At 40.6% G+C, this 144,179-nt stretch overlaps 5 protein-coding genes across 9 annotated transcripts; 1 reads left to right on the forward strand and 4 right to left on the reverse strand.

Moving 5' to 3' along the window:
* The first annotated feature begins 17,157 nt into the window (after nt 1-17,157).
* nrsn1 (neurensin 1) lies at nt 17,158-23,486 on the forward strand. 2 transcript variants are annotated; one of them, XM_037454516.2, is made up of 6 exons: nt 17,158-17,261; nt 19,925-20,043; nt 20,274-20,366; nt 20,468-20,586; nt 20,822-21,009; nt 21,157-23,486. In XM_037454516.2, exons 2-6 carry the CDS (start codon nt 19,945-19,947, stop codon nt 21,258-21,260), a joined length of 603 nt encoding a protein of 200 aa, XP_037310413.1. In that variant the 5' UTR covers nt 17,158-17,261; nt 19,925-19,944; the 3' UTR covers nt 21,261-23,486. The 2 variants fall into 2 exon arrangements, with proteins under 2 accessions (XP_037310413.1, XP_037310414.1); XM_037454517.2 differs by having other exon boundaries at nt 17,164-17,261; nt 19,928-20,043.
* Nucleotides 23,487-27,541: 4,055 nt separating this feature from the next.
* LOC119198192 (doublecortin domain-containing protein 2-like) lies at nt 27,542-43,053 on the reverse strand. Of its 4 annotated transcripts, none has more exons than XM_037455120.2 (9): nt 42,619-43,053; nt 41,847-41,901; nt 39,350-39,426; nt 39,084-39,218; nt 38,519-38,668; nt 38,026-38,080; nt 37,632-37,800; nt 29,058-29,143; nt 27,542-28,839 (listed from the first exon to the last, which is right to left on the reverse strand). In XM_037455120.2, the coding sequence occupies exons 1-9, from the start codon at nt 42,903-42,905 to the stop codon at nt 28,114-28,116; spliced, it is 1,740 nt and encodes a 579-aa protein (XP_037311017.2). In that variant the 5' UTR covers nt 42,906-43,053; the 3' UTR covers nt 27,542-28,113. The 4 variants fall into 4 exon arrangements, with proteins under 4 accessions (XP_037311017.2, XP_037311016.2, XP_037311015.2 ...); XM_037455119.2 differs by having other exon boundaries at nt 29,058-29,146; XM_037455118.2 differs by having other exon boundaries at nt 37,620-37,800.
* A 1,805-nt stretch (nt 43,054-44,858) lies between these two features.
* Nucleotides 44,859-56,941, reverse strand: slc6a3 (solute carrier family 6 member 3). Its single transcript, XM_037455050.2, has 16 exons — nt 56,614-56,941; nt 55,785-55,931; nt 55,397-55,610; nt 54,786-54,917; nt 52,462-52,678; nt 51,520-51,658; nt 51,175-51,309; nt 50,305-50,408; nt 49,544-49,668; nt 49,348-49,460; nt 48,661-48,789; nt 48,382-48,481; nt 47,197-47,297; nt 46,816-46,983; nt 46,640-46,711; nt 44,859-46,475 (listed from the first exon to the last, which is right to left on the reverse strand). The coding sequence occupies exons 2-16, from the start codon at nt 55,839-55,841 to the stop codon at nt 46,452-46,454; spliced, it is 1,830 nt and encodes a 609-aa protein (XP_037310947.2). The 5' UTR covers nt 55,842-55,931; nt 56,614-56,941; the 3' UTR covers nt 44,859-46,451.
* Nucleotides 56,942-59,417: 2,476 nt separating this feature from the next.
* LOC119197902 (lysophosphatidylcholine acyltransferase 1) lies at nt 59,418-77,740 on the reverse strand. The gene is made up of 14 exons (XM_037454596.2): nt 77,300-77,740; nt 72,462-72,601; nt 71,276-71,490; nt 68,405-68,517; nt 67,933-67,993; nt 67,414-67,472; nt 66,498-66,532; nt 65,947-66,001; nt 65,555-65,637; nt 65,174-65,299; nt 64,479-64,632; nt 63,904-64,002; nt 63,405-63,546; nt 59,418-63,154 (listed from the first exon to the last, which is right to left on the reverse strand). Exons 1-14 carry the CDS (start codon nt 77,420-77,422, stop codon nt 62,925-62,927), a joined length of 1,635 nt encoding a protein of 544 aa, XP_037310493.2. The 5' UTR covers nt 77,423-77,740; the 3' UTR covers nt 59,418-62,924.
* A 37,548-nt stretch (nt 77,741-115,288) lies between these two features.
* irx4a (iroquois homeobox 4a) lies at nt 115,289-121,397 on the reverse strand. The gene is made up of 5 exons (XM_037454412.2): nt 121,059-121,397; nt 119,966-120,217; nt 119,296-119,402; nt 117,407-117,717; nt 115,289-116,476 (listed from the first exon to the last, which is right to left on the reverse strand). The coding sequence occupies exons 1-5, from the start codon at nt 121,101-121,103 to the stop codon at nt 115,752-115,754; spliced, it is 1,440 nt and encodes a 479-aa protein (XP_037310309.1). The 5' UTR covers nt 121,104-121,397; the 3' UTR covers nt 115,289-115,751.
* Nucleotides 121,398-144,179: the final 22,782 nt, after the last annotated feature.

Below are 144,179 nucleotides of genomic sequence, written 5' to 3' on the forward strand. Positions count from 1 at the left end.
TCCGCTATAAAGTAGGATTTCTGAGTCACTTGGGGCCCAGGGAGAGGGAAAAGAGACTTAAGCCGATGCAGAGGGTAAATGCAACCCTTTGTTATTCCTGACAAGCCCACAGAATGGAAACGTCATTAACTGACTGTAAATATTCAAACGCCCTCCTTCTCGCTTTACTCTCTGATGGAGGTTTTTTTTACAATGTTGTTTTGTCTTTAGGCATATGCATAGATAATCCACGTTGTGCACGGAGAAGATTCTTTCTGGGACTATTATCAATTATTCAGGCTCATAGGTAAAAAAAAGAAAGTCGCACGTCTCCGCACAAAGAATTATTCATTTCCATGCATTTTCTAAGTGTGAGCTTTGTTGGAGATAAAAAAAAAACTTTGGGAAAAAATGTCTTCCATGCTATAAATTGTGCAGTCTATGAAAATGTTGTTCTATGCAGGGGATGATATTATGCTCCACGCTGTGACAGTTGAACTTTGATCGTATCAAATTCTGTTCAATAGCTACAGCGCCATTGGCTACAATGCTTTTTTCCCCCATTTGGGGACTTATTAACTATACATATCAAAATGTGTTTTTGCCGTGCTTTTCACATTAACATACTGTATACAGGGAAATGTGGTAGACTAAAATACCTTAATAAGATGGGGAAAAGGGAAGCACAGGGATGAGTATCACAAAATGCAAACAATCTGATGAAGAGTTAAAGAAGTGAGAGTCCAGGAGAAGAGAGATGTAGAGCAGGTACACAAACTCGCCACAAAAGACAATCCAAGCAGATGACAACGTTTTCAGCCAACATCTTCAAGGACAAATGGAATAGCGCTGGCAGTCACAGAGCCCCTTAGGGCAGCCAGCAGAATCACTCGCTACCACCAACAACATATATTTGTCATTTAGCCCGTGGCAATTCAGTCCCCCCCCCCCGAGACATTTGGAATGCCTCATCAAATGATGCCGATGTTCCCTTTCACTGGTTTTGTGTTGTGTGCCTAAAAGCTGCGAGGCACATTCATCTTTGGAATAACCCAATCCCTTTTCTTCTTTTCCCCCCTCGGGTATGTTGAGAGGTCTGCTGATGTGGGTTATTTGTCCCCTCATGCTGAACACGTTGTGTAAGTGTATTTGGGCTTATGTTCTTGCAGTATACTCTACACTATTGCGGCAGATTGGAAAGCTTGAAACCATAAGGGAAACCATGGCTTTTTTCGTGGTTGCGTGCCATGAGTTTAGACGTGCTAGGGGCATGGCTTTAGAGATGGAAATGTCAGATCATCAGTCACTCCACTGCTTTCGTCCAGACTAAATTATTTGAAATATATATAATGGATTTGTAAAACATGTTTTACAGATTCCTAAAACCGACAGAAGTTGAATCCTACTTGATATGGGGATACCCTGACGGTCAGTTTAGCACCCAACAGTCGACTTCTCTTTTGTACAATTTACTCAACAACCAGTACATTGCTTACCATATATTTTGCTTTTGATAACTATGGTGCCCAGACCTTGATCTCCTGGCTTTTCCTGTAGCCCCACCAGCAGATCAATGCTCTCTCCTATCCAATAGCATAGCTTCATCTACATTGGATTGTGCTCAGATATTCACATGTGTAAACAATGCATTCTCATGACTTTAGTTTTCAACCACTGTCAGTTTCATGTGTCCATATTTGAGGGAAATGTCTCAAATTGTTTTAAAATTGGTATTTATCTTGGCATTTGTGTTACATGTATTTCACATATGGTTTGAGTCCAGCATCATTGCTACACCAACTTGACCAAAAGTGTGGCTTTGGTGTATCTGCAAATAAATATCAAAATAATATGCAATAGCCCCTACCAATACACCTCCATGTTCCACTGTCAGTGTTTTAATGTACTGTCCACAGTACAATTCCAATTCTTCATATTTTCTGTCCTTGGTTCATAAGTATTTTGCAAAGATGCAAACACGCTCATTGTCCAAACAAGAAGACTAAAATAATGGATCCCATAGGGACAGCTGTTTGTGTTTATCAGTGCCAGCTGGCCAAACAGTTGTTGCTCCTGGCTCCTGGCTAACCTGAAAACAAATCGAGCCGTGCCTTCTTTCTGAATGCTGAGGCGTAACTTCTGGCTTTCTCAATCAAAGCTGCAAGGGGAGGTGGGGCCTGTCTGCTCAGGCCGCCTGGGGTTCCATCAACATGTGAGAGTGAAATACTTCAACGGGGCCGAGCTACTTGTTGGAGTGCCCAGGAGACGTGCATGGCAGGGCATGGACAGGGTTTTATTGACCGTCCTACAGGCTGTACCCCCCTGGCAGCCTCTAGGAGACCTTAGGGCTTAGCATGGTCTAATCCACGAGCAGGGCCGGTGCCCTCCAAAACATCCCCTCAGTTCTAGTAGTTCTGTGACAGCACCTGTCCTGACCATCGGGTGGATTCCCCTGGGGGTTTCCAGCATGTCCGATAAGTTTTTTCAGTGCCTGCACCCACTGAAGGGGTCGGCCCCCTTTTCTCTTGTGGCTCTGCAGAGATCAGGTCTCCTCTTGCAAAGAAAACCACCAAGGAGGATAAACACTAGCAGCAGGCTGGACTTTATTTTATGTTACTTCCTCTTTCCCAATAAAGGATTCTGGATTTTTGACCGCTCCAACTTGACTGGTAGGCCTAAAGGATGCACATTTTCAGATCCCAACATGGGGGGGGACAGCAGAGGTCTCCCTCTACTTTCATACTTTCAACGGTGGCAGTCAAAAAAGATTTGGTCCGGAAACTGCCGAGCCTTGACCCCACGTTCAACTTTAAGGTCTGGTCTTAATCCCTCATCAGTCCGTCTTCTTAGCCAAATCAGAGCATTGAGGGTGGAAAGGGTTCTAGGGAAACCCGTCTCAAAGAAAAGGCTCTTTGTTATTACTTTCTCAACTAGTGTCAGGTTGATGACCGTAGCGTTAGCTTTTTGCAATATATTGCTAAACCAAGTGAGTAGCAAACAACTGTTAAAATAATTCTCTATGTACAGCAGGCAGCCACAATTGTAATGGAATAGGCATGCTCGTTATCTGTCCATTTACAGTCAGGGATATCCATTGTATACACTGCAGTGCTGTGCAGCCAGCTCGTTATGAAGAATGGAAAGGTACTGAACATCAATAGCCTGCATGGCTTCTTTTATGAGCCTTGCACACAGTTAAATTGGTGACATTTGGCCTTTAATAGGCTGACTGAAAACCCATATTGCTTCTAAGTACTGAATAAGGACTTCTAATGAACACCCGACCGGCTCAGAGAGTTAGTGACCAGTACTCACTGAACTGAGAAACCAGGAAAGGCAATTATCATGGCTTCCAAACAGCACTGATCGAGGATTGCTGCCCAGAGGAATGTTTTTAACCTTGGATTTAGGACCGTGGTTTTACTGCAGCAGCCTCGCAGCAGTTTTTAATATTAAACAATTGCCATTGTCCATGGAGCCACTAAATGTCATCCTCCAACGCTGTAAATTGTGACTAAAATTAAAAGCATTTTCTAGCCCATGAAAAGTTTTTTTTTAAATGAAAAGGAGTTTCGAGTCCTCAATCAGCGGCTATGCAACCGAACCTCAAGACCAGTTCATTCATAATAATCTGAAAGGCCACATGGCACCAACTCACTGGTCCCAGCTAGCTGCAAACTTGCTGAGTGGCAATATGTGCCACATGTTTTTTACTTCAGCATCACTTTTCATTCCTTCATTTTCTCCACCGCGACGATGCTATTGATCTACGAGTGAGGTGATTGGACGTTGCGATTAATGACCTCAGAGGAGAGAAGTATTTCTCTGGAGGTCCGTTCCCTGAAATTCCACTAGATTACCTTCCGCCAGAGCTTGTGATCAGTGTGAGTGATATGGGGGCTGGACAAATGGGGGGGGGGGGGGGCTGAGGCATAGGAGACCTGTGTAATTGTAAATGTAAGGTAATTTTTGTAAAGAGTTGAGTATCTTTCTTTTTCTGTCATTCATTCATTCATTCATTCTACCTTCCACTTCTCCCTGTCCCGCATCTCCTCTCTCTCTCTCCCTCCCTCTCCCTCTCTCCTTACTCACCCCTCTCTTTGCACTGGCTCAAGTCCTCAATTATTTTCAGACTTCCAGGCAAGGCACTGCGGGGGCACAGGGGACCATTTGGACTTAGTACATTAAAGAATTCATGATTTGAAACCACCACAGCCGCCCATGACGACTCTATGATATGACTTTTTAGTGCCTGAAGCTCCTTCCTCCTTTTTCCTACCAGACTGGCTCTCATTCCCCCTGACGACTGACATTGATCTATCCTTGAGTCCTTTAGCTCCAGGACTCCTATACCTTAAACTTCTGGCTACTGACCATTAAAAGAAACAGAGCAGCCGATATATTTATGAATGTGTCTGTAATGATTTCCTTGTCTGTTTCTTGTGTCGCCATCTGTAAATTGGCCTGTTGGTATCAGGCACATATAGCGACAGACATGACAGCAGACTGCTGAAAAAGAGATGAAATGTCTCAGTCTAACACACAAAAAAAATCAATCTATAAAGAAGGCGTGTGTGTGGGAGATTGTGGAGGGTGGGGATCGGGGTGTTAACTAGAAACAGGAACAAGAACACAGCATCAAGTAGTGTAAGTAATGTAAGACTTTACAATCTTGTGTATTTGCATAAACATTAAATTATCACAACGTGTTCTGCTATAGGATGTTTGCCAACATAATCTTCAATTTTTTTCCTATGTTTTTCCCAAATCATATGTTGCCTCAAAGGGTTTTACAAGCCAAAACAGCAGCAGATCAAAGTGGGAACACTTTATAAAGAAGAAAAACTGTCAAAATCAATATAGATATATTGATCCAATGCTTTACAATAAATTGATGCGTTTCTTTGGTTATTATGTAATAAAATACTGAACAAGCAACGTGTGTTGTTCATCCACCCTACTGATATACACTTATAACAATGGGCATGCCAATTATACAAGTCAATTCTTTGGATGACTTATTTTACCTTACAGAAGTGTTCTCAATAAACACCAAATGCAATATACTATGCAGAGAAGTCACATCCTGACACCTTTTTGCTTCACCATTATACAGTATTTTCTTACCACAAAAACGTGACATCCACTGTTACTATTCTACTACCAGTGTCCTCATTCATTTATTTGCCTCAGCATTATGTGCAAGAGAAAAGAATAGCAGTAGCCAAAACTAAAAATGATACTAATGGCTGTAATGCAATTGCTTTGTACACAATATAACAGATACAGTTGTATTTCCAGCATCTTAAATAATATGTGAAATTATTGATACAAAGCACAGAGTAGATTAGTTATACAAAGAAAAAAAACTACTCTGTAGAATTTACTAATGAATCTAAAGTTAGGGATTAGGTTTCCTGTAATGAGTTAGCTGTTGATTTCTCTTTTTGTTTGCAACATTACATTACATGTCATTTAGCTTTTATCCAAAGCGACTTACATTGCATTTTAACCCATGCATTGCCAACACTACAAGGCCAAAACTGTAGAACTACTTGACTTTTAAGCAGTTAATCATTTAAGTCCTCCTTTTCATTCAAGCACTAATGTGCATCCAATTATTTATGTTATTTATGTTTTTTGTGAAGCATCATGCTTTATAAGACAGTGGCGTGTTTTTTTTTCTAATACGATGGGAACATAGTGCCATCTCCTGGGCAGAGTGGGCACTGTCACGATGTTTGAAAGAAATTGTCTCAAGACATCTGGTTGTATACATATAATGTGGCTCAATCCCCGGAGACTTCATCTTTGCTCTTCTTCTCTCCGACCTTCTGTTTCCATTTCCTTGTGATTTTGTTTGTCCCAAAGAGGAACAAAACAAAGCAAAGCAACAGAAGAACTAGTAGAGCCAGAGTCCTACAGTCAAGATACCGGATGCCCCAACATGTGTTTGCAGAGCTCAGGGTCATTCTGAGCCACACCGCCCGACTCAAAACAAGCCCTGATCACTGTGGGCGGTATGCTCCTCTCCGTGTGAGTTCCCTAATGGGCTTAATGGAGGACAAGATCATTTGTTACCACTGTGGGGGGGGGTATATGTATACGGCTACAATTAAGGAGAAAAACATCCTGGTGCTTGTAAAGGGCAGTAATGTGACTCGGGGAGTGATGGATACTGGGGAAATGAGTCTTGCGGGCCAGTGGGAGTATCTTATTATCTCATGCAGGTGGGGGATCAGTCAATGAGGTGAATTAGAGAAGGGAGAGAGAGATCGGGAAGGATGAAATGGAGTAGATAAGAGAGGTATCTTGCAGTCTGTTACATTGAAATAGTTGTACAGGTGAATGCAAATATTTGCAACTGAACTTGACCTCCACCATAATGTGCCCTAAATGCCTCACTTTGCATTTAGTATACTGTGCTGGGAATGACATTATTCATCAAATGATTGTAGATCATTGCACATTGCCAGCGATGGCTCCCCCTGGTTTCCATGTTTATGCCAAGTGTGCAGAGTGAACAGGTTTATTTTTATGAAGTCAAAATATATGTTTGTATCACTGTTCAGCTATCCAATGGCATTTTACAATTTTTTTTCATCATTTTTTATCTGCATGTATACATTTGCGTTAATGTAATCACGTTTGAATGTAATCACGTTTGTATGCATGCACCTCTCTTTGCAGTGATCCAGTGAAATGATTGTGTCATTGTAGGATCCACAGGCATTCATTTGTGCCTGGAAACACATTATTGTATAGGCACACAGAACATGCCTGGATACGCTATTTTCTAATATGCAGCTATCTATTTGAATTACTGCATCTAGCTGAATCCACAATCACTATTTTTCCCGAGGGATAGACAGCATGGGTGGTCAGTAGCAAGCAATCTCAATTACACGGACCTGTGACAGTGAACTGAATACATTATCATTATGCCTCCAGAGTGCAGTCAAATGTATCGCAGCCTGTACAGTGTGTGCGGGGGTGTACCTATGTATGGTATTCTAGATGCCTGTAAACACGTGTCCCCTTTTAAGAGCAGGAGCCCTATGCATGCATTCATTCTGTGGGGTAGAAAATGTCAATGAGCTGCCTAATAGCACCATTAGGCTTTGACAAATGAAAGCACTAAGTCCAAAAGTGTAGATTCATATATTTCACTGCAGATGTTTGTTTTAACCATCAGTCCTGAGTCAATCTTTGGATTATGTATGGCTTTGACATTTTTAACTGCCATTGATTCAAATGGGACATTCATGTCAATAGATCACTGTTATTCAGATTCTACAAGAGGTGAACTTGTAATCGATTATGCCGACTGATTTAATTATCGTAGATGATTGTAATGTCTAGCTCAAATACACATGAAAGTCCGCTCAAATCTAGGAATGTTAATTTCTAACTGTATACACACACACTTCATGTAATGTTTTTGTAGAGCAGCGGAACACACCGAGTAACCTGATTACCATTCATTTTTTTGATTCCAAGTTTTGTTTATAAGCTTTTTATTCATTATTCGGATATACAAGTTATAGACATAGAAAAATATGACCTTAGAGAAGCCATTGTTCTTTTACAAATTCCTTGAAACTAGAGAACTGAGGAATATCCCATTTAAACCATTCGGATTTGCTGTGTAGACAACATTTTTTAAATCTTATCCTTCTGGATAATCCAAAGTTTCAAATATGGGGAATAAAATGTCACAGTCCTCTATCCCACCTGAATACCTGTGACATTTATTGAGCATAGAATACAAGCTTTATTTATCCCAGTGTCTGTATGTGTTTTGCATGTTTCTATGCATTTGCGTCTTCTAGTGTGTAAAATGTGTGCCAAATATGTTAATAAGTTAATTCCCAGTCTCACTCTGGATGCAATATGGTTAGGAATGTATTGTACTAATGTGCTTTCATTGATAGTGTCATATGCTAAAAGCAGATAAATAGAGCAGCACAGGGAAACACACAGAAGGGCAGACACTATCTAATGTCAAATTTGACAAAATGAGCACAGGTGAGAATTAAAAAACGACATTCTACAGACAGAAGTGACGGCAAAGACAGTCAGACAGCAAAAGACGGCATGAGCCAGAGATGGAGAGAGGCAGATGGGGACATTAAGTCAAAGTTAAGTAACCATCGTCTGCTTTCTTTATCTCATCCAGATATGTTAATCCAGTGAGCCTCTGCTCTGGTTTGAGAGTGTGTGTGTGTGTGTGTGTGTGTGCGTGAGAGAGAGTGAGAGTGAAAAAAAGAGCTGGTTGTCCACGCTCTTAGTTACACTAACACTGATTAGCCAGCCCATGGCAATGGAAAAATGAGTATAAATCATTGCATATAAAGTCCAAATGTGTGTGATGAGGCAATATGCAGCCATGGAGTTTCATGTCATTGAGCAATATAATATGTCATTAAGGAAAAAACTGAAGCTTGAGCAACCTGATATTGTTGTTTGACACAATAGTGTAGACAATGCAAACAGCATTACAAATCATTCCATAAATTTGAATGCTAGAAAAGGTGATCTGCCGTAATTGTTCAGTAACCTACATGTTTTAGTCACTATTATTCTTTTACCTGGTTAGATATCATTTTTTGTTATGCTGAGCCATTCAGATTGATCGTTCCGTATCACCATTTCAAACATCCAACAACACACACAAATGAGCCAACTGTATTGTGAGTGTGACTCATACTCATCAAAAGTGCTCTAAAGGTTAAATAAACCATGTATTACCTCGGTAGATTTGTCTACAAGGGTTCCACACATGTCAGAACGTTAGTATCAGACAACCCACAGGAAATGTAATTTCGTAGCACATGGAGACAAATTTATCTTCTATTCTTGTGACCAATCCATTGAACATGCCTCTTGCGATCTCTGAGACTTGACCTACTAACACATTTAGATTATAATCCAAACAGCCCTTTTCATGTAAGGACATGTCGAGGCAAAGACGAACGCTCCGTGCTGCATCTACGCGTCTGTGGTGTGACCGATGGCCTGCCGCAGCGTGGGCCCAGCCCATTAAAATGAACCTGGTTTCACTCTCAGTGACAGCGGTTCGTGGGATTTGGGCGTGCCTCCATTAAGCATGTCCACTCATCGCTCTGCCACAACAACTGGAGGAACATAAACCCCTGCATATGACCACAATCTGTCAAATCCATGACACGTCTGTAGGCACAGACAGGCGCAAAGACTCACGCATGTTCCTCAAAGAGCAAAAGAGCTTCAGCACCCTTTAATGGTAAAAATGACTGTTTAAGTCTCTGATGGCATATTAATTAACCTCTATACATCTTATTTTCTCTATAATACCCACAATTTCCATTCTCTGTTTATTTCCTTTCTGGTCTTTATCTTGCTTTCTCTTTCCTTGCTCGTTCCCACCTTCTATCCATCTAACTCTCCTTCTCAGCCTTCTCTCTAATATCACCCCTGCAGCCATTTCCTGGGACTCTACAGGGAGGAAGGCAATCTTAGATTTATTTTACCTCCAATTTCCAATTTGAGAGACCCCTGCTGCTGGAGGCGAATCTTCAGCGGGTCTGATGTGAGTCGTTCTGTAAAATTAAAGTCCATAAGAAATGGCAAAATATTTCAATGGCCACCCATGTTTGTAGAGCAACACGACCAGACCCGGTTCTGTACACAGAGCCGTATGCCCCACTTACCGTCTCGGCTTCTAGGGCTTAACAAGTTATCATATGACATGAGAGGTAACATGACTCAAAGAGGCTAAACCCAGGTTGAGACAAAACTAGGATCACAGCTAATTAAATTGCAAAAAACTTTGCCTTGAAGTAGGTGAAGTGAAGGCCCCGGATGTGACAAGTAGATTTGTGATGTTCTTGTGTTTCTGTATGCATCTTGACATGCTTGCTGAATGCCTTGTGTTTAATATGCATACTTTTACTCTGCCCGAAAAAGCAACGTTCAACAGCAGCGGTGGGTCATCATTGACAGTAGAACTGTTCTGTGTGTCACTGCTAATCTGACCCCCTGCAAACTAAAACCCCACCTATTCTAGAAATGCCCTTTGATATTCCATTAGCACTGAAAAGACTACAGTGCGCCTTGTAGCCTCCATATGTCCATTCTCAAATCCTCACATAAAAGAGCCACACGTTTCCTTTTTTTCTGCTGATCTAACGGGAACACAAACCGTGTCCCTCTCCCAAAAACACACACTGCCTTCCACACACTGTACTCTTGCATTCACCCTCAGAGAGCACACGGTCTTCTATTCCCAGTATAAAGCCTGGGGACAGGTGTTGGATTAGCTTTCTGGAAGAAAAAAAGCTCAGCTCTTTTGATAGGAGTTGAGTTGGCCTAGAGAGCAGAGAGGCAGGTGCGCCACGAGAAGAGAAGAGGGGAGAGAGGGATGTGCCTGTGTTTACATGTGTGTGTGTGTGTGTGTGTGTGTCAGAGGATGCAGCCCAGTCATCCAATCTATTGAGAGAGAAAGACGGGGCTTCTGGCAAAGCTGGCCCCTGTAATTGGAGAGCCTGGCATGGCCAGAAGTAAAGAGTGGTTGGCTGTTGCCACGTGGTGACAGTTGCTTGCCAGCCAGCACACGCACACATTTATGCAAATAGACACACATTTATGTAGACATTTAAACTTTTGAGCGCCTTCCATTGAATAGAATCCTTTCCTGATTTGAACAGCAACTGCTTATAACCAAGAATGTAATGGTCAACCTTATTTCTGCAATTAAGGAGGACATCATCAAGACATTAAATTAGTTTTTTCATCTGCATAAGATAACAAATACTGATCGTACGGCCTCATATACACTATACAAAAAAAACCCAGCTTTCAGCCTGTAACCACGGTAACCGAGAGCAAAGGATGCCTCTTTCAGATCCTTTGGTTCTTAGGGACATCCCTTGGACATGACGCCATGGGACTGTCTCTTTCCAACCCACTCATAGAATGGGTCAGAGCAACAAAGAAACATGGAACTCTAATCTTCCAATTTGAAACTATGTTGCAATGGATCTATAGAATTCAAAAGAGCAGTAAATGAGAGGTACCTCACCCTATCAGGAAGGTGCAAGATCGCATTGTAGGTTCAGATCAAGTTTAATGTACCAAGGAACTACCTTTTTTACAACAACAAAAAAATATGTATATATATATATATTTAGTGTGTGGAATCTAGTTGTATATGACACTAAGATACGAGTGAACAATGTGCCTCGAAATGCCTCATTTTTTGCGATTCATTTCTCTATGAAAGCAAAGAAGCTCGGATGCCGGAGCATGCCTGGGAATTAACCTGAATTGTGGGAAACTGTGCTGATCTATATAATATAGTTACTAAACATATTTTGCAGTTCTCACATAAATGGCTACAAAACCATTGCAAGAAAGTGTGTGTGTGTGTGCGAGCGGGCCTGTGGGGTGTGATCTAGAATGATTAATTGCTATTAAGTGTGTCTCTTATAAGTGATGTTGTGCCTGAAGAGCAAAGCAGAGACTATTAGAATTCAGACTCATCCATCAGCCCTCATAAGCCGATGAGTGATGACCACTCAGTGTAAATGTGTGAAATGGTACAATTAAAATGTGGGGGTTGCCGAGGATCACTGTAGGAACACAAGGCTACAACCCAAGAAACTGTGTGTGCACTTGGGTAAATATGGGAGAGCACGGCGCACGGAGGAGGGCGAGTGTGCGCCGGGATCCATGCGGTTGGCAGTCCAACGCCCAGCTGCTTCATGTCCCTGAGCAGGACACCTAACTGCTTCCCAGGTGCCTCTACGGCAACACACAGCTCCCACTATGAGGGACGGGTCAATGCACAGAATAAATGAAGGATACTTTGTTTTTCTTCTTCTTCTAAAGAGTTATTAAAAGGCTTTAAAAAGTACCTGCTGTTATGTACGAGTATAAAATGATTATGAAGTAAGGTATGTACTTTTGTATTTCAATTTGAAACTTTTCTTTCTTCTGTTAGACGTGTAAATGAGGAAACAAAAAAATGAGGTTGACAAACATAACATAGTTCGCATGAACACCTTTTTTAAATCTCGGCTGAACATTTTTTACATTTAATGATGAGGATGTATGATTTGATTTCTTCTAATTACTTCATTTTCAACATTATCATGACATTTGACCAAGAACTTTTTAAAAATAAATATATGTACGCTTAAAACTCGTCTGAAGCCCATGTCTGTCATACCATTACATTTTTATTATAATGAAAAATACTGTAAAACAATGTTTTACCGATGTAGCTTTAAGACTACCTTTTCAAGGTTTGATTCATTTAGAACTAAAGCTTTCTAACCTGATTCTCAGTATTTCCCCTGAAGCTTCTCAGTTTGGTTGTAAATGATTACAGAAAATATGAGCAAAGCATTCTTATAACTACATTTGTTAAAGGCCAATAAAACATGTAGCCTTTGGCCAGTTTTAATATATTGATTTCTGTGATGAGGACGATGTGTTAGAATTACAATGAATTTTTCAAGATTGTAATTTGTACCTTTTGTTATTTAAAGGAAGAGGCCTTCTAAAAGCTGCATGAGATTTTTGGTGAGTCCCCATTATTCTGAAATGACCTCATCAGGCTGAATAAGAATTTAAACACATTCCTTTCCCAACAGGGAACCTATTATGTCAGTTTTGAATTTAATTATGGTTTTATTAAAGTTTTTCCTCAAATGCACAACCATTTTTGAGGTTGCATAACTATTGCAACACTTTAATGTTCGTATAGCTTCACATTTGACAGCTTTGTTCCACAGAGAAAGATCCCTTCCATCAAAGAAAACCTTTTTTTCGGCCCCTCCAGTCAATAGTTCATGAAATACAACAAGGCTGAACTGGAATGTCCGAGCTTGCAGCGCTGGCATCGCAGCATGACAGAGCAATCAATATGATGAAGAATGACAACAGCACCAAGGCTAAGGTTCTGGAGATGGATGGACCAAGTGTCCCTCCCTCCCACCTAGCATCAGATTTAGAGAGGTGGGGGGGCTAATCTAACACAGCCCAATTTGTGTATGCCTAAATCAGAGTACAAGTTTTAATAGAAAGCATTTATCATAATTGGAGAAAAAAAATCAATAAAACATTCATTTGTTAAATTCCATTGTCTCACATTCTCATTTTAATGTGAACAAATATAAATACACAATTAATTGTTTAAATTGAAAGAACTATTGCGCAACTTAGGACTAAAGTTCCAGTTGTTGATCATCAAACATACCTTGAACAAGCGTGTACCACATTGAGTCATTAAAAAGGTACGCCAACGTAGTTTGGAAGGTATGAAATGACACAGCACTTAAAAACAGCACACATCCCAGAATAAGCCAACATGTCTCAATCAAAGTAATCAGGGAAAACATGAATAATGAATTCTGAAACCTCTTTGGCCCCACAGACCCAAATCTGGCTCTGAGAGATGTTGTAAGTTAACAGCTTCTACAATAAACACAAACAAATATTGTGATGTTGCACATCACATTGAACAGCAGAACCGTGGCCACAAGCACACGCCATGTTCCAAAAACAACCAACAACTGGAGGACGGAATATTATAACTCATCAAAACATTTGTAGCTCGGAGCTGACGCTACTTTAAGCTAAACGCACAAACTACATCTTCACAGAAAGATGATAGTCAGCAGATTCAGCAGATACGACAGAACTTTAAGGACAGAAAGACAGTGGTAAAACATCCCTTACCTTAGCGGTGTGCGTGAAGCTGCTCTGCTGATGCTGGTTGCAAAACAGTGATTTCAATCACCTGGAAATGGTTAAATTCTATAACGATACCAATGTGGTGTCAATCAGGCTAATCAGACAACTACCTTCCGAGGAATCCCCTGCGTACTGACAGGCCATTTAATACTAGACTATATTGGATCATTTAGTCATTTGTTTTTTAATGGTGAAATGCAAAGAAGTCTGGGTTCGTTTAAGAAGATGGAAACCTACACTGGCATGAGAGGTATTGAAACATATTAGTGATATACAAGTAAAATAAATGCAAAAGGCACAGTTTGACGCAAAATTCAGGAGATCTCGCCGGAACTGTCTGCACTAAAACAATCTCTAAAATGTGTCCTTCACTTTATCGAAATCAACCTTTGCAGAGAGAATGTTAACATATTTAAACAGCATTGATGTACAGTATATACTGATGCACTGGCGCTTATGGCCAGTAGATGTCAGCCTTGCTATGACACCATTGCTGTTGTTTAACCTAGAAGTTAAATAGAAATGATGTTCTGTGTGCTTAAATGATTTATTTCATTCATAGCAAGATCTCCATCATCACGATGCTGTACCTATATTAGATTATCAGAGACAGATCTTAACAACAGACTATTCAATCAAACAGGGACACAATTTGACCACCAATGACAAAAAGAACCCACACTATTTGTTCTCTTCAATTATATACTATTGTCTACAAAATTAGACTTGACTGTGTGGAGGCTAGAGGTTTTTTTTTTTTTCTTGCCAATTTCAACATCCGGAAGGTGTAAAGCCCAAAAAGACTCAAACAATCGCCATATTAATTCATGCTGTCACGGTTTGGTTCTGCTTCTTGTCTTATTTTGTAGTTTTCATGTCTCTTGTGTCCCTGGGTGACTTCACTTCCTGCCTTGTCCTGTCTCTCCCTGTGATTGACTCCGTGCCTGATCGTTTCCACCTGTGTTCAATCACCTGCAGCTCCCCTGTGTATTTAAGCCCTGTGAGTCTCTTGTCTTGTGTGGCGTCATTACATGTCAACGTTCATGTCAAGTGAGTCTATCTGTGTTTTCAAGTCCAGGTCCCTGTTTTTGACTGTTTTGTTTTTGCCTCCTTCCGGTCCTTTTTTTTGGTTGGAGTGATTTTGATTTCCAGTTTTTGACTATTAAAGTCCTTTTATTTTTCAATACTACTCCGCGTCTGAGTCCTCCCTCCTTGCCCTCGCACCCTCGGCCTGACACATGCAATGTTAATTTTTGAATCAATGTAATTGTTACAAATGCATTTCCAAAGACATACATGAATCCGCCCCACGCAGATGTTCTTTTCAGATTTGTTTTTGTATTTTAAGGAAGATTTGTGCATTTGTGTATTTTGTTCTATTCTTCCAGAAAAGGGGGAGAAGTCATGGGTGAAGGTAGAGTCACATAATCAAAAATACTTCAACCCAGGTTGAAAAATGAATGACTACAAATTGGCTTAGACCCTTTCCGGAGTGGTGCTGAAAATCATATTTATTCTGTGTTTTTGGTGGAAAGCAAGGCTACAGTTATTCTTATTGATTTGATATTGAAGACATTTTTATAAAAACAGGTGAGCAAAATAGCTTGACCTGTGCAATTTATCATAATCCTAACTTTTACTGTTCTAAACAGGTTATTGTTGCCTTTTATTGTTTTTTCCTTTGTAATCAGCTCTTATACCACTGTCTAGGCAAAATGTATCATCTGGTAATAGAGATACAGAATTGCTGCTAATAAAGATCAAAATGACCTACAAGGCAGCCAGGTAGCACTACATGGAGGTTAGATATTATAGCAAATGAGTGTGTCTTTTGTTTCTTTCATGTTAGCTGCTACGGGTTAGCTACGTGCCCACAGACTGTCGAGTGAGACAGTAGATAACTGTCTGCTTGACTGCTACTATTTCTGCTTTTTAGCATCACTTCATACTGTGTAGGAACTAAGCGTGCACATGGCACTGAATCTTTTATTAAAATGGTGGAATACCTTTGGTGAAAATGTTCTGTTGTTCATCTGCTTAATGACTAATAATCCCCCCAGAACCCCCCCCCCATCCCAAACCACCCAATCTCTCCCTGTGTCTCTAATGAGGTGTGGTCTGTTATCAGTCATTACAGGAAGCCTAATTATCCAACTGGCATTCTGCACACGCTCAGAGGGTACTTGCTGAAGGTGACCTTTTCACGTTGCCATGGAAACCTCCTCTCACCGCTCTGAGATGCTCAGCTTGTACACAGAGTGAGGGAGGAAGCAAGAGAGATGACAACGTTTTCTTCCCAAAAACAAAATGGCATTAGGTTCAATGTGATAGCACACACACGTGTCGATGTACAATGTGGCAGAGATTATTTTGTTTACCAGCACATCATTTATTTTGAAAATGCGACAGTCGTTCCATTACTTAATGTGAACTGAAAGCAGCTCTCACAAACACAGTTACTACTGTTGTGTCAAACAGCCGTACCCTGATTTACCACCAGTTAATGTTTTAATTGAGATTGGGGTTGTATAGAAGGGGTAATACATACAACCAGATAATCAGACAAATGGTAAACATACACCCCTTGAAGGATCCACAGTCCTTTGCATATTATAATTTGTATGTGGCTCCTACTCAACACATCAAATGTGTACAGGCCACTGAAATGGTGGGAATTATTGTTACATCTATAAAATACAAATATTGAAGAACCATATCTAAATATCTAAAGAACTTTACCAGAGCTTTAATGCCTCTTGAATCTAGAATGTGACGAATAGATCTATTGTCCGGTGTTGCTGATATACTTTTTATTTTAATCCCTTGTAGACCAATAAAGGTTGACTGATGTTTCAGAGGTGCATGTAGGATTTACTTACTTTATCTGACACTTAGTAGAAACCTCATTGATCTTTCAGGCTAGTCCTGCTTCTGTTCGTTTGTGTTTCTTTGTGTACATCAGAAAGGATTTTGCCATTTTCCATCCAAATACACAACCTATACAGTGTGCAGAATAAAGAATGCATTTTAAATGGTAATTATGATATTGTTTTAGTGACAAATGCACTCAACGGCCTGCACATCCATCCATACGATACATATTCATTCATGCATCTAGTCGTGGATATTTAATCTTGAATGAATGCCTATTTCCTTTTCAGCTAGTTCTCCCTCCTCCCTGGTTATTTATAATCGCCGGTGAATCATGCGTTACGTTGTCATGGATGACGCATGCGCGCGAGACACCTCGAAAATCTGAATCGTCGACGAAGAGAGAGAGAGAGAGAGAGAGAGAGAGAGAGAGAGAGAGAGAGAGAGAGAGAGAGAGAGAGAGAGAGAGAGAGAGAGAGAGAGAGAGAGAGAGAGAGAGAGAGAGAGAGAGAGAGAGAGAGAGAGAGAGAGAGAGAGAGAGAGAGAGAGAGAGAGAGAGAGAGAGAGAGAGAGAGAGAGAGAGAGAGAGAGAGAGAGAGAGGACTGTAGAGTGATGGGACCCGGCTGAGAGAACGGCAGCGAGTATTCACTCCCCGAGCTGTTAATGACAGGTAAATGACGATTTCAGATTATTTTTTTATTTTTAGAAATACTTCTAGAATTACAGAGGCTCAGATGGATCGATGATCTTGTAAATATCGGAAAATAAAACTTCCTGAATAGACTCGGCTTCATCCTCCTGCGCGACGTCGTCGAGCTCGTGTGGAAGTAGCTTTGTTGCGGGAATGATGTCGAAGAACATGTTCTGTTAAACTTTGTGTCGCCACCTTTTAGCAGGAAACAGTCTTGTGGGACGCGGGGCGTTGCTGTCCTCGTCACATGAAACACAACTCCACTGAGCGCGCACACCTGCGGGAGACATGTTTAGACATTTATGTAATAATCCCCTTTCCAGGTGGGCAACATGGCGGAGAAAAGCGATTTAGTCTTCGATGCAAAGTCCGCCCGTCCAAGAGTCAATTTGAAACGCGTGCTGTGTTTCTATTTGTGTCTAATGGGGGGGGGGGGGCGTCTGTTTTCAGACTGGCGTCACATATGACGTCGTGTGTGTGTGTGTGTGTGTGTGTGTTTTCCTGCCGAGGGGGCTGGATGGTACTAACATGGTGTTCATCACCACGGCCAGCTCCCGCTTTAACGCTTCATAAGACCGGCTCTATGTATTTGGCCTTGTAGATCCGTCTGTAGGTCAAGGTAGGTGGTGAAATGTTTCGTTTGCATGCTTAAAAAAACACAAGAGGATCGACACGCTGTACACGACCTTTACGCTCATCTAGTGTTGTGTTTATTTAGCATTACACTCAGATCGAATAACCTCATCTGTAACTAAGCCAGTTTAGCCATTTAGCTTGTTGGCATGTGTGTTTCTGTATATGCTTGAAGGTTGTCCTGGACAACAGAAGATCAAGGGCACTGAGGAAATCTACGAGGCCTGAAGACATGTTGTGATGTTAGAGCAAAATATTTTATGACAAAAAATGCCTGATTTATGAAACTCCTACACTCTCTACTCTTGTTTAGTGTGTAAATTAGCCTCAGTGTGGAGTCACTAAATGTTTAGAATATTTGTGTTCACATTATTTGTATTTTAACCGCCTTGGAAATGAAACCATGGGTAAGAGGATGGTTCATAGCATCAGCATCTGCTGACGTTCCTCAGTAGATACGAATTAAACAATGATAAAATAAACACAAGGTACCAGGGAACACTTTGTCTTATCTTGATGCAGCATTCCGCTCATCAAATTTATGTTATTTTTTCTGACCAAAATAGTGACACCTCCCATATTGTGTGGGAACTCATGTCTGGCGATTTCTGGAAGTGAGACAAACCGTTAACATCTCATGTCCAGCCAACCCTAAATGGCATGGTTCAATCCTACATCATGAGTAATATCATAGAGTATGATATACTTTACAGGTTTTCAACATTTCTTGAGTTTTTAGGCTATATGAATGAAACAAAATATAAATACTTCACTTTATTCTCAAGCGATGCATGTGCATGTCTAATATCAGCTGTCAAGGGCAATCAATAACAAGGAAGACACTAAGAATAACTTTTCTGCAGTTTAAACACAGGCTCTGTAATCACATGACCTCCCTTATTATTACTGCATAGCTTGCATCAGTAAATATCGTGATACTGTTCTGCATAGAAAGGGAATGCAGATGCAAGACCAAACGTATTCCCAAGTCCACAACATTTCCCACAGCTAGATAAACATGTCACAATGAGCCTGCAGGGTGCGTGTATGATCAGAGCATTCTTCTTAAGTAGCATTACATATTGTAAATAAATGCATTTTTGGGATGTATCTTCATTCTTTTTTACTTAGTTTGCATTCATAAGAAATGTTCCCAACACTTAATGATTATTAAAGGAAATGCATTTGTAGGAGCCATTTTGAAGCAAAGTTAATTGGGTGACGCCTGCTGGTCGAAGTTGCACACCTGTGGCAATTAGTGGGCAGAGGAAGACAAACGATCCTGGAAGTTGTCTCCTTTGCTTCGGTGTTGAGTGTTGGGAAGACGTGGACGCCAGCAGGCATATGGTTTTTCAATTGTTGTATTTTTTGCTTGTTTATTTGTTGGTTTATTTATACGTTTAGTGACAGTTTATTTCTGTTATTATACGTGAAAGAACGAAACACTGGAATAAATGAACAAGCCTATTGAAACCCCTGAGGCGTCCGAAGTGACCTTATTGGAAGGCACTACAGCATTTGTGGATCTCTCTTTTCTTGCTTTTTGATGCTATTTTTTATTGCGATGCAGAAATAAAAAGGGTAATTATAATTCAAGCTCATAAATATTTAAACCCCCTGAATTATCTTGATATCAATTGTGATCATAAAGTTATTTTGTACAGCGCTTGACTTCATTACAATTTCCAAAATCAATTTCCTAAAATGATATTATCGTGATGAAGGTTTGTGCATTGATCTAAAAAGGAAAACTATAGCAACATGTCATGGCTTACCTCATTATAGCAGACCAGGAGAATGCATATATTATTCCCAGGCTTTCAGCACAACGTTGCATAACTTTGTTGCGCTGTGTGAGGGTACATGTGTTCATTCATGTATTAATACACTGCATACTTGTGTTTGCAAGGTTAGGCATTGGTAATAGCAGGAGAGAGTTTGTTTGTGTGGGTGGCCTCTTGAAGCACAGGGTGCAGTCATGCATGTGTGTGTGTGTGTGTGTCCTCAAGCAGGTAGGCAGATGTGAAGGATGACTTCTTGTTCAGAGATCTGTGGGTCCGAGTATGGTGAACAAGCTCACGCCAACGGGAATTGCCAGCAGTATGGGGTCCGCTCCTACCTACACCAGGTATCTCTCTCTCTCTCACATGCACACACACACACACACACACACGTTTCAGTTTTACAAATATTATACATTCTCCTCCATTTCAGTCTTCATGTTCCCCTTCTCATTTTGCACTGTAGTCATTCAGCATTTTTTTTTATTGTAACAATTTTAGAAGGGGATTGCTAGTGGGTTTCAGGTTATTCAATGTTTACAAATGGAAATATATCCCCCTCTTGTCTTTTCTCCAGTTTTACGAGGAGTGCACAGCTTCTATCTGGGAGCGTGATGAAGATTTTCAGATTCAGAGATCACCTAGCAGGTGGAGCTCTTTACTCTGGAAGGTAAGGTTAACCTCTATCCTCAACTCACAAATCATCATCTCCCCTAATGCTACTTCTGTCGTCATAGTTTAATTGCAAAAGTTATTCCTTTCCCCTGCCAGGTCTGTCTCGCGTTCGGATCCCTGATACTGTTTGCAGGACTCATTGTTGTTTTGGTGGGTTATGCCACTCCAGTCAAGATAGAAGCATTTGGGGAAGATGATCTTCTTTTTGTTGACAGGTACTGTAAAGGAAAAATACAGGGTAAAGTACCGTAATACTGTATACTGTATATTTCAACGAACCGTGACACCTTGTTTTTAATGGAATCCACATAGTGTTGTATTACAGTGTTGCATCACCTGAAGCTAGCGGTAAAAATAGGGTGACCTTTTGAGTGCAGACTTTAGACTTCCTTAGGGTCACAATTTTACCCTTTTATTAATGCTCAAAACAATTGTGCTTTTCTTGAACAGCCACGCAGTCAGTTTCAACCGTGCATTGGACGTGTGCAAGCTGACTGGCGCCGTGTTGTTCTGTGTGGGAGGCACCTCCATGGCTGTGGGTCTCCTGCTGTCTGCCTTTGCCAAAAGCTACTCCAAGGAGGAACTGTATCTGCAGCAGAAGTTCAAGGAGAGGTTGGCAGATCTGCACGCAACAGTCGGTAAGCTTTGGCCCTCTCTGCTGTCATGTCCCCTTATGAATTGAAGACTGAAACATAAAGGCCCAAGAGTAAGTGAAAGGGTAATTGCTTAATGGTATTCTGTAATCAAATGGCTTATCCCACTTAACAGAACTGCTTCTGTCGCAGGTACTCCCATAATGAAAGCACCAACCCCCGGGGAGGGAAAGGTGCCCGTCACACTTTCCAAAGTCCAGAACATACAGCCAGGCACCACCAAGTCAGAGACCTGACAGAAGACCAAATGAAGAGTGAAGAATCGTGTGAGATGATGGATTCAGTGTTCAGACTCGAGTCGACACGCGTGTGCAAGTGTGCATTTTCTCGTTTTAAAGGTCGGCTTACATCGTTGACATTTCTGGTTCATCATCTTTATTTGTTGATTTGGCATTTAAACTTCATTCGAGATGTATAGGAGCAGAGTTAATATAGCTGAGGAATGTTCAAGCATTGCATAACAGTGATTTGACAAAGCACGCGCAGGTCTTCAGTCATTCCCAGAAAAACAAACAGCAGAAACAAATCAACGACAGCGTCATAGCTTGATCTTTTTCTCTACTGGGTGGTGTGCAGAGCAGCAGAGGCCGTATTGTTTGAAGTTATTGAGGATTGGCCCTCATCAGCCATTATCTCTTTGCCTATAGATTCTAAGAAGGAGATAAGAGGAGGGCATTTCCTGAGTGCAGAACACTTTGTGTGTGCTGTGTGTAAATGTATGTGCTGTGCGACCTAATTACACCGCTAAGAACTGTCCATTCCAAATATTACTACATGTGCTTTACTGCGGCCGAATTATTCTTTTAAGCTTTGTTTACATGCAACAATGAGCCTAGAAAAGTCCCACTTTGCTTCACACGTCATCAGAACAGATTATAAATGAACACTGATTCAAACAGACCTTCAGGGTAGACTTTCCACTGACATTTCTCTTGTCCTATTAGGTGTCTGACCTTGTCTCCTTCAGAAAATCATCAAACGCGATCGATAGAGCAGAAAGCATGATGAAAGATACACTGAACCGGACGTAACGTGCAGAAAAACAAAGTCTGACGCTCAATAACAAAATGATAGTCAAGCAGATTATTTTCTCGTTAAAACGAGGCATTCATCACGTCTTCTATCGGTTTTCCATGGACTTATTGTATTTGTTTCGTTCTCTCCCTTTGACTAATCCAATCATACACACACCAACCTGTCCATCCAGGCAAGCACATTTTTGCAGTTAGCGGTTGGTAAAGAAGAAACGTGCAAGTGCTGCGTGTTCAAATGAAGACCGAGTGGGGGCGCACGGACAAACAGCGTGACGGATGATGTTACATAACGAGGGCGGTGAGGAGAGCACAGCTACATCACATCTGATTTGTTTACATTCTGTCTGGATCCACGGATGCTCTCGACAACACTAACTGCCTCCATGTGCTCACAAACTAAACTTGAAACTACATTATGCAGGAAGCTAAACAGCTTACAGTCTGTATGTATCATCGAAGCCATCATCTAACAGGTTGCATACCACCAAAAACATTTTAGGTCTTTTCCTTTTTTCATTTATTTTTATTTTTTGCACTCACTCTTTTACCTACAAGCAGGCGTAACTACGTTTTGCTGCTTTTCAAAACTATATACTGTATCTACGTATGTATTTGAATACATATTTTAAAATGTTGTGACCCTGCCTTTTTAAATTGTTGTTATTTGTTGCTTATTCTTTCATTGCACACAGATACAGTTCTTTTACCTTTGTCTATTCTTTTATAGATAGATAGTCAGCGTTCATGTGCCATCAAGCTACTGTGCTTTGTTTTTCCAAACCGTTCATCCCCTTTTTAAATCCATGCGAGACATGTACTGTGTGAAATGATATATGCTTATAGACTGCTTCTATAAACATATATCCTATGAGCTTTTGCTCTGCTGGCTCTCATGTGTTAATGTAAATGGTCCTTTTTATTTATCTCACAACCTCCATTCCATGCTAGTGTGTCGATGCATTTGATCTCAGATACAACTCAAACATGTAGCTTTAACTATGAAAAACAATTTACTTATAATCAAGACATGTTCAAGGAATTTACGCTGTTAAGCTTTAAACCTACAGTACAAGAAGAAAAAGAAAACTGTTAAACAATCGGTTATCAAAAAACCTTCCAGTGTAGTCAGAGGGTTTTCAAAATATCAAGAAATGTGATGACTTGTTCTTCCATGCTGTGGATTGTAAAGGATGTTTTATCCTTATTTTGCCCCAAGTTGAGTTTTACATTACAATTTAAAATTCATGATGCATATTCTTCTGCTTCTAATCTAATCATTTCCCAGTTTAAGTGGCACTTGATGTAAAAGTCGATTATCCCAGTGCATAAAACAAAGATTGGATTGAATAAAGAACAAATACACATATATATTAATGTCTGTATACAGTAATTCTATTTTTCAAAGAACACAATAAAAAATGAAATATCTGCAGGTCAGAACGTGTCGATATTATTTTATTATTCTAGTGTTTCTATTTTTAATTGAAAGTTAATCTCTTACTGACCTAATCATAAATGAGTCTTTTTTGTTGGTAAAAGGTCAAGGAGTCATGGATTGGATATGAATTTAATTTGGTGTCCAAACCCACCAAGCCTCCAATCCACCGTGTAGACTCTCTTGCTGTGCTCTATCAGACAAAGGAGGGGGGGAAACCAGTGAGACACTATGACTCACACACGGCCGCCCTCTCCTCCTCCTCTGGGTCTCTGGCTCTTCCAACTCAACCATGTTTCTCCCTAGTGGGTTAGTGACGCACAAATACATTGACGTAGTCCCAATTTGAGCCGCTGCAGAGATGACAGGGCATCGTATATATATATATACATATATATATATATAATATATATACTGTATATATATATATATATATATATATATATATATACAGTATATATATATATTAGGGCCGGGACTCGATTAAAAATATTAATCTAATGAGAGGCTTTGTAATTAATTAATTGAAATTAATCGCATTTTAATTGCATAAATATTTGACCTGAGAACAGTGAGAAGTAATTTTTTTCACGTGGATTTTTGTTTTTGTTCAACCAATATCAGCAGACAAGTGTAGAAATAGCATATTTAGAAATATAGTACTTTCAGAAATTCAGGTAGCCTATAGGTAAGTAGACCTTCTGTAAACTAGGTTTTTTTAAGTAGACCAATACTTTCAAGTACATTCAGAACATTGGTTATTTTTTCAGACGTGGACTTAGTTACCCTGGTCCTTAAACCAGTCATCTGGTTTAATCGTAATTAACGCGCTAAAGTCCCGGCCCTAATTTTAAATTAAACAAACAGTGACACTGTGAATCATCGTGAGTTCTGGTGTCTCTAGTGGAATCAAAGCTGACCTTCCTGATCCACATTTGGGATTTGATTCTCTCTCCTCAAGGTGCCGTGTGTCAAACGTGTTTATTTCTTCCGGGATTTATTCTCCACTCAGCTGAGGAGGACCCTCAGACTGGTTTAGCTCCATAGGGGAGTCGGTATGGATCCTCTCAATTCACACGTGGGCATCAGCACACATGTCGAAAAAAGTGAAATAAGGATCACAGCATAAAAGTAGTGAAATCAACTAGGGCTTTATTAGAAATGACATTATATGACTTTACTTGACCTGCAATTCTACGGTATGGAACGGTTCTGGATTCCAGCCTGAGAATCTATGAGAATCAACAGGTGTGTGGTGGAAAAGTGCAGGGAGATAGCAGGAAGGCTGAAGTGTGGAGGATCCTCAGTTCAAACCTGCTCTCTCAGAAGGAGGGTTTGGTTGCAGTCAGGGCTTCAAACTGTAAACTTTGAAACAGTTTTGAGGTTTAGTAAACAATCCCAAGGTCTAATATGAGAAACAGACACAATGAGGCATGTGCTTGAATAGCACAAGGGAACAACTGAAGGGCTGCAGGCTCCAACCTGCTGTCTGAGGTTGTGGGTTCATGCCCCTTCATGCAGACATCACTTCTGCTTTGAAAGAGTTTTGAGGTTTGAGTAGCAGTCTCAAGGTTAAATACGACAAACAAAGGGTTGGTTAGTGTGTGGTGAAGTAGCACAGTGGAAGAGCTGCTGCCACAAGCCTGCACTGCATTTGAAGGTTGCGGGTTCAAGCCCAGTCTTGGTTTTGAGCCTTTGGCTTTACTTCAGGTTTGAGTAGCGATCTCAAGGTTAAATACAACAAACAAATCATCAGTTAGTGTGTGGTGAAGTAGCACATTGGAAGAGCTGCTGACATTAGCCCATGCACTGCACTTGAAGGTTGTGGGTTCAAGCCCACATGTAGAAATAGCATTTAAAAGAGTTTTAAAGTTTAACTCACATGCTCAAGGTTAAATAGGAGAATCAAAGTTGCCAAAATGTGACCAGGACTGGTAGTGTAGGGGTGCCAGCTAGAGCCCAGAAGCCTCTGTACGCGCCGCCAGTGGGTTCAAATCCCGCTCCTGCCAAGTCTTGAGCACACTACCGCGGAGGTAGTAGTGGGGGCATTGTCCCCACTGGTTGTTTCAGAGAAGTGAACCCTAGGGGTTATGCAGAAACACAAGGCGCGTTCACTTGAGTTATGAAGGCATTGTCAAGAATGATGAAGAATCTTTTGAATGATGAATTGAATTTGATGTTAATTGCTTTGCTTTAGCTTTTAGCACTTATTAGCCATGCTACGTAGCCTATAGGGTTCCACCTTTTTGACGGGAGAGAAGGCCGGATGTGTCTCATTCAGTGGTCACACTGACATGAAACTTATTACAGCCTCTGAGGGTATTTTTCAAGACAATCACATGTTTGTCTACTTCAGGGCATCCTGTGGACAACCTTAAACTGACAGGCTGGCACAGGGTGTAGATTTGTTTACCCTTTTTAGTGCATCCACCCTCCAATTCTCTGTTACATTCAAATTCAACTCACTTGTGCCTTTACCAATGCAGGAAGGATGAATAGCATGGTTGATCCTCCAAGATGCACCAATCCGTCTCTGGGGCAATATCCCGTTATGATTTTTTATAAATGTCAGTTACCCAAAACTAAAAAAGGATTTAGGAAGAGCCACCATGTCCCCTTGAACCCAGATAAGGTTTAAAGTACAGAAATGTGGGGCATTTGGCATTAGTGTCAGGGACGTGTAGGTTGCTCCATCTAAGATCATTCCAGTCATGTCATGGGAAAAAAACATTGTGAAAAAAGTCAAAATATGTAGGGTCAAAATATAATATATATATATATATATATATATATATATATATTATTAGGGCCGGGACTCAATTAAAAATATTAATCTAATTAGAGGCTTTGTAATTAATTAATCAAAATTAATCACATTTTAATTGCATAAATATTTGACCTGAGAACAGTGAGAAGTAATTTTTTTCACATGGATTTTTATTTTTGTTCAACCAATTCCAGCAGACAAGTGTAGAAATAGCATATTTAGAAATATAGTACTTTCAGAAATTCAGGTAGCCTATAGGTAAGTAGACCTTCTGTAAACTAGGTTTTTTTAAGTAGACCAATACTTTCAAGTACATTCAGAACATTGGTTATTTTTTCAGACGTGGACTTAGTTACCCTGGTCCTTAAACCAGTCCTCTGGTGCAGTGTGGGTTGGGTGTGGGTCCTTGTACGTCCACGCTAGCTGCTAGTTGTGTTGCGTTGAGGTGATACTTGAGGCTCGATGTGAATTCCTTGTTGCACAGCTTGCACACAACCACGCTCTTATCGACGCTTCCATCCGTGTGTTTATTATAAGAAGATTTCCCATTCACGGGGCCACCCGACACGGTCTCGTCAGCTTCTTCGTTCATGTTCACTGTGGTTTGTTGTTGTCTGAAGTCATGGACGCTAGTTGGTGCTCCGGTATAATCAGTCCCCCCGAAACTCATCCAGTGAGAAACGTTCCGCGGTGCAAAAAATAAGTGTAAAAATGTTTAATGTGTTATTTTTTGTGTAATTAATTCATCTTAATTCACATTGTAATTAATTAATCGTAATTAACGCGCAAAAGTCCCGGCCCTAATATATATATATATATATATATATATAACTGAATTAGATCACAGTTCACTGTATGAGGGAGTTTATGGGCGCTTTGCGCTGCCTTATTTCGATGGAAAACATTGAAACACTACATCACATTCTGAATGTTCTCCCCTTTTAATGAAAAAGGTATTCGAGACTAAAAATTCACACTTTATCTACATCTAACTCGTTATGTAACAACCTTAATCTGTATCGAGTGAGTTGCCCTAGCAACAAAGACACATCACTGCTTCTGTTTGTGCGGGATAAGCAGCCACTGTTTAATGAATAATGATGAATAATGGAAGTAATTAAAGTACTAAAGGCATAGAAAACACTGTTGTGCCTGGAGACAAAATAAATGTTTGTCTTTTAACATTTCACACACATTGTCCAATTTCAAGAACATTGTATATGTTACTAAGTATCATATTTATTATTATTTTTTGACAAATTTGATTGCACATGGTTAAAGCATCCTTTAAAGGTGATGCGTGGTAAGAGATACATTTAAAACAAACAGACCATGTGACGTAATGAAAATCTAATGAAGGATTATGGTTTGGAATAACATTCAGATGCATTCAGTATTTCTACAATATTACACATGGTACATAAAAAAATATTTATATCAACTGCCTTGATATAGTATGTTGCTAGTACTGTTACATATAAACATGTTTTTACTAAACATTTTTGGATTAAAATTCTATTTAAATTACATTTAATCTGTTTCAGACATGATAGTTATGAATGATGTTAGGAGGAAAAGCTTTTGATACGTATACCTGAACATCTCATGGTGTTTCTTTACCTGCCATCATTAAGCTGGCAAAGCTTGCTTGACATTTGAGACCCCTTACTTTTCAGTGCTGACCCTCCATGGCCTCATTGTACAACCTGCTTTTACTCTGCTCTGTCTCCCTCGTGATTTTAGGATTGTATGGTAGAGATATACTGTACCTTAATAATTCCATCGCCTCTTACCCAACAGCTCTATTCATTTTTTAATCTGTTTTTTTCCTGACTATCCTCATCATAACCCACTCATTTCTCTCCATCTTTGTCCGAATTCTCCTCATTGTCCAGCTCTGTTCCACTTAGCACTTCATCATCTTCCCCACTGACCTCTCCTTTCACCTCCTTCTTTGCTTCTTCTGACTCTTTGGTAGCTGCCTCTTTTGTTTTGCTCACATCTTCACGCTGGTATCTGCCGCTACCGCTCTCTTCCGTCTCGTTGTTTGAATGAGTCCTCCCACTGCGGTTTTCTGTCTCCTTCTGATCATTCACAGTGTCTTCATCATTTACTTGGTCCTCACTGCTTCTCTCCCCCTTTTCACTATCTTTATCTTGTGTCTCTTCTTCTAGTGTTTTCTCTTGCTCATCCTTTTCACCCTCACAAGAAGTCTGGCCTCCATCGTCTTTCTCGTCACTATGCTGGATCTTATCACTGTTGCTACTGCTGGACCTCGTTTCCTCACATTTAACCTCCGAATTACTCTCATTTGCAACCACCTCCTGTTGTTGTTTTTTTACCTCCTCCTCGACCTCTTCCGATCCCGCCGCTGCTCCGTATTTTTCAGCGTTTTTCTCTGTATTTTTGTCCTTATCTTCCCCTTCCTCTTTTTCGCCAATATTCTCCTGGTTTCCCTTAATTTCATCTTCATTAGCGGATGGTTCTTCTTCTGTGGTGTTCTCGGCAACATCCTCCTCTTTATCCGCCGCTATTTCAGCATTCTCCTCTGCGCCTTTTGTAGCATCATCTGCTGGAATCTGTAAAAATACCATGGAATCAAGTTATACTGTGGCTAAGTATTTTTTTATGTAATGTCGGAACAAAACAATTAATTAGTTAACATTATTGCTGTATCTTAAAGCATAAGTAATTAAAATAGATAATGAAAATATAGAGATCTTCAAAAATACTGGTGTGTAAAAACTGGTTTACACCGTTGAGGTTTTGAAAGTTACTGGACTAGTCTATTACGTACAGTGCTGTATGTTTCCACCTCCTCAGCTGGCTGGTCTTGAAGGGTCTCCTCCTCAGTGTTCCCATCCTCATTCTTTGATTCCAGGTCTTCTGGAAAAAGAAATCAAAGGATTTGATTTCAAAGCACATTAAAGCTAAAGAGAAATGTGGGTAAGTATGGTCACGGTGGGACTTGTTGAGTGATGTTTGGTTGATCAGGATTTGGTATTTGTAGCTGTTGATCCTGGTCTTTATGTCTGTGAGGCAGTTGGTGATGGTGCAGTAAGTAATAAATAAGGGAGCTTTGTTATAGAAACTATATACAGTAAACAAACCATGGCACAAGACTGACACCTGGTGGAGAAGAAGAACAACACTCAGGGCATCTCAGCCAAGTAAACAACATGCCCGGACAATGGAAGTGTGGCAGAGAGACAGAAAACACTTAATGAGCTGATGGGGGAGTTAGAAGAATCAGATTTGAATCGCTTTAATCGTCTATATAATTATCACCACTGCAGTAATGGTGCTAATAATCCCTATTACGGTAGATGTAACCGCTGACCATCACACAAACATTACAAGAGTACTTTCAAGTCCCCACTAACAGTGTTGCTGTTTATTCACGACACTGGCTTTAAATTTAAAGAGTTGGCACTCATTATAATTTGAAAGAAAAAATGGGCCTCAAATTATTTTTAATATGGAGAATATGAAGACTGAATAAGTACATTTGGGGAGTAGATTTCACCAAAAGATATATAGTTGCCGTAATAGCAGTCTGCTTACAAGAAATCACCTGTCATCACTTACAGGCCAAACAACCACACAGTAAAACCATCGCTTTTGGTGATTAATGAAGACATCATGCCACAACTCAATGGCTGCGTGCTCATTTCTATCGAAGCAATCAGCTCAGCGAGGCCGGTTTGCTGGAGTGCAAAATGATTACTTATTTACTTTCTTTTTAGTTTTTGTGTAAGCCTCTGCATTAAAGGGCTTGAAATAATTAACCCATAAAATCATAAGCGGAATACAACTTTACGCCGTGATGAACAACATAATTACACACTTTGTTGTTGTGAAACACTGGATGCAACGGAAATAAGCAGCAAAAGAGTGAGGAAATAACTGTTATTAATGTCTTTAATATTATTTTCCCTTTCTACTGATACCACTTAACTGAGAAAAATTACTTGGGTGTAGATTAGAAGAGTTTATAGAGATATTTAATGCATTTCAAATGCAAAACTGATTGCAGTTGGGCTATGTTGGGAGATGAAACGTTATGGTAATATCGGACCTCTTTAAGAATATTTTATGGAAATGGCTCGCATGCATTAACAGCGAGGGTCGAGTGTAAGCAGTGGATGAGACGCAACGACTCTAAACATCCTAACGGGATTTAAGGATGAGGCACAGGCTCATGAAGATGCTGAATCAAATTAAACACAATATTTAGAATCTCCCTTTCTTGCTCTTCATTAAATCCAGTAGATTAAAGTTTTGGTGCTGCAAATTACTTTAGGGTATGTGTGTGTGTGTGTGAGTGCGTGTGTGTAAATCTGAATATTTATACACACACACACACACACACACACACACACATCTCTTCTTTGCTTGAAACACTTATCAATATTCGACTGAGTGAAACTCACACTTCTGATCTCATCCATCAGTGTATAAAATGACTCTTATAAACAGCTCTCAGGAGAGCTAACGTTCTGAATGAATGTTGTTCCAGAGGAATGTAATAACTACACAGCACCACAGAGCAAGATGAAGTAATGGCAAGTAGTAAACTGAAAAAAGAACCCCCACTTCTCTCTCTCGCTCTCTTTACTAACACATATACAAACCTTACTGCTGTAGATCACTACACAACTCAACAATAGAGTATTCAGAAAAGTGTCCCAGCAAAAGCAAACATGTGCATTCTTCACTGAATTACGCAAGATATAAGTGATTGCTGTCAATCATCACCAAATCACATGATGTTGATGTGCATTACATCATTGAAAGCTTCAGCACTCAGAGCCTTGCAGGGTTTAGTATCATGTTTAAAAGCTTTTCTACTATTTCAGGAATACATTTGGAGATAAATCCTTACACCACCATCACTTCCTCGACGCCGCAGAATATCTGTAGCCGACAAGGCCATGAATCCATTTTCTCTTTCAGTGCACAGGAAACCACAAATAGGAGTGTTGAGGATGTAAAAGATGGCTTTAATAGCCATGCTGAAGAAACGTTTTGTTTAATGTTCTGCAAATTATTATTCCAGTTTCACCAAAATGTTGCTGTCATTTTCAAGATGCCAAGATGTTCTCACTGCTGTCACTTGTGGGAGGCCAATTGAACTGTATAAAGCTCTTCTTGGTCTGGAGACACTTATAGACGACCATATCAGTGCTGAAAATGTCAGAAGTGAGTGTGTGCGGGTGGGTGGAGGGGGGTGATGGGCGGAGAGGGGCTTTCTGTCTGTTGTCTGCAATAGAACTGTTGTTGCACATTACTGTGTTACATGGTGGGATGGCGGCCTGCCTCCAAGTTCTATTACTGCATCTACACTTTTGCAACGCTAACAACAGTATCAATCCTTTGTGGATCGATAAGGGGGTTAACATTGGGTTTAGTCATTTGGCTGAGCCGACCTACAGTACCAGTCAAAGGTTTGGAGACATTCTCCTTCAATTCAAGGAGAAAGCTTTTGACTAGTGTACAACTATGAAAGGGAAGATTCAAGGTGATAAAACTGTCGACTTGAAAACAGTTTGATGACAACATTAAATGAGATGTGTGACTCCAGGGAACAGATCAGACATGTTTCAGAATGATTCATACGGGAACACAGTAAAACCTCGACGTAAAATGAATGTGGTTTAGGGGCACGGAGGGATTTGTTCCCCCTGTGCAGACCACAACCAGTAGTCTGGATTCCATGGTCGTTGGCATTCTGTCAATCAATCAATCCCTGAATGGAAGAGGTTGTAGTTCCAATACAAATCACTGTTTTAATACATTCTCTGCCTATGAACCCAGACAGGAACACATTGTTGAATCCTAATGGTTAATTAGGATGCAGATTTGCTCTGCAATGTTAAAAAAACACTTGACCACCTACTTAATGTAACTATGTCGCTTCACACAACACTCCCTGTATTTCACCATGCAGCAGATTATATTGCTTTTTACACCCAGCTGATTTAACCCATTTAGGACATGGCTGAGTTATGGTGGGGCGTAAAACAACATGGTGGTAACTCTAAATGGAATTTATGAAATATTGCCCATCAGCAAGTGTACTCCAGTCTATGGATAAACATGTAGTGACTGTATTGCAGGGACCAACGTAAAAAACGCAAAGGAAAGCAACCCAGCTATATAGTTTAACAACTGAGGACTGCACCTTATTTTGGACAGGTTTTAAAGCGTTCGTAGCACAGAGACAAGCATTCCACTCACACTTTAAAGTCATCAATCGACTTCAGACCTGCAGCTGTGAGGCAACGCTGGCAGACTTCACACCACCCTGCGGACCAAAAGAACTCTACGTATAATTCTCTAAACATCAGGCACATAAAAAGCTACACGGTTGCTATATTGTGCGCACACGTGACCTTCAGCTGAGATGTTTCCCTCTCCTAATGCCTGGACTCCTCCGAGTCCCTTTTTTGGAACCCCCACCCCCCCCTTTGAGAGCAATCATTGACCCTTAATGCTGTTGGCTCACTGATATTTCATACCTATTGTGGCTCTGGGCAGCATCTTGGCTGCCGTTTCCCAACAACACCTGGGCTGCCCGGCTTTGATCCAACAATCTCAGATGAATAAGTGTTTGTTCAGTTGCTTATTGCTGTCTGCAAGTCCTCTAGCTTTGATGTTTTGTCAAACTGGTTGGGCGAGTCCCTCAGCTCAAATGCAAGCCTCACCTCATCCTGTCTGTAGCCATAGAGAGTGGATTTCAGAGGAATCTTCAGGGGGTGTTTCCCTAACAGTGCAGTGTTGGAAAAACATGGAGCCATTTTACAGATGTATTTGTTGGCGAGATTAGATCCACTGTAACACCAAGCTGTAAAATTCTCTTTGACCAGAGTGAGGTCAAAGAGAGAGTGAGAGGAACAGTGAGGAGCTGGCTGGGAACCGACCAGTAGGCATTTATAAGATCCAGCCAAATAAGGTGGGGGTCTCGTTTGCTGCGCTTTCTCCATATCTATAAAAACCTGGGATTCTTAATCTTCTTCTACTCCACGTTGACGGGATCGATGGGAATATCCACACCCATAAACTCCCATGAAAACGTCAGCAGCCAGCCGCAGTTACCCTATGGGGTATGGCGTTGGGCCCCGGGCTGCCCTTGCTGGCTCTACAGCCAGTTACTGCAGCCCATTTGGGATTGTTGCTGCTGAACTGATGATTGCTCTGGTGAGCAAGGCCCTGATAACCCTGGGGACTCTGCCTTTGGTCGTCCCTAAACTGGGCTCTGATGTATCCGCCCAGCTCCTGCTTGTGGATCTGCACTGCCTGTGTCTTCTTCTCCCCCATGTAACATCCAAAAAAAGCTTCCATTCACTTGTCATTTAGGTTGAATCTCAACACTGTTACACGTTCTTAGGCTGATACAAATCCTGCAAATGCTTATACAGTATGTGTCACTAGCAAACCTCAAAATTTCGAAAACGCGCAAAGCAGACTGGATTACACATGAGAGAGATTAGGATTTTTTTTTTTTTTCAGTGTCACACGTTACCTTAACCCTAGAATTGACACAGCCCTCTGTGTTGCAAGTCCCATCTAAACACTTGTTAACAGATTAAGTGGCAGATTAGTGCAGCTACCCTGCACTTTAATCCAGTAATCCACCATCAAAGGGTCACAAAGAACCTTTTTTGAGCAGTAGTAAAAAGGGAGAGATGGAAGGAGAAGAATAATTGAGGGAGTGGGAAAGGATAGCCACGTTGTCTGAAATGTGACATGCGAGCGTAAACACATGAAAACAGTCCCACACGTGACCTACACATTAGCACTTTTAACCCAGTACTCACACGCCACGCTTTCTAAGAACTTGGCAGAGGAAAGAAACGTCCTTTTAATGTTGCTCTCACACTGCTGAGTCGATTTTTTTGACACAGACACACAATTTTAGACACACAGCCTCTTTATGTATATTTCTCCTGCCTCCTAATGCTGTTTTGAACCTTATTTCACTCTGACAGGAATTATAGATGCACATGCTAACAGTTAATTCCCCAAGGCAGCATCACATTTTATGACACCAGAGGCAGGAAGTTGATCTTCGATGCGTAAAGAAAGGCACGAGCTAACAGCCGTGCTCAAATATGCGGCAATCTACATTCCTCTCATATTAAAGTTGAAAATGATACCAAGAATATGTCCATTTACCAGAAAAGACCTATTCTGAAAAAGACCCCTTAACTTTCTTCTCACTTCAAATGAAAGAAAATGGCAGATGTTTCAATGGAACTTGGGTTAAGTTACCAGAGTCGACTTAAAGAAAGAAAGAAACAAACCGAAGGCAAGATTAGGTTTGATATGTCAAAAAATAATTACATTAAATTAAGGAAGGAGGATCTTTATATTCAAAATGATCCCTCTTCAGAAAAAAAGAACCCATGGGTGTGTTTTACAGGCGAGTTATTGCGGACAGTATTAATATTTATTTTTAGGTGGAGACCTTTAGTGGCTGAAGTAATCATGACCGGAGTTAATTAGGATGTCAGTTGATGCAGTTCATAAAGTCACAAAGTCTGCAAAGGTTAAGGATGGATGGACAGGTGAAACTAAAACAGGGCCAACATTGAGTAATTTATCTGTCATACGTAGATGTGTTTTTGTGTTAGATGTGTTTTTATCATCTTGCGTGTTTTCAAAGGTAATACTCATTACTCATAACTCATTTATCATATCCAATTCATCATAAGCCCAAAAAAACACTATCTTTCCATTACTAACACACTAAAGCAAAAGATAAATTGTGAAATTAGCATCTGTATATTACATTTCAAAATGTATTAATGCTGTCTTGCCATGTAAAGAGGTACAACCATCGTATGGTGGCAGATACCTATGATGCTTGACAAGGACACATACAGTTTTTGCCAATCAGAAAGCCCCCTCCCTTATGTATGCACAGAGGCATATACAGCCCATGTACAAACCCAGATAATCAGTAGACCCCTCTCATCACCCCTTTGTTTTTTGCTTTCCCTCTTTAATATCCACTTTGCTTTAGCTCTCCTTTTGTCCGTATCTTTCGGTCTATGCATTATTCTTAAAGTGCAACGCCCTTTTGTCGGTTTTTCAGAGCAGCAATTTAGTCCGAGCAAGGGGCAGGGATAAGTACAATTCTGCCTTGATGACTCTAAATGGAAAGATTATCAAAATGAAAGGCAATTATTCCAACCCCACCCATCCATTACCGTTTTGTCCTCCACTCAATGCTTATGCTCCACCATCTTAGGCTATTCACTATTTCATTCAACCTGCACTCTTTTTGTTCTTTTATGTTCTCCATCCTCATTATGTCCTCCCCCCTTCAACATATTTACTCTTATTCCCTGTTTCGACCTTTCTCCTTTACCCTCCCTTCTCTTTACATACTAACCCCCCCGTCCCTGCCAAAACAAATCCATTTTCTTACATTTTTCTATTCTTCTGTTTTCCCATTCCTTCTGCTTCTCTTTCCACTTCTCATCTTCTTTCCTCTCTTCTCACCAAAAACACTGATAAACACATTTTTCCTTCATTTAAAATGCCATAAAATATAACTATGTTGGGTGAAGTGTAAGTCAGCCAATGCATCTCGCTGGTGAAGTATTTTGTGCCAATTGTCTTTGTTATAGTTCAGATCCTTCCTGTGACCTTTGCTGCATGAGTTATCAGACACCCCCCCCCCCCGTGTCTTTGCTGTTACTCACCTCCGTTTTCACTCTAATGAAGCAAAAAAAGTCAGACGCCTTACAACACACCAGAGAGAACTGCTGGAGTTATCCTGAGGCTGCCCCCCCCACAGCTGACAGTGAATAATGGGCACAAAAAATAACCTCCTTGTCACAGTCTGTGCAAAACAGAGGGAGAATCTCGAGTTACGTGGTCACTCAGTCTCATTTTGTCTTTCTTCTGCTCTCTATATTATTTGCTTCTTTCAAACCATTATATCATTTTAATTTTCTTTTCATTACATGGTTCCAGCACACCAGAGATGTGAAGTGTGGGTTTCATGCTGTGTTCTTTCCACCTACCAGTCAGCCATTTTTTTTTTTGGCAGTAGAGTGTGATGTGTTTACCTGATACCCAGCCAGGCCGGCATTTCCTACAGGGACACCGAAAACCCTTCTGTGCCGTTGCTGAGTGTTCACATCCCCCTCGGCATAAACACAACACTAAATCTAACAGAAACAGTTAATGGGTACATAAATAATTGGGTTCTGGTGAGCCAATGGGCAGCTTTGGTTTCAGCTTTTTGTTTTTTACTATATTCTTTCAAATAGGTTGCCTTGGGAGAGAAATAATTTTTGAAAACTTCAAACTGCTGAATCTTACAAAAACAATTTTCAGCACCATGGACAGAGACAACGGCCAAGCAGAGGCTACATCACATGGACTATGCCTAAGACTGACAAATAAAGTATAGTAGTGTTTATTGCAAATATGACCCATTGGATCAAAATACTTTAGAGGTCAAACAGTGAACATTCCAGGTGAGTATCATATGACCTCCAAGCCATTCTTCTCTGATGCCTGATCTGGTTTTCCGAACCGTCTGTTTGTTAATTTCATCTCTGCTCAATGTCACCGCAGGGCACCAATATTTTAACATATCTTCTCTACACATGAAATGAGATACCACACAATCTAATACGTGGAGGATTTTTGAGGGTGACACATGTTTCAAATGATAACAAAGACACACACACACACACACAAACACACACTCCTGGACCCTCTCCTAAAGCAAAATGCTTTGAAACACAGACACAATTCTGAACATGAAACATGCCAGAGATGACGTAATGGTGGTTCATACTGCAGTCTGATTATACCTACATGTATGCACCCTTCATGGAAAATATCTGCACGTTTAGAGGGAAGAACTTTTTGCAGCGCGTTATTATACTGATCACAAGCCCCACAAGCCCATGTCTTTCTTTAAGCAGTGCAGCAGCGCCACTATGTGGGCATTTAAGATTGCACCAGGTTACATAAGATTTTAAAGGCCGTGCATGACATCATCTTGATATCCTATTACCTTAACTGATTATAAGCCTTGTTTGTCAACAAGCTACAACAATGGTGATCATGGTTGATTATGGTCTTTTTTAGACTATAATCCTTCCTTTGAACGCTCAGGTCCTTTTTTACCTGGAGCATCTTCTCCTTTAGTGGACCTTTTTTTACATCACATTCAGTGCACCAGCACTGGAAGAGACAGAGCTTTTGATGAAATGCAGGTGTTCTAGGAAGATTGCAATGACAAGAATCTACCAGCCAGGAAGATCAATAAAGCCAAAAAAAATGGATGTGGGGTTATTCATTGTATTTACATTGGTTCACCTTTTCATACCTTCGGCATTACCATTATTAGAGATGCTTTGTCCACTGTTCATCTTCCTGACGGACAAGAGCCTGGCCTGAGAGATCTCTCTGACGATGGCGGATAGACGATCCTTGCTGCCGGTGTGACTTAGAGGAGCGGCCTTAGACTCGCTATCACCACTGTCAATGCATCTGCCCATAGACTTGCTCTGCAGAAAAGCTCTAGTTAGGTTGATGACAACTTGAGGGAAACATCACTTACAATAAACTCAAATGACTTCATCGAAAAAATGTGATACATTTCACTGTCTGTATTCAAGCGAGTTCATATGTGCAACGTCAGGTACGCAAGCACAGAAAATGTTGAATTTCTCATTTACAAATTGAAACTAAACAGAATAATCAAAATGAATGATGTGATGGGCACTTCTTACATTTCCATTTTGCTTGGAGAATCTGTAGATAGGCGGCAGAGAGTAAGCTTTCATTCTGTGAACAAAACAACTATAAGTAGATGATAGAGATTGCTTCAAACAACAATTAAACCTAAATTAATTTGAAATTAAAAGTTTGAGGTTCAACACTGAGTGTGTTTAAGACTGTACCTTGATGTGTATGCAAGTGAAATTGTAAGTATACGTTTGCTTTCTGATGATTTTTGTTTAATCATTCAATCTTTCTAAAGATTATTGAAACCATTCAGAAGAAAAGTTGTTGTGATTAATCTATATCTGTGTATATCTGTGTTTCTATATTTGCCCGGAACAGACAAAACAAACTGTTTTAGGCCTCTCACACGTATGACAAACAGAAGAGGTTTCTGTCACTGAGAGATGCTGCCAAATCCTCCACAAACATACATAATAGGTTTGAGGAGCAAAATAGCCGCGTCAAACTGAAGGTTTTCTCATACTGCATATAGCTTACCCATTGACTCTCCTTGTCCCTCTGGGCTTTGTGAAGAGAAGATCACTGTAGGGCAGCTTTTTAAACCTTTCCCTTCCCACAGCAACATACAGCTGACCGCACTCCAGTTGATTCCCATCAGAAATCTGGTGGCCTTCATAGGTGTAGAGACTGAGAAAGAAAAACAATGTCCAAAACCCCACAGGGTCACATGGGTTGCAGAGAACTGTAATCATGACATGGCTTTGTGTGTCCACACATTCTGTGTTCATGAACCACAAGAAAACAAAGGTTAGTCCGTGTTAACTTTAGTAACCTGAGGACGTTTGAAGGAAATATTTTTCTTTTCATATTAATATATGCAAATGTTAGCAGCAAAGTGCTAGAAAGTCTTTTAACATCATCTGATTTTGTTAAAGTTATAATATGCAGTTTTCCCGAAAATCTGTCAATAGAATAATCAAAATAATCAATCATTACTGATTAAGTGTGTAGCTGTATCTGGAGAGAACCAGTCCTCTGTCTCCATTTCTCTTAAAATTTAGTCCATATAAAACGTGCAAGTATTTTGGAGCTGTAAGCCTACCTTCTGACCCCCCCGAAGACTCTCAATCCCATCTTCTCCGTGATCAGCTCCAATATTCTTTCAAACTGGCTGAGCATCCTCTGGTGGATTAACAGCCTCATGGCAGGATTCAGGAGATCACCATTTGATACCACACTAAGCAGAGAAAATATACATGTGGACACCGGTTAAATCAGGGATTCATTCATACGGAATACGAACAATCTGATTACACAGAAGGCAAAATCAAAGCAGTGTAAAATGGTAAGTTGGGAAATTTAACTTACAAAATTGTACACGGCTCCTTGATGGGTTTCAGAAATCGAGCTGACACAATAATTCGATTTGGTGGCAGTGGCTTGGCCTGGAAATAGTGAAATATGTCAAACATAAGGCTGCTCAAAGGTGATTTACAAGTTCTAAAGGCTCACTGGCAGATCAGTGTGTCCAGTTGGGATTTAAGGAGGACTCCTGCAAACCAGTACAAACGATGGAGACTTTTGCTTTAGGGACCGGCACTATCTGACCATTTAGGGCAGGCTTCTTTTTTTTCTTCTCTTTTTGTTGTGAGAGATAAACGGCACCAAGAAACAAGGTCGTGTGACATTAAAAGCTTTTGTCCCAGGCAGCAAAGAAAAAAGAGCTATCGTCCGCAGTAAAAGTAATCTGCCTCTTTCTCTGTGACATCAGAAGAATGAACCTTCTGAAATCCTTTGAGGTTGTGAGATGGTAAGAAGTGAGCGATGCAGATCCTGCCCCATAATACCAGTAACCCACTGGGACACAGAGAGAGAGAGAGAGAGAGAGAGAGAGAGATAAGGAAGGGGGTATATTAAAAGTTGTCTGGGGGCCTGTAAGAGCACCCAGACAACAGAGATGTGAAGAAGTATAATTCAGTAACTTACTTCATAAAAAAGCTGTTGGCAGCATTCAGAAGCCTACCAGTAACCGGGGGGGGCAGAAGGTCACAAAACGTGCATAATTGCTAAGTGAGGGGGGGGGGGGGGGGTTGTAACAAACCTTGTTGAATACAAAAAATAATTTGTCTTGAAATCCTTCACCTAATTTTCACTGCGACACTTGTATGTGAACAACAAACCACAGAGACTTTAATGACCCTCATAGCTAGTTTGTTCCAAGCAAGCAAGGTGAGGCTTGGATTACTCTTCAGGGAGCCATTATAGATGTACTGGGTATATTTTTCGATAGACAGTGAATCCCATAAGCACTTAATATTTGTGTAGAGCACGAAGGAAATGTCCATGTTTAAGTTTCTATTCACACATTATGTTTACCAGTCCAGGGAGAACCCGGTCTCTGCTGGCTGGGATTGGCCCTCTGAGAATAAGCAGAATAGAAGATGACAGACTGACTCACATTATGTTCAACAAAGCTGCTCGGACTCTTCTACACATCTCACACTCAATCCCATCCACAGAGGGCAGATCCTACATGCTGCCATGTGGAAGTCCCTTTGATTCTCCTCTCACTTAAACACTTCAGTAATCTACCATCATCCCTATTTATTGCAACCAGCAGGTTTGAGCACCTCCTGAAGTGGGTCCTCTCAAACCCATCGAATCAAACATAGAGCAGTGAAAGAGGGACATTTCAAGGTAAAAAGGAACATTAGAAGATCTTATAAGTACCTTAAAAAGGACGAATGTCCTTATAACAGGGACTACATTTTCCAAGCTGGGGTCACATAGAGAATGGTACATCTGGAGCTTCAGTGACCGTACTCTAATGAGCCCTTACTATAATGCTTCTAAATCAAAATAGGACGATATACAAACTTGCCAATCATCCAGCTGGAAAGGAGTTGTCATCATTATTCAACACAACCCGGCAGGTTAAGTGAGGTAGTGGGGGCAGGCAGGGCCCCTCATCAACAACTTTGGCCCTTTTTATGCTCGCCACGTAATCACAACAACAGCAAACTCTAGAGCCGCTCCCTATCAGTCCATGATTCACATATAAAGCAGAGAGTGGCCGGCCACATAAAGCTAATGCTCAATGGGGGGCGGAGTCTAAGAAAAAAAATTCCTAACAATGAGGTGGAATAAAATGACCATTAAAAACCTACATTTATTATTTATATTACAAAGCTAATCGTTTGGAGGAGGACCTCCAGTTGACTTTCAAAATAGAAACAACACACCTGTGAACCAGTTTTTTTTCTGCTCTTGTTCAGGCTGAGGGGGGGGGGGGGGGGGTGACCATGATCCATAAATCAATAATGCATGGCCATTGAGACAACAACAGAGTGATTATTCACCGTGAACAACAGAGAGCAAGGCTAAACATTACACCTTGCTTAAATGATCTTTCTATAAACACTATACTGGTACAAATCCGCATGGATCTTGCACTTAGTGGCAATTTCAATTTAAAGTTGGACTATTTCAGGATCCTGGAACTGGAACCAAATCTTGAAGACAACAGTCAATGAAGGGTTTGATACAACAAAAATAATAAATACAATAAAAGCACGTTGTTTAGGCTAAGGCTTGGTTGCCCAATCCGCAGTGATTGAGTTTTCCCATAAGTTTTACTGGTAAAACTGAAGGAATTACACTCCAACAGGTGACCGTTTGATCTGGATGAATCAATGAGTCTTAAAGCAAAGACGCCCATGGAAACACAGCGCTATTAGCTGCATGTACTTCACCACTTTAGACAGTTTACTACATCCCAAAAGGACTCCATTGTACTGAGTTGATGCATGCATTATTTTGTGATCATCTTAAAGTCCATCTTAATTAAACAACACTTGTGCCTTACCTGCTGTGGAAGAGTCTGCATCATCTTCTTCCTTCTGGAACCAATCTGTAGGTAACTATTGACAAAACGTTCAATTTAACAGGGAACTCTGGAACTTCTTCTTTATATTGATAAAAAAGGGATAGGAATTTGAGTTTATAGTATGAAATATCAATCATCTGACGACATTGAGCACAGATCTCCCTGGTACACAGCCCTAACAAACGTGTTTTTATCCCTGTTTGGGTAAAAGTGATATAGCTCGTCATTCTGTGCAGTGAGAACATAAGCTGTAAGGAAGCAGGTAGTTAAGGAACCATTTGTGAAACAAGCACCTCTTGAGACCTGATTTTGCACACACTTCCCTTGTATTCATGCAACAGCATGGCATAAAACACGAGGAACGACACGCTGATGACTAAGTGCACTATAAATACAGTTCTGCAACAGATTGAGTAGAAAACTCACACATGCTCACGGGCTTGGTGACGTCAGTGACAGCACCCACAGAACACCTTGTCACCTCGCTACCTCACCACTGCACTCTATGAATAACTCACTGCACAAATCTCCTTATCTGCAGCCTAAGTCCACTGGGCCACAGCAGAGCACTTCTCTGGAGTGTGTCATGCTGTGACCCAGCACAGGAGGGGGAAAACTGCCGAGTCTTGGTTTTCCATTCGCTCTTCAGCGGCACGCAGTCCACGCAAAGCACCTGCATTCATGCCACATCTGGTTTACATACGCGCGACACGTGGGATTCATTCGAAATAAACAGTTGTGCCAAACTCACTCCAGCCTTTTGAATCGCTCCCTCCCGGCAGCGACGTACTGCTCCCCGCTCTGGAGGCTCTCCAAGCAGTCCACCTTGTGACCTCCTCTCGGCGTGTAGATGTTCCTCACCGCGCCGAACGGGGCTTGTATCCCGCCGGTCACCTCTCGCAGCAGAGTGTCGAAGTTGGCAACCCTCTTTTGGTTGACCACGATCCGGCGCGCATCGTAGTAAGGGTCCCCGTTTCGGTACATGAAAACGTTCTTCACGATCGGCTGTGACAGAAAGTTTGGCTTCCCCGAGCTCATCGTCGTGGTGCGTAAAAAAAAGAGGAAGAAGCAGCGTGTCGGACAGAGACCTTTGTCACGTTAAAAGGGCATTAGGTTGATCCCAGTTGCGAGACAGCAGCTCAGAGGCCATCATAATTACATTAGAGCTGCTCCATGCAGGCCAAATGTTTAGAGTCGAGGGGGGGGGGGAGGTCTGGCGGGGGGTGGGGGGGGCACGCGGCGGCAGTTGGGACACGTCAAGCGCTCGGAGGCGACGATCGACTGCTGAGAGCAAGTTACTGAATAAAAAGAAACACGCGAGCATGCGCATATGAATTTAAACTGTCCATGTGCGTTTGCAGAAATCCAATCCACCGGAGGGGGCCGGTGCCGTTTTCCGCTTCGTGTGCGCGCTCCGCAATACGCACCAGTTCGGAAGCCAACTGGAGCCCTGCGGTCCCCCCCCCGTGTAGGCTGGGCATCACGCACGGGAGCTCATCTGTTGGGATGTATCTATGGGAACACGCCGCACTCCCCTCACCGATTACCAAGGACCTCGCGAGTGCGTAACTAAACACGCAGTCAATCATTAACGGATTAGAAGAAAGTAGACTTTTTTTGTTTTTTAAATGCACACTAATTGTGTAGAAAACATTTTGATGCAGCAAGAGAAAAAAAAGACACCAAAGTTGTAGCGTTTACTTTCCGGAGACGTTTTTAAACTCTCCAGCAGCGAACGTGAGGCGCTTTAATTGGGCATCAAGAGACCAATTGGAATCCCGACAGTGACATCGCGAAAGTAGGATAAAAACATGTTTGTCAGGACTGTGTACCATAATTGTGTTGCACAACAACAAGGGGACGTGTACTCGATGTCCTATTGCACAGGATTGTCGAGAGTTACGTTTCCCGTCACATCGATTTAAAGGCAGATGTATTCAAAATATACAGATGTGGAATATTTGAGTATTTATTGCCAATTTCCATACTGACAATGCATAGTAATATTTCAGATATTAGTTTAGTTGTCGGAACAAACCATGTTACTGTCGTTCTAGTTTTGTCAGGGGGCAAAATGGCTAATCACCAATATCTTTACTTTCACTCCCACTTTAATCAAAAGCATCAATTCTTCAGTCAGTGTAGAAATAGAACATCTAATGAATAGCATGATGTACAATGATGGTCCGTCCTGTTGCAACCTGTTCAGCTGTAAACATCATGGTGATTGTTGGAACTTCCGCGTACTGCCACAAGATGGTGCTATTTTATTTCTTGTTAGATTTAGACACTTGTTAGTGGAGCAGATCAATTGTTTCTCAACAGAATATTGTGGCGAGCTTGAAATGTTGAAATAATGCTTCTACCTGCTGCCCATCATGCTGAACTAAGAATTAGCATGCAAACGCTCATGAATTAGAATGTTCTGTACCAATTTTCTAGTATTAGTGACAAAAAATGACACTAAATTTAGATGGGAACTTGACACGTGTTGAAACAATCCCCGAATCAAATGCTGAAGTTCACCACCACTGTCCTTGTTTATATGCTTTTGTTGCAAGACATGAAATTAAACATAATTGTCGTTGTTTTCTGTTTGTGAAGATTGCACCTTTTAAGCCTGATCCTCGTGTGGTCAAAATTGCTTTGCGATTGTTTTTGCTCATCAAACCACCAGCTTACATTTATCTGAGCCCTAATGTAGCATCATCAAATAGACGAAAGGTGGCATTTGAAAACACATATTTAGATTCACTATGGGCCACCTTCCATGTGATCTAAGAAGTAAAAAGAATGGCTGATGGTCACCAGTGTGGGGACATTACCTGGTTTACTGTTGCACTTTTTAATTGGAGTGAGAGCAAATTGTATAATTATTCCCTTTGCCCACCATCAGTTAGGACCAATGGAACAGAGGGGATTTCAATTCTTCAGTACATGCAAAAGCTTTTCAAATAAAAGGGCAACGCAGAGAGGAACATTAAAAAAGTATTCATGATGAAAGTATAATTCTACTTTATTTGACAGTACAAAACAAAGTCCTACAGTCAGAAACACCACAAGGCACAGTACAGCAGTACAGGCATACCATTGAATTAACCCCTTAGTGTGTTACATGTACCACAAGTGTACAACAAGTCACTGCTCAACAACTGTTACAAGAAGAAAAGAGTTCATGGGGGGGGCTTCATATGGGTTTGCCATGTCATTATCATCCGTAAGGCTAATATGTACCAACTTCACAGTAACAAAGCAACAATCCATACATCATATATATGGGTTTATGTGTATATGTGCATGGTCTTATTATTCTATGTCATACACAACAATACAATAGAAGCCCCTCTACATTACATTTACTTATACAGATATATCACTTAAATGACTAATTATTTACACTACCCACTATTATTTGGCAGTTGAAAAAAGAAGCCTTTAAAACAGTATTGAAACACTTAAGATTCTGTGAACAGTATGTTTAAAGTATTACGCTTTCTGGATTTGTGACAGTGTTTGTAAATCACCCCCTTGAACTCTGTGGGTATAATAATGTACAATTACGGTTCAATTAACTAAAATGAAAAGTGCATTAGCACCAACTTATAAATAATGGAGGTGAACTTGTTATCATAACAATCAAGTGGTCTATTGATTTAACACGGTTTTAGTCTGCAGCTGATGCGTCAGAAATTCTTTTTTAGAAGTTTGTTCTTGCTCAATTAATAGGCGGATGAACTAATCTAAGTGTGATTATAGACAGGCTTTGTTTTATTTAGATTAGATTTATTTAGAATATAAATCTGCCAATAAGATGGAAGGAAAAGAAGCAACACTTTCCGACTGCTTTGCTGGTCAGGTTGTGCTTCAGCACTCAAACGCATCGCAGGAACACGGTAAGAGAAAATTACTTTTCTTTCTAAACATTCAATACTATTCAATAAGTCATTTTTGTTTAAGACGAGATGCGAACAACTCCTTGAAAAAGCCCAGGTAGTGTTAATCGTGTCATAGATGTAATTCAGACAAACAAACAAAAGTAGCTGTTTTCTTGTCTGTAACAATTATATTTACTATAACAGTCTTTAGTAAGAGCAAGTACATAGAACAGCATAAACAAGACATGGACTGGGATTCAGTGAAACCTATGACAGTAGCATTCATATCTGCCTATTAACAAAGAATAAATCAAAGAATAACTTTTTGATTTCCAAAAATACTCTAATAGACTATTCCAGATGTTTTGTCCATCTCTGGGAAAACTTTACCCACAACCAAATATATATATATATATTTGAATTTCAAATCTTGTCCCAAAGAAAAACACATTACAATTCCATTCAAGAGGAGGCTTGTATTATGGAAGAAGCATTCTGAACACCATGTTATGTGTTTAAATGAATCCCATCAAGCAGCAGGATCGATGCACAGTTCCACCACATTCAAATTAAATTAAAGCACACTACAATGTCTGCATTGGATTGCACCCACCCCCACAACCACTATTGTGACAAATAGTCATTTATTTTCCTATTTCTTCAGACCGTTGCTGTGCATTCATTCATTCATCCAATGTCCCTCTCTCACTCAGACCACCAACCAGTGTTGCAGCTGTGGGGAAAATAACATATGTCCATGGAACTTTATCCTACTAGCTCCTTGAAAAGACTAAAAAAATAATATTCTGTGAATATTGATCCAAATATCAAGAGGTTACAGCTGACAACAACAATTAAGATTTCTGGGGATTGGATAAAAATAAAGTCAGCACTTACTGTAAACTGCCGAACCTCCCCGTTGTCGACCAAATGGTGCTCCGTCTCTGGGGTGATGGCATATGCCAGTCTCTGTTTAAGGAGAAAGGAGGGGATACATTTAAACAGTTTTAAATTTAGGCATTCTAAAAGAACACTTTAATATAACATTTTTGGAGGAGATAGATTCGACTTACATCGCAAAACTTTCCAGGCAGAATGCAGAGTTTGTAGATGGCGTAGAGAGGCACCATGGACATGGAGGAAATGGCCAGACACCACCCAACCATGTTAGCCCACGGAGGAAAGGAATAGGTGCCGTAGTTCGGGGGGTTAAACGTGGCAAAGCTCACCACCACCATAAACTGTGGAAGAAAAGGATTTAAATGCAAACATATCTCAGGAAGCATCAGTTCAAAGTACTTGCCGTTCATTTTTTGTCCTCTTAAATACCGTAACACAATAATTGTATCACACATCAGTCTAAACAAAAGTATCTATTGGTGAGGTTAAAATCCCAGTCTGAATACGTTCCTCCTGCTGTGTGTGTGTGGAAGTGGGTCCGTGAACACACTCACCAGGAGGAAGCACGGGCTCACAAACTTCCAGCACAGCCTCCAGTACAAGCCGGGTCGCTGGCCAATCATTTCTTCAATGTCATCACTGAATCGGTCCACTCCTGGAATATATGGAAAGTCTTTAATACATTTGAATACGATATATTAAGAATCAAATAATATAAAGACCGCAGATGAGTATCTTTGCAGAGTCATTTTCAATAAGCCACTTTCTTTTTCTTCTTGACCTGGCACTACTTTATCCTTTTCTATTCCTGCCTGGAAGGCATCTCTCATGGAAGAGGAATGTGTCCAGACAGACCACCAGGTATTCAGCACAGATACATGTATTTATCTAGTGGACAGCGGAACAAAAGACCACAGTGGCCAGGGGTCAAGGGTTCCTCTCAGCAGTTATGAAGACGGGGGGAAAAGGATCCACCAGCCCTTAGGCTTGATTTATCTGGCTTGCCAAGGTCAGGACCCACCAAAGTGGTGCAATATGCTGACCCCACCTGGGGGCGTAGTTAGGATTTAGCCCTCTGTGGATCCCTCCCTGGTCCAGTTTCAGTAGACATGAGACAACAAACCCAATACGGTTCAGGTGAACCTTTTTCCATAACCTGAATTATGTGGTAGTGCTGTAACAAGTAGAAGCTATTTATTAATTTAGGAGAGATTTTGTATATTGGAAGATGGAAACATAACATTTAACATTATAAGGATTGTCACAAAATGTAATAAATTTGAGTGTCACTGTCAATAGCATTTAGACATCTGTAAAGCAATTGACTTTGAGGTCACCCCCACTTGCCACACACCACAATCTACAACCTTGCTATTAGACAGCTGGAACCCCTTCCCAAAGGGAACTGCTTGTTCCCCAGCTGCAGTTTACTCCATGTGGTGTGGCAGCTCACTGCTGAGTCAACACACATGCAGAGTTCCAAAGGCTCACCGAGCCCCTATGAGCAGCACAGCTTCAGTAAATCCCTTTAAAACACATTTAGAGAGAATGAAGACGTCAAAACCACCAGAGGGTTATAGATCTTGTACGCCTAATACAACTACGGGGCATTGTGGCACAGCGCAGCCACAACAAAGGATTTCTTATCAAACCCTTAATGTAGCATCAGCTTTGGTGGGCATGAAAACATAATTCATCGGTTTTTCATTCCCTTGTTTCCCGCTGACCATCTCTCTCACCATAAAACCACGCGATGCCGATGGCTTCAATAAGCACTCCAAAGAGAATCGATGTTCCTGCCGCAAAGTGATCCAGCAGAGTGAACACATACATCCCACCCTGGAGAGACAAAGGTGTGATCATGGCGTTTTTAAAATAAGCTCAATGTTTAATACGGGAAGAAAAACCTGATGATGCAGTTGATTGCATTGGCAGTTACTTGTGGTCATTTGCTTTGTGTTGATGAAAATGCTGGAATGTTTGTAGGAAAGAGCAAGACTACTCGGTATAATACTTACATTTGTAACACAGAAGAGGGATATGAGAAACGTGGAGACAACAATGAAGAGGGTGAACAGCTCTCTGTGCTTGTGGAGGCATTTGAACTCATCAATCAGACCTGTGATCACCGATTCCATCCCGCCCATCTGCAACAGAAGATACTGAAGAATTAGATCAGAACACGGGTCACCGTAGATGTACCACTTGTTGTTGTATTATTGATGCACTGAATTACAAATTAAAAGTCTCCAGTGAATGTATGAAAATCATTTCAACAATGCAGTGTATGAGCCAAAATAGCCACGAACACCAGGGCTTTTACAACAACCTCACGCTCTGTCTGACACAATGTGGCTCAAAAACAAGACATTTGAAATAGAGGGTAGATCTTCGACCAGATGTGTCGCCCTCTTCTCTTCCAAAAGACTCGCACTCTGTACCCGTGGCTCCCTCATGTTCAAGGTGGTGTTAAAGACAACAAAAAGCACGATGCATTCATGGGGAATGATGCCTAATTTAAGTGGATCCTAATACATTGGGTGCGGGAATCTGCATCTGCAATATTCAGTTCGAAATGAAACAAAACCTTTTAACGAATGTCGGATTTTGAGTCAAAATTGCAGCCTGCAACAGACTAGTTAAGGCAGATTTTAAGCCGATTTTTCAGGAAAGACTTTTGGGGTGTGGGGGGGATTTATACTTACAGCACTGTCAATTCCAAGAGTCAACAGCATGATGAAGAAGATAACAGCCCAAACGGAGGATCCAGGTAATGTCGCAATCGCTTCTGGGTAAATGACAAACACCAAACCAGCACCTGCACAACAAATTCAAGAAATGGACACAACTAAGCGTTTGGAAGATCAAAGCTTTGTCAAAGAATGACAGATAATACCATACCGTCTCTGGCAACTTTGTCCAGGGCTACATTGTGCTTGTGGGACATGTAGCCGAGGAAGGAGAAGACCACGAAGCCGGAGAAGAAACTGGTTAAGGAGTTGATGGAGCTTGTGATGATCGCGTCTCTGCAGGATTTGTAAAAAACAAAAAGTCATCAGTCAAGATCAAAATAATTCACCAGTCACTTGATTGAACAGTGTGTCGTTTGTGGGTTAAAGCCTGTCAAACATGACAACAATGTCAGGATGTTGTAATGGGTCTTGTGCAGATGTTGTGGATTAGATGGTCTGTGATTTACCTGCCTGCTGTCTGTTTGGAGTTTAAGCTACTTAAATTATGGACAAAAATACTTACAATTAGTTAATGAATGAGTTTGTCCGCATAGTAGGAAAGAACTTGAAAGATCTACACCAGGAGTTCTGCAGATAATGTGCAAGGCCCTCCTTCATTTCTAAAGTCAGACATTGAAGCCAAATGTGTTTAGGGTGATCTTGTGTTTGGCTTACGGAGGAATCCTCAAGGTGGACAAGTGTCATCAGGTGTCAGTTATCAGAAACAAACCACAGGGATAAAAGCTCCCGTGGGATTTTCAAAGAGTGCGACAGTTTTGATTGGTGTTTTACGGCTGTCTGCGGCCCAGCGTGGTGTCAAAGACATACCGGGTTTCAAGGAGCTTCAAAGGTTATTGTAATTCACCTGCTTATGTGTCCTCTGTGTGTGTGTGTGTGTGTGTGTCCATTCTTTGCCTCGTGTGTCCGTACCTGTAACAGTTGTTGCTGAATTTGTTGTAGCTGGAAAAGGCGATTAGCACACCGAAGCCCACTCCCAGAGAGAAACAGATCTGTGTTGCTGCCTCAATCCAGACCTGGGGAGCAACAGAACAAGCGCACTTGTGTGAAGCGTCAGACAAAAGGCACAGGAGAGGAAAAAAGCCATTATTAGGGATAATTGCAGGAAACTCATTCAACAGCAGTAGATGAAAGACGCGCGTGAATACGGGGGGTAATTTTGCAAATTACTGCTTCATGAATCTATCTAATCTAATTCTCCAATTGCTGCCATGCGTCTCTCTGTCCCTCTTCTGCATAACTGAGTCCTTTAGTCCTGCATACATACTTATCGAGCTCTTTGGTGTTGTGATAGCAGCTTTCACAGATAAGGAACGTATTAGAGATAGGAAACAAACAAGTATTTTCTCCATTTTTTTTCATGATTTGAAGAAATGCCTCTCTAACAGCCCTTTATATTGTTAATCAATGGGAAATGGACTTAATCAAACACTAAAAGCGCTTTACTCTGCATGTCAGCATTCACCCTTTCACGTATACAATCATACGTTGCTGCACTCTTCAGATTCCAATCTAGTGTTTTTTCACCGATGGCAGTCTGTGAGAGCATTTCAGTATCATTCATTGCTCCATGGATTTTTTGTGTATACGCTGTGTTTGGGTCTCGAATTATATATTTTCCTATATTTAATTTATCTAGTTAAATTATCTCATATCTAATTCTATTTCACATTTCTTATTTTTTCTTATTATTTCTTTTGTAATAATGAAACAAAAAATAAATAAAATCACTCCTTGCTGCTAGCAATTGATTTTGAGCAACCAAAAACAGTTCAAACTCACCTTGGCGTCACAGAGCTTCAGGAAGTCCACAGAGAGGTAGGCCTTAATGCCGTCAATGGCTCCAGGCAGGGTGACCCCACGCAGCAGAAGCACAGTCAGGACCACATAGGGCATTGTGGCCGTGATCCACACAACCTGAAAGGGTTGCACGCACACACACACACACACACACACACACACACACACACACACACACACAGAACACTGTCACGCAAGCAGGACTCGGAGCACAAGTTAATTACAGTCAGAGATTTTCTTTCTTATTTGCTAGAACATAAGATGCATTGATTATGGATCAGGATGAAAGGGCAATACAAGAAACATGGGGATTGTATAATTTCCCACCTTTCCAGAAGTCTTGACTCCCTTCCAGAGACTAAAGTAGAGCAGAACAATCACCACGGCTAGACAGGAAGTCAACTGCCAACGTGGTCGGCCCAGATCATCAATACCATTACTGTCCTGAATGTGGAGGACCCCTCGTCTGAGGAAAGAAGAGCATTCAGTCGTTGATACACAGCAGGCCTACAGAGCAATCCAAGACGGGCCTCGCTGCAAGCTCTGTATACCTGCAGGTTCCTGTTCCTTGAAAATGTTGGATTTTAGTAAAGTTTAAGGTCTTAATGATCGGGAAAGTCAGAACAAAACAGAAAAAACTGTACGTACTTTTAAATAGCATTTTGTCAAGTAGAATGTTTCACCTGGAATACAGAACATTGCCGAGTACGTGAGCCATCATCATCATTTCAGATGAACTGATTAGGATGTTTAACATTGTTAGACTGAGGTTGTAAAATTGTCTGCAGGTGGTTCTGTGCAAACAGCACCAGCACACTGCTATTTCCTGGATCACATGTCACAACTGTCACAAGATAGATGCAGCGCACACACACACACAAACACACACTATGTGGAAACACCTGTTGGCTTTTATAACGTGGGACTCGGCTTAAGCTAAATGCATCCAAACTCTAGATCCATTCTGTAAAGACATTACCAAGTATAAGCTTATTCAGTTGAATTTTACTCTTCTACATTAAACACTGCAGAAGTCCTATAGTGAGCGTTGTCATAAACAGTAAGTGCATAAACATTTTCCCGCCAGATAGTGATAGTTTTGTGCAGTGGAAATATGCAGCTTTCACACCAGTGGCTGGACATATACATAAAGTACATATGTTTTCCTTTTTGATATTTGCTGCAGGTTAAACAGACGGACTTCCGATCTGTGTGATTGTATTTTCTTTCCATCAATAAATATTACAGCCCGAGTTCAGGCCAACTTACTCAAAGTACTCCTGAGCAGGGGTTGCCTTGTAAATGTCACCGATTGAGCTGTTGTCAGCCCAGTCGGAGCAGTTAGGACTGTTCCAAGAATTGTTGCAATGGACCCACGGCAGCTCGCTAGTAAACGAGGAGAAGAGGTAGAACAGCGCCCAGGAGATGATGACATTATAGTAGAAACCAACGTAGAGGGAAATGAGGATCACTGTAAATCCTACACCTGTTAGGGGACACAAACAAATCACATTCATAGGCATCAAAGACGGAGATGTATTGATCGGATGATGGGACAAAACATGAATCAGCACCGTTGAATGGGTCACCTCAGTAGAATAATACTTCCGACCTGCCACTGCCGGGGAAACGGTGCTTTTACTCCAGTTCTTTTTGAACATTTGTTCCATTACTGCTACATCGCACTTTAAGTCTTCAAGATTTCAGTTTCGGCATAAAACTATAGAATCTAATGCATAGTTAAATCGCAAAAGAATTGGACCACTTCCCATCTTATCTATGAATTTTAGTTTATTTAAAATAATTTTATATGAGTAATAACATTATTGTTCTTTCTCGATTCTTGTGGCTGGGTCTGTACCCTTAGGGTTCAATGTTTGGATAAAAGCAGTTACATAAAAAAACCTTAAAGTTCCACATGTTTGTGTGACAGGGAAAAAGTGTTTTCTTTTGTCCCTACACATCGAGGTGGCCCTTTGGGGAGGGGGCTCTCATCCCTACAACTACCTTACTGCATGTGAATCAGTTATAAATGGCTAAACCTTCACCTTATACCAACTTATTTTCCTGTGAATTTCTTCACACCCAGGTGGTAATCCTGCAAATAGCTGTGTTTGTCATAACTAACCATCGTGTGAACTCAACAAGCCCTAGTGACCTTTATATAAAAACAAAGCACTCAGATTATCGCTTTAAATTGCAGGAATGTCTTTAAACTAATTCAACTATGATATCATAGTATAGTAAAACCATAGAAACAGTAATATCTTCCACATACGGTTCATAATTAACACTGGCTAGATCCCGACAGATTACACCAGCAGAGCGCCCCCCCCCACGGAGCCGTCTCTCACTCGGTATGACATCACCAGCCTATGAAACATGCCTGCAGGCTCAGAGGAAGCACAAGAACTTCTGGAGAGTGCCTTTTCATGCCTTTAATTATCAACACATCTACCCTTTCTACACATCTGAAACAATGTCCTCTTCCAAGTGGGATTTTAATTGTTGTATCTCGCCAAGTGGCGTGACCGACAGTGTGCCTCATTGATTCCTACTGTGATGTGGATGTGATATTTGCCTCCTATTAGCGCCGCATGAGGCCTCACCACCTCTGGCTTAGTCTGCCTTTCTTTGTCAGGTTTTTTCAAATGCATTGATTCTGAGAGGAAACCAGCTTGTTGATCAGAATAATTACTGTCAATATGAGAAGGTGTATGTTTGAATAAGTATTATTATCCCCTTGCTCTCTACACGAGAGACGGAGAGAGAAGCGTGTGATTAGAACGTCCACCTGCTCAGCGCGTCTCTGACACACACAGACATACGGTGGAGCAACAGCTGGTCCACGACGCTCAACCTCTGTTGCATCTTTACATTTATACGGATGTTAAAAATGCACTTAGGAGAAAGTAAAAAACTTTACCAGATTTGTATATTAAATGTATATAGAGAATGTAAAGTAGAACCAAGCAAAGCGTGTTATTGTATTTCCAACCAATGACTCAAAAAGCATCAAATGGTCTAAATGTTTGTTTTTCCATTACTGCATGTTTGGGTGGGTTTCTCCTGAAGTACGCTTTGCTTATCCATGTGTGGATAAGTGCCCCTCGCCACTGTTTGACACAAGGATTCGGACAATCAGGGCAAGAGTCTAAAAGCCCAATTTTCATTTGCTTTCCGTCTGAGTGGCAACAGAACCGCTCTGTGGAGGATGAACAATGCCTGTCGCCCAGCTCTGCACAAGAGACAAAAGGGACAGGCAGACAGGCATGTGGACAGACAGGCAGGTGGACAGACATGCATGTGGGCAGACAGGCATGTGGACAGACAGGCAGGTGGACAGACATGCATGTGGGCAGACAGGCAGGTGGACAGACAGGCAGGTGGACAGACAGGCAGGTGGACAGACAGGCATGTGGACAGACAGGCAGACAGAAAGAAGTGCAGATATTAAAGCGTCTGTTATCAGACAGACAGGCATGTACGTAGCATGAGAGAAATGTAGTAAAGAATATAGAAGCTTGTGTGAATCTGCCAGTGGTGGCGTGCGTCTGTTTGTTTACCTAATGGGTCATATGACCATTTCCTACCTTTAAATATGGGACAGATCTTCCAGACGCCTGCTGCCCCCTCTCTGTTATACTGTCCCAGAGCTAGCTCCATGTAGAAGAGAGGCATGCCCGCTATCACCATGAAGAACAAGTATGGCACAAGGAAGGCACCTGCACACACACACACACACACACACACACACGCACACACGCACACGCACACGCACACGCACACGCCAAACGTCAGTAGGAAATATGGCGGTTATTAAATACGTTTTGTTCTGTCTCACTCTAAAATTTGCCACCAAATATTAAAAGCATAACATGCCAGAAATAATAATAAAGAGATACAGGTGTGACAGCATGCCAGATTCGGGGGGGATAGTATTAGCGGTATTATTTATAGCTCCTCAACGTAATGACAGCTCTATGTTAAACAGCCATAATTAGTGGCAGTGATTGTTAGAGCTAATCTATTCAGAGCAGCTGTGGTGGTTTTTCCCCTATTTTGATCTCTGTTAAAGGGAAATGAAACCCTCAAACAACGAGAACAAGATCTAAAGACATGTGCAAACCGTCTGTGAATGAATGGGAGTGAAGTGCATCTTCAGCGCTCTCTTTGCTACTGCACCCCTTTAATCCCACCTCACCTCCTCCGTTCTTGTAGCACAGGTAAGGGAATCTCCAGACGTTGGCGAGGTCCACCGCAAACCCGATCACAGACAGGAGGAAGTCGATTTTCTTCCCCCAGGTCTCCCTCTCCTCCCCCCCCCCACTGGAGTTCAACTGAGTCGGGGCCGGAGCCACCACGGCGCTCGAGGTGAACTGAACCCCGTTCTGTTCCTTCACCAGGGTCAGCTCCACCTACAGGGGGGGGGACATTAAGTGGTTAAAAAAATCCAAAATAGTTTTCCCCCCCCAAAGTTTTCAGGGCTGAAGGGGAGAAAATTAACAAAATTAGTGTTATTTCTTTGTTTTTTTTCTATCAGCCTGAATTGCATGCCATTATTCCAGTGCATTTGTAAGCTGCGCACTAACCTCCTTGGGGCCCATGGTGTTGGAGGGGGGCTTTTCTGGGGCTACAACCGAGGACATCAGGGCGACAGGGTCTCTCTCTGTCAGCAGGGGGGGCGCACAGCCTTCGCAGGTGTAATGTCGGTGGCGGTGCAGGAGGAGGGGAAAATCCTTTTTGGGGGGAAATGGGTTATAATTACAAATGTAACCACACCTAATCAGGTTAGCACGACATTAGAAAGCAGTATAGGAGATAAAAAACGGATCCGTCGTTAAATCCATTCCGATTTGTCGATGTTTCGATACCTGAACGAGATGAGCAGAGAGTAGGATGGAGCCTGCATGTAACAGAATGGCATGGGGAGTCTCCACCAGGCCATCACAGCGTGCTCCTTTCATTTCACACTTGTTGATCGCCATTTTGCTCAGATTTGGCCCAGTATCTAGTAACCCTGTTAATGTCAACGTGTCCAGCTAATTTGGATCAGATTTCTCCTTTAAAACGTTTCACTAAAATAATATTAATGTCAATATAGATAAATTATGTTTTATTTGGCCATTTTATTTTGCTTTTTCACGTGGCTATTTTAAATTGCAGATGAAAACATTACATTTAAAATGTGTGGAAATGGGAATATTTTTTTTTTTAAACATTACAATGCTAAATAAAAAATACTATTTCAAAAATGTTCATATTGAAACCATTCCACTGAATTAAATAACTTGCTCAGTAAATGTCTTTTCACCGTTACAATTTATATAAAAATACACACACACACACATACAATGAATGCATAATAATAGGAAATATTTGTCACAAAAGAAATATTGTTCAAGGACACAAAGCACTCACCTTTGAAATAAGTCAGGTAAAAGCCTCACTGGTCAGTTTGAACAATTTAATTCCAGTCTTGCTGAAGCTCTTCGGTGCGCCGCAAACTGATGCTGACCATATTTACGTAGACCCTCCTTGATATTGAGCCTCAAACCAAGTTTAAACCACACATTTTTCTTTTTAGAAACTGAAAGAATAAAAAAAGCACAGTAAGAGATGTACATCCACAACAGGAGATGAGGATGAGGACAGAAAAAGGCGGCAGGAAGCGGTAGTCTGTGGGCAGTTCTGGAGAGCCGCTCACGGTGAGACACAGATCCACCCTGTGGTCTGCGATGGAGATCTGTCTGCAATACCACTCTAGTATGAGAATCAATCAACACCCCCCACCCCACCCCCGTCACTCCTCCCTTCCTTCCTTCCTTCCATCCTCCCACCCTACGTACTCACCTCCTCCTCTCTCCCACATCATTGCATATTTTTCCTCAACGGATTAAGGCAAGAATGACTTCTTTCGTCTCTGTGTATGTAAATCTGTGAAGGAAACACAAACAAGTCAAAACTGCAAGCAACATCGATCGGGCCCCTCCACCCTCTGCACGCAACGAGGGTACTGAAGGGACTCTGGTTGAAAGCAGAAAATAATTTGTGTGCCTTTTGCAAGGCCTTAAGCCTCGATTAAAAGCTCTGAATGCAATTAGAAATGAGAAAAAAACGCCTGTAAATATCTACAAAAAACTGAATGTGCTTTAGTGTTTGTATCATTACAGACCGTCAAAGTAAATGCAGTCGTCAGAACCAATGGGTTCTTTGTGCAGGTGGTTCTGAAAATCACTGCAAACATCTTTTTGGAGGAAAACTAATTTAAGGCCAAAGTTGAGTCCATAGAGTACCATCTGGAATCAGGGAAAGGCTAGGTGCAGTTTTATTTAAAAACCAGATGAAAACTCAAGTTCTACATCACTGAATCACTAAGGCCTTTTGGTTTTACTGAGCAAAGTAAAGTACACCGCCAGGAAAACTTGAGCAACACACATGAAACAAAAAGTGGCCAAACTTGAGGTTGACTTCAAAACACGCTCCCTATAGAATTATTAAGAAGTCTCTAGATATGAAGGTACATTTGTTACTAGAACCCTTTGTGGCGAAGGATGGATCAACAGCCTCCCACTAAAGTCAAAAGCTCCACAAGCTTTCATTATGAACATCTTACATTTTACCATCTGTTGAACCTACAAAGAGCAGCAAGACAAAGCTTAGACTGTAACGTCCACTTACTAAGACTGGGATTACAAATAGTGCAACATTGTCTACACATTTGGAGACTCGAACATGTCAAATTTGTAAAAAAATAAAATAAAATAAATCACCTGACCATGTAGTCGAGTTACATCTATTCATTATTTTACTCCGAAAGATCACACTTCCCTTTAACTCATTATCACAATCTGTAGAATGAAGCCTCATTTTTTTCTGACAAAATTTGAGGTGTATCAGATGAATCTGTAGGACGTGAAAGTGCACAAGCTTTACCTTTCTAATGCCACCAGAGGGCGCTATTTCTATGATTCTAAATAATGTCAGGAAGGCACGAGATAAGAACCGTTCTTGGAGATATAAATCTTAATTGCACTCTACAATGAATCCTTGGGGTGTTACGATGGTGGGACAGCTGTGGATAAATACTCAACAAATAAACAAAGCAGTAAAATGTCATGTTTGATCAATTTAGTCCTAAAACAGTGTTTAAATAAAGTATGAGAAAGCTTTTTAAAGCCCCTGAAATCTGTTTTTTTCTAAATATTATACACGCAGCTCCATCAAGATGTGGTGGAAGTTAGTGGATAATGCGCCTTGTGAGAAATCAACAGGATCTTAAGCTTGTTCGTGATTAAGTATTTGTTACAAACTAGTATAAAGGGAAAATAATAAAACACAAGCCACAAGGCTTCAATGACTCAATCCAGCTGAAAGGGTGATTCTACTCCTGTGAGGAGCAAGGAAGTCTGACAAGCTTCTTGGTGTAGAGAAGCTCTTCAGAAACATCAGAGCTCCACGCTGTCCAAACAGAAGGTCAACGCCGAACAAAAAAAGACAAAATACTGAAATCTTGCAAATGAAATCCAATAAACAGGACTTTCAATTGTCGAAACCCCGTCAAAGTTAACTTTGAACTGCTGATCTGACAATAATACATTGAAGTGCCTGCCTGTAACTACACATCAAACCACCCTCCCTTATTCCCCCCCCCCCGACATCGGGACCTCTCCCATTTTAAATTGAGCTAAACAGAACCAGGTCTTTGAAATAACCGAATCAGCTCGCACCCCACGGACAGATTCATGAATCTCGTGATGAAAATGACTTTTGCTTTGCAGCGATCAATCGGCCACTAACCCCCTAACACCAACGCCACCGCCGCCACCACGAGCCACACAATAATGCATCACCGCCGGGCCTCATAACAAATGGTCGGGTCGATGTGGGCCGAGCTGGAAGTAAGAGGTGAACATAATAGAGCATCTTGTTTTCATAAATGCAACAGCTGAGACCCAGAGAGATATATAGGGTGAAGAGGGTTGTAAAAAAGGGGAAGCCACCATATATATATATATATATAAAATACACATTCTGTAACCCGGGGCGATAAAACAACAATATTTCCGTTTAACAAAAGGTAAAAAGGTATTTTTAGCTACAGCTTCCCTACTGGCCATCCTGCTTAGAGTCAGAATACCAACATGCTGCCGTTTAACAGCACACGTCTAGTTCTACATCATGCAACACAACACACAATCACCTTCACACCAGTGACAAAAGTGTCTGTTCACATACGTTTTTTTTGTTATTTTAATTCAATCCAAGAGTCACATTAACAAGTTATATCATAGCAGTCCTGAATAGACAGATTCAAAGTAGCTTGCAGTAATGACTCTTCATCATCAAAATGAGTTAACAAAATAAAACCTGTTTAGTTTAGAAAAATACAGGAAATAAAGCGACAGAGAAAACAAAGTTTAGGTTCTTGATGCAGACGGTGAGCCATCAGAAAGACACCATCGCCTCGTCAGAGCAAGTCTTTCGTCTTCGGCTCGCTGCTGGACCATCGGAGCAGGCAGCAGTAGCATAAGTACAAGTTCCTCTCCTGCAGGTTTACATTTCATCCCACTGATAGCAAGTAAAACAAAAAAATACACTCCCCTCTACGGAGGTGTTGGAAATAAGTAAAACTATTTTTTTTAAATCAAAACAGACTGTATTTCCATAGCGCCCCGATGCAAGTTAATATTGAATATATATAGTTATATATACACACACACATGTACATATTGGACTTGCTGATGACATAATATCCTCCTTTAGAACTACACATGGGAACGTTGGTTTAAAATGACCAAAACTGCATGAGGGGTAACTGTGGCTCAATACATTTAATTCTGGCTCAGATCAACTCTATACAATCAGATTTCTGCCTCTATGTACAAAAACAGCCTGGTTCTCCTCGTAGAGTAAACTGTATAATTAACCACCCGCCATAAATGCACATGACCTAGGACTACATTTAACACTTATCCATTTCACCGTGCAGTTTAAAGCATTCACATCAGTACGCTGTTGCCAAGTGAGATAAATTTACAAAGTCGTTTTAAGCTACAAAACTTCCACAATCCTGAGACAAGACAGAAAAGGGGGGGCTTGAAAGTGTTTAAATGTAAAACAAACTAAACTCTTTCTTAAAGTACAAAAACCAACGTGGGTCAGTAACAGCGCCGCTCAATGGGTGATCCCCAAGTTCCTCTGTGCTCTCATTATTGCAGCAGATGTACAAATGCAATACAAATTGACAAAATTGAGCTACAATAATATACCTACAAACTTAACATGCTCAACAGCAATGTTCAAAAAGAGTAAAGAATCTAAAGTGCAAGCATCAAAACATACAATTAAAAAATAAAATAAAAACTACAAGATTGTGATGCAACATACGCGAGTGCACGTGTGTGCGGCCCGTCACGTGTGTGCGGCCCGTCACGTGTGTGCGGCCCGTCACGTGTGTGCGGCCCGTCACGTGTGTGCGGCCCGTCACGTGTGTGCGGCCCGTCACGTGTGTGCGGCCCGTCACGTGTGTGCGGCCCGTCACGTGTGTGCGGCCCGTCATGTGGTGTTTCACCTCAAGGCCCGACGCACTCACACGGAACTCATTTCAATGCCAGGATTTCTTAAGGAAAATGTCCACTGGAGCTCAGCGCTTTCAGGAGCTTCTGATAGTGACACGATTGTCTTTACATTCTTTTTCTTTTAGCATAAAACTTCTATAGATTCAAGGCTATCGGTTTCCATAAGAAATCTGTATTTTTGTCTCTAAGCACTCAACTATAAAATGATAGAACAATAAAACTCAATATTTGGAGGAATACAGCACAAAACAATTGCATTATTATACAAAAGAAAATGAGGATTATTTTTCACCATCAATAGAATCTGCAGAGAGAAGATCACGGATCTTTTTGTCATGGCAGTGAAAATAAAAATCGACCGCATATGTATATCAAGAATTCACAGAATGTCCTGCATTTGGAATATTCAAAATACATATCAGAACTCTTCAAAAGCATAAATGTTGAGCTTAAGAGATATGAAATATCACTCCACCATAAGCCATAATGGAGATGTTTGTACAGTATACATGGTCATGAATGTGATGGGAACTGGAGGCTCACTAAACATAATGAAACTACAGAAAAGCACAAAAATGCAAAAACAGTCCTCCACAAACGCACAAACTCCAACTATTACTAACTACAAACATTCTGATGCGTTATTGAATCTGCTCTGGAGAGGGTTCCCTTTAAGAAATAGTTGTCCTGTAAAATGACCGTGTGAAGCACTCTATATTTTACCAGAAGTTGTAGCCTGTGTTTGAGACAAAGATGACTAAGACATTTTGGCAAGTGATTGAAATGAGCATTATAGGATGGAATTTTCTCTGCTAATTCAGCCAGAGGTTGACTGTACAGATAATTTCTTAAATGTACATGACAAAAATAATAACAGTACTGGACAATTGATAAAATGTCAGCAGATGAATGAGTATATATAACTCCAGTGAAATACCAATAAATTAAGACTAATCAATGCATGATGAGATCAAATGTGTGTTCTTAAATATGAATAAAGCAAAGGCCCTGTGATTATAAACACGTTGTGTGGGAACAGACTGTATGTCTGTAAAATAAGTATTTTATCGCATGCAATTAGGAATGTGTATATGCCAATTAGATAACAATTAGAAAGGGGAAAAAAAAGGCATAAATGTTACCACAGAGGGATAATTTCCATTTCCAGACTGGCCTCTTGAAAGCTATAACATGCTCAGGTATTGAGGCTTGATTAAAAAAAAAAGAAAATCAGAATAAAAACATGGAGTAAAAGGCCGTTTTTCCTACCTGGATGGTAGTTCTGGACGGATGATAGGAATTGATTCAATGGATCAGTGTAAGAAAGAAACACAAGTAATATGACCTTGCCTTTACAATACCGACTAAGCGAATAGGATTTCAATGGGCCTTCATTGTGTAACCACCACCCCACCACAGGACAGTACGAATGAGACAGATGACGTTAGATCATCAAATGCATTTTTGGTCCACATTGTGAAACAGCGACAATAAAAAAAAGACACTGAAATTTGCCAACCTGAAGAAAATGTAAGAGTTAAACGTGAATGACCAATTACTAGGCAGAAAAGTACTGATTTACTGTAAGAAGAAAATACATGCATATAACCCGGCTAGTGTCAAAAATGATGACATCATACAAGTTTTTCATTTGTCACTGAACCCTGAGCTAAATCCAATATATCACTGTATATTTAACAGGCTGATAGCAGTTAGAGTGTCAACTCTGAGACCCGAGTTCACCTCGAATGCGTCTACCGTAGCTTCCAAGTAGTCATACAATGTCACTGGTGCCCTCAGGCTGCCCTTCTTTAGTCAAATAATCCTCAATACCACTCACAATAACATGAGCCCATGCATTCTGCACTTTAAAAAAGGCAGCTACCATTCAAGAGAGAATACAGATATAAGTTACAAATAAAAAAGATATCCTTGCTGAGAAAATAATTTTAAAAGAAATACATGGACACGATACAAATAAAAAAAAAAAAAAGGTAAACGTTTTTACTACTTGTGGTTTTGATTACTGAACTGTAGTCCCTTACTGTTCAAACAAGTTACTAGCTTACAAGTACATCATTTCCCTCTGTCCCCAAAAATAGCCCCCTCTCGCCAGGAGAGGGGTTTCTCCCAATTCATTCCCAAACCATTTTAGTTGAGTTTCTTGAGTCCATCATTTGTGCCGTCATGGTCTTTGGGGCTGAAGTCGGGGCAGATGCCGTTGGTCGTTTTGGTGGCGGCAGTCCCTCGCAGGTTCTGGGAAGACAGGCTGGGCTTCGTTTGGTGACAGTGGCTGGAGCTGCCTTGGAGGCCAGCGTTTTCTGCGTACAGGTAGATCTCAGCAAAGTCTGGCTGTTGCTCCACAAAGAATCTCAACTTATCTGTAAAAAGACCACATGGGGGCGCCAAAGGCACAGTCCAAATGAGGCAACAGACCAAATAAAGCCCAGAGATGGACTACATTTAAAATTAAAAAGAGGCATAGTTGCCGAATCTACTGCTCATCATGAGTGAGGTAAAAAAAAAAAAGTTAAAAAAAAGAAGAAAAAGAATGCTGACCAAGCAACATTCAAAACAAGGATTCAATAAAAACGTATCAGTGACCAGGGATAGTTTAATTACATCTCTTACCAAAAGTGATCTTCCCTGTGTCTTCAGGATCGATGGCGGTAAAGAGTTGTGACACGCTGAGGTGAGTCACTCCTAAAGCGGTCTTCAAGATAACTGCCAACTCCTTCTGTGTGATGGCCCCGTCCTCCTCTGCCTCAAACATCTGGAGAAGATACAATGGGGAGAAATGCAAGAGTCATGTCTTTGCCTTTAGGCAAACCCCTTTTCCAAAGTAATTGATGTTTCTCTAAATAACAAATCTGAACTCAACTGTGCAGTCACAAAAACAGATTGGTTGCCAAAGATAACTAAAAAGAAGGTTTTAGCTGGTGTTATGAAATGCAGAGCTGAGCATGAACGTGGGGGAAAATTTGTTTAAACTTGTCAGGATGCTAGAATAATAGAATTACTTTGTTATGCTAAATCCATGACAACCATCAGCTAGTGGCATTTTAACAGAGGAGATGATATGCTGATCCCAAGCAAGCACAGAGAACCACGTCTGTGAAACAGAACATACCTTGAAGGCCAATTTCATCGTATCCAGAGTTTTGGCAGGTCTGCATACGACAGATAAGGCTATCACGTATTCTCTGATGTCCATGCAGTTATCTTCATGCTGAAAAAACAACAGAAACCTACACGTTACAAAAGATAAAGACAGAAGATATGAGCAAGGCTACTTATCTATTCATTTCACAGAAGTAGCTGCGGGTGATTGTTGTTTAGGTCATAAAACACACTGCGGCAATAAAGCCTCCATTATGTGTTTGGGTACTAAAATGCAAATGTACAAAACAAGGTGCTGTGATTAGTTTCAAATGGATCTTGTATTGAACCGTCGCATCACGTCTTAGCAGTATTTTTACAGATGCACTTTGTCAAACGACTGCTCGAACTTCCTTCGGCCATAAATTGAAGTATGTATTGTTGGTTTTGACCAGTAATTTAAATGTAATCACTGTATTTCAATTTGACATTTTCAGTGAATGCAAGTAGGTGATGAAAGTGAAAAAATGCAAAGGGTGTTTGCTCATGACACTTAAGACTGAAGAATTATCATGGACGTGATTGAAAATTCCTCTCAGTTGTCACCTCATCAAAAAGAGCAAACATGTCCCGCAACATCTCCGAAACGGGAACATCCAGGAACTGAGCAAAGTCGTCCAGGTCCAGCTTCTGACCTTCCAGCTTCCTGGCTTTGTTCCCATAATCTTGCAAAACCTTCTCAGTGTTGCGGGGTTTAAGCCTGAGAGAGCAAGGGGAACAAGATATATGTAACATAAAAACAATAGGTTCTGTAGAGCAAACACTCTGCCCTGTTCTTTTTAAGGATGACATGTCTCAAACTGTAGCTTGTAGCGCTGCAGTCCATTCGGATGTTTTCTGTATTTGGGACAAAACGTCTACACGTCCTCTCGGGTCCGCTGTGAGAGGTCCTTGTCAAAGCCAAGCGTTGGACCGGGGAGGGAGAAGACGGTCACGTGACTCCACTAATGCACCTAGCGCTGCCAGATGCTGCCTTCCACTTGCCAGAGAGGAGTTTCACCCAGAATGTGTGGACACAATCTCCCTCCAGATCTTAAACTATGCAGGTATCTGAACCAAAAAGTGAAGTAAATCAAGCTGCTACATGGACAAAATCCTTTTTGGAGTCCAAACCGTTCCTGCACAAATTAACTCTCGCTGGCTATTGCGTTTGATGAGTGTTTTGCCACGGTCTCACCTCTTAACCCTTTACTTGGTCATCTGTGATGGCAGCATTGCATTGGAAGGCCCGAGTGACTCACCCCAGTCTCCTGACGAGCTTGGCAAACTCCAGCAGACAGGTGTCGACAGGCAGTCTCAGTTGGCCATCTGCCATGGCCAGCTGGCAGTCTTCAAATGAATAATCTGTGATTGGTACCCCAAGGGCTCTGAGAGGAAACAATGACAGGACATCGGTATGTGCAAATCAATGCAGCGGAAGGTCCGCAAAGGCCAATGTAGGGGGTTTGATGTTGGCTGATGGAAAAAACTTCTGAAAGCAGCATCTGATCAGTTCGATATGAAGCCATTTCACTCCAATGGTTGCTCCTCTTCACAATGTTTATGTCTGTGTGGATTGTGTGCTCGTCTCTATTTGTGTAGACAAATATGTGCAACCGCCATCATTTGAACAACTAACTCACTTAGCCATGACACGTCTCACGTTGATTGCAAAGAGAGCTGGGTTATTTTTCTCCTCCTCTGATGGTGTGTAAATGGGAAGGAACTGCAGAGGGAAATGTCAATGATTAATTGTCAAAATCTCCAATATAACAATGTTTTATTATTGTATTGACAGTTTAGTATCTATAGACAATCACTAAAAGAAATATCCCACTTATTAGGGACAAATGAAAATATATACATGTATAAAATATAATATATTTCCTTGCATTCAATTCACTAATCATGAAACAGGGAAAGAGAAAGTCTGTAGCACCGGTACCGAGCAGCAACATACTTTGCAATTTAACTAAATATGTCATGATCTAAAGCGACAATATTAAGTAAGGTATGGAGAGAGAGTTTAACCTACCTCAACAACAAACTCATTGTGCAACTGGCAGAGTGTCAGCCACAAAATCTCAAACCTAGAAAACAACAAGACATTGTCATCAACAATATTACGCATATACAGAAAAAAAGCGCTTTGATTAGGGCTCATGTTCATGGGGAAAATGATGTAACGTTAAAAACATACAATGCTGACTCGTTTTAAACGAACAGGCACTCAAAACAGGTCACTCTGTGGAGGGCTGTTTCAGACAGGGTAAAAGTGGTGCCGTTTTAAATGATCCTTGTGTTTTTTTTTACCAGTATGTTACAGACATTTCACTAAGACTCCCAGAAGCCAACTTGTGGTAAAATGGGCATACGATGGATGGGTCCTTTAAAACTTTAAAATGTATAACCCTGCTCCGGTAAACTGCATACAAAGAGCCACCATAATTATGGATATCAAACCAGAGCAGGACATAGTATTCTGAGGATGCTACAGAGACTGATAATTAGGGCAGTCTCTTGCCTCCAGCCATAATTATTAGTAAAAAAAGAAAAGTCACCCCATAAAAGAAAATGTGTACTTACGCTCCAGGTCCTTGCCAAGTCCACGTGATCGAGTCCTGCAGTCATTTAAAGAAATATACATTAAAAAGCAAATATTCAAAATATTTAAGATGCATTTTTTGTTTTCCATAACAGAAAATGTACTTGTGTTAACAGATCTACTTTACAATTTCCATTGTTGAATACTGGATTTTTGTGTGCATGCAAACCGTGATTTGGATTTGTTTTTTTGCAAAAACATACAAGTTCACGTGTGTCGACCGTGTAGCTATTGATTTCAATATCCAAACCAGAGCTTCAGGACTGGCATCACTAAAGTTCTGCAACCATTTGTGGTTTCTGCAACTGACCGTAAAGCAGAAACCATTTTGCTTGATTTATAAGATCCCAATAGAATCTCCTTCTCACAATGTCCTTGGTTAGGTTCCCACAGCCACACAAACATGCCTGAGAAATGCACTTGATCAGAAAGTGCATGTGTACACTTCACTGAATGGTTCTCATACAACTTTAACAAAATGCGCTATTATACTCAACTACAATATTACTTTTTTACAAGGCCACCTCATATATGCAGCACTGCAGGTGAGCCAGCACAGGGTAGTCATGGGCAAAGCACCACACAAACAATTTTAGTGATACTTTGATGGTAATGAAGAAATGCTTCCCACTACATGCTAACATTTACACATGTTCATGATGGCAGAGGCTGCCATACAAAGTGCCACCTGTCTCTTCCCCAAGGACACACAAGTGGAAGCCAGGGATCAAACCGTGGACCTTCCAGTTAGAGGATTGATCACTCTACCTTCTGAGCCACAGCTGCCCATCTGACGGCACGAATTACGCTTTTAAAAGGGGTGCAATTTATGGGATTCAGCGCCTTAGCAGAAGCAAACAATGACATGCAATGTAAAAAAGTATCTGGTAATCTCACCAGTTTATTAGGGTAACGAATCACTACAGGCTGTACTGGGACAGCTGGGATGAAGGCCCCTTTAGGAGTGAAAAAAGACAGGATTAATTCAATTTGACATTTCATCATTAAAAAAGTGCACTTAATATTAAATGTATATTTGAGAAGATTGATGAAATCTTTCTGTAATAAAAAAGATATGCAAATGCACTTAAACATGGTGGTTACAGCCAATGACTAAACCTTTTCTTTTGAAATGTATACATCCTATGTGAGCTGTACGTGACAGAAAATCCATCAACGGTAAGGGAGGGGTTTTCTAATTCTATCATCAATCATAATTCAATTCTCAATAATTGCGTGATTATACTACCCCACATAAAGCTAAATGGGATGTAAAATGAATGTGTAGTCTTATTCATAACAACATATTCCTACTTTGCCGAGGAGGAACAGTCAGTGCATGCTAGCAAGCTGGAAGCAAGACTTTAACAGAAAAAGAGAAGAAATCTGAATGAAATGATAATGGGAGAGCCTTACCTGGCTTAAATGTGATTAGGCAGGATCTGTTAGTGCACGTTCCCTCTGGAAAAATCATTATCTGTAAGAAAGAAGGAATGATTGGCAAATTTTTAAAAATCAGTAGCTGTATCCTTAACAGAATGGAACTAAGCATAAGTGTGCATGAGCTTGCATTATTTTGCATGATGCAGTCAGATGTGCAGTGGAACAATGTCCATTTGTCAGCTGTCTCTTGCTTAGTCCTTTTCAGGGATGTTCAAGTCTTTTTCAAGCATTATGTGGACCACACCCGACAAACATCAATTTTTAATTAGTATTTGTAAATACTAGTTTTTAAATTTTCTTGAATTTATAAAAGTAAATCAATTTTAATGGACAATATTTGTATACTGTTTGCGCATTGGTAATGTTTTTTTTTTAATAAAGTCTATTCATGTTCAACTCTGTGGCTGTCCTGTGGATGTTTACATATAATTCTCTGTCTCTTCACCTGAGGCCACTCCCCTCCTGAATGGGCTCTGCGTTTGATCTCCTCCACAGTCTTCTTCCTGGAGTCCTGGTCTGACCGCGAAACAAACACTGGCCTGATGAACTTAATCAAAGCTGGAAGAGAGAAAGCAGAAGGAAAATCAATGCAAAAACATTTAATCTTTATTTATTTAACAACATAGTAACTAAAGCTGCATTTATTACGTCACTTGAGGTATCGAGAAAACTTTTTTAGTAGTTCTAAAATTAATTTGCAAAAACTCAGTCAGACCTTTTAACTTAGGGGTCCGAAACCGCCACCTTGTACCGAGCCGCATTTAACTTTTGAACAATTTTTAAGAGGTGACCGAAGTACCTCCAAATTACATGAGCTCTTTTTGTCTTGTGCAGCGACTACAATTTGGATGAAGCTATTTTCAAACACTTTCTCTGTGGTTGGGTTCAATTTATATTTTCTATCTATGAGAACCTTCCAGAGAAATCCCCCCATCTTTTTATGCTGCAAGTTGTTATTTTTGAAAAGCAGTAATGTACACTTGGGAATAAGCACAGAAGTTGGTAAACAAATCTGTTAAACCTTCTGTCCTTGGTCCTCACTGAACCGCAGGCCAAGACACAACTTGAGGACCTTAACTCTTTAAAGCATTTTAAACTTTGACTAAAAAGGAAGTGGTCTGTGGTCACTGCAGTTGTTTAAATATAAATCAATATATTAATATCTTAAGACACTTGACCAAAACTTCCGCCTTGTTAATGCCGTGCATATTTTGTGGTATAATGTTAGTACCTAGACAAACTGTATTTGCCTCAGAAGGACTACTTGACAAACAAAGACACCATCACCTAAAACATGCATTAGCAAACAAACCACGATACCGCATCTGTGCATTTGAGTGACACCACTCTAGCCTATTTCCAGCCATGTGACTGTATTCAAGCAAAAAAAACAACTTCTCAAATGGTGGGACAGAGTGATACAATGAACACAATGTCCATGCACCAGAAGAGGAAAATCTGGTTTGCATATATTTGCATAGTATACAATTTGCAGGGCAAAGATTGAGAGTGTCTCTAGTGCGGAGTTTGAATATTCAATGCACATGAGCAAAAGTTTTGATTCTAGAAGTCAAATTTAATAAGGAATAATTATTTAATTAATTAGTATTATTAAACAAAATTCATTATTGATTGGTTGTGTCGCAGTTATTACGTCACTCAATGGGTTGCGGAGATGCGAGCCAACGTAGAGGAAAGAGCAGCCAGCAGCGCTGGCAATTGTTGTGAGTCACATGACACAGGCAAAGACCTCCGTTTGAGTCAAGTCGTCCAAGGTGTGGGAGCATTTCACATTGAATAAACTAAAAAAGTGTGTCAATGGCAAAGTCAACGTAACATTGGACAGGAGCACCACGTTGTCCCATTTTGACGTGAGGAACGCAAGGAGCCTCCAGCAGCTGTGATGCTGCTGCTGTTGTTTACACTTCATCCAGCTGATCAAGCTAGTGTTAGCACGCTAATAACAGCAGTAAAGCAGTTAGCAAGACTAAAGACACAAATTTACTCATCTTTTCTGGACCATTCATTTTTCAACCTGTTTTCTTGTATATATTTTGTGCTTTGTCCAATTTTGGTTATTGTTGACAAATATATTTGTATGTGTTTAATGCTTTTTAATGCTGTCAAATACGGTAGTCGAGTGCACTTGCGCATATACTGCAGGTTATACGGTAGTTGATGTTATGCCTTTAAAGGGAGACACACGGTGAGCCACAGATAAGTGAACATGGGGGTGTGCGTGCGAGTATGTCTGAGTGTGCGTCTGTGAGTGTAGTATAGAGAACAAGTTCTGATGTCAAAACACATCCTGTTAATTTTTCTGATATGTATTTTTTATTTTGTAAATGATTATGTTCAAGGAGCAACCTGTACTTTATGAAGTATTTTTGCAATGTGAATTTGTATTTCTGTTTTAGAATAAAGGGTTGGAAATGAAAGCTTTTTAATGCTGTTTTTTTTATCCAAAAAAATAATTGACCGACCAAAATAATTGTTGCAGCCCTAAAATGAAGGAAGTAAGACAGTTAGGACATGAAAGACATTTATTCCAACTGTAAGCCATCTGCCAAAGGGAAGGGATTAGGACTCAAGCTGGTACCCTGAGAGACACCCTACACACGTCACTGTGGCTGATCAGGTCTTAATGCCTATTGGTAATTGCTTAATGTTAATTGTTAATGCTAATTTCCCTTGACTGGCCTGGCGGCAAGTTCCTACTGCAAGGCCAGTTGACATAGTCAAACTAAACCTTTTGACAAATTATTTAATTATATTAAATGATATCTTCTTTGCAAAACAGACAATAAGCAAATATGGTTTTAATGCTGTAATACAAGCAAAACCGCTGTGACTTGGCACAGTACACTCTGCCAGAAGGTAACATGGTGGACAATTACTGACTTTGAAGGAAGAGTAGGATGAGAAAGGAAGGCTCAAATAACAAACACGTAGGCCTTTCAGTGCCCTTCCTTTTGCCAGGGGTACAAGAACAAATGTCTTACTTGGCAACTACAAAACGTAACTGAACCTGCAAGCTTGTTAATAGGATCTGCAACTGTAGGCCATTTCTGGTTCAGGCTGTGACCAAGAATCTCAAATAAAAGAAAGGAATGGGCCAAGATGTTTTATTATGTCTATGATTATTAGTTCTATGGTATTTAAATGTTAGTCTTAGAAAGTTATTTTCTTTTCCCCGTCCTAGTGTGTATTACATTTCTGCTTTTTCATATCGTTTTTCTTTAAACAATATCTTTCGGACAATGTAGGTCATACAGATAATAACAGTAATATTATATGTTATGCATGTGTTACTTACTGCCCCAGAGAGGTATATCCTTGCTCTCAGCCTTCATGACAATAGAAGCCATTGTCATTGTGACTGGGATGGCATCAAAGTAGGACGAGTGGGGGGCCAGGGTGAGGATGGGTGCTTCCGCTGGCATTGCCCTTCGCCCTTTCACAGTCATCCAATGGAAACCACCCGCAAACCACATGACCCGCATGATGATCTTCAGAGTTATGTCCACTAGTCTGGAACAAGACAATGCATCTGTGAGGTGCACTTTTCATCTGCAGATGGGTATTAATCCTCAAACACTATTTTAGATGCCACAATCTCTCTTAAATAGAAGATTATAGATGGGGTCAGTTTTCATCAAATAAATGTGTAATGACTCACTGAGTGGAAACAATGCATTTTAACACTAAGGAAAAAAGGTTTGAACCCCTGCTTTGGAGAATTAGTGCAGTTACCCCATTGACTCGGTTCTGCTTATATCCCGCTGGACTCTTCTCATTCACCGCGACTTAATTCTTCAGCTAAAAACTACTCAATGTCAACCAAATGACATCCTGGACAGGCTATAGGACTTGCTAGGAATGTAATTAAGTAGCTGCCGTCAGCACTAAAATAGGCCAGATAATCACCGCTAGAATTTCTTATTTTTTTAAAGAACCATTTGGAATTTGTAAACAAAGAATATGCAAAAGTGAATAGGACAAAAATAGACTACAACTTACAACTGGTTTGCATGCTTGAGCCCAACTGGACATATATTTAAATGTTTAATACGACCCACTCCTAGTCATTTTGCTAAGCACCTGTATTTCTCCTCCCTCTACCTCTCACCCATAAAACCCACTTTGTCATTTAAAATAACATTATGACATCTCAACTGAATGTTCACTACATTCTGAGGGTGTTATTTTTGTCTTTTGTTTGGGCAAAGGATTTAAGAACATCTGTTCTATATAGTGCAGTTTCTTTGACAGACTATTACACAACCAGGCCGTATAGAGCAGAAGAGTAGAACAGAAAGTCGAACGAGGGAATGATAAAAGCTAAAGAATTACAGAGAATACAACATGATAGAAACATTAGCAGCCCCTTGTCAGGGGTGCATTTTTACAATCAACGTGTGAATGACACAAAGAGAAATATTCCTACAGCGGATGAAAGATACTCATTGCATATCCAGACAAATAAATAAAAAAGCACTTACCTCCTCCAGAGGCACTGGGGTTCCACGCTGGTCTCTGAGCGCCCCACCGTAGCCAGGAAGGCAAACGGCCAAGCCAGCAGCATCATGAATGCAGCTATGAGTAGCCGGATGGGGAACAGTGTGACTGTCATTAATGCAATCTGCAAGACATTAAGTAAAGGAGAAAAGGGTTAATGAAACAACTTAAACAATACATATGTTTATCCGTCATCTTGGCGCCGTTACAGTCCTACTTTGACGTTAGTCAATGCAGTATTAAGATGTTGTTGATTTAACTCAATAACGTTATTTGTCTCAAAATGAATGGTTTCTAATGCAAAGTATTAACTGTGTACCCAGAAAAACATACACTTCTAAAAATACACTTGTGTGTTTACAATTTTTTGTTTTTTCAAAAGGAGGGGAAGATTGCATCGCATTCCTGATTGCAGCACTTATCTTTGGTCAATATTTGTCTTGATAGCAACCACTACTGCAATCAGTATGCAGCCTATCTTCCTAGCATATCCCGGGAGAGGTGATTTCATTACATCTTTAGCAAAGCACGACACAAGAAAGCCCACCGACTCTAACTATAAGCATGTAACTATAAGCATCTATTGTACCGAAAAACTAAAGTATATGTAGTTTATCTACCATTATGTAATGAAGCCGAGAGGCTTTTTCTCAGGGGGCAGCAGGCATGTGGCAGGGGTGGTGCTAGACAATTTTAATCAGATGCTGACAAACTCTTCGGTATAAATATGGCCCTTATACCATCTAAGTATACAAATAATAGATAAAAACATTTGTTCAACATTCTTAAAAGGCTCAAACAAAACCTTGGTTTGGTGAATTGGGAACTGTTTACAGCTTTTGTATACGACTCCCTGATTGCAGAGCTTATCTTATGTCAATAGTTGTCTTGATAGCAACCACTACTACTGGGCAGCATAGAGCCTTTCTGCCTCGATTATTCCTCGAGAGTAGTTGTCTGACGCTATGGTCAATTTTAGATCAATACATATAAAGCCATCTTGTTAAACTTCTCCACGATGTGCTTATTGTTAGATCCGTTGAAGGGTAGACAGTTGCATGCCGTGTCCACACTACTACGTTTCAATTAAGGCACATCTTTTGCTACATTAATATTGAACAGCCACACAAGGCCGGAGTTTTAAAGCACAGAAAAACTTAATGAAAAATGCTCCTGAGGGACGGACACGTTTAATATGTAAAAAAAAGCCCTGATATTCCTCATCGCGTGAACAACATAACCGGAGACATTTTAAAATGATAACGTAGACACCCATGTCGGCTACTTGACTGGGACAGCGTGTCCTGCTCTGGTTCGTCACCCAATCTCACATCACCGGAAGAAAACAAACACCAACAGCCTTGACGATTTGATATGTACGAAAGAGAGAGAGAGATAGATAGAGATGCAGGGTTGTTTGAAAAATTAAAACTTCTGAAAATTTCCATAAACAAAAAAAGTCTCCTTAAGTTTACAGAGAAAGTATTTAATGGAAGATTCTAATTATTGAGCACGGCTGCTTTTATTTCCCAAGACTACTAAAATACGGTCGTATTTACGGTTTTCTGCTTACACCCACATAGCCTTCATACATTGCCAGGCACGTAATTTCTGTTTTCAGGCTCCATATTATGAACGTGAATCATTTCCCAAACAATGCTAAAGTGCCCGAGTGGATGACGAATACATAAGTGTGGATGTCGCCTTACAGCAACCCTTTATCCACATATTTCTAACCACAAAACATAACCCTGGTCTGTAAAATAATCGAGTCTACGTCAAGACGGTTTGATCTAGATGCGTTTTGTTTTATGAGATAATTACATTACAAACTATTCTTAATTTGGTAATTTGGCGAGAGACCACCATAGATTCTCTTTTCATAGGCCTCCAAACTGTTAACCTTTCCCAAGATCCTCTTAAGATGTATTGATCGATTATACAGGTCTACCACACATTATACAAATGTGAAGTATCCACTTTTGCAACAAAACAAAAAAAAAGGGGGGGGCTCGAAAAGGCACTTTATATATGAAATGGCCTTCACCGGGACTGCTTGAGAGCCACTGTATAATGCATTTGTTAAAAGATTTATTCAGACCCAAAGCATTTTCATGCTTTGGGTCTGAATAAATCTTTGAGTATGTCACTTGGAATTAAAATAAAGAGGGAATGCCAAAGTGAAAGAAGCTGGAGTAATTAAGCCATTCTACAAGGCATCATTAAATGTATGCAATAAGGCTAGAAACAGTCTTAAGAGTAAATGTAAAAACATTTATCTTGAATCATGCAAAATTGGAACTGTACAACAGCTGCAAAGCAGAGCCAACATTTTAAGAATTCTGTCAATTTAAAAAACAAATTACTTTTATTGTTGTTAAAATCACAAGTTGTCAACAGGGTAGCCAGACAGCAGTACAAAAAAAACACAAAGAAAAATTGCATTTAACTGTGAACCAGATGTTATGGATTTGCTGATATTATCTGTGCATTGAAATAGATGCTGAATGGCTGCATTTTAACCATCAATACGAGTCTAAACTAAACAGCTATTTCTGAGCAAAAGGAGTTGCTTTTTCTCAGCATATAGTCATTCATGTACCGGATAGCCAGTTATCCTTCTTTTCTTTAACTTTTGACTAAATTGATAATGGAACAGGAAGTTGGAGGACAAATAAACAAATCACCCTATAATTGTTGTACTGGTAGTATGAGCTTCCAGTTTACAAAATGCAAATGTTAATGTATAACCATTAAACCTTTTAGGGTTAGAGAATAAACAATAACATTTTTGACTCAATGATGCAAATAGTAAGTTTATCTCATACCATTTTGTGATTGTGACATAGTACAGTAATTTTGCAAATAAAAAGTAACAGCAAAACATTTTTTTTGGCACGCTATAAAAGCACTCTGTGGGTTTACCTATCTGTTACCTAGTCAAATGGTAGATAGCGCTTTCACTTCCTGCTCATAACTTCCATGTTTCAGTTCAGATTGCAACCTTTTAAGGTTGCTTCGGGTGCACAGAGACCAGCACAACATGCTGAAAACAGTTCTACTCAGTTACATCAGAAGGAAGACTCTTATTTCCATGTCTCTTTGGATTAAGCACTTGATGTAAACAAGAAATCTATTTTAAGTATATTCAATGTATAGTTACAATAACACGTTCAAGCATACTGCTAGAAAGAGGTTCGTAACCAAGAATATGACTTAAATTACACTTTAGGAGACAAGGGAGTTGCGTCTCATGTTTTGTTCAGTCATCAAAAGGAAACGTCTGCAATTGTAACTCAAATCTGCATATCTAATGAGAAAGCAAGCTGAACACGCCTTCACATCCCTACAAGCATGTAATTGGTGTGAATACATAAAGTCAGTGAAGCCCTCTGTCGATAACTTCGTTAAACCAGAAACCCGTCTAATCGGGTGGCTTTGATTCACTTCCTCTTAAGCCCTTCATTCGCTGTCAAAACAGTGAGATGGGAAAAAAAAAAAAGAGTGGGTGCGTCAACTTTTGTAGTTCACTATTCTTACTTATAACAAGATGCTCCCTTATGCCTGCTATGCCAGTTTAGGGCCATTCATAAAACTGAGGCTGTAACATTGGGTTGAAGTCTGTTACTGAGGATACCATAGACCTGTGTCTCAATGTCACACCCTGAATCCTTAACAGTTTACTCTAGGAACTACTGCTCTGTTCTATTTAATGATGGAAGATTAACCTTGGAAAGCTGACAATTCCAAATTAGGGATATTTAAAGGAAAAGGAAACTGATTTACCAAAGACTTAATAAATGTGTTTCCTTGCTTTAGAGCTACGGGTGATAAAAGTAAAAGAACAATGCACTCAAATCATAAAGCAAATATACATGTTTTTAGTTCATTTTCTCTGATGTTAACGTACTATATAATAAAACACGATAATGTTAAGGGTGGACACAGCTCTCATGCAAACAAACAAAAAGCTGGCTCCCAATCCCTATGTTGCCTTTCCCTAATAAACAGATCAAGTGAGCTGAGCAAAAAGTGTGGCTTCCTATTTCTAAACAGACCCAGTTTATAAAAGCAAGATAATGTAATGCTCACGAACACAGTATGGGCAGATGGCTGAAAATTGTAACAACCTAAATCAAGGAAATAATGAAAAAGCCTGTGGACTTCAACATGTCTTATAAAATGAGCAATAACTTTCAGATGGGGAGAAAAATGTAAGATGACGGTCAGTTTTTTTTCCCTCCCATTTGTATCCCTCCAAATTCACAAGTGTTGCTAATAATAAAACCACCAAACGGAATATTCAAACTATCCCTAAATCGTAGTAAAGTGTATTTGACAACAAGCTGGTCCCTGATAGCAGAGCAACAAGCTAGGCCCGTCCTCGACATGCGGCCAGACGCAAATAGCGATCCGATATGCCGATGGTTTGTTAGCGGATTCCTGTGGCGACAGGCGTTGATTTTAAAGCCGTTTACTCAAGCGTGCCATGCAGCCCGGTACTGTACACGATAGCTAAACGGTCATAGTGACGTTTTTTATTTTATTTTAAAAACTCAGGCTTTATTTTAGAAACGGCAGCATCCCAATAAGACAGGAGGGAGAAAGCAACACGTTATGTGGCTACTGTTAGCAGGCTAGCTAAGATTAGCTCCACTGGCTAGCTGCAATTTAGGGGAACCTGCCAAGTTAAATGACGGTGACATTCCCCAGGTGACACGCGAGTGTTAATGTCCCACAAAGTATCGAAACCGCATGTTGACATGACGTTAGCTGTGGAGGAAGTCATCTGGCTTCAAACTGACATTAGCGTTTACGTTACCTTTGCCTTTTCCAAGGGGGTGAATTTCAAGACGTGCACGAAAGGGTTTCTGAACGGGGGCGCTTGGTCCATCTTCTTTCCGTCTCCCTCCATGGCACACTGTCTGTTACTCGGTAACCTCATTATTACACGAGGTCACGTTGGTCGCGGCTAAAGAAACAAGATTCCACCCGAAAGGGTCCCCTCGCGCTAAAACACGCAGTTTCCCCTATCCGTCTGGCACGGTGGCTAATTGAGGTGGCAGTGCAGGGTTATCTGCTTCTCCCGGAAAGCATGGAGGGATAATGGTTAGCTCAAGGATTAGCCGGGGATATCTGAAGTCGCCGATATATTTCTGCCTACAGTGCGCGGAGCGCCTTCCTCCACACCGCGTTCCCCAATCAGCGCGCTAGCTGTAGATGCTAACGCGGCCACAATTCTGCTCTTTTGACAGAGCGCATGCGCAGCGCGTCCTCGTATCCATATCACGGTGCCTGGAAGATGCTGCATTCATAGGTGTTTAGAACATCTTAATTTATTACATGCAGCATGTATTTGATATATTTTCAAAAATAAATACGCATGGACAACATGTGACACGTGTAATGTGCAAATTAGGCTCGCATATGCAAAAACGAGAGCCCCTAAATGAAAACATTTTGATTAACACACCCTCTATTTATTTGATGTTTACCATAATCATTCCTGCAAATGCAAAATGCTGAACTTTAGATATGTTTAGACACAACAAAAGCAACACAACAAACACATTTACAGTCATTGCAAACCCAATTGAAGAAATACAAATAAAAAACATGAGTTTGGGTGCTGTGGAGATCTCCAATCTCAGCCTTTATTTTGATCTCAACAAAACGCTTCATAACAGCATCTTGCACACTGACAGCATCAGGGCTGTCCCTGATGCTTTCAGTGTGACAACAGATGTCCACAGACACATCCACAGATATATATAAACACCATGGCTTGTACTCAGAACCCGTTTTGTGTTATTTCCTGCTACTGTAAGTGTTTGCAGGACCATATTTTGCCATGGTGACACATACACTCACTTGCAAAAGTGTGAACAACATGAGCCACACTTTGTTGCAGTCTGTAACCATTTCTAGAATGAAATTGTTTTGTATTTGCGGACAAATGCACAGTAAATACAATTATGCATCTATTACTACATCCCTCCATCCAACAATCTAAAGCTACTAATGAGAAGACAAAACCACCTTCTTTGTGGCAAACAAAAATAATGAGCAGACTAATTGCTGTCAGAATAAGAGTCATCAGAAGTGTGACAGTCATGTAAGTTGGTGTTTATTATTGGACAGTCACGGCTATGACAAGATTTGCCTAAGTGCATCTCAGGGTGGGAGAGTGAAGGAGAATTGTAAACGCCGACCAGGTAGAGACAAAAATGCCATTCCATTGTATAAATAAGATAAACAACTTAAACTAACAGTCTAGTTAGTCAGAGCAAGGTATAGTCTTCTATAGGAAAGGTAACCATAAATGACTTTGGTTGTGATCTGGCACTACAAATATAATGAAAGAAAACTAACCTGATCTTAAAAGGGGACAGAGAATAGTGTCCTGTTTCAATTGAATAGGTCTTCATCTTTGATGAAATGCTCCCCTCTAGTGGTCACTACTTCACACCACAGACGGTGTTTTCGGAATTTACACACAACACATGTAGAACTCACATGCTCTTGTGGAGAATACAAATCTCCTTTCATAAGTTCAGTGTGCTTGTTAAAACATTCCCTCTTCTTCCCGTCAAAGCAGGGAATTCTAACCCCTTATTGGCCGTGTCAATACGGTTTATGGGTCCAGAAAAAATATCCAGAATCATTCATGGCGATTGGTGTTCAGTGATTTAAACTCACCATATTCTGTTTATAGACTTCCTTTTACAACATAAAAAGTTTAATTCTCATTAAATGATGTGTGAAGAGAAAAGGTTTTCGTTCTTAGACAGGAGGGCCTTAAAACTCTTATCAATACTATACATTTTTTTCTCGATTGAAGCTATGGATTGGCCAATTTTGAACTTACTACAAAAGAATACTTTAGTTCAAGAGGATAACTTAAAATCTTGCCATGTTTTGGAGAAATATGCATTTCTGGAAAATAAAAAAATCAGAATGTATCATGGCCACAACCATTTATTGCTTACAAGTTGAATCTGGAGTGGGCAGCAGTTTATTAAGTCCCTCATTCAGAAACCGATTGACTGACTACATGTTATACAGCCACTCAAGCATGTGGTGAGAACAAAGCTGCTGTATTTTGGAAGTATTTCATGTATCAGCCTTGACTGTCCTCTCAGCAATGATTTTTTTTGCTGAATTTATTTTGTAATTGCAAGTATGTCAAGGTCAGCCAGTCAAACGCACACATGTGCTCGAACACGCATCTTGCACATTTTACACACAAACACACACAACATCCGACTCCATACATTAATTTGGCTGTGGAACGTGTAGTCAAAGTGCCCTCTGGGCTGACCATATCAGGTTGTGACATTTGCATTTGACAGAAACCACATGAAACACGATTAATACTGTAGAAGATGGAGGGATAGAAAAAGGGGAAAAAAATATATGAAAAGGTTCCCCCATTCGTCCAACATCCCCTTCGCTCTCTCTTTCCCTCCCTCAATCCCACAGCTGCTGTGCTTGAATTAAAAAGGAAGAAATGCAATTTAAAGACATGGGGTAAACAATCACAAAACACTTGTTTCTGGAGGAGACACAATTTCCTGGTGCCTTGTCCAATTTCTTATTGCCCGGAGGGCTGCCGCATGTGTTTTAACACCTGGTTCTACACTGCTGATTAAAATTGTAATGCCACTGTTGAATCAATCCATATGACATTTTGGAAATACACAAGTATCAGGTCATTTCATATATACAGCATTTTTTCCATTGTTTTCATTTGGAGCGAGTGAGGTGCAAGGTGGTGACTCACACTGGGTGTCACTACTATGCCTTCCAACTGTTTGAAAGTAAAAAAGGAAGTTTCAATACCTGGAAATAATATAAATACGTTTCTATCAGTATTGCAAAACAAATAATGGGACAAATAGGAACGTATTAATGTGGTTTTGTCAACAATACTGTGGTGACCATCATCAAATGTGATCTAAAATGAATCCCTTCAGGATAATTCAGGGGATAATTATGTCTACTTCCATTTCCGAAAGGGGTATGTTAATGATGGCTAGGCCTTCCATTACTGTATATGTGCCTTTAGAAACAGATCCAAAACTGTGACAGCTTCTTAACCCTGGCAAAGTCAGCTCATGATCAGCTCAGAATGCTTTGTCTTAATAAAATGAATGCGGGTGAAGACAGATGGCACGAGAACATTAAACAGCAGATCTGCGCAGAAAGTAAGAAGAGTTTAAAAGACAAGAATGCATTTGCGAATGCATCCAGAATGAGCTGAAGGAAGAGGGAGGAGAAAGAGAATGGACAGATTTTGTAGTCTACCCCCTCAGGCCAAACATCTGAGGCCCTGTGACTGACGGACTGCTGCCTGCTCCACACCACACTAATGTTTTACCAGCCCCTGCGCCCATGTCAATCAATGGCCAGCATGTTCCACAACATATTCAACACACAAAGAGAACACTTTGGCTTGAGGAAATGGATTGTACGCAAGATTGGCAGGGGACTCTCCGGATGTGTCAATCGTCAAAGGCCCTTTGTTTTACAGCTGTCCCGAGCTTCAATAACAAAGACTCTCCTTTCGTCCCATTCGTCATTGTATGAAATAGAAACACTTGGATTTTTTGCGTTACATTTGGCTCAAAGAGAACAACGCTCGAATCCAAAGGATAATAGTGTTGATCTATCATACGCTGGTGATGAGAGCAGTCGGGTCTGGGGGGGGGGGGGGAGGGGGGGGGGGGGAGTATACGTTTGAAACCACAATTTCACACACAACGGACATTTGAAATCCGAGAGAGCTGCTGTCCATTCTTTGGCCTCGAATGTAAGCAGCTTCTCTCTTTTTTTTTTCTGTTTCTGTCTTCCTGTTCCTGCATGGCCTCTCCAGGTGCTTCGCTATCTCCCAGCTAACACAGGAATCCATGAGCCGTGTACATCCACAGCCCTTTGAAAGAGGAAGCCACTTTGCCGCTCATCTTGGAAAGCACCCTCCATCGTCCTCTGTGTTCCTCGGGGAGATGAAGGGGGCTCCCGCTTAGAAGAGCGGGCTTTGTAACCAAAGCCGCACGCTGGGCAGGACAGCCAGTTGTAAGACAAGAAAGATCTTTGTGGCGGACACAAGTGCTTGGCTGTCTTCTTGCATGCCTGCCTGTCAGCGTTGCTTTGCCGAGTGGACACCTGTAAAACTGTAATTTTACACAGGCAAAAACAAAGACATGCGACATCGGGATGCGTGTTAAGAGGGATTAAACAGGTGTGTGTTAGTGTGTGATTTCTCTGTAAAGAAAGTGCTGGGAATGACGGGTAATGTTTGATCGGGATCAATAAGAAAAGGCCTTTCGGAAGGTGAGACTGACACACTGAACCTGCTAATGAGACTTGTAGAAATGTTGCTGGAATAGTCCAGCGATGGACTTTGACCTTGAGGGAATGCCGATAGCCCTGAGTGACCAGATGACCCACAATTTGCAATTTTCAACATGCCTTGATCTTCTCGGCATAATTTTCATATTCAGCGGTGTTCTTGAAACAAAGTAAATGAAAGAGAGGTAGAAAGTTCAAAGCACCGAGTAAGACAGAGTAGGGACAACACATGGAGATGTCAGCCTGTTTGGGAATGAAAGGGGCGGTCATGGCTTTGGAATGTGACGGGATGATTGAGAGCAGGAAGAGGGGAAAGATAAACTCATGACTACACACACACACACACACACACACACAGATACCCATGCCCTGTTTTGCTATCATCAAAGGTCGAGTGTTAGTTGACGGAAACCACTGATCTGCCTCAGTGCTAATACCGTGATAAGGCACTAGGACATCGGTGACCTGTGTCAGAGAGTCTCAGTGTCCGTGAGGGAGGCCCATTTAACGCAAGATAATACAAAGACCGCAAGCTGATCATGTATTTACTTTGAATTAATTCCTCAAACTTTTCAATTCATATTAGAATCAGATTGATAATTCACGATTCTCACCAAATCTTCCACCGGACATGATACACGGGTTAAGAACCAGGTCTTTTAACATCACTCTGGTTTCTGAAAACACTGCCAACATCACAGTGTGACAGGTGTTATGCTTCATAATTTAGTAGGAATATTTCATTATGTATGATTTGGGTTCACACCCATCACCTAACTGGTTCATATCACCTGTTATGTGTGAGGTACTTTTGAAAAGACCATAACATCTCATTTGCATATTATTTTGGCAAATATTACATTCTGTGTCATTGTAGATTTTATTTTTTTGACACATAGGGATGTGCTGCAGTAGACAGTAAAGGGATTTTCAATAGTTAAATGATGGTTTATTTTATGTGTATTAATCACGGTAATTAATACGTTATATTTGTCTTGGTCAATGATCAACGGACTGCACTTAAGAGGAAAACATCTACAAAATCATAATGAGAAGATAGAGAACACACTTCTAGTCCTCAGAATGTAGAAAATTCTGGTTTCAAATGTAAATGAATAAGAAGAAGAACCTCAAACACACAAATTAACCTAACTGAGCTACTTTAAAAAAATGGCAATAATGGCTGGAAAACACCAGTTTTTTGCAGGAATTTTATTTTTTGCCAAATTATGTTGATTTAAGGCGAAATGTAAAATGACCGATGTGACTCCATGTTTTATATTTGGTTTTGCTTTTCATGCACACTTAAGGTACATACTGGTATTTCCCAAAGCACCATACTTTTAAACAAGGTAGCTTAGAAGCTTCTTTCAAACGGCATATTATAGAGTAAGACACACGGTATTTTTAATAAATCATTTCTGTGTTGTGGTTCATTTCACTAATTAAAACTTGCATCCTTTTTAACTAATAGACCATTTTGTTCCTACTTATATATAAAATAAAGATAAACCACTAATTTTGTTACGGTTTTCTTTATATTTATTTCCTAACAAAGTATGCGTACCGGCTGTCATCTACAAAGTGGGAAAGGTCACACGTGATTTAGTGTGTTGCAGTACATAGATGTGAGCAAGTGGAGGAGCTCTAGTGATGTTCTACTGACCACTTGGGAAGACCACTGGGAGGACCACAGGACAGACGTTGTGTCTCTGTGTCCATGTGTGTGAACACATACATCTGCACAAACCTTCTTTACTGTACGTGTACATGTGTTACTACTGCACGTATACTGCTCAAACTACACAATTTATGAGTGTGTTTATGTCCATGTGCATCTCTTTTTGTGTGTTCTGTGTGTATATGAGGGACTGTAAATGTTTTGTATCTACTAAAGAAATGCTGTCGTGCAGCAAGAAATAATTACTGGTATGGCTGGTGAAATGTTGCCCTTATGGCATATCATCTGGTTGGTTTGGTACTGATTAACTATTTGGAATAAAAGTATTGTGCGAGTGGCTGCATTTAATTTGCATTGTGCATCGTTAGCAGTTTTATCACAAGCATTTTTCTTGACATTAGAAGGTCACATTTGGCAGTTTGTAGCTTCAAAGAACCAAGGATTACTAGTATCTCAGAGCTGCAGTACAATATGTTCATCATACATGTTTGTATTTCCCTTCATGGATCTGCAGGCTGCTGCATTCAGAAACATCATTTAGTCAGTATGCAGTTTCAGTAAAGTTAAATTGTTGTTTAACCCTAAAACGTTACCAGCTTAATGGAAACCAAAGATTGGAATGTTGGAAAGACATCACAAGCCTTTTAAATTTCCCAAACCTGTAGACCAAGCAACTCTTCCAACCCTGAAGTTCTTATGGATCACCTTTGCACCTCAATAAAGACTTTCCAACAGTTTCGCTTTTTACAAAAATCCAATAGGTATAGGCTTTGTAATATTGTTCTTTTATTCTTAACGTTGATTTCTGTAGAAAAAATAAAGCCATGAAATTATATTATAAAATAAAGAAAATAAATAAGGTAAAAACTAATTCCACAAACATCATTCAAAACATACAAATACAATACAAACTGCTGGTCTACACATTATTGTCACAGAGTAAGAGACATTCTTCTTCAATTAAAGCCCAAATGATGTGATCCTTGCGTATTTGAGAAAAGATAGAAGTGCACCACAGAGAGAATTAAATGGAGACAAAACTAGAAAGCAAAGATGTGAAGGTCAATGTGCATTTGACACTGGTGACCTGAGATGACACATTCCACAACTTGCAATTACGAAAAAGAAAAAGATTATTTTTGCAAAACCTCTCGCAAAGTCTTTTGTAAAAAAAAAAAGCATTATGTAGTTTTGAAGAGTGAATGTAATCTTCCAATGTGCCGGCACACAACGGCATTCAACAGCAGACAGATTATTAAGCAGAAACATCCTTTCTCTGTATCTAAAACCCAGCTGTCTTGCAGCCCTTTACACGCTGTTTAAACTGTCCCAGCACAATGGTTGACACTGGTCTTGCGGCAAAGAAAACAATGGCCTTACACGCTCCTATCAAACTCTTACTTAAATCCCCCCTTTACCCTGCTTTCATTCTGTGTCATTCTGCCTTGTATCGGGCCAGAACTTACAAGTCTCCGGCTGTGACATGAGGGATTCTGTGTTGTCCACTCCTAACAGATTACGCAAGGACGCCAAGACAAAGGAACAGCAACACAGCCAGCGCATTTATTTGCCTTGGTAAAGAGAGACAGTGTCAAGAGAGTGGTGAGAGAGAGAGAGAGAGAGAGAGAGAGAACATTACAGTAAGTTTGAAAAAGAGACCGGGAGATGAAACAGAGAGAGCTAGTAATTTATGGATATGGATAATTGTTCTATCAAAACAATACTAAAAGAAAGGGAAGCAAGGAGAGGAGAAAAAGAGAAGCATTTCCCTTTACTCTCCGGTTATCGCTGGTCCAGACCGCCATCTTTATTCTACCAGAGGAAAATGCTAATCATCAATCTCAGGCTGCTTGCTACGTCTCTGTTTAATGGCTGATAGGGAGTCTTCACAGGCTGCTTTGCTTCTTTGTTTAAAATGACATATAATGGGACTGAGTCTTATCAGTGTCTCAATGCATTTTCTCTCTTCCTCTTTCTCTCTCTGGGATCGCGGAGCAGTGTAAAGGAATAAGGCGTAGCAAGCCACAATTGATTTTGGGCCAGGGATAACTTAATCCATCTATTTAATATGAAATGAATATGCAAAAGAGAGGGGGAAGGACACCGGCCCACTTTTACAGGGTGGGGAGTGAGAGATGGAGCTGTTTTTGATAGTTGCTGCTGCCTAAAAACCATTTTCTATACCGCTTACCCTTTGAGCTTTGTATTGAGGGCATTGGTGGAGAGGGGGGGGGGTACACTCACGACTGGCCAGCAGGCTGGGGGTACCCGGAGAGAGCCCACACGGAGAACAAGCAAACTCCACCCAGGGTAGAACCGAGGACCTTCCTGCTGTGAGACGACAGTGCTAAACACCCATTAAAAACATCTTTTCAAGGCAAATCGATCACCAGAAAGGACAAAAAACGTGTACCGCAGCCAATTCACAACAAGAAATGAATGGCTGCACACATCAATAAATCTTCTGAAAATACAACACAGCTTTAACATGTAAGATAAATCAACAGACCTGTTGTGCAAATACTTCGTACTGCATCTCGCAGTCTACTGCAATATGCAGCAGGTCTGTTGCGTGGTATAGACTAAAACAGAGGATTGAATGTGAATGCATGGACACGATACACATGGAATTGAAAGATACAAGCAATGTATTTCAGTGAGAAACAATTAATGTCAACAGACTCTTGTTCTGTCTGCTATAAGAGGAAGAACACACCTTTATAGAGACGGGTATTTTGCCATTAGAAGCTAAACTAAAGATTCATAATAATTTCATTAGTGAGTTGATGATTGTATTTATCAAAATACCTTTTTCATAGTTGTTGATACTAATCAAGTAAGCTCTCCAATACTTGCGACCATTTAGCTAATTCTGTTTTGTGCTTTTTTTCTTCCCTGCAAAATGGGTATTTTTGGTCTTAATGGTTATTGCTTTGGGATTTTGCTTCATGCCAAACGTCAAAGCTCTTGATACACAAGTGATTTTAACATCTGTTTATCTAATTGATCTTTCTGGGGCTGACTGCCAGGCTGATGTTAACTGTCAAAGAACACAGGAGAAAGGTGTTTTTATTGGATTAACTGTATCTGTTTGTTTTCAGTGGCCTGAGAGCACCCTCATTCTTGTCCTCACTTAAGGGATTATTTCTTTATTGACTCTCTTTTCATTCTAGTTCTTAGAAGAAACAACTTGTACTTTAATTACCAAACCACATTGCACTTTAGAATGACTTAAAATAGCTGAAGTTAATTTTTCATAATATTTAAGAAGTAAATGTTTGTAGTGGAAAAAGTTTGCCCCTCAAGTGTTGACCCTGCCCGAGTAATAACTTTAAAATCAAACTTAAGTGTTATAGCTTGATATTTGCATTTCCTCACCGTCATGCACTTACTGTTTATGGTGGTTTCGGGTCAGCTGCTTGTCTGTCACATGATCAGGAAGGAAGAAAAACATTAACATTGAACACGGGCTCGAGCAGATGAAAGCTCTCGGCCTGACTGTCAGTGCTCTGAGGTGATGAGAGATGTCATTACTTATTCATGAGTCCTAAATGCAGAGCAGAGGAGATGGGCATGGCTGACCCTGAATCATAGGGGGTGGGTTACATCTGTGTGTGTGTGGGGGGGGTATTAGGTGAAAGCAGTGTGATCGAATCAAGCTCACTGCGCCAGCTGTGGTGTTGACTCAACTGTTGGGCCTTACAAGGAGCATGTGCCATCTTTATTCCTAAAACAAGTTTGCTGGTTATGCCTGAACACACACAAGAGTTTGGAGTGTGTGTCGTCTTTGGGGTCTTTAGGGACATTCATTAGTGTTCTGGATACACTATTAATCGATACACAATGGTTTTACATGTTTTATCACAAAAACAATGCAGTGCTCTTGGTAGAAATTGATCTGAGGGGCGATTTCATCATTGGCAGTGAATATAAATTGTGAGGTGCAAGATGTTTTATTATGAATAAAGTTCCTTTGAATTAAAGCTTAACGTAACAGCGTATTTTAAAATATAATTATGATGATCATTAACACTTTTACACTTTTGCTGACACATACTAACGTTAATAAGAATCCCATTAGGACCAAAAAGGGCTATTTACTCCAACTTAAGGACCTTAACATAGAGCGTTTTCTTTATTTTTTACATTCACGTGCTTTCCATTATCTGATTGAAATTTTTAAAAGGTGGAAATATACAAAGGTTACACAGAGAAGAAGTTAAATAAAGTTTATTTAATTTGTTTTTGTGATTCTCCTATTCATTACTGCTAATGCTATTGCTGTTTATTGCTTTGCTTTGAAAAGGGTTTGTTTGTTACTTTTAAATACTACATAGACACAGTTTAATGATTTGTATTAGACAGAATATAGATTTTCATCATCTTTGCCCAGTGGACATCAGAAGACACCTGCTCATGTTACCTGCTGACACTCTATTTGAACCCTGCTCCCGTCCTCCCTCCCGTGCTGAGTTAATGTTACATTGGAATGCTTTGGATGGGATATTTTCAATGAGCGCCATCTTTTATAATCCACATCCAGTTATCCATTCAATTTCTTTCTGAATACATCTCTTGTGTGATCAGAGACCAGTGCACAGCTGAGGGTGCTACTGTTTCAAAGTCGCTGAAAACAAACTGTGATCATAGGGGGGGGGGATGATTGATGGGAATTATGGGCTGCATTTGAAACCCTAGTAACAGACTGTAACATATGTGGACACGTGTGTTTAAATGTGATACCTGAAGAACAAGGCATAGCAAACTGTTGAGTTGGAGGAATCTTGTTGTGTTGACACACAGCCAAGAGATTGGCCAACACAAACTCAGCATAATTAAACAGCTGTCCGAGGGAAAGAAAATACAGGCTTAGTCTCGTGGACATGATAAAGGTAAAAAGCAGTGTTGCTCCATGTTTGCAACCTTATTTACAAACTCTGCTCTGTTTTCTATCTCCCAGACTGCCGGGCCAAAGAGGTTACACTACAGGAAATGAATTCAATATCACCTAACTATTTCTATTTGATAGCAGGCGGTGTAAAATATGCACGTTAGGGTACCGCCACGCTATTATTGACTATTCATTTTCCCCTGCTTGTCATTGATGTATGTGGGCAAAGAAATAAGTAATGCAAATGTAACCTATAGCCTACTCGTTTTAAATATACATTGGCCAAGAAGTAAAAACCTGCCCCAGTGATTTTTCCACCGGCCTTATCTGCATTTGCAGGTTGCCCAGATCCATCAATGTTTATGAAGCCGGAGCCAGTAATTCTTGCACATTTATCCAACTGGAACACACGCGTGCACGTAGAAGCGCACAACGGAACCCACAGACACAAGCACACACGTGGAGAGCGACTTTTCCATTATTCCAATAATATCTTGGGCACGGCTGGTATGTTTTTTTATCCCCTTTCTTAATATCCAACCCAGACAAAAATCTTGAATTATTTTCACACACAAAATTCCCAAATATTTTTATGGTAGATAATACAAAGATACGGCCGAGGGAGGCTGCAGGCCGCGCGTCACCGGAAGATAACTAGGTTTAATTAATGACCTGACAGTAAAGCAGGCTAAAGTAATTAGGCTCTTTCCTCTCTGCTTCTTTCTGCCCTGCTTCGTTCTCTTTGCCTCGATAGATGGGCAAATCTTGGCGATAGTTTGATAACCAAAGGCACACCAGCATCCTGCAGACTACACGGTGAAAAAAAGAGCAGAATGAATGAGTGCAGTAGAAAAGGAGGGATGCCATTGATGTTATCGAAGTCCATTCGATTTGCTGCAGAGAAAGCAAGCAGCCTATCTGTTACATTCACCTGTGAATGGTTAATTATCCAGCATATGCGAATGGGAGAGTCATTAATAACATTTGACTAATGGTTTAATTCTTCTCTTTCTCTTTCTATGCCCTCTCTCATACGTCTTCTTATTTTCCCACTGTAAACAGATGCAACACCATCACTGATGTTTCCGTATTCTATGAATCCAACTTAGCAGGTGAGACAGTTACAGTCACAGTAAATAAGACACTCACAGCCACCTCACGGGAACTTTGAACACTTTTCACTTCTTAGTTTAATTATACAAAGCCAGGTCTGCATACACCACACCTTCTCTCTACTGGATAGAGTGTAATACGTCCACTTGAATAGAATTTCTGACATAATGTTTGATGATAAGATGTTTGGGGCAGATTCACGTTAACGCATTTTCAAACATATTTGACAAAAATGTCAGAGGTAAATCTGTAAATTGAGGCTATATCAGTAATAAAACTACGCTAAGCTAAAACATAATCACGGGCTAATGTGTGCGTTCTTGAGCAAGATTGAAAGGAAGAAGAGACTTCTTACCTCTGGGTCCTTCATACTTTGTCTTGTTCCTTTGAGAAATGTTGAGAAAAGTTTATAATTAACCAAACCTGTCCGTAAAGTACAGCTGCTTTTGTAATAATACATTTCACTTGTACCTATCTCAAAATGTCATCGTATTTCTTAGCTGTTCAAGATGACATCCAACTGTGACAAAATCACTGTCCACACAAAATCATAAAACATGTTTTACAATATGAAACATTGCTTTGTAGTTGTAGAATTAATTTTCGCCCGGGCTCATTCAAAAAAATAGCATAAGATAGAAATCACCAGACAATGAATATGTCATATAATTATCTCCTCAAGACACACCACCCATGGGGGGTGGGCAATCCCTTTAAAGAGCCATTTGTCTTTTGATCCATTAGTAGGAACATCAGCAGTATCTGTCTATCTCTCACAGCAGCTGCAGGGTGGAGAGGAAGAGTCCAAGAAACATTAAGACAGCAAGTCGGTCTGTTAAGTGTTTCAATCTGATGCTATCAATCCTCAAGGTGCTCAAACAGACCTGTGTGTTTGCAGGTATTTGTGTGGGTGTGTGTGTGTGTGTGTGTAGGTCTGTGTGGGAGAGAGAGAGAAATAGAGGGGGGGGGGGGGGGGGGGGAGCACAGCAAATAGGTGTCAATACTGAAAAACTGACACTGACTCTCACCAATATTACTGAGTGTCACTATCAGTTTTGTTCATATATACTACACATAGACGGAAACAGTTAAAATGTATAGTTTGTTGAAGAGATATCTTATGTCAGGAAGTTGCATGAACAGTATATCTACCTACCAATAATCTATGTTGAGTAGTAAGTGTCCCTGTTAGAGTGAGGTGAACTGGTCCAGGACTAAGTACACTGCTGGGATTTACTTTTTAGTCTTTGAAGTCCATGTTCGGATTGGATTTCCTTTGGAGAATTGCAGTAAAAAAAAAGAAAAACTAACGCAGTTTCAGTGGTGCAGGTTAAAAATAACTTAATTTCTATTAATTCTGCCATCTGGAAGATTTTTAAGAGGAAAATATCCATGTGAGAGTGCTACCTTTCTACCATTTTCTTTCCCCCACTGCATTAGTCTTCGGCCCACCTCCAAATGATTTGTTTCATTTTAAAGTGACCATGTACAGTTCAAACATAAATGTCACCATTTGTTGCACTACAATATTATGGCTTTAGCTACTTTGCAGGTCTCAGTGGCTGAGATGCACTACCAGGCTCCCAATATCCCTCTAGTTTGTCTAACTAAAAGTTAAAAAATTGTCGCTGTTTACAGTGCAGCAGATGGATCCAATGTCCACTTATAACAAAGGAGAGATTAAGGAGATTATCTCTAAATCAGAGGGTGCCAGGGCTATCTGAACTGGTAAAAATGAGATAGATAGACACGCTTGACACTACCCCTATAGCCTTTTTTTTCTCTCTATCTTCCTTCCTCCAATTTATTACTCATTAAACATTTAATAAGCTGATGAAAGTAAACTACATATGCAGAGATGATTTGGAAGACTAAAAAGTACATGGACGTCCATTATTGAGAGTAAAACCATGTAAAATGTATTTAACTTTCGGACTGTAGACACGGTTTTGTGTCACTTCTCAGAACAGCAATGTTGGTTTCTTATAATATTATTTAGAATGACATTTTCTTCTTACTATAAGGAACCAAACGTCTCAAACAAAGACCCTGTTTCATGGTGAAAAATCATTAACGTGTCACTATGTATTTACTAGTGCCATACATATGTCAGTGTATTCAGTGTACTTTGTAGTTTTTTGTGTAAATGAATTCTGTCCATATGATCATGAACATTTTCATTGAGTGTGTGTCGGGTTTATGTGTGACATCTATGCAGCCACAATTGCCTCAGTTGCAGCCTCAGGTTTGTAACAAGACAAGAGTAGATTTCCTTCACTCAGTACAATGATGGATTCTTGATTTAAGATGTAGTACAGCAGTGTAGCTCTGTATAAGTGCTACAGGGACAAGATGTTCTACAGCCTGTTACAATGACAAATATCAAGCCAGAAATGCTAGTGTGTGTGTGTGTGTGTGTGTGTGTGTGTTCCTGAGATTGATGCATCATCCCTGGGTTGACATGATGTTCAACACAAGTGTAGTGCAAGCTCTAAGAAACCATGTTGAACCTTGTCAACGTGTTCTGTGCATTTTCTCAGCCAAGCAACTCTCTCTAAAGTCTAAATTTGACCATTTCTATTCTTTGTACAGCTCTGAATGTCATGCACATATGAATATAGCGTGTGCTCAAAATGGCAGTAACATTTTACAAAATCATGCAATTTAAGGCAATAATACTTAAACACATAGTTTCACCACATTTGACCATGTACACTTTATTTTGTGTTTATTTGCAATCTGAAGTGTGTGTGTGTGTGTGTGGGGGGGGGGGGGGGGGTAATTAGGCCAGAACGTTGATGGATCAAACATATTTCCCCTGCATTGGCCTGCTACAGCAGCCTGCCTCCCATCTCAAATCCCCACAGAAAAGCTTTGTCTCTCTTCCTCTTCAATTTACTTTGTCTACAAGGGCCGGGGAGTCCCTGCAGAGCATCACGACAATGCAAAACACACACACACACACACACACAAAGGGCCATTATGAAATGCCAATTTATATTTCATATGTTCTTGTTTGAATCTGTTTGGCCCACACAGTTACAAATGGAGGCGACGTGGTTAAAGTATTTATGCTATGCAACCCAACAGTCTATCTATTAGTAATACACAGAGTGAAGGGAAACATATTCTTTGTCTTATATCCCATTTGTTGTCAGGATGGATTCACTCATTCAGCAAGATGCCATGCGGGGACAACAAGGGGTTTGTAAGGGGGCAGAGTGGAGTTTGTGTGTGTGTGTGTGTGTGTGTGTGTGTGTGTGGGCTCAACAATGTTTACAGGAAGAAACGTACTTGTAAGTGTTGGTAGGGATGTAATTGTTACGTTGCAATCACATTTTTCAACGGTATATGTTGTTTGTTTTGTCCTTTGTTCGTCCCTATGTGCAAAGGCTACATTAGCTAAATAGGGTTAACCGAGTCAATGATGATCAATTCACACCCAACTATTTAAAAAAATATTTATATGTGCCCTGGAATATTGTTTCGATACTAAAACGGGGAATAGATTTGAAAAACGGACTGCTTTGAACACTTGAAAACTGTGACACACACTTAAGTAGCAAAATATACTTTAAGTTCTAATGGGGAATAAAACCCTTTAAAAGGATAGTGTACAGCTCAAATCATGACCAGATTACCCTTTTTTCAACCGTAATAACAAACTAATCCCTTTCACTTGATGTAATTAGGATCTCTGTTCTTCTTGTAAAGACATTGAGACACTTGTTGTGTACAGTAGGTATCGCGCTAACATCAAATCTATTTGTTCAATCGCTTTAGGAAACAAACCAACTAATGGTTCTATGGTGGAGCTTACATCATGTAAACAAGTAGAGCTGGATGCTGCATTAGACTAAATGACAGTTAAATTTAAGCGTGCAGCGCTGGTAGCAATATGCCAAGTAGCAGAAAACAAAACCAAAGGAGAGATGTTTACGATAGTGTGACAATGAGCCATGGCAGGGAGAAAGGTAAGAATTAATAGTTACAAAATGAAATCTTGCTTGGGCTGCATGTTTACCTCTGGTTAAATGCATATTAGATGACTGGGTGGAACTTCAAAATAAAAGCAAATAAAATCTGCAGGCAACCTGACGTGCATGAGGGCATATTGTAATCACAACATGCAGGAACATACGTTAAGAGTCTTTCAGAATTTATATAACATGGAAGAAACATTATTTTGCATGTAAGTGAGAGGGAGAATTTGCATGGGATTTGAATTACTTATGACGGAACAACACAAGTTTTTTAGCACCGTAGGCACCAATCAAAATTAAATTCTATTGTTAATTTTTTATTGTCTCAACACATGACTAAGAAAATGCATTAGTCACTTAGCATCCATTCAATTTTTCATGCAAAGCTGGGACAGAGAAAAGAAATATACTCACAAAAGAGACAACAACTAAATGGAACCACGTGATGAAGCTGTTGTTACACAGAGGAAGACCTTTGCAACCCTGGTAAAATTATATTATATTGAGTTTCGCATCCAGTTGAACATTTTTATATTCATTTTTTAATATACTAACTTAGAACATGCACAACAACTATGGGTAGCATCAATTGGAGATCCCACAATTTTAGCTTTACGGTATTTTTTTAATTCTACTCACTGCAGCTGAGTGCTTCTGATGTTATTACAGATAACAATGGAAACATTGCAGGCTATATGCCTCATTCCAGTATACATTTGCATCCCTTATTCAGCAGAAAATGGATAGATTTGGAATCCTGCATTGTATATTTTGTATTAGATCTCTGAAAGCTGGCCATAATATTACCAAGCTAACTGTGTGTGACAGGCCCTATACATATTAAATACATTCATTTTAGTGTCATTTCATGATGATAATTTGTCGGAAAATATGCTCAATTAGCTATCAATCCCTTACCTCCATGCAATTAGCATTCCTTAAGGGGCAGGGGGAGGTGGGTGTCTGGTTCTAACAGTTTGGTTCCAGAGGTACTGAAGGTTTTCAATCTGATCAATAATACAGGCCTTAATGAGGTGAAACCTGCCCCCAACTGGGAGGATTTCATTCAACATTAATTAATTCCCTGCTTTATTAATCTGGAACCACAAGCTGAGATGTTCAAGGCTGCAGGAAATTCAGAACCTTTAGTGCAGGGGAAGTGGCCAAATACAGGAATGGGAAAAAATGGGAATATTGTATGCCCTTCCTTTCTTCAAAGTTATCCAGAAAGTCCCCAAACTATTAAACACTATAGTCCACGACAGACAAAGTTCCCTTTCATTTGTATCCCAATTACAATTTGCAGGTTGTAAACGATCATAAAAGTGTGATGCAATAGAAAGGTGTCAGTGGTAAAAGTAAAACACCCTACATCTGTTGGTAGAAATAAGAGAGACAATACTGCATTTTCAAACCCAAGATTTCTGTACACAGCAGCACGCAAAACAACCTCAAGTGGCTCTAAATGCTCTCGTAACGTTTCTCATGTTTATTTGCATCAACAGTCAATTTAGTTATGCCAAGATCAAGATTGCTTTTTGTCTGTCCAAATGTGTATTTATACATTCAAACTCAACATTAGGAGTCTGCATGTGATAATGATACGTGTGAGGAAGAAACATTAAAAGATTGGTCACAATGTACTTTTTCATATGGCAAAGGTCAGGGCAAGTCTGGGCAGGGGAGGGAAGTGAAGAGCAAAGGGAAATATATATATATATATAAATATATATAAATTCATTTCTGTATTTTCAGCAATTTTTAAATTCATTTTAGCCAATTTCATTTGTTTCAGCAATGTTTAGAATTAATTTCTTCATTTCTGTACTTTAAGCAACTTTCTGAAATGAGTTTCAGCTCTATGCATTCCAACGCATTTTCAGCAGGAAATCCTTTTCCAGTTATTTAATGATTTACTAACAGGATGGCGGATTACTCTTTAGCTCACTGGGAAAAATGTTTCATTTTAAAAACGTGAAAGTAGATCTGTATACTTTTACCGAGTTGTCCAGTATTTTAAACCTATTCATTTGTATCCTGTGAGGGTGAGGCTTCTGTGCTCTTTGAACAGATCTTTTTTAAGTACACCCGTCCTGATGCTCCTGGACCTCCCATGGCTGCCCGGGCCTCCATTTGCATTCATTTTCATGATTGCTCCACGCCTGTCTCTCTCTCCCCGCCTCGCCCTCCCATTACCTGCCTGTCCACTCGGCTTTGCGTCAGTCTACAGACAGATTTCACCATATTCTCATCCTTTTCAAAACCACAGGCATGGTTGAGGGGAGCTGTAGTCGAAATCGTTCAAGTGCGCTTGTTCACTTTTTTTAGGGGCTTGTCATTTCACAATTCTACCTTTTCCAACGCTGCTGTCGGATAGGAGGGGATTAATAAGCATCACCTCAGTGCTCTTCAAACCTGATTTTCTCTTTGCCTCTGAAAATATGAATATAGAATTTTTTTCATGCTGAATTTATGTATTTTAAAACATCTTTCCCGAACCATCACTTCACAATGACATTTAACAGTCAAAGATGAATCGATCAATGGAAGGTGTCTGCTAAGATCTTCACATGGGTGTTACAGGCAAGGATTTTTGGAGTGCAACGGGACAAGATTTTGTAGTTTGTAAAGTATTGACTTATCATGTTCAAGCAGGCTTTTGCAAAGGCCAACCGCACACATTGTGGACTCCCAGTGGTTGTCATCTGACAATGATTTCACTTGCTATTGGTTTTGAATTAGCTTGTAAACCTGATCCTTATGTCTGATGCAATCTGGTCGGACAAGCTCCTTCTCCAACTACAGTCTCAAAAAAGATAATAAACACACTGTAAACAATGCATGGAAAAGAAGGTCTTGGCATCCACTTGCTACACCAGATACATGCCTTTTACCCCCAAGAGGCTTCCCCATTGTCTGATTGACATGGGTCAGGTTATGAGTTTGGTATATTTTTGGAAATAGTTTAGTATTATTAATAGTTAGTATAGCCTACTCTATTCTGCTAAACTGAGGGTGATTATTTGGGTTATTCGTATTAAAGGTTTGTGGTCATCACCTAAAATATTAGACAGGTATACTATCTAAAAAAGTCCTTTATTGAAATATACAGAAGCAACAAGAAATGCCTGATTTTCACAACTGGTGTGAATTCAAAATAACTTTCACTCCTTCATTCTCTTTTCACATACTGTATATAGTCAACATCAGTAGGCACATGTTGCCTGAAGTTCTCCTGTAAGACAATTTATATTCAGACATATTTTAAAATTTAACTTCTTGAAGCTCTGGTTTCAGCAACATGAAAAAGTCACACATGAAAAAAATATGAAATGAAAGCACAAATAAGTTACCTACTAGACAATTGTGGATGTATGATAAGCATGGAGGTCTCAATTTTTGGAGTTTTCAATTAGATGCAAGAAGTACAATCACATACACACACACACACATACACACACACACACACACACACACACCTGCCTATTTCTACATGTCAGAAAACTTCTATGGCCTGGCCGTATTGTGAAGTGCTGCGGTATAAAAACTAAAGCGACGGTCATTATAATATTCATGAGCTTTCACATCCCTACCTTCCCCCCTTTTTCTGTTCTCACTTCTCTCCTTTCCTCATTCCCTTTCCTCCTTAACTCAATCCCTCCCCCTCCTATTCTCCAGAATGCCATGGGGTGACAGACTTTCTTGTTTCTTCTCCACAGCTCTTAACTACAGAAAAGGTTAATTCCTTCACTGTATATGGAGCTCATTTCATCTGCCAGGGTTATATCCCTGCCCCCGCTTTTTAAAGACAATGTTTAAATTTTTAAACCTACCCGTCCTAACCAATTAAACTCCAGCTGATCATTCTACAAAAGCATGTGGCACAATGAAAAATGTATCACAACCATTCTTAGATACGTTTTTAATGGTTGGGATGTATAAAAGGAGAACAATTCCAATTTGTATACATTCAAGTATGAGTAGGACTCTCGAATAGGGGCCAAGGAAGATGTGAACCATTATGCTTGGCTACTTGTAGGGTTGTCAATTTTTCATCAAAAAACAATTAACTAAAGATTAACCAACATTACATTTCTTCTGATTCAAAGGGAGGTGTAGCTTTTGCCTCTAAGTCATTTCCTTGAATTTGAAAGTGTAAATGACAGAATGTGCTGCTAGTCAATGCTCTCCACAACAACACAAGGATGTGACATCGGATATCCTGTGGTTTGCCACGGGCAAAACAAGCATTGGTAAGGTCAGGAAAATATTGCACTTTAGGTTCAAATAACTTTGTGGAGTTTTAGGGGATGCTCATCGTCATAGCTAAAATAATAATCACTTTGTCACAGTTGGTCATGGGATGAATAAACCATTGTCATTTGTCAGGATAAAACAGGAGATGAGCAGCAACGTCTAGTGTTGAAATCCAAACCAACCTCTTCCCAGTGAAGATTTCTGCTGGTTTGGGGCACTCGATGAATCTTTGTCAGGGACAGTTCTGTCAGGCAGGTGGTGGCTGAGGAGGAGGAGGAGGACGCAGAGTGAGGGTGCAGCTGACAATTCTTTATTCTTCAAAAAATCAAAATGCAAAAACTCAAAATCGCTCTTAACGAGGATATAAGGGAATCGTTCAAAATCTCTCTAACGAGGAAATAAAGGAATCATCAAAAAACTAAAGGACAAACTAAAGGACTCCGTAATAAGGCAGGGACAAACTCCACTGGACTGGACTAGTGATGAGACACACTGGCACATGAGGGAGGTGTGGGAACAGGTGGACACAATCAGGAATCAGGGGGGACAATCAGACTGGTCACACATGAGGAAGGGCAAGGAACCTGAAACGAGAGGGAGTTAATTTCCAAAATAAAACAGGAAGTCAAAAAACAACCGCGGAGACAGGACATACAGGTGTGACAAGTTCCCTTTTAAAAAGTCAGATGCCCAGGGTGAAAGGCCAATTGCATTTATACTTTGAAGAGGTAATTACAGGTTGAGAGTTCATGTATCATGATTATTCCGTACCTGAGTAACTCAGTAAATAAAGTACTATGACACTATCAATAGTATTCTATTCTACATTGTTTGAGGAAAACAGTCCGCTCATGGAAAGTACTAAGGAAGTCATTGAGGCATTATATTCCAGTTTGGCAACACTTGCCCACTGTGGAAGTAACACTGTAACAACGTTATGATTGAATCAGGGCAAAGCCTGTGTCATATGACGTCTGGCGATGTGACCATGACGAGCAGGAGCTGTTTCGCCCCCATGTATTCACTGCACACTTTGAACTTACCACTGCATTCAAACCTTCCATCACACTCAGTGGCTCTTTGCATCGCACCCTCACGCACTTTACACAGTACCTATCCCCCCTCGTCTCCGCCTTTCTAACAAAGAAGAAGACAACAAGCCCGAAAAGTCCGCTGGACAGACAGACGAGTGCGTGCAAAAACGCCTCGAGCCCAGGCGGCCGCGCCGCTGCATCTCTGCACCGCAAACAAGCATCTGCTTGTTATCGCTCTTCGCCATGCAGGCTGAACAAAGTTTAAGCTGATTCGGTGACAACCCAGACCGAGCCACCCCGGCATTTCCTTACAGCGAGGCCCCTAATCTGCCGGACTGGGGGAAGGACAGAGAGCGGTCCACTCTCTAATTCGACAGAGAAGCGAGGCTCGAAACAGCACAATTAAAAAGATACTGTTGTGTTTACACTCGCTGGCCTGTGTAACTGCTGAATGGGGGACATAAACAGCTTAGCTGCAGTCAGTGTAAGTGGCCTGCGTGGGCCTCCTCCCGCTCAATACGAGGAAAGCGGCTGCATTCTATCCCACCGCATTTGACAGGAATTTGAAATCTGCTGTATTATGCGCTGCCCACAATAAACCTTGTGTTGTTTGAAAAGCCGGCATTAGACAGCAGAAAACTGGCATCAGGGAAGGGAAATAATTTGATCTTGTCTAATCTGGTTGAGGGGGGAAATATTGTAATCCCCTCCGTGCTCTGTGATATGTGGTTGCATCTGGCTGCGTGCTCGTGCACGATTGCGCGCGTGCACGTGTCGCCACGCAAGAGGTTTTTGAAAGCATCGTTTTGCTGTTTGGTCCTTTGTGGGAAATTGTTGGTACTGTCTTTTCTGTTGAGGTTCCCATAGGTGTTTCTCATACAAAAGATAATAACAGGAGACAATATGGTGCTGCAAAACACACACACACACACACACACACAGAGTGCGGCTAAGTCCTCGAGGGCCCATCAGCGCTCCATTGTAAAAGCTTCTGGTTTGGTGAGGAGTGCAGATGTAAATCCTCACATTCTGTGTGATATCTATTCGCCATCCTGTTCTATCTTTGATCACCTATCTTCTGGGAAGTGATGAGTACTGAGAGCCAGCACCCGAATACAACAGACACGTTAGCTCTGTTATATTCATAAGCGCCCAGAAACAATGGACCTGTGTCAGGGCCATTGTTTCCCCCGGAGACTCTCACAGAAGGCTTTGAAAATTGAAAACAAAAACTTTCTGTTTCACACCAGTCTGTTCCACCTTCCTCCGCCATCGTCGTTCCTCTTTTTTATGCTTTCATTCATTACGATACTGGATCATAAAAAAAAAAAACGGAACTTTTGGAATTGTTGTTCAATCAAACTCTTTGTTGTTTGTATTCATGCCAAAATGTCGTGTGCAGTCATTGTGGCTGCTATGTTGTCAGATGAAAGCTACCATATAGTCCCGACTGCATAACGGGTAATCAGGTGGGAAAGGAACCTTTCCTTACTCTGTCCTTTTTTGCCAGAGGGATCCGGGGAACGAGCAGCAGGGCACACTCTCTGAGGGAGAGCACACACAGAGTAGAGTCGATTGTCTTGTGTTTGACAATAAACTGGACTCATTATCTGTCGAGTGATGAACCACATGGATGGTTCAGACATAATGCTTACTCAGCTGCTGTGTGATTGTGTCTCATGCCTCAATCGGAACACATTCCCCTGGATTAATTGTTGTCGTAATTTTCTGAGGTAATGTAAAGTATAATAACCTCTTTGTGATATGGATAATAGTTATTTAACTAGCATTTTACTGTTGGCAAACAGGTCCATATTGCTTGTTGAAAAGAGCTACTCGGCTCGCAAAACAACCAAAAATAACATTAAAAACACGAAACCTCCAAGAACAACATGTGATTTAAACTATGCTGCTACTTGGAATAGTTCTGCAGGCAGGGAGAGCAGTGTGACTTATTTACCTGTCCAGCCTCTCTGTGTACAGCGTTGTCAACAAGATGTTAGCACTCAAAGGGGAAAATAACTGCAAATATAAACATGGCGAGCTACATCTCGAGCTGGAACAAACCTGCCTTTCTGACAGCTTGACAGTCACCTGAGGGTGAAACTGATTCCAAAATCACTGTCCAACCGGCCACACATTGTCTTGCTTTGTCTGACTTACACACAAACGCGCACACACACTCATACGCACACAAACACACACACACAGAAGTCCGCAGAGGGGCCAAGCAGGAAAAGAGGCTGTCTCTGGCTGGGCAGCTGTACGGTCAAGCAGAAATATCTGAATGTTTCCCCTCCAGCAAGTATCGGTGGTGACAGACAGACAGTCTGACAGTCAGACTCTCTCTCTCTCTCTCTCTCCCTCTCTCTCTTTCTTCCCCTCTGTCTCTTTCTCACACACACGCATATACAGAGACACATTGATTGACAGAGAGCTGGACGAACAATGAGACACATTCTGTTCATTTCATGTATTTGAAGAGAAATGCAAAAAGACGCACCATTACGGGTTCCCTTCGTACACATTAACAGATCAAACTTTTCACACAGTCTGATTAAAGCAACTGATAAGAACAAAGCATTTACAAATTTGATCAGTTGTGAAACCTTCTGTTTGGTGCAAATTGTAGTCATAAAACTTCTCTTCCAATTCTGTATTTCCCTTCTTAACCCATAGAGGTCACTGTTGCTTTACACACTGCTTTAAATAGATTGGGTAGTAAACCTCTCTCTTGCCTTATTAAGTGAATTGAGCCAAACGTTTTCTATAGAAAGGCCTTCTTCTCTCACGTTAAATACTGGTTCATGGTATTGTTCTAAAGAATATTTTTTTGTGTTTTGCAAAACCCTATGAAGTTTTACCGGTTACCTGTACCATTGCAGTTCAAAGAGGAATATCTTGTCTATTCACGATGTAAAAAATAAACTGTTAAAGGTTTTTTAAGGAGCCAATGTGATGCATAAAGAGGTATATATATCTGCATGTGGTTTTCAGATTTCATAATGTTGCACTCATGAATGTGTGCCTAAATTGTGAAGGCATAAGCGCAGTGTAACCTTTAACTAACCCCAAGCACTTAAGACTCACTTCAAGTGGTTCAACCTGCTACAGCAAACACACACCACGGTTTTTAGCAATAAAAAGCCGGGTTACCTTCAGATAAAGTAAAGTAGTTTAAATAATACAACTACTACCAAGAATAACATGTAGGCTATTTATATAGAGCAGTGCTGGCAGGTCGGCTAACCCAATTCAAATGTTTCTTCCAAAATGCAACTGACTTTTCATGTGTCATGAGTATGTAAGTATAAACTTACTGAATCTGTTTGACTACCCGACTGTGTCCTCCCTGTACACCACCTTCATGGTTTGAAACACCACACCGTTCAGTAAACTTCAGAGCTGTCAACCTCACAGAGAGTCCACTTGCTAAATAAAGGAAATATTGGTTAGGATGACAAAATAGGCGGGAATGCCCAGATGTTACTAGAACCATTGATAATCGTAATTAATGAATCAAAATTAGCCATTCAAAGTGACAGTATCAAACATCGATCTGGATAAATGAATAAACGGTTCCAACCAAGTGTTCCTGAAATGTTACCTTAGCTCATTCTCCTAACCTCTGGCCTTATACCTTGAAACAAGGCACCTTTGATAACATGCTCAAAATCAGAAATAGCTCTGGTCTCATTTGATAGCTGAAAAGCATATTTGTGTGAATCTATTGTAGTTGATTTTAACCACCGTTGCAGAGTACATGGACGGGCAATGAAGGACAAATTGAGCTTCATATTCTCAGTTTAAGTCAAATTCATATTTAAGTTACAATAGCCTCATTATTATCATGATTAGACAAATCAATGCAAATGAATAGCTTTGTCTTCACCTGTAACTATACATGCTATGAAAAGGCAATCATTTTGTATTTTACAATTAAAGATATACTCTAGTCGTGTTTACTGTTTAAATGTTTATGCTTAACTGGGAGTTTTACTTTAAAACAAATTTCATTTCAACAAAACCAATTTACAAAAAACATGAAAATAGTAATAAATATGTATTCAACAATATTGATATGACACAAGCACTCCATTCTATAATGGATAATGCAAAGCCTGGCAGAGCTCTGAAGCATTTACACATGTATACGGATGAGAGGAAGACAATGACATATAGTTTGTTGCTTGTCGCTATTTGGTGACAGAATCAAGTAGAAACACCAATGGAATGAAAGTGAATAATATAGTTCAAACCCGTTTGCAGCTTCCACCAAAGCTTGCAATTTATAAGAGAGACGACAAAATGATCGTGTATCTTTTGATCCGAATGTCTATAATGATGCAGTTTAAATATGCACTAGATCATTATGTAAACACTTCATAATAATTCATTATAAAAACACAGTTTGGACAATACACAATAACTTGTGTGGATTAAAAAACAGGATAATACCTTATATGAAAACAAGACAGGCAAGTGTGTGTCTATTGTGAGGCGTCCATAACATGCTGTGTAAACGTGTACAAAGTGTGCACGTGTCCATGGGACACGCTAACCAAGTTCAACGCGCCTTTCTACACGCTGACAACCAGGGCCACATTTAACACATGAACCGCAAGTGCCAAACGTTCAGGCTCTGCTGGCTTGTTCTGGGGGTTTGCTGCCACACACACACACACACACACACACACACGAACGGACACACACACTTGCTCAAACATCTCATTGAAGAACTCACTAGAGATTTTGTGACTGGGTATTTGGCATTGTACATTGTAGTTTCTCTCTGCTCCTCTCCCCTGAAGTCTCATTTCCATCCGCTGACATACACAAAGGCAGGATCCTCCCTCCACTGTACATCAGTTAATTATCAGTTTCACAGAGTGGCAGAGTGTCTACACCATACTTTCTGCTCGCTTGTATCCACACACGCACACACACACACACACACACACACACACACACACACACACACACACACAGAGATAGAAGAGCGATGGCAGACTGCCACAGTGGCTTCCACAGTGAACTTGTTTAGTCAAAATAACAAGTCAGGGGATTATGAAAGGCCGTAATTAGGTGTTGCCAAATGATTGTGGAAAAGAGTGAGTGACTGCATGGAGTGCCCCTGACTTACCTTGTTAAAAAGTCCTTACGGTAAGTTGGCATGTCATTCAGGTTGTAATTCCAACACCATAGCGGGGGAGTTTTAAGTCATTTCGGCATGTAATTATCAAAGGAACTCTTTGTGATGGATGGCAGAGTCAAGAACGGAGAGAACAAGGGGGCATTAGGAAAAGAGAGAGAGAGACACCCATCTTGAACCCCATCATAATTAGAGGATTCCTCTGACTTTGATCCGACCGATAACACTTTTCCCAGGAATCCATTTTGGGATATTAGAGCCATTCCTGTGACACATCCATGCACCTGTCAAACAAGCTATTTTTAATTAGCTATCAAAGAAGAAGCGTATTAAATGGCCACCTTTAGTGGTAACAACGTGATGAAATCAAAGTATGTGAGTACTAATACAGCTTTGGGTATTGCTGTAGGTATTCTTGGGTGCTGTAATCCCTCAACCATCATGACCTTTATATCCATAAACACTTTCTTTCAGTATAATACGTTTGTAGTAAACTATAGATATGATATAGTAAAGAGATCCACTGCACCGAAATTCCTGACAATGACTGATATATTTTAGTTAAGGACACCTTTCAAGACTTTTGTATAAATTAACTGGTATTTCAATTCAATATCTGGCAATTTGCTGTTGTCGTTTAGTCTGTTTGAGCCCCTCCTCTCATGTGCCAGTTGAAGCTCCTGACTGAAGTCTGTATGGAGACACTTTGACTTTCGTTGCTCGTCATACATTTCTTTCCCTTGTTGTAGTAAAACACAAGCTGTCAGAAAGTCTGATGGGAAAAGCTAACGAAAAAAAACACTATTGACTGGCTCTGGAAGTCAAATGTAGTGTAATGCATTTGCTAGTAAAGCAATGTTCTGTGGGAAAATAAAAACATTAATAAATAGTTTTTCCAGCTAATAAGCTTCACGCTTCTTTGTAAAAAGGTTTTGATATTATTTTCCAACACTAGCAAATAAGAGAATAGATTTGAATAGTGTTGATTCCGGAGGATCGAAGATTGAAGACTTGTCATAGTTGACAGTTATCATTGAACCGCTGCCATGCGGGGGGGGGATGGGGGGGGCACAGTGATTCAGCTCAGAGATGATAGCCAAATCTGTTCTGTACATATGCACGGCATTCCAGTTTAGAGGAAGTGTAAATACAGGACAGAGGTTAGTTCAAATATCCAGACCTATGCAACCTTTCATTCTCTAATCTGCAACATGTTCACTACATGGGCAACGGACACATGAAATATTCACTGAGTACAGGTAGGACCAAATGTGAAATGTCTTTCTGACATTTATGTCATTAAACAAAAACGAGTAGAGTTGTAGATCCATCTAGTATTCTTATAGAAATTATCCATAGGTAATTCTATGGCGTTACCTAAATTAATTCTGTCTAAATTGCAATGTCAAAGTGATTACTTCTTATTCTTTTTCTTTCCTTCCCATTTTCATCTTTGGTTTTTCTGATCCATCTTTTTAAATCAACATGAATCTCCAATTTTAAAGATTTCCTTCAAATGGAAGAACAAAAACATATTTGTGAACATTCCTTTGACAATGCAGGAGAAATGTCATGCCTCGTGCAATACATCGCTCTCAGTGAGAAGGATGTGCCAAGGGACAAACATTTTCTCCTTTTTTTTATCAAAGTCATATTTATTTTATCAGGTGTATTCTCCATAGGCGTCATGGTGGCAGGGTAGCTATGAGCTCAGACACTCACTGTCTCGCTCTCACACACACACACACACACACACACACAGACACAGGGCAGGACCAGATGTCCACTGGTGCATGTAGTGATTCAATTTTATTTCCTCTTGGTTTTTTCATTTCTTCTTTCATCCAAGCAGCAGCAGCAGCAGAAAGGCATAATTAGTATTGGAGAAGACACAAAGAGCAGCTCCTAATGATTACAAACATCTATGTGGTTGACTTTTGTGAATGTAATTGAAAGGGGGTGAAAATCAATAGCATTCAATGAAAACTAATTGCGAAAAGGTGTGAGTGGGAGCTCTTAGGCAGCTATTAGGAGAGGCCGCACCAAACCACTGTGAAGATTCTTCAGTCAGTTAGAAAAGCGCTCTGAGCGTGGATTTGTGTGAAACTGTGCGTGAAAAATAGCTGAATAAAATACCCGTGATTCCTCTATTATTTAGTAACTTTCAAGCAACGTGGAGTGATGGGAAACAGATGGAAAACGAGGGGGAAGAGAGAGCATTGTCTTGAAAATGTTGCTGTTTGTGGTTTGTAATGAGTGAAAAGGGTTTTCTGATCCATCTTTTTAAGTTTAAACCTTAATGGCGTCATGCTCAAAAGCTCCTACACGCCTTGAGTTGGGAGTGGCCCGTGACTTACTGTAGGTAACATGTAGATTGAGCTACATTTTCAGAAAATAAGGAATACATTTTTTATTAATTACTGATATTGATTTTAATGAATCCCCATCGCACCTTTCTGCTACATTGCCATCATTTCTGACGTCGGGCTTTGTGTTGTGGTGCAATATGAGAAATAACCCACTAGGCAGTGTGTTTGAAAAGAGTTCTGACCTACAAACCTATAAATCCTGCAAACTATCCCACATTGACTGAAGTGATTATTTCTCTGCAGACTGAATAAACAGGATATCGATGGTGTCAAAGTCAAACACTCGGGGCATCAGGAGGAGAGATACTGGGAACAGACATCTGCCAAGTTCAGCGCGGTGCATGTTTACACTGAGAGTCGAAGCCCGGAGTAACAAAGGGCGAGCACTGACAAGCAAATTAAAACATTTGTGTTAAAGAGCCTTGAACTCACGCCATATGATGTGTTTGGATAACATTTGACTACTTGTTTCTGTTGGTAAATTACAACCCGAACAAAACTTAACATTTTACTAATTTTCAGAGACACCACGTTGTCAGCACTTGGTTTTCTGAGGTCCTGGCTGTGGTGCACTTCAAACATCACCTGTGGTCCTGTACACACACACACAGATGCACACACACACACACACACACACACACAATTACACAGAGATTATGGAAAGGCCACTGCACAACAACCGCAGCCAGTTCACCCTCACATACACACACACACCCTCACACACACACACACACACACAAAGTGTCAGTTGGCCGTGGCCGTTGGCATTGGCCTTGCCATAATCTCTCTCTAATTATATACACAGCCAGGCTTACTGTTTCAATGCAGAGACCTGAGAAAATACAACCAACTAATCTTATTTGCACACAGAAGCAACAGCCCTGTTGAATGAGGAGAGAGGCGAGGATAGGAGGGGAGGGGAGAGGAGAGGAGAGGAGAGGACATTAGAGTAGAAGAGAAGAGAGTAAAAAAGGAGGGCAGAGAAGTGTACAGGAGGAAAAAAAGGAGGAGAGGGCTGAAGAACTAGGTAATCTCTGTATATATACTGTATATGTATATATATATATATATATATATATATATATTGTTTTTGATATATATATACATATATATTTTTCTTTATCTTTTATTGCATTACACTGCAATACACACTACTTGTAAATGTAATAAAACTTATTACAGCGATGATATTTTTTGTATCTGGTTTTTATCTCTTTTTGTGGCATTTCTGATGCAGTTCCCACTTGATTCAATTAGAACAGCTGCAATCCCTTCTTCTGTGAGCAGACCTATGAGGAGTTTCAGCCCTTCCTACTCCGACTGTGTACATATGGAGAACGGCTGAGTCCTTGTTTCCACTTGGATGCCCTGTTATAGAATATATTCCCCTCTCCAAAAGAGGTGCGATGCAGACGGGGTGTCTCACACAGACACATGAACACACAGGCCTACACAGCTACACACACTATGTAAATAATGCATGTGTCTTAAAGGGTTTCACCCCACCACAGCTGGCCCACTTCAATTAGAACGCTTTGCACTCATCTTTTTCCCTCCTTTCTCATGCTCCCTTTCTCTCCATTTCCTTGATCATTCCACTTATGTTATTCTACTCTTTATACAGAACTACAGAAATTCATTTTCTATGCTTTATCCATGATATACAGTAGTTTCCGATGGAACTGTTTGCCATATGCCATCTTGAGATGTCTGCTGCCATACAAGCTTCCTTTCTTCATCGCAAATAAATGTACAAATAGTAGACACTGATTGGTTCCTGTTTCCTGGGTGCGAACTTGCTCACAGAAGCCAGCGCAACACTTTTTTGATATATAACATCTTATATAATCTTGCAAAAAAATCCCCTGCTGCTTAATTTAATTTCAAGCCGATTCTTGGGTCAAGGTTTTGAAAATCAAGTCCAGAACATTCTCTTAAATCTCCCTAGCATTATGTGTTCATCTTCCACTCTCTATTTGTGTTTGTGTCCTGATCCTTTTAAGTTCAGCGGGGGCCTTGTGTGACCCTTCCTGCTGAACCTCACCCGTCTCTGTTTCACTGCACCCTCTTTCTTTCCACCCTCTTTATTTCCACTCACCCTAAGTGGAGGCCCTGGCCTGCTCCAGTCTCCTCCAAACACATCTAATTACCCCGATGCCGAGCGTTTCCCATCCATCACATTATCTTTCAGAGTGGAGGTATTAGCGCCTACGTTCCGTCAGCCAATTACGTGCCTTCTGTTTGACTCACCTGCATTGCAAATGTGACCTTTCCTTAGAGGGCTGATTGCATGTTTCCTAGAGTGTGTGAGGGAACGCAGTATGTGTGTGAATGTGTGAAGTAGAGAGCATGCGATCTCAAAAAGAGGATGTTAAAATAATTAAAATGTCTAAGTCTATGTTTGCGCATGTGTGTGTGTGTGGGGGGGGGGGTATATGTGCTCATATATATTATAAAAGTGCCTGCAAGTGTGTGAAAGGGCCTGTCTGTATGTACGTGTGTGTCTGTCTGTGTGTGTGTGTGTGTGTGTGTGTGTAGTTGGGCTGGGGCAGAGCAGACCCTCTCAGACACCCTTCTGACACCCCCCTCCCCCCCCACCACCACCTTCAGCACCCCTTCACCCGCTCCCATTTGACAGGCTGTCGTGAATGTTAATGTTCTGTGATGGCTGTGGAGCAAATAAGTGTTTCTGACACAGTACAGGCTCCCATTACAGGAGCGGGCCAAGTGGGCCTTAATGAGCAGGCGGGTCAGTCAGCCGCAGCCGCTGTACCAGTCCCACACGCTGCTTCTGCAGGGCACAACCTGAGCAGCCCCCACCCAGACACACGGACGGACTTACAACCGCGGTCTCCGTCATGAAGTTTACAAATTGTCGGTTACCGGTTTGTAGTTAGAAGCCGTGAAAGTTGACCTCTTTTAGCAAGAATGAAAACCGACTGTCAATTTGTTTCTAGAAAATCAGAAAATGTCCAAATTATTTAGGCTATTCAACGTAGAAGAAATCAAAGTTAACAAAAGGATTGCAATGATGCATGGTCAATTCAGAGCTGAGTGTTTTGAAAATGAAATGATTATGAACTCTAATAAACAAGCTTTACACTCCCAATGGCCTGGTTGTCCTGTTGGATGTGGGTTCCTTTATTTAATTGATTAGAGGACGTAAGTACTATTATTGTTGTTTTGTGTAGAAAATGACCATTACATTTTTTTTCGTCACCATTAAAACCAAAAGCATTGACACCTAAAGTCTTTACAAGAGAATAAATAGCCCAGGATAAATATTGCAGTAGTCATATGCAACGGATGCTTTCTCGTTCTGACGTACATTTGAAGTGGGTAAGTGTCACCTGTCAAACAGAGTACAAAAAGAGACACTGGTAATCCTTGCAAAATATTCCAGAGAATGGCCGACCAAGAGCCTTGTCCATCGTAAAGTCCCAGTTAGCCTGACAGCCCGTGGACACTGTAACTCAGTCACAAGCAGTCCAGTGCAGCTACACGCCTTTGCACAGAAGGAAGCCGTCTCTCCCTTCTCCCTCTGGATTGTCAAGAGCAAGTACAGCTTGTAGGTTGAGTTGAACAGTTATTTCTGAAAAATTGAGTTGGGAGCACATCGCTTGGCTGACTCGTCATAATTTGGAGGGGAGACGAATCCACCGGAGGAGAGGAGAGACGGAAAGAAAAGGGTTGATTGAGACGCGTGGCAGACGGAGACTCACCTGGCGCGTCAGAGCACATCCTGGCAGCTGGCCAGGCTGTCTCTCAAAACTCTCCAAGTGGTCTGAAGTCGACCTGTTGGAGCTACTGAGTCGTCACACTACACGTTGGAGCCCAGGAGCAATGGGCCTGCAAAGGTGTCTCTTTTCTTCTCTCTGCGGGACTTGTTAGCGGTGCTATTTTGGAACCTCTCTGCTTTTATTCTTGCTGCTGCGAAACCCATTCAAGTTATACCACATACTTTATCAAATGCAGGTTCTTCTTGAGTGGGAAACGGTTGGATTTTATATTTTCATGAAAGTAACAGCAGTGCTAGGTTCCATATATGACAACAAATATACACTTGTTTTCATACAATATTTGTACATTGTACATTGAAAGGTTTTGTAAAGCCCTCGATTGTGTTCAGTTTTCAAGGTTTCTTTTGTGTTAACATTATTCCCGAATGCTTGCTTTGGCAACTCGGCACACTGCAACTATACTAAGTTGAAATGCTAAATGTTGTTGAGGTCATGTCACAGGTCAAACAAAGTAGTTTTGCGTTATAATGCTGTTGCGTTAAATGTTTTCATACATGCGCTATACATGCTCAGGCAGTTTAGACTGATTAAAGATATAAAAGTATGATTTAGCCAATTAGCGTCTTCAAATAGATTCAGCTCGGGGCTGGTGCTAAAACGTAATCCTTCCACGAACCAACCCTAACAACAATAAGATTGTCAATGTTTTATTGACTGCTCTTTTTTTATGTTGGAATAAATTCTAAATACTTAACTGTGAAGAAGAAATGCCTTTTTGATACCTTTATACCTTAGTCAGGTTTCTCCAAAGAGATTATATTTAGGAAATTCAATTTACAAAAAAAAAAAAAAAAAACTACAAGAAACCTTTTACTTCCAGTAAAACTCAAGAACCTCATTTGTATGTTTTGCTGAAACTCCCGAACACAATGGAAAATGGAAGCAAAGGTCAGTGTTAAGTCTCCCCCTGGCTTTTGTTCTTTAAAACAACAGTATTGTATTGATCTGTCCTGAATGATAAACACAAATGTGTTGGTAAAACACAGTCTCTTTTGACCTTTAGCAATTACCTCTACATGGCTTTAGTGGGACTCTAGATAAAAAGAAAAACAGGCTCAATGCCTGTTTTTCCTTTTGTGTGTAACTATACCCACAGTACATCGTTTTACCTACAGCTGCTTACATCACGATGTCATTTAATGAAATTGCCCAGATGTGCCTCTTTGCAATGTAATCACAGTAAACAGTATGACTACTGTTGGGGGAGAATTTATCAATCTGCACACTGTGAATCTCCCAGAAACTCAGCGTGTGATTCTGACAGTGAACTTCAATCTGATCCGCCACGTTGGGTCAACGAGATTTCACTCAGCAGCATAGCTGCATCCATATGGGAACACTTCAAATGCTCCTCCATTAAATTAAGTCAAGAATACCATCAGATTTAGGCACACGTGTGTTCTCGCCGTCATGTCAAATAAGGGCGACAGCGAACACGGCGCACATCCAACAAACTTCCACAGGTGTGGGTTCAAAGTGTTGGAACACGACAATAATCCAACTAAATAACACAATTAAATTCCCTCAGCCAATGATTTTTTGCAATGTTTCTATCAAACAGTGATCTTCAACAGGCATTATTAAATTCTTGATATAAGTGCAATTAAAACAAATCCCAATTCAGCCTCATAATAACCAGACAGCAAATAAATGACATCCCTGAATCTCCGCTGTCTGTCGTGAGCTTAACTGGGTCTTAGTTGTGCAGCAGAGTTGAAGTGTGGTGGTGGTGGTGATCCATGATTAGACCCTCTTGGCCTTTGCTCTGACTTTAAGAGGATGTAAGATTAGCGGACCACTTCTGGGTTACTGCAGTTGCTAGTAAATATAGTATATAGGGGATCAAGTGAGCCAAACTGAGAAACAAATCTAACTGGACATGTTTGTGAGCGTTTTCTAAAGCTATTGAGAACATGATTAGAATATTCTGTTTTATTTGTAGCGGTTTATGATGTAAAGTTATTGGTGTGGAATGTATTTTCCTTTGGAACACAAACACACAAAGTCCAGTCAGACCGAGACGGGTGAGATGGTGAAATGCGATGCCCCTCAGGCCAAAACCTCTTGACCTGTGGAGCGGCTGCAGGGAGGCGATGATAGAGGCCTGATAGAGGCCAGGCACTGGGGCCTGAAGGCACATCCTGGACATGTCGTTTTGGCAGCTGGGCTCTGAACACACACACACACAAACACACACACACATATACGTGCCATATCTCCAAATGGAGGAAGAATAAGAGGAGTCACTTCAGATCTTAAAGTAGAGGGGTAAATATTCCAAACCTCATCCCGACACCTGTGGGGGGGCGTACACGTCACACGTCATGATACCGGAGCTACAAAACTACAAATGTGAACTTCACTTTGTTTAAAGTGCGGAAACTCCTCTTCACTTGCTGTATTATTCTGTGTTATATCAATATATTCATTTGCTTGGATCAGCCATGCCAACCATTCACATGAACTGACATTTAGATGTAATTTAATCCTGACCAAAAAAAGAAATGTTTTTGAAATGATATGATTACACACCTACAGGCTGTTTTCTTAACTGTGAATTCCTATTTTCTAATATTAATGTGGCGTGTTTTAATTACAATGAAAGGCCATTCCATTGATTCTTGAATGAGGCGTAAGGTCAGCAACGTGCCTTCTACTTTTATGTGGGTGTGGTCTCTCAACGTCGCTCTTTGCATGAGGTCAGCCTTCATATTTTCATTTAAGCTTTGATCACATCACTGCTATCCTCACCATATAAATGTTAGTCAATGAATAGATTAAATATTCAATTAAGGGTGATGCGTGTGTGGCAAGCGTTTCAATGTAATTCACTGTCTGCGTGTGTGTTGATGTGTAATGATGTGTAAATATATTTATGGCTCAGGGTCACTGTAGTATTAACCTGACCAGACTCTCTCTCTCTCTCTCTCTCTCTCTCTCTCTCTGGGGAAGCTCTGTGCTGATGATTGTCCTGTGTTTCAGTCAGGCTTTGTGTGTGTTTGGCAGGACACTTGTTTAAGAGAAGGGACAAAGTTTAGGATGCGTTCCATTACTTTGAAAATATCATTTGAACCACTGGGGTAAAATACCAAACATATCTTAAGACTATAATACTGCACATTACTTGGGGACATTTCTTTCCGAATTGAGATAAAGCTTTTGTATGAATCCTATACCTCACAGTAGGAATACTACACTCACTTATACGTGCTGTTTTTACCAAGTGGGGAAGGTATTCAGTTAAAAGTCCATCACTCAGCCATATGCCAAAGGCCTACATCTTATTCAAGTTTAAAACCTCTAATTGGTAACGTTTAAAAGGCGTTTAAGTGTGCCCTTTATTCTCCCTTTTCTCATTTCCAATTTAATGTGTTGTGTCAAAGTCTATTACCTCAGTTGGACGTTTCTGTCCCTTAAGTTGAAAAAAGAGAAAAGGGAAGGGGGGGTGAGAAAGAGCGAGCGAGGCAGAGGGGAGTTGAAAAAGAGGGAAGCCATCAGCTGAGGTTTGCCAGGTCGATAAAGCTTTTAGATTTGGAGATGTTTTCATGGGGAGCCCATTTCCTGCGGCTAAGAGTTGTTAATGGAGCTTAAGGAATTATCTTATGACTCCCGGTTCAAGAGCAGTTTATTTCAGCCCGGACCACGCTCATGTGTCGGAGTGGCTGACTGTGTTGCTGTCAACCCCGCTTAATGAAAAGTAACGCGTCGCTGATTACAGTTTTATTTGGTCTCTATGTAAAAAGCCCCTGTTAATTTACCATCTCGCTCCCTCTGTGTGTTCGCATTTGCTACGGCTGAACGATTTTGTTATAGCTGGCGTCTCTCTCTCTCTCTCTCTCTCTCTCTCTCTCTCTCTCTCTCTCTCTCTCTCTCTCCTTCAACACACTACGTCTTTGTCCATGCACCCCCCCACACACAAGTTACTTGGTCTTACTTCGTGTCTCTTTCTCTTTAATACAAAGCCATTTGGTTCAGTGGTCTAATAAAATCACTCTTTGTGCTAAATTAATTAAATGTTACGGCTGTATTATTTTATCTGTGGAGCCTTTAAATTTGACCGGTAGCTATGAACAATTAAAAAAATGTTTGCATGAAGCCTATTTAACATGTCTACTGTAAGGTGAATGGCGATACAAAATATCCCTTTAGAAATGAGAAATCATCATGCATGCTTCTGTCAGATAACTATTCCCTAAAAATGCATGAGATAAGGGCAATTCATTTGGAATTTCGTTATAAAGGCAATTCATTTTAGAATTTACGTGGTAAGAAAGCAACTACAAACATACATGTTGACTCCGAATTATAGAATAGCCCTTTTGTCCACTATAGCATTTTCATCAAAGACCGGGCGGGGGGGGGGTCGTCTTTTTTCATTAAAATTCATCACCGAAGTCCCCCTCTCTTCCTCCCTTTCCGCGTCTCTCGCAGGACAGACAGAGTCCCTCGAGAGCTCCACTTTCGCCATTACTGTCAAGTACCCTTGACTCCTTTCTTTTTGCCCTTTTATCTACAACAACTAATTCGAGTTCCTTTGCCCTTTTCACTTTTAGACCATGTGAGTGGCTCCTCGTAAAGCCCCTTCACTTTTCAGCGGAGGAATCAGCATTCAGGCTGTTTTTTTTGTCGGGCCCGTCTCTAGGAAATTGAGGGGTTAGTGTCAAAACGAAAACTCTTCACTTCAAATTATTTCGTAAGGCTTCAATTTTGAACCCATCAATGGACGTATGGCGAATAACTTACCCTTTTGACAGCTGCATCATGGACCCTGTTGAGATGTTTCGATAATATTATCAGAGAGGAGAAAGGGGAAATCAATAGTCTGACATGAAATATGACTGCGAACATCCCAATTACAGCCTGTTTAGAGGGAATTAATGAGGCAGATCTTAGATGCGGATATTGTTCTGTCTTGAGGGTCGAGCTGCCTCATTTTCTCGCTGTCATATTCATGGTAGACGATGTTCGATCGCGTCTGTTGTAATGGGTTAAGAATCAATTGCACTTAATTAACTGTTTTATTTAACAGCAGATCGCGTTTTTAAAGGTGTGGGATAAGCCGTCCAGCAGGCCCTTTGTAATCAGTGGACGTGTAGATATTTATTAGATAAATATCATGCACAAACAGACAAAGGAACAAGTTCCAGAACGAATTAGAGTCCCTGCGTTTCAGAACCATGGACAGCAACGCAACAAAGCGCTCCTCAGAAACCGACTTTTTATTTTCAGTGAACAAGTTGAGATACCCTCTTCCACTTCCTGTGAGGGCTGTGCATTTGTGAGACTTTTTTTTAATAGTGATACTCAACTGCTGAGACCTAAATAATAATCAATTACATTTGCATGCGCATAGTAAATAAAAATAACAAAAAGAAACATTATGTAAACTTTAGGGCCTATTTTTTTCCCCAAGATGTAAACTTTTAGTTATACATTTCGATACGGTTTGTGCGTGCGGTAAATCAAATAAGTCAAACAGATCCCGTTATTTCACTCGTGTAATACCACCGTTTATACCATTGCTTTTAAAAACGAATAAAAATAGTCGGGGAATCATTGACACGAAATAGGCTTTTCCATCCAACTTTTAGTCAGTCACAAAGAGTCTGTCTCTTTTGGCGATTAAATGGTAATTTGGTTTTGTTAAGAGCAGAAAAGTTTGTTGATAGTTTTTGGGAAACTCATGGCACTGTCTTTGGCGGAGTCTTGGTGCTGCTGCAAGGCCGCCGCGCTCCTTTCAGCCTCCAGAATGGCGCCTTTGGGGTTTGTGGTCCAAGAGACGGTGGTGTTGGTCAGAGCCTGGCTCAAAGTGCTGTGCCTGAACAACGGGTCGTGGAAAACTCCGTCCACCCAGTTTCGCAGGGTCGTGACCGGCGAGTCCTGCCTGTTGTCCAGGCCGGTCACGGGTGAGGTAGCGGCGGGGGACGGGGTGAGGGAGGAGGGCGGCGGCTGGCACCTCAGCATACAGGACGGGTACTCGGTCTGGTTCAGGGACGTTGCAGTTTGTGCCAAAGACCAGATCCGAGGCTTGCCGTCTAATAGCTGGTGCCCTGGATGCTGCTGCTGCTGCTGCTGCTGTTGGTTGTAACATGCTTTCGCCTGCTGTCTGCTGTCCGCCTGGAAATCCTCCGGGTTGGTTTTGAGACAACTTTTGCTCAAGTCCCGCTCCCCTCCCAGAGAAACCGGAATGGAGATTTTCAGAGACGAGTCCTTGACGAGGTGTTCGGCGGGGCAGTCTCCCGTCGTCGTCATGTGTGTGTTCAGGTGGTATCGGTGCTTCAGCTCACACTCCGAGTTCTCCGACTCCAGCGTGTCGAATTCATCCAAATCGCTCAACTGGAGGTCCTTATCAGGCCGACTTCTGGTCTCTGGGGGAAAGAAGAGAGCAGAGACGGCAGAGATGTCAGTGCGCGATATGAAGTTATCGGTCCTCTGATAATAATCACTTTAATCACACCTGGAAAAATTCCATGATAATGGAAAATACATATAATCAGTTTAATCCTGAATGAAGTTTCATTTCAAATGTTGTATAGGTGAAGGGGAGGTCTGATGCATTTGAATTTAGTCCAATTCGATAATGAGCTTTAAACACAACAATGCCATCAAGAGTGAATCGACCATCCAACCTGATCCGATTCATATCCCTTAAAAAAAAAAAACGTACGGGCTAGTCTTATATTCAAATATTTTTATAATGACAAATAGCAGACTGATGATGTGGGTTATTTGGAAAATACATAAAAATACAGTGTTTTGTATTCCATAAGAACACAATGTTTAAAATTTCTTATATCACACTAAACATGTTACTGTCAAAATTAGATATTACAAAATGAAATAGGATTGTCTTACTACATTTATACATTTCATCATAATAATTTTCTTATGTTTGTATTCATTTAAAGTGTTAGTTTGATAAGATCATCCCAGCTTAGAGTGTGTTGGATGAAAATAAAAAGAAAGCAGATTTAAGTTTTTCCAGATGTGGACAGTGGACTTTAAATAATAGCGTCATCATGGTTGTTATTCTTTGGTACTTTTTGATTCATTCTTATCATTCCGAAGGAGATGAGATAAGAAAGTGTTACTGAAAATATTAATTTACACAAATTTAATAAAGTTAATAAAAGAAAACAGAAGAATGTTGTCAGAAGATCAAGTGCCATGACGACATAACAATGCATTAAATATGCTTATGAGACAAAAGCCACCTGTGATGTAATGTTAAACAATCAAGCACAAAGCTTTAAAGTTTTCTTAATTTCTACTGGGCATCACAACATTATGACACTTACCATCCTCGTTGTTCTCGCTCTTTATCTGCTCCTCTTGAGACCCATCTTCATCCTCGTCATATCTCTTCTCCTCTGAGCCCTTATTTCTGGGCGGCCATGTCATCTTGTTCTCCTTCTTAAGCCTCCTCCTGGCGTTTGCAAACCAGGTGGAGACCTGCGTCAGGGTCATCTTGGTGATGATGGCCAGCATGATCTTTTCACCCTTAGTCGGGTACGGGTTCTTCCTGTGTTCCTGCAGCCAGGCCTTAAGTGTGCTGGTTGTCTCCCGAGTGGCGTTCTTCCGCCTTGTTCCCCCATCCATGGAACCATATCTGTTAATGAGGAGAACACAACCACAGTGGTAATAATTATGATTATGTGATACAATTTCTAATGTGTTGCCCTGGTAGTTTCTTTTATGAAAACCATGACAGAGCCATCTGCTTCTTGGAGTATTGAAATTATGCAAATATTTTAAATAAGCTGGCAGTCTCTCGCTCTTAATCATATGTACCCCTATAATTACTTCATGGTCTGAAAAGTCAAAGAAGACATATTAAAACAAGTCACTTAAAAGATTTAGAAAATTGAGAGCTGGTAAGGAGCAAACCATCCCCTTTTAAGCACACCAGTATGTATTATAGATCCCTTGGGTAACTTTAAACTTGACATTGTCTGGTCATTATTTCATAGAATATATTTAATATAAGCAGTGACCAGTATACAGCATGCAGTCCAAATGCAGAGTTCTTTTCCTAAAACACGTCGGAAAAATCTGTCTTTTTGGTATACAAAGTACATCTGCTTCCAGTGTGACCAAATGCATTACCTGTTAAAATCATTCTTAGCGTACTCCTTCTCCTCCTACAAACATCCACCATAGATGCATTTAAAATGCAGAGTGTTGATTTTCAGTCAGCAGTGAGCTGTAAAAGTCCTCTCAGGGGAGGCTTTTATGAGGCCTTTATTTCTCCGTAGAGCTTAGTGCAGGTCAAGCACTGCTAAGGGAATCAAAAGGAGAGGAGCGCTGCACCTTGCCATAGCCTGAGTTGTTTCCTTGCAGATAAAATAGACTGTAAAATTGCCTAATTGAGTGTAATGATGAGCCCTCAGGTAAAAGGCGGGCGCAGACTGAGCGGTACCGCTGCAGGCCTGCATGTTTCTCACTCTGTTTTGCCATAGACTTTAAAACATTTGCATTGCATGTCAACTCATTAGCACAGCCCCTCTTTTGCACTTCATGCAATTCAGAGTTATTGGTAAAACAAAAAAGCAGCTTCTATGACTCTCATTCTGCTGTAGAGCTACGACACTCGGCCAACCATGAAGCGTGTTGTCAGTGCTGGCATCACACATGCCTGTCAGTGCTGGGATTTTGAAAGTTGCTGAATCAATTCAAATAGCCTGCGGGCTTGCAGACTTAATTTGGATGTCTTGTGATTATTGAAAATAACTTTCAAATAGCAGGCGTGCTCTTCACAATGCTGGAAGAGCCTGTCTTTTGGAAGTGTGTCTTTTTTAAAGGGGCACAAGTTGTGTGAAGCACAAGCGTCAATAAGGAGAGAATTGTATCGCGAGATGAAGGTGACGACCCAGTGTGACGTGATGAGACCTCGACCTCTCAGGGATGATTGACTTAACGCTGAAGAATTTTACCCTACACTTGTGCACAATACTCAATACTACTCTACAAGTTGATCATCCTGTTCTCCCTGTTGACATGCGAATCCAAGCCTGACTGGGCTAAGCAGCACAGATCAAGATAGGCTTTCATGTCAATCTAACTGGGCATTTAGTCAAATTACACTTGGGTAGCGTCTTTATTGAAAGTGGGCTGATGTCTGCATTGAGAATCAAGGGACTTGCATTATGGAATAAACAGAAGTCACAGTATATCAGAGAAAACATACCTGTCATACTGGTACTGTCCCAAGGTAGGATCATAAGGATAGTAGGCTGTTGCCTGGGTTATTCCCGCATGCGCAGAAGCTGTGGGATCTTTAGTGTCAAATGCCCCCTGGTATCACACACAAAGAAAAGAGTTTAAAGATGACGCTAATGAATCAATCATTTTGCATTAAATGATTTGTTGTTGTCCTGACAAAACTTTATTTTAATATAATTCATTAGGGCTGTTGAAGAGTGGCATGTAACATGACATAGACAATAGTAAAATTATAATTTGTACATCGGATGCAGCACTCGACTAAGTTTAAAGTTTATAAGCTTGATCAGTGCTGGGGTCGGGCCAAATAAATTCATGTTTTGCAACATTATCCACTATTCTTGGACTATATGGGGATGCTCTAATTCCTTGTAAATGTTGATACACTAGCCTTTTTTAATGAGATAAAGAACTTGTCTGAAGTAAAACTCAATAAAGTTAGCCTAAACTGACTTGCTGAGAAGTCATTTCCATTTTTTACAGACAGTTGGCTCAAATGATGCTATTGGGAAAAATGTAAAAAAAAAAAGAAAAAGTAAAAAGTAAAAGGCTGGTATTTTTTAGTGTAGCATAAAAGAGTCAGCCCTCTGTGGCTCCATTAATCAATGTCATGAAGGACCAGGGGACTGGCTTACCAGCGAGTAGAATGCCGAGGCGTCGGTGCCGTACGTAACGTAGTTCCCGTAGCCTTGACCTCCGGTGTACGGACTCCCGTAAACGCCCAGCGCGGCGGCCGAGCTGAGTTCATGCCTCGCCGTGGCAAGCAGCCGGCTCTCGTACACGGGACAGTAGACCGGTGTCTGGCCGGCTGCCGCCACTCCGGAGTCGGCTATGGATCTGCCGGTGGACTCGCAGCAAGTGGTCAGAGAGTTGGTTGTCATCAGGAACTGGGTGGGGACCGAGGGATAATTGATCTTTTACAACTTTGTAGTTATAGCCGTCCCTTATATCATTCTGCAGTGAAACATGTTCATGTAATGCATCTTCATTTCAAACTTAGTTAACGACTTTTACTTCATAAAATAAGGATCGCGATTCTACCTGTCTCCAAACAGTATTTACTTTTCTGACATCAGTATAATTATTTTAAAATACCGAAGTGAACTTAACCGCATTTGCAACGTGTCCCTACATAATGCTAATCTTTAAAAACTAAAAAATCAATGCTTGTAGATACGGATACTGGATGATGAATGGGGAGTCGTATTCCCGTGGTAATCTGCGCGTAAAACGTGTCCAAAACGCGCGGTCTGTCAGCTTTGATCCAAGGCGTTACAAATGCAACATATTTCACCCACAGCGGCTGGTAAAACCGAGAGTAAAGCTAAACCATTGTTTGTGGCTCGATGCCAAAACAAAACAACATCTGGGTCGCGGTGCAAAGCACACACGCAGCGTGTGTGCAGAACAAGTGGGCATGTGTGTTCCAGCGCAGATAAACATATGGTTGACATTACCGAGAGGCTTTTATCTGACAGAAATCAGGAAACGGGTTGTTGGGGGTCTTCTTGGTTTCTCCTTCTAAACCTTTTCTTTTTCCAACGCTGCAGTAACACAGGTGTGTGTAACGTAATACCTTCCCGATACGTAAAAGGACTGTGGCAGCTTCTCTAAATTCTTGGCCAAAATGTGTGAAGGGATCATGCGTAAAATCGATGAGAATATCCATCGCTGCGAAGTCAAAAGTAGAACATGCAATACATTCAACAAAGGTTAACACGAACTTACTTGTGGAGCAGACGAATAGGGATATCCAAATTGTGGATATGACATGGTAGAGAGGTCCCCCAATATCCAGCAATAAAGCGAGACTGAAGGTCTCCACTCTAACGCGAGAGGCTGCAGCTCTGTTTGACTGTACCAATCGATTGGTAAGCACAGGCTGCTTGGATGCTTATAGGGCGAAGCAGAGTAGCATGTTTAATTTGTGGAAAATGCCCCCCACTCAAACGCCTTTCAACTGCAAAAAATAAAAAAATTAAAGGCAGAAACCTTTAAGCTCTCTCTCTCTCTCTCTCTTCCTTTTTTAGAAGATAAATTATTTCTTTCTTTCCCTAGAATTATCACTTTGATGTCAGATACATATTTGTTCCGTAGAAAAAAGTACTATAAAAGACGTCAGCAGCAGAGGTGGGTTGTTTTAAACGATGGTGACTCTGACGTCAGAAGTTTCCCATTCGAAAATGACCAGACTGTAACTTTCATATGAATTCTCCTACTCGGAATGACGACAAAAAATAGAAGGAAGTAATTCAAAAACATGTCGTCGAGATTCATTTGTAGTCCAACATTTGTAGTCCAAATCAATCAATTCACAGGCAATCAGTGTCTTGAATAATCAAACGGCTGTGTATCAGTAAGGATGCATTCATTCCAAGCACATTCTTATCATTCCTGATGCTAATCACATGGGGGACTAATTGATTCTAAATTAATTAGTAAAGAAAATCACTTGGCACAGAAATACATTGCAGCCCACTAATATGTATCCACAAGAAATTATAGAATTTTAAATAAAAGACGTATTTGTAGAATTCTCATTTTAATAAATACCAAGCTACAATATACTTTTGGCTTTGCATAATGCTTTAATCACCAGAGTGCTTAAAATGGTACAGTTTGAATCACGTTTTTAATGTAATTCTAGATTCTATCTATCTATCTATCTATCTATCTATCTATCTATCTATCTATCTATCTATCTATCTATCTATCTATCTATCTATCTATCTATCTATCTATCTATCTATCTATCTATCTATCTATCTATCTATCTATCTATGCCTATAGATATAGGCCCACTATCTATCAATTCATCCATTAATTCATTTATCCCTCGCATTTCACATGTTTTTCTGTCAGGTAAAAATGTGAAACTGCAGTCAAAGTAAAAGTCCCAGACTGCGCACTGGTGACGGTGCGCGCCGCCTTGCTTGGAGAATCCCGGGTTGAGACATGTGGAAAGCCCCGGGGGTCACTCTTCAAATTAATGATGATGTAGCCTCCCCTCCTTCTCTCCTCTCCAGCTGGATCTCTGCCTGCCGGTGACAGGTCGATTGAGAGTGATTGATGAGTATCTAGGGGACCGAGGCCAACATAATAATATGATTTCGGCTCTTTGCAATAATTGCTCACTTTCATTTACAGATGAAATAAGTAATACACACCTATGAAGACGGAGAGGCCTATGATTCGGTTTAGTAGCCCCATTTTTTTGTCTTTCCCCTTCTCCAGTTTTATTTTGGTGGGGTGGTATGGGAGGGCGGGCTGTGTATAATGCCTGCTCTCTCATTCATTTTGACAAATTGAATTATAGGGGGTTAGTAGCTCCAAGCAAATGGTTGCATTAACGATGTGAATAGGAGGGGTCATAAGGGATCAGCCAGCGCTTTTTAATTTGCATTAACTCTAATGCCACCTCAACATTAACAACCCTCCTGAACTGCTCATCCATAGACTCACCTCCTCTCTCTCTCTCTCTCTCTCTCTCGGTCTCTCCCTCTCACACACAGCTCCATTTTGTCTTATTGATTTCAACTTTTTAATTTTTCTTTCATTAATGAACCAAAGTGCGTTATCTGTCAGAGCGAAAGTCAATTCATCTTCAACATTTCAGCGTGTATCCTCGGAAGGGAAAGGGTTTGAAAGGGAACCTTTGCCTTTTAGGGATGGCGGGAGCACACTTGACGCACTTGACGCACATGCTGAGTTGAACTATGTGACAGACACACACACCATACCACCCTCCATCGCTGTATACCTTTGCATTATCCACTGCGTAACCCGGTGTTATCGGGCGTCTATGATAAAACATTTAGGTGAACTGTTATATGCTTTTAGATGGAAAATGAAGGCAACGGCGGGAGTTCATGGTTGTTTAGCGTTAAAAGATTAAAAGAAAAGCTTTTTGTTCTTGGACAGATGTGTGGAGGCAGAGATTCTCAGTGTTTAAAGTGGAGCAAGTGACTTCAGGACAAAAGGTCTGCTTCTGACTTGCTGTATTTTTTGTTTGTGTTGAAATAAAAATTGATAATCAGCAGGCTATTATTGGCTAACTAGATAAATACATGATTTAAAGACAGTTTTACTACATATATGAGGACAGATAACAGTGTTCAGTAGTGATATAGGGGCATCCATCATATTGATGGGTAGCATAAATCATTGACTTGACTCAAATAAGAGAAACAAGTTTGGCAATTATACACTGATCTAATGTGCTTATTTCATACTCAAGTTTAAGTTTTTGGCTTCAACCTCAAACTATACTGATCTGAATAACAACTTCAAAGTAAGCCTTGTAATTTGCATCTCCTTTCCAACTAAAGTCATATTAAAAGGTTCCCCAGCAACATTCTAATCATGAAGGTGTCACTTTCCTGATAATCTGTCTTTGATTAATGAACCAGGGGGTTGGGAGTGGCTGAGTGTGCATGTGTGTGTTTGTGTGAGTGTGAAATACAGAGAGAGAGAGAGAGAAGAGAAGAGAATAAGAGAGTGGTGAAGCGAGGGGGGTACAACACCTCTTTTCCCCCACATTTCAGTCCACTGAGTTTAAAGTGAGACTGCAGAACAAAAGTGAACAGCGAATTCTTTATCTCAGTGGATTCTTCTGTGTACGTAAGGCTGCTTTTGGAATTAACACGGTTACTGACAACGTTGGTATAGGTGCTGTGGCACAGGGTTAGGCACCTGAGGAGATCTGAAGTCCCCCCCTGCAGTGTTTCCCCTGGGGATGACTTGCAGAATTCAACATCTTGCTTGAAGTTATTCCCTCATTAATGACATCCTAAAAAACAAGTATCCTTTATCGATTTTTATCAAACTTTGAGATTGGAGTGCCTTCAGATGGTGAAGAACGTGTGGGAATTGTGCTTTGGGTTTTGGAAAAGAAGGTTGAGTGAGCAGCGAGACAAGGAACTAGCCTAAATCCAGTGTGGTTCAGTGATGGTGCTGCAGATGACCTCTGCTGTGTTCAAACTCCCCAACGTGGGTTAGCATCAGGTGAAAGAATAACTCCAACTCAGTTCATTGACTTCTTCAAAATGTATTGTTATCCACTTCCTTCTCTCTGTAAGCTTTCAACCAGCTCTTCTCTTCAATCCTATTTACTGACAAGTCAATGTTAAGCCAAAATGTAAATGTATATCCTTCAGGTCTTGCCTGTTTTTTGTTTTTTAGCAGTGCTTTTTGTTCCAACTTCATGAAGTTCTGTCTGTGCGCTGTCCTTTTCCATTATATTTCACCCAGTTTGAGGATAATGTTTTGGTGCTCTGATGTCTCATGGTCCACTGTCTCGTGCGTTGTTTTCTGAGTCAACAACGTAGAAACAATAGCTGAAGACAGCTGCACAGGTCGACTCGCTCAGTGACACGAAGCCCCGAGCGGCTCCCAGGCTTCCAACAGCCCCCCGTGTTTCTTTTTCTGCAGTTATAGAAATAATGTCCAAGCAATCATGACACAAAACGCTCTCTCACACTCACACACACGCACACAGAGACACACACACAAACACACACACACACACACAGACACACACACACACACGCACACACAATGCTTATCCAGCAGAACATTAACCTATGTGTTGTCTAGTCTAGTCTCAGAGTCCAAATGGAGTATTGATCTCCAACGATCCTCTCAGTGTATTTCTTATTTCTTCAGTGGAACAGCACAATGATTTTTTCTTCTTCTTCTTCTCTTTCGGCATGAAAGGCCCAATGGTTTTTCCATGAGCTGGAAAGGCCTTTAGCCTGTTTAGAGGTATTTTGGTTACAAATGGCGATGCTTGTTATAACTGAATATGTTTCCGGCTAGAAATAAAAACTTGTATTTTGTAGATTGTGCAAACTATTAAGTATTCTTTATCTTAACCAGGTGAACCTGCTTCTAAAGACAATTATTTAATGATGTGCTCATCAGGGTTGCTTTGTCTCACGTCTAACTACTGTAACAGGAAGTACATGAGAAGAGGACAACCTGAAAGTGAATAAAGTGTTAACAATTTTTATTTTAAAGAGGAAACCTACGCTCATCATTATGGGAAATGGTAATATAGTTCTTGATTACTATAATTTAAATGATAAGATGAATGAATCACAGTTCAAGGTTCCCTTTGTAGCTGCTGATCGACTTGTTTTTCTACATCTCACACAAAACACTCCAAACAATGGTTCTAAACTATTCATCTGATGTGCAGTCACATACCAAGACATGTGCAAAATGATTGGCTTTGCCTCAAAGTTTACTAGGAGGCACATTTAGCAAACAGTTGGTTGGAGCTCAAAGACACTTAAGTCTCTTTAGTAATTAACACTGAATGTAAATATCTATTTTTTTTTTCTCCAAAAAACACCAATCGTTAATAAAAAAGAAACTTATGTCCACTAGACAAATCCTAATATTACGTAAATTGTGGCAAGCTTTGAATCCTCAAACTAATTACAACTACAGTATATGAATCTAAAGGGTTACAAAAAGATAGCAGAAGACTTTGTGTGATTGTTTATGTGATTTAACAAAAGAAACATATTCCCGACTATGCTGCACAATTTTCAAATGCAACTCAGTCAGACGACATGCAGTAGATTTTACCCACACAGCACTGAACACTTTACGAAGGTGGACACCAAAATGCATTATGCATATCCTGCAGCATCAGCACCTTGAACGATAGCACACCCATTATACCTCATGTATTATCCCGAGCAGGGCGCCTAGCTATGGACGGGAAATCCAATGAAAGTGGACCTTCTAGTTTTTAACAATACTATGATAATAAGTCTGAGATGAGGCGACCCAACCTTCTCTTTTTTCATCCTTCTCTCACTCACGTTGCTTTCGCTGCTCTTCCTCTCCAGCCCCTCTAAGTGGTTTAACATGTCAAAGTTCTCTCGGCTCATCCATAATTGATTACCACAATGGGAGCATCTTCACTGCACTTAGTTAACTAGCTAACTGCAGGTGTTCCCTCAGCAACTGACTGGGGACTGAAACATACCAAGACCGTATACAGACTTCCCAGTCTTCCCAAAAATGTGAACCCAATATGTCTTGTAAATCTTGGTGTTTGGCCCTTGTTCACTGGTTGTGTTCTTGGTCTTAATGTGTATGCCAACCTATTACACAGTCCAGCATATGGGTGAAAACAACCAAGTGACTTGTAACATTGGCATTGGCACCTGCTCCTCTGTGGTCACGACTGAGATTTGAATGTTGAGGCATTGTGTGTTTTTTTTACATTACTTACATACTGTATATTGAATGAAAACTACAAGAATGGTGCTGGGTTTTTTTTTTTGTGGATTTTATTGGAAACATTTGCATATTTTACTGAAACTCAACTATTAAGGGCAATCCCTTGTTTTCTTTTGTCTATTTTATAATTGAATGTATTTTACAGGTAGATTGTGTGTCAAATATGGTCCATTATTTATATTTTTATTTTTTTAACCTATTCATAATAGGCATATTTTGGCCTATGCAGAACAAGAGCAAACTTTGGTGGTGGACCTTTTCTCAAAATCTCTGTGTAATACCAGCTGTCAAATGAAACATCCTACCTAAGTACATAACATAAAAATAGTTGACTTCCAGAGACCATGAATACATTCATTATTGAAATGAATTAACAACACAGACGAAACTCTCTCTACTTTTTTTCCAGGTCTTCTCTATTAAAGAGCTTTACGTGAAAGCTAAAGAGCCTATTAACTAATCAAAGAAGCTGCAACAAAGGGACACACTAATAAAGAGATTGTGAGTGAAAGGAAAGGGACGTGAGGTAGGAGTGTCATCAACTTGATTGATTAACAGGGCCAATGTTTTTCATTTTGTACAAATGACAGCATTGCACTTTTGGGCATCCTCTTCCTAAACTTTCTTCTTTTGTCCTCGTCCAGTTTTTCCTTTTAAACAACATAGGAAAATGATCCCCCTAAGAGCATATCAAATCGTCAAAAAATGTTATAATCAAGGAAAAAATGTGTCTGTAGATGAGCTAGTGTTTGTTTTAGAGAACATCTCCTGAAAGCTTTACGAAGCTTTACCAGATTCATTGTAATCTTTATGTATCAGTTTCCAATGTAGCTTCCTTTTACCCGTTGTCCTCTCGAAAGGGACATGCAAACAGGCCGGCCGGCCGAACAAAGAGACCTGTCAATCACCTTACTGCCTTGAATGTGTCTCATCCTGTGTGCGTGTGTCCGTGTGTGTGTGTGTGTGTGTGTAAGCCTGCATGTGTCAACAACGGCAGAACCATCATGTCAGACACCAAAATGACACTGATCGCAGTGTGATGCCCACAACCACATACACACACACACACACACACACACACACACACACGCACACGTGCGTATACACGGCCAGGGGCCAGGTGGCTGCTCCCTGTCATGACAGCCCAAGGACCAGAGCACCGACACCCTCGACTCCCCCGACACCTGAGACCACCATCAGTGCAGCCAACCCAGTTCCAGCGTTGCGCAGCCAGCAGTCATTGAATACATTTACCCTCATCGGAAATTTGTGAGGAAGAATTTAGTTTTATATCAATATATAGACTGTTGTAGCAGCCTGGGGTGCAGTTTTGATTGTTATAATTTATTTACAGGGGGCTCTTACTCATGATCTGACATCACTGCGCACGTGTGCCACTTTTTGTTCAAATCAGTCACCACAACGTGCCATTAAAGCGCATAGATCCGCGATGTCACTGCTCTGGTGTCAGATGCAACATGCTGACCAGCAGACAAGTCAGTTGCAGAGGGGATTTTTAATTTCCAGGATCTCACCAAGATGCTTCCATTTCCACGGGAAAGTACTTACTTGGGGGCGAGCGTGAGCAAACACAAAATTCAATCGTGCAAATAAAAACGTAAAATTAATGGTGTTTGACCTCCAAATGTTATTTTCCCTGCCCTCTCCTTTTGTTTTACTTATATGCTAATAATAAAAAGAATGAGCAGAAAATCTCTTCCACCATTGTTCCATCTGTTTCTGCTCCAGATTCACAGGGATATTATAAAGTCATGATCCTCTTTCAATATTCACCTACATAGTAGACCTAGTACGTTGAGCGTAGTTGGGTTAAGGTGCAGAGGATGTGATTATCTTCCCGAAGACGACGCAGGCCTAGCGAGGCACTTACAATTATTTATTCATAATGCATCCACTGAAACACAAATGCACTTTATTGTCTCATTCTGCATCTTATTTTACCCATAAACCAGAAAATGTGCTGGGATTCTAATGAAAGAGCCATGTTAATATCAAGGCAGATAAGGGATGGCATGTGCAGATGGGAGCACAATGTGGAAACCCAATCACAAGTTCTTTCAATCATTCAAAACCAGAACAAGAGGAAATGGATGCATTTGAATATTTTCCTCTACCTGGAGGTATTAAAACTATACAATTTTAATACCTATTTAACATGCAGTTGCTTTTTGTGCTTTGGATCTTTGCAGTTCTGCATAAAAGGCAGGCAAGTAATGTAGGAGTAACTGTGGCAGCCATGGACATGACATGCTTTTTCAACCATTCCCTGACTTTAATCGCTGCATTAAGGTTTTACTCACTGAGTGGGCTGCTCTCTCCCAGCAGTCTAATTCTGGCATCCTTCTTTATTCTGTTTTCTGTGCTGTGCTCGCTGAAATGCCAAAGATTGCCATACAAGTTTGTCGGTCATGATTCAGTACAATACCCACCTTTAAAAATAAGTATATTTTAGTCCAAAACGCAGAAAACCGTATGACCCAGGGCGTGTGTATACACTCACAACTTAAGGCAGGGTAACACAGGGACACCTGCGGTAAAATAAATGTTCAGTGTGGGATGCTCCAGCTCCAGAGTTTACCAAAGTTGTGACTGATCACAAGCAGCTTTAGCTTTAGCTGCAGATAACACAATTTCAACATCTCATTCATCAGAAACATTTGTTCCCTCACAACATCCTCTGTCAGGTGGAAACGCAAAGTAAAAAAATGAAAATGAGTGGTGATATGAATATTATGAAATAGAATGGAGGAAGAGGGAAGTCATCCCACTCGTCCACGTTTCTTTATTTTCCACTCCGCCGATAACATTTGCATATTTTCAAAGGAGTGCCTCTGTTTGCCTTATCATGCATTATTCTGAGGCATTACCTGGGCCTTAACATTGCAATAAAGATGCCTGGGACGTCTCGCTCCCTTTTCACAGAGATGCACAACAATAATAATATTCATACACCTCCGGCCTCTTTCATTTAATTTTATAATCCTTTTAAAGATTTGGCCTGGGTGGATGATACCGGGGCTGTCTTTTTTAAAGCTGTGATGCAATGACACCTTTTCAGGCCAGTGAAGATGAGTAGTAATACTTTCAGTTGTTAAAGAAATCCTACAATCACTGTGGATAAGATTGAGAATGGTAAGGGATTACATTATAGGGGATGAAATGGGGAAAACGTTCAATCAATGTGACGGCTGCAGGGGTCCGACATAAATATTTTGGAGAGTTTAAAATGAAAATATAACTTGTACGTAATCTTCCCGAAGACAACAGTCAACATCAATTGGACTAAATCAGTTCCTAAAGGATTCCTTAACATTCCAAACCAACTCTTTGGAGTCTACTGACCACCTGACCGACCCCCACACTCGCACAGCAGGTAAGACAAGGTGTCATCCTTAACTTCTTTCATTAGGGTATACAATGCCCTCTGACATGTGTTTTTGCCAGTGATAAAAGAGGACATCATTTTTCCCACAGGCCAACAAGGTCAACATTGGGATGAATGACATCCCATTTAATCGTATTTTATCGATACGTTTCCACCTGCTGCAGCACGCGTCCTTTCAGTGAAAGGACTTTTTTAGATTTATTTGTAATCATTAATTTAAAAAAATATATTTAGAAGGCAGAGTAGGTCATAGTGATAATAAGGGTAAATACTGTGGTCGTTGCTAAGGGAAATAAAATATTAATTGAATATGAATAAATAATTAATACATCTAAAACAAAAGAAATATGAATAAAAATATGACATATGGCCACAATTCATCTATTTTCTGCATGAATTGAAAACACACCTGACAGTGGTGGGTGGATGATTAAAGGTCAGTAAGGAGCTTGGCAGAACAATCATGTACTGCCTTCAAAACTATTTTAATTGACCCTCAACAAATTTGGCAATTTATTACAAAAGCCTGGGTTTTTGATGTATGTTACTATTATTATTAATTCTTCAGACTTTGTCCATGAATGTAAGCTTTATTTTTGCTTTTGCTGATGCAACTAAGCCATATTTTAAATCATATACCTGTTGTTGATGTGACAAATATTACGCGATGGCCTTTTACCCTTGAAGTCACACAGTTGAGCTGATCCAGGACACAATCGCATTCTCTGTGAACATAGTTAAAGGAAATAGGAGGGTCTCTTGACTTGATGATGGATATTTGTTGCTCGCGGGTTTCCACATTATACACCTTCCTTTTTTTCCAAATAAAAACATGCTTGTGTGACATTAGTATTTGAAGTATAGTGCCCTGGAACCATGAATAGAAATTCATTTCTCGGGCTTCTAACGTGACCCTGAGCCCTAGAGCCCAAAGACATTTCTGTCACACACCCTCAAAGGGTCAAATCTCGAAAAACCTTTGAATAAAACCTTTTCTTCCTTCCAGAGACGGACGGATAAAAACAGACGGAGAGAGAGAGAGAGAGAGAGAGACATTCCAGTGTCCTATAAGCTGTTTGTCTCCTTGAGGTTGTCCGCTGCCCTGATACTTTTGCTCTAGCCTGTGGCCCTGTTTTACCCCCTTCTCTCGTTCTCCCCCCCTCAATCTTTCTCACTCTTGCTCCATCTCCTTCCCTGAGTCACTCCGTCGCCCTCCCTCCATCTGTGTTTCGCTGCCCCTCTCGCTCTATGCACTCTTCCTTCCGAAGGCTAAGGATTCCAGGGGCCCCTTTGAGAGAAGTGTGTGAAAATGCACAATGCAGGTCCCATGGCGTGCCCACCCCCAGCACAGAGTGTGAGAAGAGGGCCCTGCATTTGATGCCTCACTGACCAAATCTTCTGCCAGATAGCTGGGTCTTTCTATTCCCAGCGGCGCGGCGAGAGCGTGGCCAGAAGTGGTGCGGAAGGAGAGGGGAAGGCATAGTAATTGTACCAGGGTCTGTAGAGATTCCCCACACAGCCCCCCCCCCCTCCCCTCCTAAGCCGCTCCTGCACGGCTTCTCGGTTAAAAGGAAAAGTGTCCCTGGGCAGCGAGAGGCAACTTCTCTCCAAAATAACCAAAAAACAGTGTGCACTCATATATGAATAACGTTCAATTTATCACATGAAAGCCCATATATTGAATACAACACCTTGCACTGTCCCCTATTCCATCTATTTCCCAAAACTCACGATGGTAAAGAGGAATAAAAGCCGAGTTTGATCCCCAAAGTGACGTTTGGATTGTATTCTGCAAAGGAAATCCATATTGTAAACACTGTGATTTCTTTGTCTATGAATCGTTGTAAACAACTGCTACTTATTTGTAGCTGAGAGCGAGGTTTTTACATATCTTACACTAGTGTGACTTCTGCCTATTTTGTCCAAGTGATGCTTCGATACACACTATTCTTGCTTTTCTTATTCTCATTCCATCCAGTGGTGATAACAAGAATAAGTGATCAGGATGGAAAAACAAACTGAAGAGCAATCGACCCAAATATCACTGACTGACACCAAACACACAACAACAGCTCAGGACAACAACAATGGATCCAAGTCAGTGTCACCCCCCTCCCTTAAAGAGGCTGCTATTGTAATGCTATTGTAATGCTAAATATTTCAGCAGCTGGCTGAGAGAGAAGTTCAGAGGTCCTCGGGAGAGAGTGCTATCCGCCACGACTACTTGTCAAACCTGCACGTTTTCTAGGATACGGCCTCTTTTCTTAACAACCCGTGAGAGGGAGACAATGAGAGAGAAATGGCCCTTTCTCATGTATGATATCAAAATCAAAGTGGCTCAACGAAGGGTAACTCCTACCACAAATGACCATAAAAACATAGGGAATTCATTTGTACATTTTATTGCATCTATCAGTTACAGTGGTTCGATACGGTGGCCGAGAAGGTTCAGACAAATACAAAAGCCACAACACAACACGAACGCCACAACACAAAATACAAAAGCCACAACACAAAATGCTCCCGTGGGCAGTTACTTAGCTACTTCCGTTTTCGCTTTCGTGTTGTGTTGCGGCGTTCGGTTGTGTTGTATTGTGGCATTTGCGGGTGTGTTGTGGCTTTTGTATTTGTCTGAACCTTCTCGGCCACCGTAGGTTCGACCATTCCTTACGCCAAAGATATAGTGAGTTTTCTATTTTTTTTTTCATATGCTGATGATGAGGATGGGAAGGTAAATGCAACAATTCACACACCTGACCTGTAGTCCAACACATGTAAATAAACTATTCCACACCCCCTGCCTGCCGTAACCATGGTGGCATGTAGTTGATGGGAATTGGAGTCCACCAACACATCCTCGTAGGTTCTCTTTGTTCAAAGCTGACCAATGGCATTCGATCCTCATCTCGCATTGGCTTGGGTTCAAAATGATGGGAAGGGCCCTTTGCAGGCTTTAGAAATAACAGCCTGAAAAGCCGATACAGGCTCCTGGTGGAGTGTTCTGAAGTGGCATTCAACAGTTATAGGTTGTGTTTTCCTCCAGCCAAACGGTGATCCCTTGTTACAGGGACTTGACATTGTAAAAGAGGAACAGCTGCTGTGAGGATCAGGAAGCTGTTGCACCATCCTCCTCCTTGATCACAACACATTCGGTTTTTACTGGTAGAGAAAATGTACCTTTACCTCACTCTTTTCAGAAGGTAGAATCAAGAACAAAACTAGATTAACAGACTGCCATTTAATAGACTGCAATACAAATAAATGAGAGAGAGCCCTGAGCACGAAAAGCTCCAACTGTGGGTCCGATGGCTGTAAGGCAGAAACAGTATTCCCCAGTCAATGCCCTTCATAGTGGCTTGAACCAATGTACGTATCCAACATGACCCAGTACAGAGAGTCCTAACATCAAGATTGGGCGGAGGAGAGTCATCTCTCTTGGACCAAGATGCTTCAGAGAGCGTCGGAGGAGTATTTTCTGAAAAACTCCCCATCGTTTGAAAGGCTCAGCGCGGAGGATTTTCTGCATCTCTTCCAATTCATTACCCATTTGCCCACATGTATTATTCTGCTCGCTACGCATTGCCTCTTGTCTCTGGGGGCAAATTTATTGGTTGAAGCATTTTGACTCCACTTACCTTTTAAAAGCCACCGTTTAATGGCTGATATTTTCTCTCTCACGTGTGTTCCTCGACAGACCGGCATCTGTGAGATTGGCTTCCTTCTGCTCGAGCAGCATAGTTTGTTCACTTTGCCATTACTGGAAGCATTGGCCCAGAGTTTTATCTCTGGATCTTTTGTATGTTAACATACTGTATATTTAGCAATATTGGTCAGTTTATTAATGAATACAATGTTTTTATATGTATATATACTGTATATATGTACAGTATATATATGTAGGCTCAATATTTCTTGTTTTGAAAAGGAGTGTCACACAGACAATAAGTTATAGGCTACATTAATTTGGAGTTTAATTATTGCTAGTTCATTTATCGTATCATTTAAATTATGCTAAATAAATAATTATTCTGATAACCTACAGTAACTAAAAACAATATATAATCATGTAATATTGAATAATAATGCATTAAATATTTTAATATTGACAAAAAAGAGATTCTGGATCTGTTCTCAATGTACATCCATTTTAACACTGTATGTGAACCTAAATGAGCCAGTGGTATGATTTTATACAGGACATGAATCTCCTTCTTATGTATCCTTTATAACATTATGCATATTTCAGATGGGTCCTTTAAGAGCTCATCATATTCATGAGGACGATATATTATCGTCATCAGGGAGTGTTGCAGAAACTCAAAGAGTGGAGATGACTTTAATCCCTGCTGGCATTCAAGAGAAGAGGTTTAATGCTTATGTTCATTTTAAACTTGATCACGTTTTGTTGTTATACTGAAGGTTTTTTGAAAATCATTTTCACCATTTTTATGCCATCAACAGTATGGTCGTGAAAAGGAAAAATCCACTAACGTTAGAAAATGTCACAAGTTTTCCAGGCCAGAGGGAAAACATCACAATAGAAGAGAGTTGTTCAGTGTTAGTTAGACCGTAGAGTCCTGTGTTAGAAAATTGTCCTATTATGGAACCCCCAGAAGTGTTACCATCATTCACAAATCCATGAAAATTCATTCTCATACACACTCACAAGCAAATACTGCAGAGGGGGAGACAGTGAAATTGTAAGTGAGGGTCAAAGCGGTTCATCAGTAGGACAGAGGCATAAATCTTGGTGCCCTTAAGACAGCTGTGGGAACCAGGGAGGGAGAAGTTTAAAAGAGCCACACAGCTTTGATTCTCTGTAATTGTCACAGAACAGTAGAGGACAGCGCTGAAACCTCCCCACAGAGACCCCCCCCCCCCCCCCCCTCTGTTCAAGCTTCAAATAGATCTGGATATATGGAATTAAGTTGCATTTAGAGGAAATACAATTCATGAAGGCCTGCTGTCAAAATGACCAATTATCTGAACGGTACAGTGTTTTCATCTTTAGGGGATACACTATTGATAATTCACCTCACCAACCTCTCTCTTGGATTTCCTATTGCATCGCAGGGTCCCAGCTACCACACACCAGCCTAAAGTCAAAGTCAAACTATGAATAACTTATTTCAAAAGAAGGCCAATCAAATGACTGTTTGTAATATTAGTTTATTTACTTGAATGTATTTAAAGGTAAGGATCATTTTTATGCTTCTGGGTAACTAAATATAAAGAAATTCTCCAGAATTTAGTGAAGTAGAAGTATACAGTAAAGTAGCATTAAATTGACTTAATACTCAAATAAAGTACAAGTACATTGAGTATTTTAGACATAACACTGGAAGATAATATAAGCATTGACATCAATTAACCAACAATTAACTTTATCATTCATCTTTGGTGTTTGTAATGAGTTATTTCCTGGAGATCTGTGACATGATTGACAGGTAGAAATGGTGGTGCACGCTGCTGTGTTTGTCCAAGCAGGCCCCCGATCGCATCAGTCACACCTGGAGACTGCCTTGGGCTTACCAGCCTGTAATTTCATGGCTCAAAAGTACAATGTCTCATTCTGTCAACACTCATTCCTGATGGAAACTTGCTCATTTGCTGCCATATCTGGCCATGTTTGGGCATTGTGAGAATGTTGCACAATATATTTGCAGTATCATCATTTTGCAGGCTATTTATATAAGAAAATAGAAGAAAGCTGTTTTTTTTTGAGGGATGCGGTTGAGATTGATGAGAACTGTAAATCACTTTTTGGCCAAATCGGATATTAAATAATATTGGTAGGCAATATTTTGGCATTTTGCAGCCTCTCTTTTCCTTTCGTTCTCTCCTCGTATGTTAGAACAATAAATGACAATTCACCAGCGAGGACTCTGGAACTCTCTAAGCCTTGTCTCGTGCATCATAAACAACATACATTCATCTTTTTTTTCTCCCCCCTTGCGTGACTATTAAGCTAAAGCGCTTTGCTGTCTGCTCCTTCCTACTATCTTATATCTGAGAAATAATTACAAATAAGATATGCCTGTACCCCTTCAATCGTTGGGATAATGGTTTTCAGATAATCAATATGCATATAGTTGTACATTTAAATTAGGATCAATACTGTACGCTTTGCTTAAGTTAAACTTTATGCTAACAAGACGTGTCGTTAGTTAATTTAAGAGCAGTGTTTAAGTACCCAGATGACTTTGGTATAAGGTCTTGAAAGGACTAATGCCCGAGGAATTCAGATGACCCAATGGTGTCAAATGCATCTAATAGTTTATGACAATGGAATGGACGTCATCGGACAAATGGGATCCCTCTGTAAGACTGTGTGGTTTAATTACATTTTTCTATATAGAAAAATCCCTTACGGTTTCAGTGAAATCAACTGTATTTCTTTATTTCTTAATTATTTCTCTATGACTCTGCACACACGAGGTTTGGATAAGTCCCGCTTACGGAAAAACACAGAGCAACCTTTTAATTGTTTTGAGAGCACCTCAATGTTTCTTAACATCATGTTGAACTTAACCATCCCGGTCGCCATGGCGCCAGAGGCAACAGTGACAGGAGTTCAAAGGTTAAGCAAAGTGCAAAGCTTTATTATCGGTGGAAAAGCAATTTTCTATAAATCGATTTCAAACGATCATAAGCCCCAGAAGGCTTTGATGCTTTACTATCGTCACATCTAAACCAATATGACAACACTAGAAAAGAAGAAAACAGATAAAGGATGAAGATTTATTTTTATTTAGTTTATGGATTAGTATTATTTACAGTGATTGCTGTGGTGGTGGGTAAAATAATGTATGCACGTGTTGTTTTACGTTGTTCACAGAACAATAGATTCTGAAAATTGTAAATGCATATACCATTATTTACAGTGGAAAATGATTGAGTTGAATTTGAATACTCTATCTGGGTAAAACAAGACACGCAGGTGGGTCCACAGTACGCGTATGTGTGCACCAATAGTTACTCATTCATGAATATGTGTATGTTTGAGTGATACCGCTGCTCCGACAATGGAGCCCTCCTTAGATTTGCAGCTGATGGCGTGTCACGCTGAAATAGATCCCCCTCAGCACTGACACCAGAAGTCAGACAGTTTGATGGTTCCCCAACTTGGGTCGCTCTCTGTGATTGACGTTTGGTAGATTGCCTGCCGACCAAACACGAGTGTGAGGGAGACACAGCCTAGTCCATATCCCCCCGCCTCGTGATGTGTTTTAATGCCTGCCGCATGCATAGAGAAAAGAGCCAACAAATACACACACATACACAATGGTGTTATCAAAGTTCACTTTCTGTCTCTGTGATATTACTTGTACTTATACGTGAGGAGTCTGTTCTTGGTTGTAGGTGATGACTTTGTGTCGTTTGCACACATGTGTATGCGGACCTATGTTTCAAAACCAAAGATGACCACTTTAATGCATTAAAGCATTTAAAGACCCTACATAACAATATCCCGACATAGAAAATTGGATAAATGGAAAAGGAAGATGGTATACCTTAGCTTGAGAATAAGAAACTTAAATTACAGTAATATATGACTGCACATAATACATGTAAAGAGATAGAGGATACAGACAATGACGCTGTTAAATGCTCAGGAACAAACTCAATTTAAAAGAGGCAATAAATTGCAAGAAAATAAATAATGTCCTTGCGTTGGGTGAACCTGAATAACTACATTTGTAGAATAAAGTTATTTTGTGTCTGCACAGACTTAATTTATTTCACATGACCTTCTTTGTAACTTCCTCAACAGTTTTTTAAATAAAGTGTGTTGTTTCCTACACAGATTGACAACATCCATGCATTCTGGATATATGAATTGAATAAACACACACAAGGTGCACTCTTCCACGCACACAGAGGCCGGTGAACTGAGGCCATCGTCAAATCACGCTGAGCATTGTTACATCGGAACGGGGCGAAGCAGTGGGCCGGAAAGCCCCCGTGTTCGTCTGAGAGAGGGTAAGAGGGGGAACAGTGCTCCGAGTGTGTGTGTGTGTGTGTGTGTGTGTGTGTGTGGAGCGAAGTCAGAGGGAAAATAAAGGACGGGAGAGAGGGAAAAAGGAAAAAGTGGCCACCAGACACAGAAGAGAAAAAAGAGAGATGGAAAGCTAAAGTGGCGAGAAACTCGAGAAATGACAAGAAGTCTACAGAGGGACACGGCGGGAGAAAGAGAGATAGGTGGAGGAAAGATGGAGAGGAAAGTGAAGTAAAGAGGAGAGAAAAGAGCAGGTGATGTGACTGAAAACAAGAGCAGGGGGGTGGGGTTGGTGGGGTTATGAAATGGCAAGAAGCCACCCAGGGGAAGGGAGAGGGAAAAGGGTTGAAAAGGTGGGAGGAGAAGTGTAGAAAGGAGAGGCTGAGGTCATGGGGGAATATCTCCTGTTGCCCATCCATGCTTTTTCTGCAGGTCAGCCAAGAATTCCTCCTGCTTCACTTTCTAGATGCACACTCTTTTCTAACCTCTCCATGTTTCTTTCAGGAGGATTATCCTCCATCCCTTTATGGATAGAGGGGATTAGGGGTAGAGAAAAGAAAAACATATAAGTGTGTATATTTATTTGAACATATAGATTGTCAGTCTTAAATCACACAAGAGAGAACGAAAGAGGGGAGGGAGACATAAAGAAAAGGTCATTCTGTTGGTTGTGACCAGAGGGGATATTTTGTGCAAGGAAATTGCAGTGTATTGCTTTTGTGACAGAGGAAATGTAAACTGGCCATGTGGGTGTGTGACCTCTCCGAGTGCAAGAAGGGGGACTAAATGGACACAAAACACCCCCTGGGAACGCTCTCAATTCCTAATGTAACTAAAACAGTTTTCTGGACGTGGTAATAGCTGATTGTTTCTTTATGTGGCCATGAGTGGGTTATTGCAGAGCATTTCAGAACATGTGGATTCTGGTGCAGAGGTTTGAAAGTCAAGTCAATGACTTCTACCTAAATTGTGTTTGTACTATGAAAAAAACATGAAAGAAAATGTGAAAAAATTGTAGAATTAATTTAAAAAAACGGACCTCTTTTGCTATTAAGTCTCAGTAAAAAAATCAATTCAGATAAGTCATTTGTTTTCTGAAAGTCAGTGTGATATTGCTGTGTAAGCTTCTCATGCATTGGTACAGAGTTTAGGGAAACAGTATACGAGCTGCCACCTCCTGGCATCTTGAAGTATTGCAACTGCTCCGCGGACTGCTGCAGAAGGCAGGCAAGGAAACATTGACACATTCATGAAGTAATACATACAGGAAATGCCACCTGGTGTCGAGCTCAGATTAGTGAATTTTAAATGAATGTCTCACATACCGGACAGTGGATAAAGGCAAGGAACATCACATGCATTAGTAGATATTGTAGCATAACTGAAGGTAATTCGGAACAGGATCCGTATCTTTCAAACTGTCACAGTATTTTAAAGAAGGAATGAATACATTTTACAGCAGACATATATAGAGAAGAATAATGTATGAAAAACATGTGGTTAGATCATGTTCCTGTTGAGGTATACATTGACGGATGTAAATGTTACTTTCTCCTGTGCAGCAGCCCATTAACGCAGAACTAAACAGTCTATAATGCAACATCAAAACCTTAACAGTTGACTGGGTCCAGTCACAACTTATCAATGCGGCGACATATTAAAACACGTCTGCACCATGTAAGTTAATACCTTTTAAGCATCCGATGCAATGCACATACTTACATATGCAGTCATACAATACACACACACACACACACACACAACCACAAGGTCCTATTGTTTCTCTCACATGCATTCAACCCACAAGTGGTTTAAAGATTCAAAGCAGGTGTATTTTACAGCGTCTGAATAAAAACCCAAACATGGGGAGTGTAACACTATTGTATGAAAAGTTGAGCATGATGCAAATGTGTTTGTGTGCTCGGTGAGATATGGTGTCTGACTCTTTTCCGTTACTATTGATAAGTTAACCTTTAAGACACCCGACATTGGTCTGTAATAGGTCGCATGCTCACCTCTCACTTCTTTGTCAGAAAATCAATAGAGGGCAAGAAGAGAGAAGAGCAAGATGAAGTTTGAAAAGAATCTTCCTATATTGTCTGATTAATCGTGTACTCCATATGTTTTGGTCTTCTTTTTAAAATGCAATTACAATGTAATTTGGGTTGAAATATTGGTATTAGATTTTTCTTTGCAAACCATAGTGGAGACATAGTGTGCTGGAAGAGGGAGAAGTGTTTTGGTGTTGAATTGACTTTTTCTTCCAATAGAATTATGCGACTGCTCTTGATACTCATCCAAAGCATTGCTGTTTCATTGGTTCAGGATCAGGTCTCTAGGACACTCCTGATGTCCCAAAGATACTGGGAATTACAGAGAAGACATGCATGCATGCACACACACACGCACACATACCCACATACACATCACTTTCAATCAATTTGCTCTGCTGGTGCACTTTATTTTAAACTTTTTTTAACTGTCTTGTTGTCTTAGCTGTCTTATTTTCTTACTGTCTGATGTTATGAAGGATATATATGATTTTCTAGGCGTGAATATAAAAAGGATGGCATTATGGGTAATTTGGGACTTGACATATCCCGGAGAATGCAATTCTGCTTTGATCTTTGACCATTATTTTTTAACGTCATTATTCCTCTTAAAAGCCTCTCAACTCGATGGAAGTGTAATATGAAGTTGTCTGGACTGGAAAGGTAATTAAACGTTCATTAGAAAGCCCATCATTGGAGAAAGAGGAGGGCGAATCACAGACAGGACGAGAGAAGGAAATGAGTTGTGGCAGATATAAACAGGCCAGTGGAAACTTAAACTGCCTGGTTGACATCTGGTGCCTCTGGTGGCCTCAGATCAAAATCAATAATGGAAGGGGCAAAGAGCACTGTTACTCCCTCTCCTCTGTCTACTGTATCCCTCTCTTCACTCTCCTTGTTTCTCCTGTCCATTAATCCATTGTTCTCTCATCTACTGACTTTACCATGAATGAAGCTACATGACCAACCGTTATTGACATTTAAAGCCATCTGAAAACTGTATTTAACTCTTCTCACACATTCCAAGTTCCATACATTTCCATTTCAATATCAAAAAAGCCTTTTCAAGTCCCCTTGTGTCGGAGACTTCCACAAATTCCCTACTTTGGAGACCACCATCATGAACTCCACTCGAAAGGTTCTCTCTGTCCCCAATGTGTGTGTGTGTGTGTGTGTGTGCAGACCACCCACAGCAACAGACCATCCGGTATCTGATTACTCTTCAACTCACTTGTACACAATCTCTCTTCTCTACAATATTCTACAACCCTTCATTTCTCTTCTCCCACTCCACCATCTCCTCTCCTCCCAGTATCCGTGTCCCCCCTCCTCAGTGAGACCCCCCACAACAGGAGCAGATTGTCGTCCCTTCATCCCATTCCTCTCCTCAACAATCCCCTGGTCACTCTTTAGGTTTCAAACTCCATTTTGCTGATCTATAGGCTTCTCCTTGGTAAATTAGTCTGAAGTGGTTTGGACAGTTGTATATAGCTTGTTGGAGAGCCAGCTGCCACATGTCCCACTTATTTATTCATCTCTACATTGATTAATGGAGAGAGGGGTCACAGGTCAACCTTTTATTGTAGAAGAAGCTGACCCAAAAAACAAATAAATACTCTTTTTTTGGGGTGTGATACCTGACTCGTTGTGTGTTGACCAGATCGTCAATAGAGGGGAAGTAGTATCATCTATTTCTGTGACAGATGTCTGAGAAGTAAGGTTAGATATTAGGTGAACAGTAGCATGAGAATGTATACAAGTCTACGTGTGTGTTTTATTGAATCAAATCAGGCTTGGTTTTGCACTATATGTTGTGTTATATTTTCTTACTTTGGCATGGGAAGAAAAGTAAACGCTTCATTTCAAAACTCTGAAATGACCTAATGATATGGAATAGTGATTACTAAAAATGCAAAGATATTATCAAAGCTTGCATCCAGACGATAAACAAGCTGTGTGTTTTTAGAAGTAAATTATTTTAGTGAAATAGTGAAAAGAATCAGGTCATGGGGCAAAGAGAGCCCTGTACACAGCCAAGGAGATCACGAGCTGACCTGTATGCCATCGTCACACATGTATGACACATGTATGACCTGTTGATTGTGGACACGGACGTGTAAACGTTTTATTCATATTATATTATTTATATGCTGCCTGTCAACAGAAAGGGAAAAAATCCACAACCAGCACCACCCAACGCTCAGCATCTTGCTCTGCTGATTGGCAGTAATGATATTTAATCAAATGTCAAACAGCACAGGTTTATGATACACAGGCCAACCTTTAAAGTGAATGGGATGTGTGTGTGCACATACGCAAACACACACAGAGGCTTAAGGACACACAACACAGTTTACGCAGCAGTCTGAGCTTTTGAATCAATACTTGATATCAGAAACACTATTCCTTCCATTGCAATTGTGTGTGTGTGTGTGTGTGTGTGTGTGTCTGTCTGTCTCGGTTGAGAAGTGAGAAAGAAGGTGGAAAAGTCATCACTTGAACGTCTTGTTCATGTGTCATTTATTCACTGCAGTATATATACAGGAAACCATTCAAAAACTCCCCTGCCATTTCAAAAATAATTGGCCAGTTCCCCGTGCTGAGCAGACTCCACGTCGGGTAGATTTTATTCTTCCACTCGCAACAGAGCTGCCAAAGCTCTCTCTCTCTCTCTCTCTCTCTTTTCCTGCTGACAATGTGTCAACATGTAGATGTCAGCAACAATAACAATAAAAGTGCTGGGTGAATGATTGAGATCTTACTCCTGGTCTGCTGCCGTACACGGTACATTACAAAGAATTACAAGTGGGCGCAGAGGAATCTGTTATGTAGAGCTGGGGTTATTACATTAAATGGAACAGTTCGAATTAAATCGTAAAAGTGCTGCAAGTTTTTGTGGAAGGTATTTTTCAGTAAGTTCTTCATCTTTGAAACAATTATTTGTTTTTTCCCGGAAGTGGTAAAGGGTTAAAAGTTAAAAATGTGTGTGTTATTGTATGCGCTGTTCCACTCGAGGCTCCCTGTGTTTCTATTTAAATGCATGACTCAGTGCACTTGTGCTTAGTGCAGTAAAAATCTCTGCATTTTGACATCCAGCCTCATGTTGAAACAAATCAAACCCACATGCCAAGGAATGCTGAGCTAAGGATACATTTAAAAAACCCTCATTGACTCTGTTTTGGTGTTTCCCCCCCCCAGGCTTCACTTCTTTCATTATCTCCTCATTTGTTCCCGGCCCCAAAGTGCTTCAAAGTACCACTACTTTTACAAGTACTTTTAATTCCAGTAGTTGTCATAGAGGTTTTTTTCTTCTTCAAATAAATAGATGAATGAAATAAAAGTCTGTATCAAAAGATCCAATTCTGTTTAGCTGCCAGTGAACTAAAATAAAACAGTTGATATGAACAAAATGAACACAGGCTAAATACGTTTCCTAGGTGAAGCAACTATTTTAAACATAGTCAATACAGTAACATTAGTAACATCTCTAGTGTGCACATTTTCATATCACACCCTGACAGTCAAATAGACTTTTAATAGGCTCTGTTTCTTTTAGCAGGCCTACAAGCACATGATTACTAGTATTACTCAAGAGCGTCTAATATTCGGAACGTTGCTTCAACCTGGAATTATTCCATGACTCCCACTCTTCAGTCATGCAATCCTGCCTAAAGGGTGTGGAATATGTATGATATAAAGAGAGCGAAGCAGTGAGGTGACGTGCTTCGTATCACAGCACAGGAGAGGGTCCCGTGAGCGACGGGGTTATTATGGAGCGCCATTGATGAATCTTATCTCTGCAGTTGTGAGCGGTAGGATTTAAGCCCCCTTGACATTTACCTGGAGAGCTTTTCCCAACGTCTTTCTCACCTTTCATTTATCTTTTGCTAGTACAGTTGCATCCTTTTTTTTTATCAAAACGGGTACAAAGATTTACAGTAGTTCTAACAGTCCGAAGCTACACAACGTGAGGAACATGCCTAACTCATCCATTCACCGTGTGATGGCAAAAGGAGATTAGTTTAAGATCACAAAGGTATCACAAAACAGTGTCCTAAGCCTACTCGGAGATGCAGTAGCTAACAAATAAGAAACTGTATGTTGTCAACTTGTGAAATCCAAAATGTTTAATAAAC

This window comes from Pungitius pungitius, chromosome 11 (assembly GCF_949316345.1).
Source record: "Pungitius pungitius chromosome 11, fPunPun2.1, whole genome shotgun sequence".
Taxonomy (NCBI): Eukaryota; Metazoa; Chordata; class Actinopteri; order Perciformes; family Gasterosteidae; genus Pungitius; species Pungitius pungitius.

Coding starts and splice junctions, on each gene's coding strand:
- nrsn1 (XM_037454516.2), top strand. CDS start 19,945: ATGACTTCTTGTTCAGAGATCTGTGGGTCCGAGTATGGTGAACAAGCT. Junction 20,367..20,467: donor GGAGCTCTTTACTCTGGAAG/GTAAGGTTAACC, acceptor TTCCCCTGCCAG/GTCTGTCTCGCGTTCGGATC. Junction 21,010..21,156: donor AGATCTGCACGCAACAGTCG/GTAAGCTTTGGC, acceptor CTTCTGTCGCAG/GTACTCCCATAATGAAAGCA.
- LOC119198192 (XM_037455117.2), bottom strand. CDS start 42,905: ATGAGCTCGGGGAAGCCAAACTTTCTGTCACAGCCGATCGTGAAGAAC. Junction 39,427..41,846: donor TGCAGACTCTTCCACAGCAG/GTAAGGCACAAG, acceptor CACTATTTCCAG/GCCAAGCCACTGCCACCAAA. Junction 39,219..39,349: donor AAGGAGCCGTGTACAATTTT/GTAAGTTAAATT, acceptor TTCTCTGCTTAG/TGTGGTATCAAATGGTGATC.
- slc6a3 (XM_037455050.2), bottom strand. CDS start 55,841: ATGTCCTCGGTTGTAGCCCCAGAAAAGCCCCCCTCCAACACCATGGGC. Junction 52,679..54,785: donor GATCTGTCCCATATTTAAAG/GTAGGAAATGGT, acceptor GTCCCCTAACAG/GTGTAGGATTTACAGTGATC. Junction 47,298..48,381: donor CGGCATCGCGTGGTTTTATG/GTGAGAGAGATG, acceptor CATATATTCCAG/GAGTGGACCGATTCAGTGAT.
- LOC119197902 (XM_037454596.2), bottom strand. CDS start 77,422: ATGAGGTTACCGAGTAACAGACAGTGTGCCATGGAGGGAGACGGAAAG. Junction 72,602..77,299: donor CCCCCTTGGAAAAGGCAAAG/GTAACGTAAACG, acceptor AATGTCTTGCAG/ATTGCATTAATGACAGTCAC. Junction 68,518..71,275: donor GGATATACCTCTCTGGGGCA/GTAAGTAACACA, acceptor TCTCTCTTCCAG/CTTTGATTAAGTTCATCAGG.
- irx4a (XM_037454412.2), bottom strand. CDS start 121,103: ATGTCATATCCACAATTTGGATATCCCTATTCGTCTGCTCCACAA. Junction 119,403..119,965: donor CCTCGGCATTCTACTCGCTG/GTAAGCCAGTCC, acceptor GTGTGATACCAG/GGGGCATTTGACACTAAAGA. Junction 117,718..119,295: donor GGACAGTACCAGTATGACAG/GTATGTTTTCTC, acceptor CCTCATTAACAG/ATATGGTTCCATGGATGGGG.